Source organism: Primulina tabacum, chromosome 7, assembly GCF_025594145.1.
Source record: "Primulina tabacum isolate GXHZ01 chromosome 7, ASM2559414v2, whole genome shotgun sequence".
Lineage (NCBI taxonomy): Eukaryota > Viridiplantae > Streptophyta > Magnoliopsida > Lamiales > Gesneriaceae > Primulina > Primulina tabacum.
The window spans coordinates 33,655,344-33,799,522 of NC_134556.1; the positions used below are offsets into that span (position 1 = coordinate 33,655,344).

The following is a 144,179-nucleotide window of genomic DNA, read 5'->3' on the forward strand; positions in this document are numbered from 1 at the left end:
AATAATAATAATAATAAATAATAATTAATCTGTTATTAAGTTATATGTATAATTCGGTATATACATATAGCATTTGGTTAAATAATTTGTACACATTAAAATAATTCTAAGTTCGAGTAATTTTTAATACAAGTTTAGAAATTATTTTTGCATGTTAGATAAAATGTCAAATATTATGGCTAAGTGTTTGATGTGTATATGCAAATTTAATATTATACTTGCATTTATTTTTGAAGTTTTTTAAATGCAAATTGTATTGAAAAATATTTTGGAAAATCAACATTCACATTATGTTCATATTAAATTATATTGAGATAAACATATCAAGTAAGATGTGAATATAATATTATAAAATATTTCAGATGTTCACAAATGAACAAATAACCCTCACTTTATCACTACTCTGATAAAAGAGAAAAACTGATGAGGAGCCCACATTTTCACGAAAATGTGATCCTCACTTTATCACTACTCTGATTGACGAGAAAAACTGATGGGGAACGTATTTGTTCATATTAAGTAAAAATGTGAATATAAAGTTATTTAATGAAAAATTTTGGCTTATAAAGATTCACATAAATGTGGATAATTAAGTTAAATAATAATTATAAGGTGACGTAAGAAAACATGATCTGACGTAGTTCTTCATAGATCGGTTTAAACTGCCTTGACTAGCCACTGGTCTCCATGAGGAACGTTGCTCTGACTAGGAGTTAGGTATTTAAAGGGCCTTAGCCCTACTTATCTTTCCTGGGAGCACTCTTGGAAAGTGTTGATTGCGAAATAATTATTATATAAAGCATAGTAAAGCCAAAAATTTTTTTCCGGTGAACCGTATAATTTTAAATAATTGAGGAATAGCCACAGCATCCTTAATTATGAAAAATTATGCATTAAGTGGATTTGGATCACATAATGGACATCAATTGTAATTAATTATATAAACATAATAAATTTTACCCCACAGGGATTTTTATTATATTTATATAACTAATTAGATTAAAATATCAAATTATATTTTTCTTAATTTACCCACAGGAGTTAAGGAAAATACATATTGATAGTTTTATCATAAAGTTACAGAAAAATCTTATTAAATTAAAATTTTAGCCCACATGCAAATTTTATGTCTCTAGATTTTTAAAACATGAATTACATTGGTAAAACATGATATTGTCTCAAATTTTTAAGCATATGATATTTTGTGCAGTTATGCAACCTGCGAGTTTTTCTGATATGAAATGTGGCATTCCCGAACTAAAAGGCGATAACTATAAAATATGGAAAGAAAGAATTCTTCTTCAATTAGGGTGGATGGATATTGATTATGCTATACGAAAAGACGAACTATCTGCTATTACTGAAAACAGCATTCCGGATGATGTTGATCTTTATGAAAAATGTGAGCGATCTAATCGACTCTGCGTAATGTTCATAAAGACCAAAATCTCTGCTGGTATGTGTGGTTCTGTCGACTAGCATAATAATGTCAAAGAATTACTGAAGGCTATTGATGAACAATTTCAGTCTTCGGAAAATGCACTTGCGAGCACCCTAATTATGGAATTCTCTTCATTAAGGCTCACCAGTGTAAGAGGTGTGCGAGAGCACATCATGAAAATACGGGACATAGCGGCTCGGCTCAAGACACTTGAAGTGGAAATGTCTGCGACTTTTCTTATGCACTACATTTTATGCACTCTTCCACAACAATATGGACTCTTTAAAATTTCCTACAATACACATAAGGATAAATGGTCGATTAATGAATTAATGACCATGTGTGTTCAAGAGGAAGGAAGGTTGTTGATGAAAACGAGTGATAATGTTTTTATGACTACACAAAGAAAGTATAAGAAGCAAGCCAAAGTCAAGGGAAAAGGGAAAGGAATAATTCCACCTCAACCTGACAATAAGAAATAATCCAAGTGTTTCTTCTGTAAAAGGACGTGGCACATGAAGAAGGATTGCTATAAATTTAAAGACTAGCTTGAAAAGAAAGGTATTCCTATTTCATTTGTCTGTTATGAATCTAATATAGTTGATATGATTTATAACACATGGTGGATTGATTCTGGTTTTACCATCCATGTTGCAAATACCTTGCAGGGTATGCAAAACCTAAGGAAGCCAATAGAAAATGAACGGAGCATCTATTCAGGAAACAAGATGTCTTCGCATGTGGAGGCTATTGGGACTTGCTGCCTAGTGTTGAATAGTGGTTATATTTTAAAATTGAAAAAGACCTTTTATGTTCTTAGTTTTTCTAGGAATTTAATTTTAGTATCAAAACTTGTACCTCTTGGTTATTCCTTTCAGTTTTTGGATAAATCAATAAATTTGTTTTATAAATCAAATATTATTGGAAATGGTACAATGGTTGATTGTCTTTTTTTCTATTTCTTTGCAAAATAATAACACCACTATGCATGTTCAATGAGGTATTAAAAAATATGTTATAAATGAAGATTCCTCTATATTGTGGCATAGGAGATTGGGACATATCTCCATAGAAAGGATTAAAAGATTAGTGAATGGTGGAGTACTTAGTACTTTAGATTTTACTGATTTTGAGACTTGTGTGGACTGCATTAAGGGAAAGCAGACCAATAAGTCTAAAAAGGGTGTCAAGAGGAGTACGGAAATATTAGAAATCATACACTCAGATATTTGTTGTCCAGATATGGACATGAAAAGTCCGAAATACTTCATCTCTTTCATTGATGATTACTCACGATACATATATATCTACATGCTTCATAATAAAAACGAAGCACTTGAAGCCTTTAAGGTTTTTAAGGCTGAAGTGGAGAAGCAATGTGGAAAACATATTAAGATCGTGAGAACAGATAGAGGTGGAGAATATTATGGTAGATACACTGAAAATGGACAGGCACCTGGTCCGTTTGCGAAGTTTCTCCAAGAACATGGGATTGTTGCCCAATATACTATGACTGGTTCTCCTGACCAGAATGGCGTAGCTGAGAGGAGAAACCGAACATTATTGGACATGGTGAGGAGTATGTTTAGTAGCTCTAAACTTCCTAAATCCTTGTGGACTGAAGCTCTTAAGACAGGTGTGTATATATTAAACCGAGTTCCAATTAAGGCTGTCCCAAAGACGCCATTTGAGTTATTTAAAGGTTGGAAACCGAGTTTGCAACATATACGCATTTGGGGTTGTCCTTCTGAAATAATAGTTTACAACCCACATGAAAAGAAACTGGACCCAAGAATTATAAGTGGATATTTCATTGGATATGCCGAAAAATCCAAAGGGTACAGATTCTATTGTCCATCTCACAACACTAGAATTGTGGAATCAAGAAATGCAAAATTTCTTGAGAATGATTTGATTAGTGGGAGTGATTATTCAAATGACATAGTTTTTTAGAAAGATTACATTAATTCACAACCCTCTTATTCAAATGACAGATTGGTCGTTATTCACACTCCTCAACACCAAATGAGTGTTAGACAACCAGTTACTGAAGTTCCACAAATCGCTGATGAAAATCCAGTATATCAAGTTGTTAATGAAGAACAACAAGAAATTGTTGATCAACCAAACAACCTAAGGAGATCTACTAGAATAAGAAGATCAGCTATATCTAGTGATTATGTTGTGTATTTACAAGAATCGGATTTTAACATCGGAGCCGAAAATGTTCCTGAAACGTTTTCACAAGCCATGAGTTGTAATGAGTCAAAACTATGGTTTAATGCTATGAAAGAAGAGATGAATTCTATGGCAGTTAATGGAGTCTGGGATCTTGTTCAGTTGCCTGATGGTGTAAAAGCCATTGGATGTAAATGGGTCTTCAAAACAAAGAAAGACTCATTAGGCAACATTGAAAGGTATAAAGCAAGACTCATAGCTAAAGGATTCACTCAGCAGGAAGGAATCGACTACAGGGAGACTTTTTCTCCTGTATCTAAGAAAGATTCTCTTCGTATCATTCTAGCATTAGTTGCACATTTTGACTTAGATTTACATCAAATGGATGTGAAAACAGCTTTTCTCAATGGAGAACTAGAGGAAGAGGTTTATATGAAACAACCTGAAGGATTCTTCTCTAGTAATGGTGAGCAATTGGTTTGTAAGCTTAAGAAATCTATATATGAATTGAAACAAGCTTCCCGTCAATGGTATTTAAAATTTCATGATGTTATCTCTTCATTCAGATTCGTTGAGAACCCCATGGATCAATGTATATTCCAGAAGGTCAGTGAGAGCAAGATTTGTTTCCTTATTCTATATGTGGATGATATATTACTTGCAACCAATGATAAGGGTTTGTTATATGAGGTGAAACAATTTCTCTCTAAAAACTTTGATATGAAGGATATGGGTGAGTCATCTTATGTCATTGGCATTAAGATACATAGAGACAGAATTCAAGGTATTATAGGTCTATCTCAAGAAACCTATATCAACAAAGTTTTAGAGAGATATCGGATGAAAGATTGTTCACCAAGTATAGCTCCCGTTGTGAAAGGCGATAAATTCAATTTGAGCCAATGCCCAAAGAATGATCTAGAGCAGGAACAAATGAAAAATATTCCTTATGCTTCTGCTGTCGGAAACTTAATGTATGCTCAGGTTTGCACTAGACCTGACATTGCATTTATTGTTGGGATGTTGGGAAGATATCAGAGTAATCCAGGTTTAGACCATTGGAAAGCTGCAAAGAAAGTCATGATGTACCTTCAAGGGACCAAAGATTATATGCTTATGTTCAAACGAACTGAGAATTTGGAAGTAATTGGCTACTCTAATTCAGACTATGCTGGCTGCATTGATTCACGAAAATCCACTTCAGGATATATTTTTATGCTAGCTGGTGGAGCTGTATCTTGGAGAAGTGCAAAGCAGACATTGACTGCTACTTCCACTATGGAAGCTGAGTTCGTAGCTTGTTTTGAGGCAACCTCACATGGTGTATGGTTAAAGAGTTTCATTTCAGGGCTTGAAATTATGGATTCTATATCTAGGCCATTAAGAATATATTGTGACAATTCAGCTGCTGTTTTTATGGCTAAAAATAACAAAAGTGGTAGTCGAAGCAAGCACATCGACATTAAGTATTTAGCCATACGAGAACGTGTTAAAGATAAGAAGTTACTTATCGAGCACATTAGCACTGAATTGATGATTGCGGATCCCTTGACTAAGGGCATGCCACCATTGAAATTTAAGGATCATACAGAAAGAATGAGACTTGGTTCCTTTATGTAATTTTGTTGTAAGAACAAATTTAATGAAACTATGATGCGATATTTTCTCATACTTGTTGTGTACACATTCATTGATTTGAGAAATATCAATAAAGTTGGACCTCGAATAAACATTTGGTTTATTCATTAAGTTATACAGATTTGAGAGACATAATGTGTTGTAATACATGGAAGATAATATTCGTTTTAAGATGACCTATCGCCATGATTCATGTATTTTGTTTTCTCCTATGGTAAATGAGATATATGTGTCAAGTCGGAGAATGTAAGTAATATGACACATGTTATAAGAAGTATCGTGTAGAAATTGGCGACGGTCAAGAAAATTTAGATGCGTACACGATTTATCTTCTGAATCTCGGCTCCCGATACACTCATCGATGGTATGAGAAAACGCCTATAAATAGAGCGATTGAGGTCCCTAAGTATACATACCTCATAAGAAATATACACCATCTATCGAGAGCGTGGAGTGCTTAGAAGACCTCAACCGAAAGTATAAAAAGCAGAGAAATCAAATTTTTCAATGGCCGGAGGTAATTCTCGATTAAGCTTCCGCATATTATATATCATGTTTATATATACGTAGAAACATGATTTTTGAGAAAAATTCTAACAAATATTACCCGAAATGAAAGGATCCATGTCATCAGCCAATCAGAGTGATCAACCAGTTCGAGTGGACAACCGATTCGGGTGGGTGGACAACTAATCCGGGTAGACAAATCGACCCTGGTGATCAACCAATCTCGATAGTCAGCAAATCCAGGTGTTCAGCAACTTCAGATGGACATCCAATTCAGGTGGACAATCAATTCGGTGATTAACCAATCCTGATAAACAATCACTCTGGGTGGTCAGATGATACTTTAGTGCTCTAACAAATAAACTATGTGGTTTCGCCTACTTTAGAGGCGGGCATTGGATAGTCGTGATGGAAATCTTGTGACGCTTAAGTCAGCAAATGCCTCAAGATATGTACTCAAAAAACTAAAGAGTTATTAGAACATAAAATGCGAATGACCCTTACAAATGAGAGGAAATGACCTATTTATAGGTTGATGAAGAATCTTATGGGTTTTATTCTTATTGGGCTTGAATGTAGTTGGGCCTTATTTGTGTAATTGTTTTAATGTTGGACCTTATTGATTTAAATAGATACCAAACTCAATTTTAATGGGCCAAATATTAAATTTAGGTTACTTACCCATAATTAGCTTCCACTCTTGATTAGTTGCAGCTAGATGGAGGTGGTGAAAAGTATAAATCTTTAGAAGTATTTACATTTATGTCAAATAGAGTATATTTAGGCAATACTGTTATTATTATTATAAAACTGTTGTGACTGGTTGGATTTTTTATAATCGCTATAACTTGTTGTATTTTTTTTAATAGTCGCTAACTCGCTATGATTTCTTGAACTTTTTTATAGTCTTCATGGCTTATTTAAATACGATAGGTAAACATTGTGGAAATACGATAATTAGGAATGGATATTTCCATTTCCGAAGTTACGTTTTCTTGAAATGACAACTATAATAAATAAATAAACCTTCTAATCCAGAATGTCACATTAATACGAACAAGTTGGGTTAAAATTGACGTTTAAATCAATGAAATGAAATAAATATTGTGTTTTCCTTTTTTGTTGATTGGAAAGATTGAACCTTCATAATTAATGTAAGAGCAGGTCTTTTGTGAGACGGTCTCACAAATCTTTATATGTGAGACGGGTCAACCCTACCGATATTCACAATAAAAAGTAATACTCTTAACATAAAATATAATATTATTTCTGTTGGTCCCACGTGCAGAATTTGAGCTAATAAAACCCGAAAATAAAGAATAAAATGGACACCGAGATTTACGTGGAAAACCCCTAAAAATTATTAGGGTAAAAACCACGGGCAAGATGAAAAGAATTTCACTATAATATTTTGTGGTGTACAACTCACTCACTGTGTTTCCAAAGAGAACACACACTCTCTTAATACAGGAGAACAAAACACCTCACAAATATTATAGAACTAAGCACTCAAATGCTTATAAGATGAGAGAAAACTCGAAGAAGGGATAAATGAAATGATCGAATTGTGTCTCTATTTATAATCAAAATTTTGAGTGTGAAACCACGTGCATTTATTAATTTCGTATCCAATTTCGTTTCTTCAGCAAAATACAGCCCACCCCGACATGCATTTAATGTCATGTTCCCTGCCGACATTTCTCCCACTTGGAGATTTGATTGAGAATCAAACACATCTCCACACATCCTTTCAATCTTGTCATTTCCTGCTGCTTACGTTTCCGCTAGATCACTTGAGAATCTACACCACTCAAACTTATCAGTGTTCACTGGCTTGGTCAGAAAATCAGCTATGTTATCCTTTGTATGGATCTTCTGCATATCCACACTTCCTTCTTCTACTACTTCTCGTACAAATTAAAATTGTACTCCAATGTGTTTCGTCCTGGAATGAAAAGCTGGATTCCTTGCAATGTGCAAGGCACTCTGACTGTCACAAAACAAAAGAACATTCTCTTGTTTGTGTCCGATCTCCTCCAATAACCTTTTAATCCATATTGCCTCCTTGCAAGCTTGAGTAGCTGCCATATATTCCGCTTCTGTTGTAGATAACGCCACAACTGTCTACAGTTTTGAAACCCAGCTTACTGCTCCCTCTGCAAGTGTAAACACCTAACCAGTAGTAGATTTCCTCTTATCAGGATCACCTGCATAATCTGAATCGACATAGCCCCTGAGTGTAAAATCCGATCCTCCATAACATAATGCAGCATTCGAGGTACCCTTAATGTATCGAAGGATCCTCTTAACAGTGCTCCAATGCTCTCGTCCAGGATTCGCCATATACCGACTAACTGCTCCCACTGCTTGAGCAATGTCCGGTCTTGTACATATCATGGCGAACATCAAACTTCCCACTGCTGATGCATACGGTACTCGAGACATCTCCATCCTCTCTGCTTCACTGCTAGGACACATCTCGGAGGATAACTTGAAGTTAACAGGAAGAGGGGTCGATATTGGCTTACTATCTTGCATGCTGAAGCGTTGCAAGACTTTCTTCAAATAATTTTTTTGAGAAAGCCAAATCTTTCTATTACTTCTGTCTCGGTGAACTTGCATCCATAGAATCTTGTTTGCTGGTCCCAAGTCCTTCATATCAAATTCCCTAGCCAACTGTGCCTTCAATCCTTGGACCTGATCTTTGTTGGGGCCTACTGCCAACATGTCGTCCACATACAACAGCAAAATGATATAATCATCACCAGACCTCTTGAAATATGTACAAGGGTCTGCACTCAGTCTGTTGTATCCAAGGCTCATGATATAGGAATCAAATCTCTTGTACCAACACCTCGGCGCCTGTTTGAGACCGTACAGAGATTTCTTCAACCTGCAAACCAAGTTCTCTTTGCCTTTTTCCGCAAAACCTTCTGGCTGGAGCATATAAATTTCTTCTTCAAGATCTCCATGAAGAAATACTGTTTTCACATCTAGCTATTCTAGATGTAGGGGAAACACCGCACACAATTCCAACACCACTCTGACTGTTGTAAGTCGAACCAGAGGAGAAAATATCTCATTGAAGTCAATGCCTTCTATCTGAGCATACCCTTTTACCACCAATCTAGCACGATACCGTTCCACTTGGTTATTGCCATCACGCTTGATCTTATAGACTCATCTGTTTCCAATGGCTTTCCTCCCTCGTGGTAGTGTAACAAGATCCCAAGTTTTATTTCTGTCTAATGCCCCCAACTCTTCTTGCATTGCTATCATCCACAAGGATACATCCGAGCTTTGAGTAGCCTCGTGGAAACTCGATAGCTCACCATCCTCTGATAATAGACAATATGCAATATTGCTTTCAGTGACATAATCTGAAAGCCAACCTGGTGGTCTTCTGTCTCGAGTTGACTGCATCACATTGGAAACCTCAGACTCAATATGTTCTTGTTCTTCGTGCTCTGGTACTGCTTCACAAGAAACTTGACATTCGTCCGTCTTATTTTCCACCTGAAAAATAGTAGTTTCTGAATTCGGTGTGCCTTTGTCTCCCTTTACTTTATCTTCCTCGAAGATAACATCCCTGCTGATGACAAGCTTGTGAACAGTAGGATCCCACAAGCGAAACCCCTTTACTCCATCAGCATAACCCAAGAAGATACATTTTTTGGATTTCGAATCCAACTTCGATCTTTCTTGCTCATTGTACAGAACGTACACCGGACTTCCAAATGTATGCAAATGAGAATAATCTGTCGGCTTTCCGGTCCACATCTCCATCGGAGTCTTCAGATCAATCGCCACTGAAGGAGAACGATTGATAATATAACAAGCGGTTTTGACTGCTTCCGCCCAAAATGACTTTTCTAGACCTGCAGTCCTCAACATAGCTCTTGTTCTGTCCAACAAGGTTTTGTTCATCCGCTCCGCCACTCCATTCTGTTGAGGTGTGTAAACCGTCGTGAATTGTCTCTTGATACCTTCATGTTGACAATATGCATCAAATTCATCACTGGTTTATTCTCCTCCATTGTCAGTCCTTAGACACTTGATTTTCTTTTCTGAATCAAGTTCAACCCGCGCTTTGAAATCTTTGAAGATCTGAAAAACATCTGATTTCTTCTTGATTGGATACACCCAATATCTCCTAGAGAAATCATCAATGAACGAGACAAAGTATCTCGCTCCTCCTAGGGATAAAACCGGTGCTTGCCAAACATCCGAATGAATCACCTCCAATATGCTTTTGCCTTTGGCAGTAGAAGTGCCAAACTTTAATCTGTGTTGTTTACTGGTAACACAGTGTTCACAAAAGGGTAGTGACACTTTTGTAAGTCCCGGCAGCAGCTTCCGTTCTGAGAGAATTTTCAACCCTCGTTCTGACATATGCCCGAGCTTTCTATGCCATAACACTGTTAATTCTTCTCCTGAACCAATTGATGCAACAACTAGTTCCGCCTCTTTGTGTGTTTCTCCCAAAAGTACATACAGATTTGCAGCAACTTTTTCCGCCTTCATAACCACAAGCGCGCCTTTCACAATTTTCATGATCTCGTTCTCGATCCGAGTTTTGCACCCGATATCATCCAATTGCCCCAAGGACAAAAGATTTTTCGTCAGTCCCTTCACATGTCGTACCTCCTGTATGGTGCGAATGGTGTCATCAAACATTTTAATTTTGATAGTACCGACCCCAGCGATTTCCAATGCATGATCATTTCTCATGAATACAGATCCTCCTGAGACTGGTTCATAATGATCAAACCATTCTCTTCGAGACGTCATGTGCCACGTCGCACCTGAATCCATAATCCATGTGTCACAAAATTTGTGCCTGCCTTCCGCAGCTGTTGCCGCTTCGCTGAATAATATTTCACCACTGCCTGAAGTACTGGCCACATTTCCTTGAGAACTTTTATCGATACTCGTACACTCTCTCTTGAAGTGCCCTTTACCGCCACATTTGAAGCCGTAAATATTTTTCTTCTTACTTCTGGACTTTGATCTACCTCGTCTTTGGCTCCCACTGGAGTCACGGTCCATAAATCTCCCTCTTATCATCGGTAAAGCCTCTACTTGCTTCGAGGTTATCAACCTATCTTCCTTATTCTTGCGCCGGCTTTCTTCTCCGAGAACCGCAGTTAAGACATCGTCGAATCTTAGAAAGCCCATAAGAATATTGTTGGTAATGTTGATGATAAGTTGATCATATGAATCTGGTAGACTTTGAAGTAGAAGCTCCGCACGTTCATTTTTCCCTATTTTATGCCCCATGGAAGTGAGTTGGGCAAGGGTATTTAGTTTGTTGATATGGTCGGTCATTGATGAGGATTCCGCCATCCGAAGAGTATAAAGCCTTCTCTTTAGGAAAATCATGTTGTGTAGGGACTTGACCTCGTACATCTTTGTCAGAGTATCCCAGATAACTTTGGCTGTTTTTATCTCAGAGATACTTGACAAAACTTCGTCAGCTATAGCCAAGTGTAAATTGGCAACAGCATTATCATTCATCTCGTTCCACTTTCCATCATCTGTAATCTCCACCGGTCTATCTCCAATAACCGCCAAGCAATTTTCCTTTCTTAAAACTGCTTGTATCTTTATTTTCCACAGCATAAAATTGCTTCCATTGAACTTTGTTATCTCGTACCTTCCCGCCATTATGTCTACAACAATTTTAGTAGACTGGACAAAATAATCTCGCCTTAAATAAAAAATCTCAAAAAATCTTTTCTGATGTGGAAGATCAGTCTAGGCTGCAACCACAGAGCATACTCAGAATTTTAAGAAATTTTAAACCAAGGCTCTGATACCACTTGTTGGTCCCACGTGCAGAATTTGAGATAATAAAACCCGAAAATAAAGAATAAAATGGACACCGAGATTTACGTGGAAAACCCCTAAAAATTATTAGGGTAAAAACCACGGGCAAGATGAAAAGAATTCCTAATATTTTGTGGTGTACAACTCACTCACTGTGTTTCCAAAGAGAACACACACTCTCTTAATACAGGAGAACAAAACACCTCACAAATATTATAGAACTAAGCACTCAAATGCTTATAAGATGAGAGAAAACTCGAAGAAGGGATAAATGAAATGATCGAGTCTCTATTTATAATCAAAATTTTGAGTCTGAAACCGCGTGCATTTATTAATTTCGTATCCAATTTCGTTTCTTCAGCAAAATGCAGCCCACCCCGACATGCATTTAATGTCATGTTCCTGCCGACAATTTCATGGATGACCCAAATAAGAGATCCGTCTCACAAAATACAACTTGTGAGATCATCTCACACAATTTTTGCCTTAATGTAAACACAAGATCAAATGGAGTATGTATATACCTAACATGAATAAAGATGAAGATACAAGAGCCATCCATTACTCATTTATGAAGAGATGTAAGCTATAAAAGGATAAAAACTACAGAAAAAAAAAATAGCCAAAAAATGTGACTTGAAATGTTTGTTATTTTGATTATTTAAATCAATGTTTTAAATAAATATTTAAATTGTACATATTTTAAATCTTTAGTTTTTGTTATTTTGATTATTGGAATTAAAATTGTATGCAATAAACAATAAATTCTACAAAGTTGTTGTAAAGTTGAATATATTTTATTTAGTTGGCAAACAACTTACATTTATATCTAAAAATGTTAGAAATATAATTAATTATATATAAGAAAATTTGTAATACATTTAAATTTTTTTCAAAAACATTATTCTAAATTTTTAAATAAAATAACATAAATATATATTTTTCAAGATTTTATAATTCAAGTATATCCAATAGTATATTTGTCTAACTGACTAATTAGATAAAGTGGAATGTTATTTACACTCTTTGCAGTATAAATAGTGTTCCCTTAATTGATTTAAACAAAGTTCTGGTTCCGGTTTTTAAAAAACCAAAACTGAACCATAGATCCGATCCTTAAGAAATGGTTCTAGTTCCGGTTCAAAGGAACCATGATCAGACCCAAATGTAGGCCACATATTTATTTATTTATTTACTATTATAATAAATACATGGAGCTTTGCTCCATTCTTGCCAGTTTGTCATGTGCATGATGTTCGGTTTAGACATCACATTTCATGCATTTAGTTGGCATTATTTTTTAGTAACTCAGTGATTCAAGACACGTTTAGTTCGATAAAGTGTCTCTATAACAATAAACATGACAATCATAAATGTGACTCAATTAACACATTAAATAACATAATATTAGACATGTATCTCCTTTGCTTTCTCAATCTGTGAAAATCCAAACAAATTCATTCCTTTGTTCCTCCGCTTTCTTCAACTTCCAACCCAGACTACACAAATAAACAAATGGGATAGCCAAGCTCAAAATCTTTAACGAAACGCGAACCTGGATCCATCCCTACGCCTTAGACTCACCAAACTCAAGGTCTTTAATGGGAGTTGTTTCCATGCCTTCCTTTATTAATCTAAATTCCTCTTCTGTCAAGCTATTTTTCCCATGGGGCATGATCTTGCTATGAGTCTGCTTTTCGACTTCCACAGCCCAACTGTAGATTAGCATGCCAATTACTGCAACAAGCATTCCCAATATGTTCTTGAAAGTCAACTCTGAATCGAATATTAGCCATCCCAAAGTTAATACGCATAATGTTTTCATGTGGCCCAAAACTTGGAAAGAAACGGCCGAAAAACGTCCAATGCAAAGGTACTGGCTAATGTTGCAGAACACGGCTAGAGAACATGAAAGGAGTATGAATAACTGCAAATTATTGTCCCATAATATTAGATGTAATAGAAGTATTAATTCCGGTAAGTGAGTTAATATATGATGCTACAGGATGAACATTGATAGGACAGAATGGATGCTTACTATGGCTCCGAAAGTGAACTTGTAGTCCAGAATTAATTTTCCGGAAAGATAGTAGTCAATTATAGGACCAAGTACGAGGAGAGAACCAGCTTGAATAGGAGCTGTTTTACTCAATAATTCAAATGATCCGATCGAGTACTTCTTCTGCAAGGAACCTATTGACTGCATCCAAAAGAATATCTAATGAATATCTCTGCAGTGTAAGAATTCAGGAAAGAAAAACCTAGCAGGAAAAGGCTAGAACCAGCATCCCATTTGTTCATTAAGTTAGAATCGGTATCCTTTTTTTTTTCTTCATATTTTCAGTCATGAGATTGCAGGAGTGAGCCATTGGCGTTTGGAATGAGCAGAGCCTTTTAAAAACAGAACCCTCAATCAGTGTTTTAAATTTTAACCAAGCCTGCCTGAAATCTAAAGTTTTTATCAGTTCAATGAGGTACTTCTGAAGTGCTACCATGAAGATAAAAGGGATAGGCAAAGAGAAAAGGTTGAAGCATGAAGTAGAAATGAATTAAAATACAAAAAAATCCAACTTTGTTTAAAAAACTCCTGGAGCTTTTACTCTGCCAAAGGAGAACAAAATATTTCCAATTAGTACCACATTCTTTCATTGTCGGCCCCAAGTGTATCAACCTTAATGTCAATACACAGCATAGGCGATGCAGAAGTTTTAGACAGTAATTCATCTCATCAAGATCAAATGATATCATAAAAGTTACAATATTAATAAGGACAGGTAATAAAATTTACTCACAATTTGTTGTAAAGATGTTGAGAAAACTGCAACACAAGCACATATAAAACCTTTGGCATTCACTTGGACATCAGTCACAGTGCAAACACCCACGCCTATAACCACCACCACGACGGAGATTTTAACTTCCTTTGTGTACTCTTTATTATGGAGAATCCATTCCATTACACAGACCACAGGAATCATGCTCAGTTTGGAGATCTACACCAGAATACAACGTAACATCAGCTTAATCAAGAAAAGGAGTCATGACTAGATATATGAAAAACCGACCTCAGAAGCTGAGAAGACAGGACGCGTCTGAATTTTACAATTTTCAAAGAAAATAAAACTTAGAGCTTTGTTGTTGTCATAAATTATAAGTCACGGTTTCTAAGCTTGAAATCTATTGAATGCTATACCACAGCAAAATAGGAGCATTGGTATCAATAATAAAACAAGACAGATTTAGAGGTTTTTTATTTTATGCAGTCCCCAATGTGAGTAAATATTCCAGGAGGTGGAAGCTTTAAATATGCAAATATCGCAATCATTATTCAAAGTGTATGGATGAAAAATAGGAAGAGAATTTTAAGTTAACATAATATTAATCATATTAATTGCTCGATAAACGTGAATACATCTAATTACTAGGTAAGTAGAATATATTGGCAAGTCAAGAAAACATAGGATTAATGTAATGTAACTAAGCACCAAGACGCATGTGGGCTAAAGTTCAAGCATACTTGGTAAAATCCAACTGAGTTTAACATAAGGCTGAGATTCATCCCCGTGATAGACATATTTGCAACAATTGAGAACCAAAGAAGCTCCCAAAGAGGCACATGCTTAGAGGTAGAATATCCTGTAGCATTTGATATCGCGCCAACAAGTGCAGTAACAGCAAAATGGAAACCAGTCAATGTTGTGGCTGCATGAAGCAAAACAAGAATTAAAACATGAACTTAAAAAGATGACTCTACAATATCAAGTCCCATTAATTAAATAGAGATCACAGAATTCCACAATTCACACCTCTTTAAAGTCTTGATTGATACTAAAAGTGGAACAAAATTCTTCATAAAGATCACACCATATCACAAATATCACCCCATAAGAATAGCCCGACGATAATTATAAATAAAAAAGTAAGTTTGAAGCAAAGGACCTAATCACTTAACTCAAAAGGTGATTCCGAGGTGGAAGTGGGCTACATAAGGCAATCTGGTAAATTATGCTATACATCTGATTCAGAAAGCTACATCTTAGTTCCTCGATCCTTCAGAAATTATCACAGTAACTAGACCAGTTACAAAGATCAAAATGCAAACTGAGGCACTAATCAGCAAAAAAATTAAAAAAAAATACTGCAAATGAGGACAAATTCGTTGTAGGTGCGCAAAAGTGGTACATTAACTATATGGGCACAACTCCATTCAAATTCAAATTAAAGATGCCCACTTTCCCCAGCGAAAAAATGAGTTGATCTCAAGCAGCAAAAGTAAATAATATTCAAATATAATTTACCAAGATGCAACAACAATTATGAATAAAAAAATAACACAAGACAATAGTGGAGAGACAAACTCGGAGGACCGAGATCCAAGAAAATGAGCCCCATTTAAGCTACAAAGACACATCGCAGATCAGATGGCACTTACCGAATGTGAAAGCATATCCATTGTTGGACATGAGTTGCTTATTCGCCAGAATGATGCCCACAGAACTGATGACATTCATAGCCCAGGCACCCACATCAGACACTGCTGACGGCTTCCTCTCCACCTCCATCTCTGAATCACCTGCCTCAACTGCCTTTTGTTTACCTGGGACCTCAAGAATTTGGTAATGGCGGAGGGTTCTTGATTGTTAAAGCCGTATAATAGTGAAGGAAAGCTTATAGATCCGCTCCTCACAAGGAATGGTGTAGGGTGAGAAGAATGTGGTGCGTGGATAAATCTCACATCGGGTATACATGCATGATTTTTGCTGCGTGACTGGGAATCGATTCACGAAAACGAAATTTGGTGTGTGAGATGGGAAGAGGGAGAGAGTAGTATATACAACGAAGTCAGTGTGATTCTTCTTTTCTTTCGTTTAAGGATCCAAACAAATTAGGATTTGGATGTGTGGGTGTGGTAACTGGCAATTGGGATTTCAGAAATTCCCCTTTTGATTTTTGGTAAAATTTCAACAAAAAAAAATAGAATTTTAAATGCCAATTTTAATATTATATATACATATATATTATAAACAAATATATATATATATATATATATAAATTGGAGTTAGAGAAACAAGAAAATGGAAAATAAACAATGTAAAATCGTTTAACGAATGAATGATAGCTATTACGATTTGATCGGATAAAATGATGAGTATGTCTTTTATGATACGATTTCACAAATCTTTATCTATGAACAGGTCAATCCTACCGATATTCACTATAAAAATTAATACTTTTAGCATAAAAAGTAATATTTTTTATGGATGACCCAAATAAGATATCTGTCTCACAAAATACGAACCGTGAGACCGTCTCACACAAGTTTTTGCCTAAAATGATTTGATCCATTTGAAACTTAACTCAAATTATTTATCCATGAATATGGAATCAAATCTTTTGAACCAAAATTTATCATATTTATAGTTTGTGCATGTCGTGTACATATAAACCGTTTTTTTTATAATAAAAAGTTGTATAATGGTAAATAATTTAGATATTATATTAAATTAAGAAATTTAGAGATGTTTTTGTAAGGTTTTTGATAATTAATTAAAATAGATACTAAAGTAGATGATTTGTTAAAAAATATCAGGTTGTGACCATTATATGATTATCTTTTATGGTTAGACACAAGTTTTTAATTACCACCAAATTACAAAGATCTAGCAATATATTACATATTGGGACAAAAATTGAATTAAGCGAATTTCATGAAAATGAATAGCTTTCTTTAATTTTCTTTTTTTTGTGGATTTGAATATTTCAAGAAAATTTTTGAATCAAAGAGTGAAGAAAAGGAAATAATCTAAAAGAAAATAAATAGAACAGATGAATATAAGATATAATATTACAATTATTTTGAAAATTCAAATCCTAAAAAATCATACCAATTTTGGGTGATTGAGTAAATTATATAAAGGCAAAAAACTTGTGTGAGACGGTCTCACGGATCGCATTTTGTGAGACGGATCTCTTATTTGGGTCATCCATGAAAAAATATTACTCTTTATGCTAAGAATATTAATTTTTATTGTGAATATCAGTAGGGTTGACCGTCTCATAGATAAAAATTCGTGAGACCTCTCACAAGAGACCTGTTATATAAAATGGCATCAAATCCATTTCAAATATGAATTTGAAACATTTGAAAATAATATTAACCAAATTCCAACAAATCTAAGATTATCTAACATGCTCAAAGAATTTGTTTGTACCATAAAATCATAGGATTAAATCGTTAAAAAACTATTTACACAAGATTGGTTGTACACATTTTATTGATGATAATTCATGTTTGGGTATAAACTTTAAGAAAGAAGCATCGTGAGCCACTCATTTATGAAGTTGCTGGAATTGTTGATGCAGTGGAACCAAGTAAAATGGCTACATGATCGATGAATCTGCTGTTTTAGAAAAATAAAGAGTTGTAAATTGTAATAGAGTTCCCCCCACGCAAGGAGCCCATAACAAATCTTTGACTTGACACAAAAAATCTCTTTCAAACATGGAACGTTTAATAGGTGATGATATTATCGAATGTTGTGTTTGGATTGCAAGTATTTGATTCGGATGGAAGGATTTGATATGAGGAAGGATTTGTGGATTGAAGTATTTGATTCGGGTGGAAGGATTTGATATGGGGAAGGATTTGAACTGACATTCATTTTGAATGGATTTCAAATACATTGTAATCTTCGTTGTATTTATATATGCACAAAAACTCATATGAGGCCATATCAATTATTAATTTCATGAGACAGGATCACCGACCTGACTTGATCCATGAAAAAGTATTAATTTTTAATGTATTATGCACTGGGTCAGCCCGTCTCGTAGATATGGATCTGTAAGATTGTCTTACAAGATATATACTCATGCATAAGTTAAGGTGAGGTGAATTTAAAATCCATCGAATATAAATTCATTTAGGGGTAGGGATGTCAATGGGTCTGGGTCAATGGACCACCCCATCTAGACGGGTTTAGGGCATACTAAATGGGTTATGGGGTGGGTCTCGGGTCCAGTTTGTCAGACCCGTATGGGTGTGGGGCAGGTCATGGGTCCTATAATACCCGCCTCATACCCGCCCCATATATGTGAATATAAATATTCTAGGATTTAGTTTTATTAATTTTCATTTTTTTAGTAGCTCACCTCAAGGTCAACCATAGACATGACTGATTCTTTTTTACTCGCTGATTTTATACTGATCTGTTTAAGTTCTGTTATAACTTATTTTGGGGGATGTCAAGATTTTTTTTAGAGAGTTAGTAACTCTTTTTTTATGTAATTCATTATGTCGTGAAAATATTTTGTTTGTTATTATTAAGTGTGGTCGAAATACATGATTAGTTTTATATTGTGTTGTATTTATAGGCTTATTTGTTTAATAATTCAGTAATGTGACAAAGAAGATTAATGTTTTCATTTTAAAAAAATTCGGGTCTCACGGGTCTCATGGATCTAACCCGCCCCGTTTCGTATTCGGGGTGAGACGGGTCTAAAGAATATTTAATCGGGGTGGGATGGGTAATGGGTCGAAGTTTTCTTCATGGGACGGGTCTTGGGTTTAGTAATACCCACCCCATAGCCGCCGCTCCATTGACATCTCTATTTAGGGGTGGGCTCAGGTAGGGACCCGTCTCATAACCCTCATACCCAGTTTCCGTCCCAATAAAAATAGAAAATCTTTTTTTCCTCCAGATCTTGTATCTTACAAGTATAGAGACTCGAATGTTTGAGATCATGTTATATAGAAAAATATATATAAAAGCTCTCCAAGCACAAATTGAATATGGACATGACACGTCAATTTTTTAATTTCGATTAGCATGAGCACGACAGAAAACTTACATAAACATTAAAAATTAAATCATCTTCTTGTTATATCCAAAACAATAATTAACATACAAATTCATTGTTTCATTAACCACTACACAACCTTGTCAAGCTCTATTTGGCAACAATCTTAGTTTAATAATTGTTCGGTGACTATATTTATCCACTAATAATATTTTATGAATAAATATAAAAACCATTAAAAAAATATTACCATTGCCATCAATGAGTAATACCAGACGTGGATTTCCTTTTGATGATGGGTTATGTCCTTTCGGTCACGTCGCTGAAGAGGAGACAAAGATGATAACCTCTTTTTTATTTTGTACAATTTTATTTTTTTATAATTATAATGTTTGTCTATATTTTTATTTTATTTTATTTTATGAATTAGTTAACGCATATCAGAATATTTTCTGGGTGGGAATAAGACAGGATTCGGGATTTTTTCATTCCTAAATTAATCTCAACAACTAAATTGATTTATAATTTTAAATCTAACACGACATAAACTAGTAATATATTGTTACTATTGTCGCCTTGTGCAAAACGTACTTGTTTATATTTCTACCAAAACAAATTCACTTTTGAATGGTCTCAGCTCTTTACATAAGCTCAACTGGACAACAACCTCATTGAAATAACTTCAAAAAAAGAGCGAGCAAATCAGCATAAACTCATGGATGATATCATAATATTTCTCAAAGCGAGCGTGTGTACCCTACACCTGGGGTCATCTCAGGCGCAGCGATTGCCGTTCCCCTGGACTAATCTTGAAAATTTACTCAAAACACATTTTTTTATTCAATTACTTGTTTAACACAAAAGAGTCAAACCCAAACCCCAGCAATCCAACACCCCAACGCCATAATCAGAAGAAGATAGTACTGAACAGAAGAACGCGATGAAGACATCTCAACATCTAAAACAAAAAAAACAAAAATAAGTCTGAAAGTTTTAGGTAGTTTAATGATTTGATGGAAAAAGATGAAATTGAATTATTGAAGAATTTTAATGCTACTAATTATTTAAAAAACGTGCGCCAACTTGTGTCTCAGGCTCCATGGCCTTGCGCCCTTGACAACTATGAATATCATAAACCCAGTTCTTATTGCTCAAGCCAACTCGTTCATCCTATACATGTGTCGTTTCATGGATTATTAACTCCACAAACATATGACTCACAGTACATGAATATTTGATTACATGATAAACCTGTTATTTTTATCACAATGGAAAATAGAGCTCACATAGTTCCACGTAATCAGAGTCTTATATCCCATTGAGGGTGACCACAATTTTGCGTGGAGTAGCAGAGTCACGGTGCTCGCATAGCCATATTCCCTGGAACAAAGGAATCAAAATTCTTAGAGATGCTCCGGTCCTGTAAAAAACTGACATGTCTGTCGTAATTCTATCTGATTAATAATTCATTAGTCAACAAAAGCAAGCAATTTAAGAACGTCAAATCATAGTTGAAAAGTGATCATATAAGAAATGATGTTTTAATGTCACTCGTGACATCAATCCCAGCACCGCAGTGATCATTCACGTCCTTTCTAAGATTCAACCAGAAACCTCCCACAGGGAATAGTTTACTTGACAACTCAAAAGGCCATAAGCAACATATAAACTACTGGCACACACCTCTGCAGTCAGCCCAACAATGCAGCAGCGGCACACATGAATGACACGAGTGTATTTTTAGGAATTCGCATGTTTCACGAGTAAACTAAAACTGAAGTCACCCCGACCATCCTGATTACTTGAGCAGGACAATTACATCCTATGCAATCCTAAAAACTTTATTGATGACACTGAAGACTCCGATATTTAATTCCCCTTTTTCTTTTACTTTGGAGTTTGCAAAATATCACCAGAGGCATGTAGTTAGTTGAATACCTGCCAAGTTCCCATATTTAGTTTTCCATCCGTGATGGGGATCCTGCATAAGTTTATTATCATGAAAGTTCACCATGAATCAGGCCACTTTAAATAACAATGCAATTCAACTTGAAAGGAAAAAATAGAAAGATAAAGGAAAAGAATTGCGCACGAGAGAGAGCATCCAAATATTGAAGACTTGATGTGAGCCGGCATGTCATCTGGACCTGCAACAAAGACACAATAGCAAAAACCTTGTCACATATTATTGGGTAAGAAAATCAAATCATGATATCTTGCTTGTTTTATATTTTCAAGTGCTTATGATTTATCCAGATCAATTTGTTCACCACTTGTGGATGAAAAAGCTACGAATTACCAACACAACAATAAAATTGATGAGAGATGCCCGACAGAAAAAAAGTCTATATGCCACCCCCGCCACCCCACATGACAACTTACTGTACAGATAAAACTAGTTTCTAAAAAACTTGGATTGCTTTCTAGGAAAACAAACTTAGCGCAATTCTATGAGCAAGAAGTCAGCATATTTAACAAAACTAAGAACAATATATTCAGGATAAATGATAGAGGTACTGGGTATGTTATGTTCTTCAAGCGCCATGTAGCACATATTTTTGGCAGACAAGTTAAGATAATTAATAATTAGTAACCTGTTAGCTAGTTGAAGACATCATATAGATCAATATGTGTCTAAAGAGAAAATTTATGTTCAAATTTTCAACTCTGAAAAACATTTTTCCCTCGCGGTTGCTCATCTCCTTTTATCTTTAATTTTCCCCATTAATGGACAAGGATAATATGAGGATATGCAGTAGACAAATAACAAATACCAAGTTTCTATTCTTATGGGAACTGGTCTCCCACAACTAAGAGCCAACAGCAGGTTAATGTGTACGAGTCACATGAGAAAGTATTCAGTGCAACAGGTAACAACAAACATGGTTCAACTGGTTATAAACACAGAATGCTATGTATGTGGTCTGACTGATACTTTGCATTGTACGACTGTTGCTAGTTCAACTTCAATAACTCAACTACGACTTTTACTCCAAGTAACTTTCCATTTGCCAAAAGTTAACATGCATAGGGAAAGTTCAAGAACCTTTCGACAAGGACATGGAATAAAGAAAAGGGAATCATTTTCACAACTATGTTCCTATACAAAAAGGAGGGAGCCACTACCTTCAATGGTATGTTCCCATGGTGCAGACGGTCCCTGAAATTAAAAGCTCAAACAAATGAACGCCATCTGCCAATAATAAATGACACCATCTGAAGAATGGATAAAACAAAGGTACTACCTCTGGAACTATTCTGTTCAAAAATGTCTCTGTGTCGTGTCTGACATCGGAATCGTAGTTTTCATTCACAGTCAAAGAAGCACTTGTATGCTGCACTGTTTTTCATGCGCATATTCAGAATGAGGACATCAGAGAAAAAGGAAAGGGAGTGTGGAATGGAAAACAACAGAGGACATGGAAAACTAAATTATAATAAATGGACAACTCGGCTCAAGCTTACAGAAAAAATGAGCAAGGCCGCATTGGAACCCAGATAGATCCTGTCCAATCTCTTTCAAAATCTGAGGCAAGTTGAAAAGTCATAAAAGCAAAATCAGCAGACACCACGTCAACATTTTAGTAGTAGGGAAAGAACGCACTAGGAATGTTGAAGGCACAATTTTTTTCTTTGTTCGCGTATGGACTTCCTATTGAGTCCAATTCAAACTTAAAGGCCACGGATAGGCTGAAAACCATCTAAGCTTCCTAATTCCAGAGTTTCCATACCACATATAACACAGAGAATTTTGAATTCATCAGACCGTGGAGTAAAAATTGCACAAGTCCTTATCCAGGTAGATAAAATCACGATTTTCCATGGCAATAAGCAGTAGGAAGTACAAAAACCATAAGCGGGTCGGCTAAATGCAGGTAAATGAGACTATTTATACCGAAGTGGTTCAGTTTATGATATATACAAAACACGAAATCTCCGACGTAAAGTAAAGCAAAAAAGTGTGATGAAAGAGTGAACACCTTGGATGTGATGAGATGGCAGCCGCGCCTCTGGGAAGGAACGGTAACAATCTTCTGAGCCCATTTGGGATTTGCAATTCCCGAAGACTCCGCCATAGTAGTGTTTTGATTATCCAGGGAAAGATGCTGGCTCTTGATTGCCGTTGTTCTAATCTTCTGAGATACGCTTATACTTTGAACTAAGGTGAAGGTGGACGATGATGAAAAGAACAGTGTCGATGAAGGTACCACTGGAGATCGTAATGCTTGCATTTGCCCCAATTTTTAATTTCCCCGGTTGCTGCAAACCCCTAATTAATTGACTGACTTAGGTCTGAATTGGGATTATTTGTGCGAGGCCTTTCATGTTTGTGTGGTTGTGGGCTTCCCTTCATCTTTGTGTTGGATACTTCTCCAATTGGCCCAACTTAATCGCTTAAATACATATTTTGATATGTTGTCAACTTATTTTGTTCATTTATGTATTCATCCAATGTAACAATATATATATATATATATATATATATATATCGGACATTTATGTGAATATCGTTGAGAAGATATCTAATTATTGTATATATATACATTGGACACTTATGTAAGCACTTATCACAGTTAAATCATATCTAATAGATGAACGTCATTTCAACCGTCTTCACACGGTTTTCATGAACCGTGTGTGTGTCATTTTTTAAGCAAAGCAGATTTCCATTTCAAATACAGCAGATTGCAAAAATAATGAAATCGAGTCCAAAAAAGTCAGAATCACTTTTCAAGTGTGGCAGTAGTTGACCGAAGCCTAAGCATTTTGCGAAAAATATTCATGATCTCTGAAACAAGTAAAGCACCAGTCTGCACTAGCCATTGGTGCAAGTTGAGACCGGATGCAGCCATAATCATGAAACGCAAAAGTTTCCGCCAACTAAGGAGAGAAAATTCCGGGTATGTAATTCGAGTTTGGACCAATAGAAATTAATGAAATATGTTAGATATCGCACAGTCGCTTGGATTAAGTCATTGAGAGTTGTATTTATGAACCAATATAAATGAATGAAATATGTTAGATATCGAACATCGGTATGACCAAGTAGTCTTGTCATTTTCAACGTTTTGTCATTTTCAACTAGTAGCTAGAAACTTCATCTTTGATCTTTCCTCTTCACAGTCGGTTGTTTAGCTTGGTTGGCCGCTAAGCTCAGTTGGTTTGGAACACACGTCCTGTGTTGCTCATCTCTCTGTAAACGGTAAAAGAAGTCGATTCTAGGTAAAAGAATCAGGTGCCCGATCACTAACCATGGGGTGGTCTTTGTCAAGCCATTTATGTCATAACAAATGCAAGTATGCGCCAAATTTGATATAAACTTAGACAACAATCAGATGAGAAGATAAAGTCAGTTGAAGCTTCTACTATCCCTTTTAGTTTACCAACCCTCCCTCGCCCACTTGAGTTTAATTCAGTTCATTGAATACCACCAAAACAAATGTCAATGTTTGGCTTGGTCTCAAGGGCTTGTATTTTATTTGTCGAAATCGTTTTCATTAGATTTGTGAACTTATTTAAAACTTCCGGTCGTCAGTCAAAGCTCCAATTTGAGACCTGTAGTTGCGAAATATTTTATGAACAAATCAGGTTAGTTAATCCAGTAGGCAAGCTGCCAATTCCATCGTGCTCATTATCAACAACCAAATTACAACCCGATTTAACTAAATATACACCCATGAAGGATCATAGTGTCACACCAACATATCCATACTCTCCTGTCAGCCCGAAGGAATTTTCTGCTGTATACCATGATCGCGGGAAAGGATTGTTTTGGGAGAGAATAAAGTTGGTTATCATAAGCACACACGCCATTTCTAATTCTAATCTTGCGACCACCATGAATCATAAATTATAACAAAAAACACTTTTAAAACCAAACAAAGAACATAAAATTGTTATGTTAACCAAAAATATATAAAACAAAAACATCTAAAACTTCGAAGTCTTTTACGCTGAGAGGAATCAATGGACACTAGCAAAACCAAGCCTCCACTCTCTTACTGCTATCTCTGTACAGTGAACAAAATACTCCCACAGCAATCTTGATTATTACTCTAGCTAGAAACACAAGCCTCACAACTCATAATTACATCAAATCAAATCAAGAAACAAACTATTCATGAAGCACCCCAGGTTTATACCTATAATTATCATTATCATGTAGATAGCTTAGCTTCCTTGAGCTGCTATTTCTTTATGGATCAAGTATCGAAACGATGAGGTCTGTTCTAACCAATAAACATGCTTCTCAGGTCGACCCTTCACACATGTTTTAACAGCTTTTCGTTGTATACCAACTAAACATTCGCCAACTGCTTCTAAAAGCGCAGCCATGTCAAGTGACATATCCTTTCCGTAATAGCACAGGATTTTTGGAAGGTAAATCTTTGTTTCCTTGTGAACATAAACCGTAGCTTGTATGAATTCTTCTCTCGCAACTTTCAGGTCCTCAAATATTGTGCTTGCCTTGTAAAGCCGCACCTATAATTTAATAGATATAAAAAATGGGAAAACAAAGAACTTTCCATTTGTTTCTATTTCGGAATAGCTAAGAAGGAAATGCATGAAAATATTACCGCGGGATCTGAATAAGCACCCGAACTAAGTGCAAAGTGAACAAGTGGTTCAGGGTATTCGATGGCATAAGTATGCTTAGAGCTCCCACTTTTGAACTTCTTTCCAGGAGAGAGAATTGTTTGAAGCCACTGCATAAAACATTCATGTTTGCCAGCATGAAGCGGATTACATAGACATAAACTTGGTAATGAGTCAAAGAACTTGCTTCCACTCGGTCTCACTGAGAGCACTAAAAAACCAAAAGCTCTAATTTAATGGCAACTTATTTCGCCTTTTGGCTACTACCATCATAGAGCCAAATGTGGTAGTTCAAATCAATTTCGTTAAAAAAAATCCAAGCTTCAAGGTTTCGTGGCTTCAGATAAATTACTGAAACCAGCTATATTTGACCAGATGAATCATATTTTACCCCAGTGATATGCCAAATTACACATTAAATGGCAAACACTGATTAGTGGAAGTGGCTGATTAACCCTGAAAAATAAAAAGCCAAATTGTCCCATTTGTTCGTAGATCAGGGGCAAATAGAACTCAATCACAGGGTATTCCGTCTTTTCCAAAGATTTATCCCGGTTTCCACTCTATTAGTGGAATTCCTAAAAGAGAAAGAAGTGAAACTGGCAAAGATACATTCCCTCAGTTATTTCCCAGAGTATAATGACTCCGGAACAGCACCATGTCTTCTGAGCAGATCTTGAGGAAGAATTCAATGGCGAGAGTTGAGATGATAGAAGGAAGTCCAGGTGGACCCATACGAATAATTTTCAAATATGGATCCTTAATTGGACCGGGAGGGGTTTATTACCAATTTATTTATTTTTTATCAGGTCACCCTTTTATTTTTACGCAGAAGTATTTGCCACTTAATACATCACTCGAGGACAGAGTACATACCGGTGCAGAATAGTGTGATCTGATTCCCAGAATGGAGCTTTGTATGTCATAAGCATTTATGTTATGTCCACCCACATTATAGGCAGCCTGAAAGAAAATTTGTGTACGGATTTAGTTAACTGCTATAAATAAGAAATACAACCTACAGACTATGTGCTATAAAAAACTGTACTTCGACCTTCACAATGGAAGTGCTTTTTATATAGTTTTGAGTGCCGTATGCTAAATAAGCCTGCAACCAAAATGAAATATCATTCAACCACACAAACAAAAGCCGGAAAGGTCATACTGAAACTGGTGGGCAACCTGTTACTATATTCGGCTTTCATGAAAAAAATATTTAAAAAAATGTCTGATAATGATGATGGCCATTATTCAGTATATCGGTAGTTAGAGGATTTGAAGGTTACACAAAATTGATATAAAGTTTTGCGGGCCTTACGTGCATAACCAAGGCATTGTGAATATTGATCCAAAAGGCAAGCTTTTCTTCACGCCGCATCTTCTTAGGGTCAACAATCTCAAGACTCTTAACCAGGGACCTGCGCCAAAAATAGTTGAAGGTTATGGAAATAAAGCGATTAGTCGTGACTAAAAATGTATTCATGGAACTGTATCAGTTAGCCTCTTTTATAAGGGCACTCCAATACCATGACAGATTCGACTCATTTAATTGACTAAAAATGTGTTGGGAGGAAATTAGAAACGTTAATAATAAAGCCAAAAGATTAAAAAATGCTTCTTGTGGGGGCACCAGTTGGCTAATATTTAGTAGGAAGAAAACCGTACATATCTGACATGGGTCTTAAACCAAAATCCAATAAGCTCCTTTAAGGTTATTAGATGAACTATCCTTGTAAAGTATAACAAAAAATTATCATTTCATTAAAAATAAGCCATTTGGCTGATTTTAACAGAATCTGACCAAATCTGACAAGTAGATAAATGCAGACACCTGAATTTCTGTAGCATTGTGGCCGCGTAACTGTAAGTTTCATCATCTAAACATATCTTTAAGACTTCGATCATTGCAGCGTACGGACCATTCTCCTGTTTGAGGGCTTCAAAATCACAACGCTCCGTAGTTTCATCATTACATTGAGGACTCCAACTACCAGATAAATTTCTGGGAGAAAAAGTGCTGGAGGAGCAGAATGATGAAGTAGACGAGGCTGAATAACCTTTGTGAGTGAGACAGGGGTTGGCCAATTTGCAGTAAATTGAAGTTATGCATCTTACGATTTCCTCAGATAGTCTGTCGGGGTAAACAAGAGCATCATTGGTGCTGATATTTCCAAGATGATCTCCTAAGCTACGATGACGAGAATAAGTTTTTCTCTTCTCCTGAAATTGTCCACGAAAAATTCTTACATGCTCATGATAACAGAATAATTTACAGCTAGGAACAACGTAGGCAGCAGAAATGAACCAACTAAATGCAAAGTGTTTGAGAAGTGAGGCTTATATACACTTCCAAATGATGACTTTGTGGTTGCAACGTGAATCAAATCATTAGGGCCAGCTAAAGCACTTGTAGGCGAACTCTGATCATGATGGTGATTATAGCTTTTTGGGATTCTCAATTTCATCATGTGCGAAGTTTGATCAGACGGCACAAACCCCAAAGGTGGTCTTCCAGTTATTTGTTGTCCATTGACCCCATGGTTTCCTGAAATACTTGGGAGATGCTGCAGAAAAGCGGTACGGTACAGAGAAAGAAGATATTGTTCCAAGTGCACTATTTCAATCTCAAGCTTGGCAATTTCTGTCACAAGTTCTTCTGAAGACTGCACAAAAACAGCCAACTAATGAAATTAGGTCATCAGAGTTTCACAGACAGAATATGACATAAATAAGTCATGACATGCACCCCAACTCGTTTAGTTTCATCATTTGTCAGAATGGTGAATTTAAAAATGAGAAGGATATCTCTATTTATCGATGGATCCCACTAAAAGGAATGATTAATTTTGTTCCACTAATTCCAATTACTGTAGTGGAAGAAAGCAGATTGATATATAAATGTGATATTTGCACCAGAAACACTAGCTAAAAAGGAAGATTAATTTCTTGAGATTTTCACCAAAAAAAAATTAATCAAGGGAACTTAGTTATGCAAAGTCCTACAAACATTTATCGAGTTGATTAGCATCAAGACAAATCTTCAAAGCCTAACATGAAATCAAAATCTGGAACTAGTCTGAACGAGCCTTAAATGTCTGTTATTTGCAGAAATGCCCCATGGGGATCAGTAACTGTAGACGTAGCATATTGGCCTTCATGGTTAAATAAGCTAACCTAAAGGATTACCACATGCATCATGCCTGAAAGTATTACACCATGAATATCACCAATTCCGGGAAAAGAAATGTTAACAAAATAAAAATAGATTAGACTGGGCTTGCTTCTGATCAATGATAGACTGGCCTCGATAGTAAAGCTTATCAACCAATCAAATGAACAGAAGAAGCATGATACAAAGATCATGTAACAAACACATCACAAATCATGTCATGCATAAATCTCATCTTTCTCAGCACTTTATACTGCTTTATGAAAATGCATGATAATAGAACATAGCGCGTTTCTACATTAGCATGTTCCCTTCAAGTATGATAAAATGTAGTAAGGGAATTAGCGAGCCAAGTACAAGATAACTACTATAACCTTAGAAGTCATCTTGCCATCTGGAAGAAGACAACTGATTGATTCAAAGCACTGATCCTTTTCTGTATCCGAAAAATTGGATAACTTGCTAACAGATTTAGTCTCCATGCGCAAAATCTGTATCACAATCACAAGTTGAAAGAAAACCATTATATTGATAATTGGAATTAGCAGTGTTTTCTTCTGGTCAGCAAAGACTTGGGTAATTCAGAACTCAACTCCTCAGATGGAAAAAAAATGAGAATAAAACATTTTAGAAGCCTGAGAAAAGTTCCATTTCCCGAAAGCAAGACACCATTGTTGAACAACCTAAACAAACAAAAATTTCTGATTTCACTGCCAAAATGACCAGTGACCAACCTATTTTAGCTCAACTTTTCACCAAATGAAATGCCCTTTTCAATTCAATTAGCACGTAATTAGTTCATTTAACCAAGTTGCATGAATCTAAGAATTAGTTCAGCTTCCTCATAAATTGGTTGCTATTTTCATCTAAATAAGTACAACAAAACCTTAATGTCGGAAAACGACCGATGTGACAGAAACTGAAGGTAAAAAGAGGAATACAAAAGCAAATAAAAATGAGGGAATTACGCACAGGACGATTTTCATGGCGGGAAGGCCTCGGCGACACGTTGAGTACACAATGATCATCCTCTTTAATCATCTCAAAACTGCTGCAAATTCCACAAATCAATCAAAGTACTTAAAAAACAACAACAGAACACAAATGAACACTCCCAATCTCAACCAATTACACTTTGCACACCTCTTCCATCTGGATGCATGCGGAGTCGGAGCAGGAGAAGGGCAGTCCACTGGAGGCATTGCGTCAAAATCTAACAAAAACCCAAGTACGATCTCAGCACCGACGCCCAGAAGCAATACAAGTCGAGAACTGAATCAAATATCACTACAACGCTATTATTTATCATCAAGAAAAAAATATCCCAGCAAATCTTGAAGTGGGTACCTCTGCCACACTCTGCTGCAACCAAAACCTCTAGGTGAGAGAAAAATGTGGCAACAAAGATTTAATTAAATGTGTTGGAAAACAAAAAAAAAAAAAAGAAAACAAAAAACAAAGAATCGATCCGTATAAAGGGGTGGGTGGGAAGACCAAGCCAGGCCAGGGGCAATAATGATGAGAGATTCAATGGATTAAAATAAGAAGAGTGCGAATAAAATAAGAAAGAAACAAAATAAAAGAGGGTCATTAACACAGTGGCGTCAATGGCGGATTGGCATTGAAGTGGGTGAATAACAACAGCAATAAAAAACAAGCAAACGTGTAGTGAATTCGATGAAAGAAATGCAGAATTTTTTTATATAATTCAGCTGCAGCGTCTGTCCAAATTAATGCTATAAAAAAATATTCTTGGAAAATTAAAATTTGATATTTTATAAATAATTAAGGAAGGATGTAAAATTAAAGTATCATTAAACATAAGATTATAATTCGTCTTTTTCTTTTATGACGACGGTATCAGAGTCGTCGTCGTAATCACAAATTCGTCCGAAAAAATATTGATAAAAAAGTGAAATCTATAATCGCTAGTTAAGCGTTTATCTATTACAATAATTCAAACATGATTCGTATTATTTAAGGTTGACGTTCAGTGCGGACTGCATGGAATATTTTCGCGTAGGATTTAATAATTAGTATTAATAATAATACATGGAGAAAGTGGGTGAGGGGCCGTTTGGAGAAAAATGGCATAATGGGAGGTGAAACGGAAGCATTGAGTGGTAATTATGTGTGTAAAAAAATAGGGTTTTTTTTTTAGATTTTGGTAATTTCGAAAAGGTTTTATTAAAAATTATTGCGATCTCTTATGATTTATTAAATTATTATAAAAATAATACAAAATTTAAAAAAAATTGAGTCACCGTGCTTCGCCCATGGAAGAGACGAAGCAACAAAAATATATTTTTTAATAATTTTTCATTCCTCCACTGTACAAGAGGGGGAGTGTTATTTGCAGTATCTATAATTTATATATAAATTAATATATGTATATATATATATATATATATGTATATATATATATTATTTATAAATAGGTAATTGAAAACAAATATATATATATATATATATATATATATATAGTTTTGATATCCTGCACACCTACCGTGCACACCTTTGTGAGCACCGATGATGTGTCATTCACCCATTGGATGTGATGAAATATAGAAAAATTGCGCATCCAATGGGTGAATGACACATCATCGGTGCTCACAAATATATGCACGGTAGGTGTGCAGAGTATCAAAACTATAATATATATATATATATATATATATATATTCAAAATTGAGCTGAGAAAATTATTCTTTTCAAAAATTAATTCAAACTCTAATTTATTAAAAAAATTTAAATTCAAATTCGATGATAAAATCAAAATACAATTTTAATCTATTAAATTTATTTAACTTCTATATAATATGAGCATAAAATATTTAATTTAAAAAATTTGGATGAGCAACTAATTTTATTTTCATTATTTAAGATGAATTTATAAATGTAACATTTTCAATTAAAATTTTGAGATATAATATATACTGGTAAAATATGCACATGCGTTGTATGTGTTATTATCATTCTTAATTTGATCAAATAATACTAAACAATTAACATGCAATTATTTTCAATTTAGAATAGTTGTTCGATTTAAAATGGAAATTTTTTTTATATTTTTTATGTAAAAATATGGAGTGACTTGATGATGTTTTTAGTCGAGTAAGAAGGACAATTATATAATTAAATATTTTTGTGTCATCTAAGGTAGTTAATCTAAAGGTCTCACACTTGATAATATAGTATAGATATAATAAATAAGATCGTGATTTTTTTTTCTTGAATGAAGTCTAACGTTAAATAAACAAAATATAAAATAATTTGTTGGTCAATGATTATAAATATTTCTGAAGCATATAATTAGGTTCATGCTTTTAAAAATATCATTAAAATATTTCTCTAATAATATTTAAATTAGAAAATTATGGTATATATCTCAATAACTAGAAAGTTGAAGATGATTTGCTTCACTGCGACCAAACATCTCATTTATCGTTAAATCTATTGATGGCAAAAAGAAATTAAGAATGATTTGTACGGGAAAAAAATTTTGTTGGAATTTAACAAAAATAAATCATAATATATGTTCCAAAATATTTATAATCACTGATTAAATTTTATATATATATTTCTCCGATAACTGTTGTCATGTCTTAATTCATAGGAATCGAACACATGACATTAAATATGATATCAATCGTATATATATTGTTTGTAATCAAATGTGAAAACCGATAATAATGACGGAATCCAAATTTTTAATTATATGCAATAACATAAAAGTTATCATCGTTCTCATGAAATGAGCAAATTATTATTCCACTAGAATCGAACATAGATTAAATTATTTGTATGTCCCACAAGGAATATATATGTACATTGCAATGTATGCAATACAAAAATTGGAATTTCAAGAAAAATGTAATTTAATTTATAATTAATAAATTAAATCAATCATTATGGAAAAAAAAAAACTGGGTGTGGTAGCAGTGGTACAAGTGAATGGATCCACTTAGCAGTGGGGAGTGAGGTCGGTCTGGTTAGGTAGTTAAAAACAAGCAATCGCGATTAAATGTGTCTTTAGATATTTTCCATTAGGGAAGACACGACCTACCAACTCAACATGATTCAACTCGAAAAAAAATCAGGTTTGAGTTTGGGGTTTTCGAATTCGGGTCAGATCGGGTTAGACCCGATAGTTGACCCGAAAAAAATGATCGGGTTGAGTTAAAATTTTAATTTTTTTATAAATATATAATTAATAAATATTGCCTACATTTTTATATATTGTATGTTTGAAAAAATATCTATTATATATTTATATCATAAATTTTCATAATTTAATATTTATTTTAAACATTTTTTTCTAAACGATTGTTTATTTGACTTAGTAAATTTGTTTTATTTTTCTACAATTAGACTTTCAAATTTAAATCATATATATATTAGAGATTTTGTTATTATATGTTTAAATTAAAATATTATTATTATTATTTGAATTTTATTTAATTTTTTTAAAAAAATTTAAAATCGGGTTAATCAGGTTGATCCAAGTTTAGGCTCGGGTTCGGGTTGAACAATTTTTGAAGAGTATTATTGCTCAACCCGACCCAACCACCCAACCCATCCGAATTGACACCCTTATATATATATATATATATATATATATATATATATATTTAACTAGGCATATTAAATCAAACGAAAATTGGGTTTTTTTTTCTTATATAATATAACTCACTTTTATTACTTCAATTTGTTCCTTATATATTTATGGTTGAGTTCAAACAATCCTAAGAATACTACTTTAACTTTACTGTGTGTATGGAATAAGGCATTGGGTTTTTTAAATTAATATAAAGAAAATTAGTTTTTGAGAATAAAGTAAATTGTGAAGTTTTGCAAAATTAAGGCAAAACACCATCATCAATGGCGGATGCTGCAATATGTTTTGCGGCAGTCTGCCTATGTCCGCTGCAAAATTGCATTGTTCAAGCTGCCACGTGCAGCCACAAAATTGCATATGTCTAAGCTACTATGTGCAACTTTAATTTGATCGATACACATACACGGCTTCTTTTGTTTTATTTTTTTTATAACTAAATCAACATATATTTAAATAAATAAAAGATTTTGTTTTAAAAATAAAAATATACAAATTCAAAAAATTTGCTTACGAAAGTTAAAGAATTTCATATTTTAACTATTATTATTTTTTATCAATCATATTACTAGTAATAATAAAATAAAAAAATGGATGGATATGCATACACATTTTGTTTCGAAACTAAACCAACACATATTTAAATAAATAATTTTTAAAACAAAAATAGGTTCGATTTTTTTAAAGATAAATTTATTAATATTTTACAAATAAATATTTTTTAAAAAAATGGTTGACTAACAAACCATTTAAACCGATTTATTTTTTAAATTATTGAACTTGATTTTCAATTCTCATTTTTTACATGTAATCTTCATATTTTACTAATAAGATATGTGTCCAAATTCTATAATAATAATAATAATTGAAAAAACAGCGTTTTGTAATTTTGCAGTGTCTGCTACTATTAGTGGCGGATACTGAAAAATATATTGCAGCATCTGTCATTGATAATGACATTTTGCCCTAATGACATGGACACATCTATACATTAATATATATCAGGCCCAGGTATTAAAAATATAATTTTCTCGGTAAAATTTTATTTATTAGCTTTTTAAAGTGAAAGTATTTGTTGGGTTGTAATAATTGTCTTTGCTAGGTAGATCAATCAAAATGTGTCGTTTGAGTTGTTATACATTTCAGAATATTTGAGTTGCACATTACCACCAGCTGCATATTTTGGTAAAGCGGAAACTCACATTCCTACTATTGGTATCATAATCAATGTCGAGATTTTGTACAATTTAAAATATTTGAATTGCACAATTACTATCTGTTATAACTTTTGGTCAATCGAGAATCCTTCGTTCCTATAGATATTCATATAGAATTTCTTTGAGAGTGTCATATATAATGTATACATATTGCACTTCCATTTGACATTTGTCGTAACGATAAACGACGTAATTGCACTTCCATTTGACATTTGTCGTAACGATAAGTAATCTTACATGCACTCTCAGCGTTTATCGTGGGCACGATAAATGGAACACACTAGATGTACGTCCTTCCCGGTCCTCTCATACTATGAAAAGGTCATCTCAATGCTCTAACACCCACACTTGGTATGGACTAAATTGTCTCGCGACATTTTGAAAGATTCATTCATAATTGAAAGAGATCCAAAAAATTCAAGAGAAAGATTGGAGAATTGGTTTATATAAATTTTTTTGAATGAAACCATAGCGAAAATTGTCATTGCCAAAAAATTACAAGGTAATATTTCCATTTATTCATAAAATGAGACATCTTTTTTGAAGCCAATATGGATTTTATTTGATACCTAACATAATGTATGTAAGATTACTTCACCAACAACATATTCGTTTAAAAATAGTTAATCTTAACAAAAATGTTCACAAGACATTCTATTTTTACACAGAACAAGATTCTTTCAACAAGAACTTCACAAAATGTTGATAGTAAAGGAAAAGATTGGTTACGTATAAAAACAAAAATAAATTTGTATTCACATACATAAGAGTTACATAAGAATAAGAATAAGAATTATCTACGATTTTTATTTTTTGTTTTTTTATTTTGAAAAAAAAAAAAGAATCGACCTTCTTTAGAGTAATATAAGTATTCTAATTACAATACTCATTGAGAAAGAATAGTAGTAAATGCAAAAAATAAGCATATTTCAGCCCATAACAAAGAGTTTGAACCAAGAATTTCATATGAACAAGATGAGGATGTAACATGTCTAACACAAAAGTTAAATGTGAAAATTTGTTAAAAATTGTGAGGATTCAAGTCCATCTATCACCAAAAAAATTCATATAATTGACTCCCCAAATATTTATCATATCGGCTTTGTTTATTAACGATTTAAAATTTTGTTATCTTTCTAATTATTTTAGTCTTTGGTCGTATTTTATGAGAGATACTACTTATAAATCTGATCATATTATAATGTGTCAAGAAGTACTTGGTACTACGATCATTGGAGGAACAATACCGAATCCGGAAGATGCTCCAAAAATGTTTCGATTGCTTGTTCGAGAACTACGATTATTAGCTCTATAACTGAATCATATTCTTTTATATGATAAAAACTTTCCGATGAATTAGAATGAAACTTAATCAAAATGAATAAAAAGTTTTCTTCTATTATCGATTGGTATAAACATCAACTACGAATTGGATCCGTTTCTACTTAACAAATAAATGCTTTGTCTACTAAAATTCTATCTAATTGAGAGATAATCGGAGAAGTGACAACCATGTATTTTTCATCACAAAATCAATAAACCAGAAAAGGATGAATTATTTTGTGAAATAATTTTTGAGCCTGTCAAAATTGGAATTTGTTCTAGTAGAAATTATTTAACAATCGGAGAGGAGTGCAAAAAAAGTTTTGTGACGGATTTTTCTCCAAGTTTTTCCTTTATCATATTACGTATAAATCAGAAATTGTTATAATTTAAACGTAATACCTATCTTGATATCCGAGTAAAAAATATTCATATATCTTGTAATTTGAAATTATATTCAAAATTCATAAAAACTCATGTGAGACAGTCTCATGGGCCACAAGAAACATACTGATATATATATTTAGACTCTTTGAATCTAATTTGCCGTCCTTGCTCATTTTAAATTTTGCATTTGCACTTATTTGGATTAGGTTAAACTTTGCATCATTTGCAAGTACGTTTACTGCCTTGAAGTTTTAAGATAACATTATATTGAAGATAATAACAATTATATAATCCAAATTAGAATTATACAATAAATCATAATTAGAAGATCAATGGTGTCTACGAAAAGAGTTCTCGATGGTAGCTATCGCGAAAACAATATACGATTAATAATAATAATAATAATCAGATATTATTAGATGGTAAAAACTTGTGAGAGACGGTCTCACGGGTCGTATTTTGTGAGACATATCTCTTATCTGGGTCATTCATGAAAAAATATTAATTTTTATCCTAAGAGTATTACTTTTTATTGTTAATATCGATAGGTTGACCCGTCTCACAGATAAAGAATTATGAGATCGTCTCACAAAAAATCTGCTCTTATTGAAAAAGTAAATATGACAGAATCAGGATTTCAGAATCAACTGACGAAAGTTTAAGCATTAATTTTAGATATGCAAACTATGATATCTTATCATTTTAAATTTGTACAAAATAAAATACTATAAAGGTAAAATTATATTATTTTGTATTATAATAAATAAAAAGAAGATATCTTGAGAGATGGACTCTCTCCTATATTTATATCTCATATATTTATATTTGTGAGATTTTGACATAAAATAAGACGAATGCCACAGTTTTCTCATAAATTAAATGCCAATTTTGACTCGATATACATGTCTACGTATTATGCTCCAAATACCGTAGCAAAATCTGTCGGTCGATTTCCTAGACCATGATTTTTGTTTGTTTTAATGGAGTATGATTTTCGACAATCAACTGTCAGTCGGGGTAAAATTTTATTTTAACAACTTTGGCTACAAATTAAAAAAAATATTAATAATTGACCTACATAACTTAAAAGTGAAAGTATAATATTAATTTTATTATTATTATTATAAATGATTAGGCTACGAATTAAATCATGTCATTATTTGAATGAGTTGGACAAATTTAATTTATTGACCGATTTCCAAATAATACAGAAGATTTGGAGGCCAGAATTTATTACCAAGAGCTATTTTTCAAACTAGGTGTGATGGAAGAATGAATACATGGTGTTAATTCTGTTTCATTTGTTTTAACAATCAATATAATATATATTGTCATCATTGTGCTTATGTCTGTGTATATCTATCACACTCATTTATTAGATATATAATTTGGATATACTTAATCACATACGATAGATATATATCACCTTATTGGTGGACACGAAGATGACACGATGAGTGAACAACATATCAAAATAATATATATATATATATATATATATATTATATTTATACTATATTATTAAGTATAAGACCCTTAGAGTAACTACCTTAAAGGATACCAAAATATTTAATTACATAATTACTCTTCTTATCCTATTAAAAATCTCATCAAGTCACTCCATATTTTACATAAGAAAAAATGTAAACAAAACTTCCTTTTTAAATCGAACTACTCTTCTAAATTGAAAATAATCTCGTATTAATTATTTAATATTATTTGATCGAATTAAAAATAATAATAACATATACAATGTGTGTGTATTTTTACTAGCATATATTATGTAGGGAAAAACTTATATGAGACGGTCTCATAGGTCGTATTTTGTGAGACATATCTTTTATTAGGGTTGATCCGTCTCACAAATAAAGATTCGTGAGACCGTCTCACAAGAGACATACTCTATTATGTATATGATAGCACTTTGACCACAAAAAACGCGATTAGACCCGGCATTCATGCAAATCCTTTTATAAATTAATTTTGTGTATATTATTTTTCTATATACGTAAAAATAATTAGGCAATTTGAAGATGATTTTTAGAAGAGCTTTTTTTAAATTTTAAAAAATAATTATTTTTTATTTTATTGTGTTTTATAATAAATTTTTTGTATTTTAGAGCAGCTCTTATAGATAGTATTAATTATTTTACGATTAATTAAATAATTGTTTGGGTAAGATGATTAATTGTCCTTTATTTTGAAATTTTGTACCAATTTTTAAATTTTTGCATTGTGATAAATGGGCCATATCATAAACATGCTATTATATATTTTTGGCCCAGCTATATTGGACCAACGAGCCCAGTATAAACTGAATTTCAGCCCATATAGTGTGACTAAAAAATGACAACTATTGAATCTCAAAAACTGATGTGGACCCTCCGTATTTCTCATGGGGACCTACGAGATCAATTGTGTTTAGGTGATAGAGAGTCGGGGTGTCAAAATGCGACACGATCCGTCAATCCGATACGACCCAACACGAAAAAAATCAAGTTCGGGTTGGGTGGATTCGGGTTAGTGCCATGTTAGGCGGGTTTCGGGTTGGGTCGCGGGTTGACCGCGAACTTTTTTTTGAAAATATTACCTTTATTTTTATATATTGTATGTTTGAACAAAATTTATTATAGATTTATATGATAAATTTTCATCATTTAATATTTATTTTGCATGTTTTTATTTTTTAACAATTTTTTATTTGATTTAGTAAATATACTTTTAATTTTCTACTATTAAACTTTCAAATTTAAATCGAAATTTTGTTATTACGTGTTTAAATTAAAATATTATTATTTTTTTTTATTTTTTTGAATTTTTTTCATTAATTTTTTTAAAAAAATTAAAAAAAAAATAAAATTCGAGTTTGGCGGGTTAGACGGGTTGAGTCGGGTTATACGGTTCGTGTTCGGGTTGGAGGTTTTCGGTTTGCTTCAGGTTAGGGTTGGGTTCGGGTTGAAAAAAATATAAAAAAAATTAGCGGGTTGACCCGAAACCCGACCCAACCCACCCGATTGACACCCTTAATAGAGAGTTCTTCTCCGGACATAATATGTCACCATAAGAATAGGTTTCTTGTGATATAGATTTATTGATTTTTATGCATGAGACGAGTCAATTATATCGATATTTACAATACAAATAATATTTATGAAATAAAAGTAGTACTTTTCCAATGGTGTGTAATTTTGTGTTTTGTTGATTTTTAGTCATATTTCAATATAGCGTTGATGTTGAATCGGAAAATATCGACACAACATCGGAAAATTGTTGATTTGTCCCGCTCTTCATCAGCATTCCGTCGAAATAAGACTAAAAATCAATAAAATGCAAAGTTACCTGACTAAAACACAACTTTAAGGGGGTGTATTGGTTATAGACTTTTAATGACTTTTATGGAGTTTAAAAGTCTAGAGGTATTCAAACTAGACTTTTATATACTCCATAAAAGTTTAGTGGTATTCAATGTAAACTTTTGTAAAATTTTAAAAAGTCATGTGGTATTCAAACTTGACTTTTAAAAACTCTACAAAGTCTATAGGTATTCAAAATGTCAATAGAATTTTAATGAATCTATGGAATTCTATTAAGTACAAGAATTATAGCCTAAGGTACAACAATAAAATGTCAACAAAAGTCTTTGATTCAACCTAAAGATTTGGATGTACATTTAATTGAGAAATCTCCCAAATTCAATACAAACTTTCATTCTTTTCTCATCTATTTATTTTTTCTTTTATTTGTACTTTTTAAAAACATAATTAAAATTTAAATTTTTTATTAATTATTATATAACATTTTATTTTTAATTATTTTCTTTAATTTTAGTTAATCTATATATTAAATTATTGTATAAGCAAATTCATACCGATACTATACCAAAATTTTTGGTATACCGAACCAAAAAAACCTTACATTTTAAAAAAATTTATAATTTATTTTTTTAAAATATTATATATTTTAAAATTTTGTATTTTTTTCCGGTATTTCGGTATATACCAAAATTTTCAAATTAGATATCGTTACCGTACCGAAAAATTCGGTATTGTTACCGAAAATTCGGTATTTTTTCCCACCCTAACAGGGCTTGTATTGGCATGTGCTATATTACACAATTTTCTTTGAAAAAAGTGTCAATTTGATGAATTTCAAATTGAACTAGATAATGAAGCTCAATTGTTTTCATCAGCACAAGTTTATGAAGGTGACGACTTTGATAAGTTATTTAATACTCAAAAACAACAACGAGCAAATGCTAATGCATGGAGGGATATCATAGCCAATGGAATGTAGAACGATATTGATCAAATTGTCAGTAATGATTAGATTTTTTTTATAAAAGACTACTCATTATTTTGAGTGTTCTTTTAATAAAATTTTATTATAAACTTATAAAAATATTATTCATTAATATGTTGAATTGACATAAAGAATTGAAATTTTGATTTCAATAAATTGGACAGTTCTTTTGTCTTTTTTCACAAATTAAATTGATTTAACTTTTAAGTAAGTAAAATTTATTTAAATTCATAAATAAAAAAAATAATTTAAAATTGAAAAGATTATCTATCTCTAATAATTATTTTAAAAAAATTAATAAAAAATAAATCACAATTATAAACTACAAAATTCACATAATTCTATGAAAAAGTTTACAAAAGTCTACAAAAATCTTGAAAAAAGTCTATAAGAGTCTATGAAATTTTTTTTTACAATTCTATGAGATTCCATAAAAGTCAATAAAAATCTATTAACTCCACAAATGTCCATCATTTAAAAAAAGTCATTAAAAATCTTTAAAAGTATAGAATGAATACACCCCTAACAATTTAGATGATAAAAAAATATAACTTTGTTGTGAAAAAGTAAAAATTTATGGTAAAAAGTAAAAATCTCAAACTCTCAAAATTTACCAAACTACACACTTTATAATATTTTTCTCTCTACTCAATTGTGATTTTCTTCACAAATGAGAGATCTATTTATAGGAAATCTTTACAAATAATCCAAAAATAAAATACATCATTACCTACATCATCACACACTAATTTTCAATATTTACAACTCTTATTTTCAACATTCAAATATTCAACATTCAAATATTCAATACTCACATTTTAAATATATTTTTCAACACTCCCCCTTGTGATGATGATCATAATGATTGTCTTCATTACGTGTTTTTATACTGCCTCGTTAAAAACCTTACTAGGAAAAACTCATTGGGATAAAAACCATAGTAAGGGAAAAAGAGTGCAGTCACGTAAACTCCCCCTCATGTTGACACGAACAATTCTTCACAAATTTCGTAGATTGCGCATCCCAATATTATATATGTGCTTTCTGAATATTGACGTAGGAAGTGCCTTTGTGAAGAGATCTGATGAGTTTTCACTTGATTGAATGTGACGAACATCAATACATCTATTCTTCTCAAGCTCCTTGGTGAATGCGAAGAACTTAGGAGGAATATGTTTAGTTCTGTCGCTTTTTATGTATCCTTCTTTCATTTGAGCAACACATGCAGCATTATCTTCATATAGTATCACAGGCTTCTCATCAGATGATAATCCGCATGAAATTTGGATATGTTGGGTCATTGATTTTAACCACACACATTCACGACTTGCTTCATGTAGTGCAATAATCTCGGCATGATTTGATGAAGTTGTTACGAGCGTTTGTTTCTGAGAACGCCAAGATATTGCAGTGCCTCCACGAGTAAATACATATCCAGTTTGGGAACGTGCCTTGTGTGGATCAGATAAGTATCCAGCATCAGCATAACCAATTATACTTGGATTAGCATCTTTTGAATACAAAAGTTCCAAGTCTGTCGTTCCTCGTAGATAACGGAATATATGTTTAATTCCGTTCCAGTGTCTCTTTGTTGGATATGTGCTAAATCTTGCCAACAGATTCACGGCAAAAGATATATCAGGCCTTGTACAATTTGTAAGGTACATAAGGGCACCGATGGCACTTAGATATGGTACTTCTGGACCAAGAATATCTTCATCATCTTCACATGGACGGAATGGATCCTTTTCTATGTTTAATGATCTAACAACCATTGGAGTACTTAAAGGATTTGCTTTATCCATATTAAAACGTTTAAGGATCTTTTCTGTATAATTTGTCTGGTGAACAAACATTCCACATTCTTTTTGTTCAATTTGTAAACCCAGACAATACTTGGTTTTTCCAAGATCCTTCATTTCAAATTCTTCCTTCAAGTATGACACAACTTCTTGAATTTCTTTATTCGTTCCAATGATGTTTAAATCATCAACATATACAGCAATAATTACGCATCCGGATGTTGTTTTCTTAATGAAAACACAAGGGCATATTGAATTATTTACATATCCCTTTTTCATCAAGTGATCACTTAGTCGATTATACCACATTCGACCTGATTGCTTTAACCCATATAATGATCTTTGTAATTTCACAGAATAACATTCCCTGGGTTTTGAACTTTGTGCTTCAGGCATCTTAAATCCTTCAGGGATTTTCATATATATATTACTATCAAGTGATCCATATAAGTAAGCTGTAACAACATCCATAAGACGCATTTCTAAATTTTCAGATACCGCCAAGCTAATCAAATACCGAAACGTAATTGCATCCATCACAGGAGAATACGTTTCTTCATAATCAATTCCAGGCCTTTGAGAAAAACCTTGTGCAACAAGTCGAGCTTTATATCTTACTATTTCATTTTTCTCATTTCGCTTTCGAATAAAAACCCATTTGTATCCACCAGGTTTTACACCTTCAGGTGTAAGGACTATAGGTCCAAAAACATTACGTTTATTTAGCGAATTTAATTCAACCTGGATGGCATCTTTCCATTTTATCCAATCCTGCCGATTTTTACATTCACCAAAAGATTTTGGTTCATGATCTTCGTTATCATTTATGATGTCGATTGCCACATTATAAGAAATATATCATCAATTTCATCTATATCTTTTCGGTTCCATATTTTTCCAGTATTAATATAATTGATAGAGATTTCATGATTCTCGTCAGTTTGTGGTTCTGACAGAACATTTTCATCATCATGTGTTTCTTCAGGAACACCATTCTCTATTTTGTGATCATCATGTGTTTCTTCAGAAACGTCATTCTTTATTTTGTGATCATCGTGTTTCTCTATGAATTTTCTTTTTCGAGGATTTTTATCCTTGGAACCGACTGGCCTTCCACGCTTCAGGCGTTTAATGACATCATGAGTATCTTCCATTTGTTTCTTTGGAATTTCAATTCGAGCAGGGGCATTTGCAGCATGTATATATGATTTAGTTACCCCTTTTGTGTCTGCAAATGCATCTGGTATTTGATTTGCTATTCTTTGCAAGTGTACAATTTGTTGTACATCTTTTTCACATTGTTTTGTTCTTGGATCCAGATGTAACAATGATGATACATACCATGTAATTTCTTTTTCGGTATGTTTCTGTTCTCCCCCTAACATTGGGAAGATTTCCTCATTAAAATGACAATCAGCAAAACGTGCTGTGAACACGTCGCCTGTCTGAGGTTCAAGATATCGAATGATTGATGGACTATCATAACCAATATAAATTCCAACCTTTCTTTGAGGTCCCATTTTCTTTCGTTGCGGTGGTGCAATAGGCACATACACCATACATCCAAAAATTTCAGATGAGAAATGTCTGGTTCTTTACCAAATGCAAGCTGCAATGGGGAGTGTTTATGATATGCACTTGGTCTGATGCGAATTAATGAAGCAGCGTGTAAAATTGCATGTCCCCATATAGAAATAGGGAGCTTTGTTTTCATAATCATTGGTCTAGCAATCATTTGCAGACGTTTAATCAATGATTCAGCCAATCCATTCTGTGTATGTACATGAGCAACAGGATGCTCAACAATGATTCCCATAGACATACAATAATCATTGAAAGTTTGGGAAGTAAATTCACCAGCATTATCAAGTCTAATTTTCTTGATTGTATAATCGGGAAATTGATTCCTCAATTTTATTATTTGAGCAAGTAATCTTGCAAATGCAACATTTCGAGTTGATAATAAACATACATGTGACCATCTGCTGGAGGCATCAATCAATACCATAAAGTATCTGAATGGTCCACATGGTGGATGGATTGGTCCACAAATATCACCCTGAATACGTTCAAGAAACATTGGTGATTCAGTTTGAATTTTGACTGGTGATGGTCTTATAATAAGTTTTCCAAGAGAACATGCTTTACATTGAAACTTATTATTCTGAAAGATCTTCTGGTCTTTCAGTGGATGACCATGTGTATTTTCTATAATTCTTCGCATCATTGTTGAACCAGGATGTCCCAATCGATCATGCCAATTGGTTAATATCGAAGAATTATCAACTACCATGTTTGATTCAATGGGACTTATATGTGTATAATGCAATCCAGTAGGGAGCATTGGTAGTTTTTCAATCACATATTTCTTTCCTGATTTATTTGTGATAAGACACATATATTTCTCATTCCCTTCATTCATTGTTTGAGTATCATACCCATGGGAATATATATCATTAAAACTCAACAAATTTCTTTTCGATTGTGGTGAATATAAAGCATCATTGATCAAAAATTTTGTACCATTAGGTAACAAAAATTGTGCTTTACCACATCCTTTAATCAAGTCTACAGGACCTGATATTGTATTCACCGTTGTTTTTGTTGGTTTTAGTTCCAAGAAATATCTTTTATCTCGGAGGATAGTGTGCGTTGTACCACTATCGGGTATGCAAACTTCAGCTTTGCTCATAGCATTTTCCATATTTGAACTTCAAAAAAAATATGCAATGAAATAAATTACTTGCAATATATATTTAAATATAACACAAATCATAATTATACAATAAAACATTATTCTATGAAAAATAGATTATTGTACATTTATATTCTACTATTATATTGTTCATTTTCAGAGAAATCGTTGAGAAAATCTGCAGCATCAATATTGTTCATTTCTATCCCACCAACATATTGATCATTTCCAGAGAAATCATTCATAAAATCACCAGCATCAAAATGAGTTGAATCACTCAAACGGTCACTGCGTTCAGTGAAGTTGGTCTCCTTTTCTTTCCCCTTTAATGATTCTTTATAAAGTTTACAAAGGTGCTCAGGGGCTCGACAAACTTTGGACCAATGTCCTGGAGTACCACATCTGTAACAAGAACTTTCATATCTTTTTGAGTGCTTCTCATTAACACTTGTATTCTCATGATGCCTTTTCTGTGGATGGTTTGGGACGTTCTTTTGAGATGAGTTATAAAAATAACTATCTCGATTATTTTCAAAACCACGGCCTTGACCACGACCACGGCCAATTCCACGTCCACGTCCACGTCCACGACCTCGACCTCGACCTCGACCAAAACCTTGTCTTTGAATTTGATTTTGGTTTCCAGGTTTAAATTCATTTTTACTTACAGCATTTACTTCTGGAAATGCTGTTGATCCAGTGGGTCGGGACTGATGATTTCTCATTAATAGCTCGTTGTTTTTTTCCGCCACAAGAAGACAGGCGATGAGTTCAGAATATCTCGCGAATCCACGTACTCTATATTGTTGCTGTAGAGTAATATTTGATGCATGAAACGTGGAAAATGTTTTTTTCAAGCATCTCAGATTCTGTGACCTCATGTCCACAAAATTTTAATTGCGAGATTATTCTATACATCGCCGAATTGTAATCACTGACTTTTTTAAAGTCTTGGAATCTCAATGTATTCCATTCATTCCGGGCGGTCGGAAGTATAACTTCTCTTATATGTTCGAATCTTTCTTTTAATCCCTTCCACAAAGCCATGGGATTTTTTTCAGTCAGATATTCACATTTCAATCCATCGTCGAGATGTCGACGCAAAAATATCATGACTCTTGCCTTTTCTTGTGACGTGCATATGCCATTTTCTTTAATGGTCTCGCTTAGACCCAATGACTCAAGATGCATTTCTACATCTAGAGTCCATGGCATATAATTCTTTCCCGTGATGTCGAGCGCAACAAATTCGAGCTTTGTTAAATTTGACATGGTGGTACTAAAAAATTACGATGCATTTTATTAGTTAATAATTATTGCAATACAAAGTAACGGATAAACAACAAGTACAAGTATTTGTAAAAATAAAGAAAACGCACGAGGAGGATATTCTCCGATAAATAAAAGACTCGTGAGTATGATAACCAAAATAATTAAAAATATCCTTGAGAAAGCCATCTTCTTTTTTCTTCGAAAAATTTGATGATGAATAATTTTTAGAGAAGAAGAGAAAGTTGGAGTGATGGAATGTGTTTGTGAGATCATATTTATAGGGCAAAAACTAGCCGTTTTTTACCATTTATGACCGTTGGGGTACAAAAAAATAAAGGTATGTATTTGTATAATTTTATGGTAATAATATGATATATATAATATTAGACATGTTTAAATAATTATGTATATCATATCATAATATTATAATGAGTGTCATAATTTATTTTGTTTAAAAACCTTATAGGCTTTTATACTTGTCGTATCCCTTACCGGGAGTGTGGGATGTCGTCTTAACATCCTCCCAGGATTTATAACAAGTTTATGAAAAATTAAGTTTTATTATTTCTAATAATAACATTATATTGTATATTAAATAAATACACAATAAATAAATAACAGTAAAATAAATATAATTATTTTTGTTACCTTTTTCTTCTGTTTGGAGCTTGGAAAAGTATGTAGGACTTTTAAAGCTTCGTGCTGATAACGTGTTGTGAAAAAGTAAAAATTTATGGTAAAAAGTAAAAATCTCAAACTCTCAAAATTTACCAAACTACACACTTTATAATATTTTTCTCTCTACTCAATTGTGATTTTCTTCACAAATGAGAGATCTATTTATAGGAAATCTTTACAAATAATCCAAAAATAAAATACATCATTACCTACATCATCACACACTAATTTTCAATATTTACAACTCTTATTTTCAACATTCAAATATTCAACATTCAAATATTCAATACTCACATTTTAAATATATTTTTCAACAAACTTAAATAATTTTAAATTGACTATTTTCCAAAAATGAATATAATAAAACAAAGGGATTAGACTTTAGAGCACATAAAAAAACATTAATTGAGTTGAGTCATTATCAAAACAAGTTGGACTGCTTTATTTAAACCTTGCAATACATGGACCTATATACGTACCAAGCATGGATACCCCAAAATTTGCAACTATTCGTCAAACACGTGCAAATGAAATGATAAGGTGTAAATTAATTATCAAATTTCGGTTCTAAATTAATATATATATATATATATATATATATATATAATTAACTCAGAAACTCGTTGGTTGGTTTAAATAATATTTATAAGTTATATTTTCACAAATAAATTAAATAATTCATCAGAATCACCAAAAGAATTTTTTTAAAAAATGTTTACTACATAACAACGTCCACTTGCTGCAAAAAACCATCTCAAAAAAATTAATTCATCAGAATCTGTTTGCTACAAATTGATTGAAATATATATCCAACAATCTTTTTTTAAAAAGAGTAGGTCTTTTGTGAGACGATCTTACGAATCTTTATCTATGAGACAAGTCAATCCTACCGACAATAAAAAGTAATACTCTTAGCATATAAAGTAATACTTTTTCATGGATAACCCAAATAAGAGATTCGTTTAAAAAAATACGACCCGTGAGACTGTTTCACCCAAGTTTTTGTCTTTAAAAAAATATAAAATTATTGTCGCGCTTTTTCTAACCGTGGATACAACTTTGCATGATCTAAAATGTGGCATTAAATTTCATATCCCACTATTAAGCGAAAAAATATGAAATTATAAAACCTCCCACGTTCCACAAGTAAAACCAAATCGTCCATAAATTTCATTAGATGGCCGTGGTGGACGCGACTAGGCAAAGCTATTTCGACGCTCAACGAAAAATCACGAAAAATTTAAAGATTTTTTTTACATAAATAATAGTATATCTTAACGAAATTTACGGATTCTTTTTTATGCTCGTAGTTGTACCACTGAAATGAAATTCTTGATTTATTAACCAAAAAAAAGCTTGTTCGCTCATGAAAATGATAAAATATAACCTCGTTTTAAAGTAAAGAAATTTTATATGATTTGGAGTTGTACAATCATCTCCCAGTGTCCAAATCTGGCCTCGTCACTGAATAATCTCCCAACATTTATTACTCTTCGGCCTGCAGGATAACATGGTTCCCCTCGATAAAGCTTTTATGATTATTGTAGTTTTTATTACAATTATTTCCTAAAATTTTTTTCGTGTTGAGTTGATTGAGTCTCGAACTCAAAACGTCATCGAAAGCTTAGATATTGGTGTCAGATCGACAACTAACGATGCTTGTTTTGATATTTTTCGGGTTACGTCCATGTTAAATGATACCTAATGTATAGACCCCCACTAGGATTAGGCCCAAACCAGATTAGGAAACCTCTGATCCATCCTCAGCTAAGGTGGAAAACTCATCTCTGATGATACCACATGGATGGTCCCACTAGGGTTAGGCCCAAACTAAATTGGGGACCCCTGGTCCATCCTCAGCTAAGGTGGAAAGTTCATCCCGACCCAGATATTTTCCTATAAATATCAGGTTTAAGAGTTTAACTATAGATTCAATATATGTTGTTTTTCAGCAGCATCCTTAGATGCTCTCCTCTTATTTCTTCAGTCTATGACTTGAGCATCGAAGGGACTACGCCGGGACATCCTCCCGTCCCCTTTCTAATGGTTTTCTTCGTGATTTCAGGCTTAGAGTCAAGTTAAAGCCTGAGCTGGACTAACGTCACCTACTGGAATCAGATCCTAAATTTTCAGTGAATATCATCTAAAAAAATATATTACGCTGGTTCAAGAACAACTTTTCTGCCCGTGATTATTGTAGTCAGAGTATGTTTATTGGCACTAACAAATCTAAAGGAATTAAAAAGAAAATACATTGTTGGCATATATAACAGCTTCATCAATCAAAGCATCTTCCGACACTTCTAAAATATAGAAAAATTAAATAAAAGAAAGTAAAAAAAATGAAATAAAGTTGGAATGATGCTTGTGGCATCAATGATGAAAGAACATGCCCACTTTCATTAATTATTAATTGGATGTGGTGGTAATAATTATTAAATTACCTAGCTTTATTTATATCAGATCGGGAGAATTACTTTCGATGTAATTTGGAATAAAGAGATTATTTTATTCTTATTACTGATCAATTAATTTAGGTTATGTTAAGATTTATGGATTTCAGTCTTGGTTGAATGACCAAGATTCAAGTCGATTTCAAGTTATACAATTTCTAAAGTTATCGTTCAAATACAACCAAAATTAACGTCATTCGTTTGAAATCCATCCATCGAATCATTCTCTCTCTAAATTAAATTCATCAATCCTTGACAAATACCGTTTGCTCGTCACTCGCCCCGTGTAGCATTTGAGCCAAACTACTTATTCGAGATATACTCATATCACATAAACTCTTCATCAGGTAAATTTTATGTTAAAAAATTAAAATCTGTGTTTTAATTTGAAAATTTATACAGAACAATTATAATATAAACTTAATATAAAGAACATACTGCCATCCATTAAATATTATCGCCCTTCTGTCATTTTTAATACATATAACATAATATATGAGTTAGTTATTGTGTTTGTAAACATGGTTTCTTGAGAATTTTTATCTGATTATTAAATTTTTCAAAACTGATATGAAATGCTTGTATAATAAACAATCAATCAAAATATTGTTCCAAATTTAATGATCTCAATAAGAAAAGTCTATCCAAGATTCTATCAATATAGCTCCCACCAATATAGTTCCGATGGCAAAGTGAGTGGCAGTGTTCATGCTATTGTGTTAAACTAGAAATTTATCGTGTTCACACCGATATGATATAAGATTGTCAAGAGTGATCATGTGCGTCGAGCTTTCATCGTTGAATATTTATGACAAGATTTTGTGCATATACAAGCATAAACAATGTCTATATAATCCTGATAAAGTATCAATTGGAGTGTGAGACTTTTGATGAAGAAAAAACCATACTGATCATTTTATGACGTGACAACTGTGACGACAATGTTCTGACAAACACCACTTAGAACATTCTGATTTTGAGAGTTTCAATTGTTAGTGGTGCACACACATTCAAAACGTTGTGATCCGTTCTCGAGAGAGAACAATCTACATTTCATCGAAAGAAGTTTGATTGAAGCGGTGTTGAAGACGTGCGTGGTGACATTCTCCAAGTGAAATAAGTTGAATGTGTTCATCGTAGAGATACCATTGGAAATATAGATCATTTTATTTGAATAAATCTTTGTTTCATTGTAACAATATTGAAATTTAATAGATTTACTTGATGATTAGATCGAACCATCTTGAAATTTTGTGTGTTCATTTTTGTTTTAAATTTTACATTTCTTTAACTGAGCTAATTATTTACACTAAGCTAACTAAAAGAAAATTTTTTTATTTTAAAAAAAAAAACTACTTCGATCTTTATTTTTTATATCCACTTATACTAACTAATTTCACGTCGACATTATTATGATATATGGAGAGTGTTGTAGCTCACCCACCCCTGTGGTTGACAGCCATTCGGACAACCGGCACCAGTTACCAAATCCATGCACGCGTATCGCTCTCCCACCGAATTAATTATTTCTCATAAATCATACCAACTCCCAATGCCCAAACGTATCACCGGCATTAGTCTCCATCATCATTCCCGCTCTCAATATTCAACTTTTTTATTTCAATAGCATGAATCATATTATATAATTTTTTTAATTATCTCCATAATCAGAGACACATGGCACCGAAATGATGCGACAAACTAGAAACGACGCCGGTTACCATAAGAGTAATGTCCTGAACTCACCAAGGTCGTCGAAAGAAGGCAGAAGGTATGATTAGATTTGGTCAAAACAATGTGTTCGTATGTAAAAAGAGAATTCTAGGTTTTGGTTCTAAAAATATACATCGCACCATACCTTTTTATACATGGAAGTAATCATATAAAGCCATGAACAAATTTCAAGAATGGGAATGTGGGAGTGATTGGGAAGAAGCAAGACCTCATCCTCCTCCAATGGTGTTTCTCTCGAATTCTTTGATTAGAGGAACCAGCGATCTCATATTATCATCATATACATACGGGATCTTCTCCACCCAAGTCGTCGTGCTCTGGGCTGTGATGGGGAGGATATTCCGGCATAGTTCCTCATTCACGGTGATCGAGTTGTGGTAGTGATAGTATCTTATTTTGGCCTCCAAGTTGTGTCGTGTAGCGCCGACCACGTTCGCGGACATGTGCACACCCGCCGCGAAAGCGTTCTTGGCTTGTACCGCGTATTTGCGATCACGTCTCATTCTGGTCCGGGAGTCTCTGAACACCAGCTTCTCAAAACCCCATTGCCTTATCATATAACAATGACCAACACAAATAAAACATCGCAGAAGAATACCGTGGCATTTAATTTAGGGCAAAAACCTGAGTGAGAAGGTCTCACGGATCGTATTTTGTGAAACAGTTCTTTTATTTGAGTCATCCATGAAAAAATATTACTTTTTATTGTGAATATCGGTAGAGTTGACCCGTCTCACATATAAATATTCGTAAGACCGTGTCACAAGATACCTGGGTCACTCTCACATATAAATATTCGTAAGACCGTGTCCCAAGATACCTGGGTCACTCTACCGATATTCAAAATAATGGATGACCCAAATAAGAGATCTGTTTCACAAAATATGACATGTGAGACCGTCTCATAGATAAATATCCATGTCACAAGAGACCTTCTCTTAATTTAGTCCCAAATAATAGTGGCGAAAAAAATAATTTGATCAATTAGATGACATTTTTCGAAACTAACAACAAATTTAATTAAAATAATTACGATGATTAGCTTTATTTAGCCAGATGGCAAGAATGACAGCATAACAAATGAATATAATAATAAGAACCAACGGCTACCAAAGAAAAGGCAAATGCCAATGCATTGACACGACAAAAAGGGACCATTCTCAAATGCCAGTAGATTCATACGCACGGTAGCTCCAATTCCAGTTATCATCACTAAAAGCAGCATTTTTCGAAAAAATTATTGCCAAAATAGGTAAAATAATCATGTCCCATATCCCTATCTCAGTCCTAGCTAGCTTCACCGTGAATCGATAAATGTATATTACAAACATAATTTTTGTGGAAATGTTGGAGAAATTAAGGAAAAGATTTGAAACCAGTAAGTTTAAGTATGGGAATTATATTATAAAACTAAAATGAGTGGATTCCAATTTGCGCAGTTAGTTGGTCACCGTACCTGGAGTAATCTGCTTGAGTGGAGGAATCATTCAAGCAGAGGACACTGGACATGGCGTTTTGCTCGATGGTGAACTGGGTGGTGTTTGATAATTCTTGCATCACAGATTCCAATGTGTTAGCCGTTGGGAAGATAAATATACTCATCGACGTCGAAATAGAATGTCCAATTGGCGGCGTATCGGTACCGGTGGAGGCAATCGTTCACCACCAAGAACTGGTTGTAATAGTACCCATCGTACTCGGCTTGTGCCCTGATATCCTGCAGCGTCACCCTCCCAGCTCGGATCCATGGCTCCAGTACCGCCCTGACCTCCGCCGACACTCCGCCGGCGTCGTGGAATACGAAGTGCGAGCTGGCCCCGAAGAGCCAAGCGTGATAAGCCATCCACTCCCTGACTCTGGGCGCGCTCAGGTTCCCGTACAAGGATGAACCGCAGTAAAGGTATTCGTACTTGTACGGCGGTTGGTACTTGGACTCGTCGTAAGCTCCCGGAGCTTCTTCCAAGGCCGTGAACTTCTCGTATCTACGGGGGGAGCTGGTGTAGTAAGCATAGAGCATCAGCTTCCCTCCGGTGTTGTCGGCGTTTGGGTTGGACTCGAAGGTGCAGTTCACTACAACGACGGTGTACACGCGGCCGTATCCCCAGTCGGGGAGAATCTTGAAAGCCTTGGCCCTGACGGAAGCGTTTCCATTGTCAGGGATCCACTCACACTTGTACCACGGCCGACCGTAGACATGGATAGGTTTCGAAGCCAGACCCACCACCGAAAATGTGCGGGATCCGCCGCGGTATGCACCCATCTGAACAAAGAGAGCCGCCGCGTTTCCATAGGCTTGGAACGTACGCTTGTTGAGATCGGCGGGGGCCCTCATCAGCTTCTTGTTCCCCAGAGGAACAGCAGCAGTGGACCTGATAGGCATCGAAGGCTGGGTAACGGAGCATCGAGCAGGCGGGGAGAGTAGATTCTCGTAGTAAGGCTGAAGGTTGAGAAGGAGCAAGACAAGTGTGAGAGCTAGGAATGTGGCGAGAAGGGGCTTGGTCTCGAAGCACAGGAAGAGTTTTCCGATGGGATAAGACGTGGCGGAAGGCGGTGTTCCGTCTTTCCTCATTGCCGACAGCAGTCTCTCAGTAATTGACACCTTTCGCCAATTCTTCTAAAGCCTTTGACCCATACCTTTTTGTTGGTTTCCTCTCTCTCTCGATGATTGTGGAAGAATAGGAATAACCAACGGTGCTTTATCTCTTTGGTTCCACACACACACCGTCATATATACATACAATGTATTATTATATATTATTGTATCGTTGCGATATTTTTTTATAATTTATTTAGTTTATATTTAAATGAAAATAAAAAATATAATTCTAAAAAATAATAATTATGAATTAAAAAATTGATAGAAAAAAGAAAAATAAAGACTCAAGCACGAACATAACCAAACTAATCAAGATGATTAAATTCTTTTAATATAAATTGTTAAGATTGAAACTTGTACCTAACTCAACCCCAAATGCTAGTTCAAGGCGGGAGGATTGTCCAAGCCAATATATACAACTCCCAGGTTATTTATCCAACCGATGTGAGACAATCAACACACCCCTCTCACGCCCAGGAATGAACATATGGAGTGTAGAGTTTACAAATGACTCAATTATGGGCAGAATGAGTGACCTAATTATAGGCCGTCCAACACATAACGGTGAAAATCGAGCTGTGATACTATTTTAAAATTGGAATTTGGACCTGACTCATTTGTAAATACTGGGTTTCTATAAATTATTTCAAAAAGTCAATTTTTCCCTTTCCGACTCAAATGCCAACTTGTAGCTTTGAAGACGGGGCAGATAGCCGACATGACAGTCAGAGGTTGCTTGGCTCCGCTAGCTGCGAAGTTTGAAAAAACAATAATTTTGCCTTCAAATTTTATATATTTCCTACAAAATTATAGATGTCATTTAGTTTTTTTTTACAAAACAAAGTATTATTTTGTTTCTAACATGGTATTATAATAGAAATTACGAGTTTAAATAATGCATATAAACTATCTCTTGAACATCATATCCAAAAATATTGGATGTAATGTTAGAGTAAATATCCAGTGAAGCAACTTATGACTTGTACTTTGTTGAGTTTTATGTACAAAAATAATAATTGCCATCGTCAACGGTGTCATACGATGTGGATGCCGACAAGGCAATTATGCCTCATCCGTGCGTACATCACATCGTCGAGCCACTCCAAGCCATCCTAGTTTTATTTCCATTTGGACAAAGGCTCGTCGATCGAATGATGACTTGATTTTACGCGTCGTCTTTGGGTGACACATCATGAGAAAAACTTTCACTATAAGGTACAAAACGTGACGACGTAATCCAACTGCAAGCAAATATATGAAAAATGAAAAATACTCAATTAAATTATTTTAATTTCATTTATTGAATATGGTAGGCATATTTACATGGTTAAAATGTGATTTTCTACTAGAATGTATGAAACTGTGTTTCAAAAGTTATTAGAGACGCGATCGAGGAACGGAGATCGGAGACCGTAAAGGGAAAATACTTTTATTAAATGATTATTTTTAATTATTTAATATATGGTATATAATAGTCTTTTCGAAAATGGTGCTTTTTGAGGTGTTTTTAAGCGCCGAATCGTATTTGAACCAGTAATCGATTTTTTACGAAAACAAGGACTCTTTGGAGGCTTAGTTAATATTTTCGAAAATTTTCCTAAATAAAATATTTTACCTACTATCTTATGGACCTAATGGGCTTATTATTCATAGATTATTAGCCTAAACCTTTTCCATGGTATTTTATACTAAAAATTGAGTTGGAAACCCTAAACAAGACACACACAACTCACGCACCCTTCACCTAGGAACACTAGGACGCTTTCTCCATCAGCACACGCACACACACACCAAATTGAAAGGGCTCTCACGTGATTTTTAAGGAAAAACACAGCAAGTCTCGTCTCTTGCCCCCAATGTTATTCGCATCGCAAATCGTTTTCGTTCACAAAATACACAAAGGAACGTCTTAATATTCCTTCACTCATCGTTCATACCATATTATATGTTAATACATTTATGCATGAAAAATGTGATGCTCTTTCAATTATTTCGTTTTTATGGCATATACCTAGAAAATCATTGGTTTTTGTACAAATCTTCATGTTTATGATGCATAAAGGGCTGTCATGGTAGGGTCATGATAAGAGACGAATTTCAGTGTGTTCAAGGGTCTTTAAGGGCCACGGTTCAAGGCTGGTTGAAGCAAGGCTAGGGCTGAACAAAAACTTGGTTGTAAGGAGGCTAGGGCTTCGATTTGAGGGCTAGGAAGGAGCAGGCCATGAGATGCTGTTGGGGCACGTCAAGGAGTCCTAAGAGGGTGGTCTTGTGGTCCTAGGTGGGAGGAGGTAGGCCTGGTATGGTTCAGGAAGGAGGGCTGTTCGATTTGGGGGCTCAGAGGGCTAGGGCTTGCGTTTTTGTTGGAAAAAAAGAAGGGGCCACGCGGGGTACTTTCCAGGCGAGAGGCAGGGCTAATGAGGGTCCTAGAATCGAGTCATAGTGGTCCACACAACGCTGGAGGGGCTGGGAGTAGTAAGCGCATGGCTAGGACACAACCTAGCCGTGGCCGCGAGTTTGTATGGAGAACCATGCACGTCCTCGTGCATGGCTCGCTAGGGATGGTCTAAGTAGGTGTAAGGGGCTAGGTCATGGTCATAGGAAGGTTTCATAAGAGCTGGTTGGGTCGGTCAAGGGCTACGAACGAAAGGGCATAAGGTTTGATCAAGCTAGGGTTTCGAAAAATAAGTGCAAAATTTACAGCAAGGTTCCATGCTTGTTCAATGGTTCTAAATGGCTTTATTTGGGTTGTATAGGGTATGGTTAGGTGTTAATAAGCCATGGTTCAATTTTGGTTAAGTTTCGAGTCGATTCGGATTAAAAATGATACGTATGTTTAAGTTGTAAAACGAGTTGGGAAATTGGTCGAATAGCGTAAGTTTACGTCTAAGAAATATTTATGAGTGTATTTTAAGGTATTATGTTAAGTTTGGATATATTTGGGTTGTCGTTTTAAGGTCTAAGTATAAATTGCGAAATTTAGGGTTTAAGGGGCAAAACGGTCATTTTATACCTGAAAAATGTTAGACGTCCTGATATTGCCCCGAATACTATAATGAATGTTAAAATTTTTATTTTAAAAGTTTATGAAACTTTATGTTGAAAAACAATTATGCTAAAAATTGTGTTGTATGTTTTGTTTAAAAGAAAAATGATATATATGCATGAATTTTTATAAGTGATGAAAATAATAAAAGGTTGAAGGAGGTAACTTGATTGTGATTGATACGATCATATGATAATATGTAAATCAAGACTCAGTTGACGGGTGAGAGTGTCGATGATGTCCCCGCCGCTGGTAATATGGTTATACGTAGATGGATCCATCGAACTACAGCTGATACAAAAGTCAGAATTAACGATCTGAATTCAATAAAAAGGGAAAACATATACGTATATGATAAAATTAAATGTTTATGATGAAAGGAAAAAAAAAATGTTTAAAGTTGTGCATGTTCATGAAAAGCTATTTTATTAAAAATATCTTTCACTGTTGCTTGTGAATATGTATGTATTTTTGTTATCATGGTTAAGGTTTGTTGAGTTCATAGACTGATTAGATGTGATCGATGCAGGTGAGCATGATTTTGTTGATGATAGAGGTCTTGATGGTTGAACTAGTTGGACCGATGTGCACATAGCCCGATGACATTTGCTAGTTTTCCGCATTAAGATTATTTTCATGATTTTTATGTTTTTTTTGCTTTTGAATTGTTTTAAGATATTTAAGAGTTTATGCTTAATTTTAAAAAATTTAGTGTTAAATTTAGTTTGTAAATTTACGATTTTATTTTCTGAATTGTGTTTTTTAGATTTTCAAATAATTAGTTGGTGAGTTGATCGAAAGTGTTCAAGGAAAAAAAGTTTTAGTACATTTTAAAAAAAAAAACAAGTGGTAAACGTTTCAACGACATTTCCGTAGCCACTCTAGCATCTTGGTTCCTTTCAATATAAAAAAGTAAAGCTCTTCGCATAGATGTTGCGTGAACTATTTCGCCTCATCTCCAGATGCCACACATCAAGAAGTTATAGAGCTACTTCATTCCATTCAAGTTGTAATCCACGTAAGAGCAAGGTTCAATAATTCTCGCAAGGATGCAAACTTTTGATCCACGGGCGTCTCGGGCATGATCACTTGCATACATATGTATTCTTGAGATGTCATTTCATCAACTCCTTGGTGTGAATTTTGTCTTTTAGGTTTATGTCGTAATGTAGTCCCTTCCGTAAAACAAACTTTCAGACACTCTTCCGACAGATTACATAATACTCCTATATTTTCAAACTCAATAATTGTCTCCTTCATCAATCATTCATACTTTCACGTGCGAGCACGTGGCTTTGTCGAAATAATAGATTTATTGATCACTCAAACACGCCAAAAACAACTGATAATAGTTCACAATATTTTCCCAAAATATATAACGCCTCACCAATTAATGAAATGAGGCAAAGGAAAAAATAACCAAGACATACAAGTATATATATCACTTAAACAACCTAATAATGTAAATTTCAAAGCCTGATACTTCTTTTTACAGACACAAAAACACTTCGTAGTTACTTAGTGTTCAGTTGATACAGGGGTATACTAGAGTCACTTACCTGCGTGAACACAAGCTTCAAGGTTGTTTCGGCCCCGGAAACTAAATCTTCAGCTTTTGATGCGTTAAGCTTGTGTATTTATCTTAAATAAGTTATTGTTACGAGATCGAGGTCCAACCATCCCTCTGAGATTCAAGCTACTCTACATAAAGATCAATCAGACTTGAAACTCCAAGTTACAGTTTCCTGCGTGACGAATTGCGTGAAAGATATTGTTCTCTTCTCCCATAATAACACTGGAGCCTTTGATTTGTTACTAAAATTTGCGCTCGAGCAAAATATTCTCATAAAACTATATTGCACCATAGTCCAAGTTCTCCCAGGCAAATGGGGCAACAGAACTGAGATACGGGAGAACTCTCAGGAACACACAGACACAAACGCATACGGCGGCAACAACAAGCAATGAATGGATAAAGGGAGGTTGAAGCAACCCTTGTGATTTTGGAAACCTTTTACCGTATCCAGCAACAAGTGCACATTTGGAACAAGATCTTTGACCCTGATTGAGGTTCGAGACAATCGTCTTGTCCTTATTTACCTCCAAATGGAATGGAACAATTTCGTTATCAATTGATATCGAGACTTGACCCATTTTTCTTTCTGCATATTTCCGTGCAACAAGAGAATTGTAGGAGTTATTATTCCGCATCAAGGCATGTGCATAAGGAGAAAGTCCATTTGAGTCAAGAAGCGAATTCCAGCAATGCAATCCAATCTGCACAAAAAAGACCATGGAGAAAGGTCGGCACACTTCATCAAAATGTTAAGGAAGTCACTGAATTACATAATTCTATCCATGACCAAACAATTAAAGCAGGAGGAGAAATATTAAAATGGTGAACAATCAAAAGGCATTTTTCATAATGATAAAAGCACATGAATCATATAAGTTGTTGAATAAAACTGAAATACCTCTTTCGGATCACTTGTAAGAGCATCAACGATGTCATCGGCTGACGATGTGCAAGCAGCCAAATGTAAAGGCGTGACACCACCAGGTCCCGCCATATTGGGTACAAAAACAAACATTTCGGAACTATCGGTAGAATCAAAAACAGAGTAATGAATTAGCAGATCAACCATGCGGCGGCACCTCCTTTCGACAGCCTTGTTCAAGAGGTGAGATTCTACTAGCATCTCTAGAGATCCTCTTGCTAAATTCTCTCTACCCAGGTTAAATTCTACCAAAATCCCCAGGAGGGTTTCGACCAAAGCACAAAAATCGCACTCAACAGAGAATATAAGAAGAAATTGCAACCGAGAAAGCTTATACTCTGGGCTCATCTGCAAAGTAGAGTTATGCTTTCTTTGGAAGAGCCAACCAAGTTCATTCAAGAAATGCAGGGCTTCTTCCCTGGACATGGGTCTATCTCTATTTCGAATGTGATTGACATTGTCATGCACTTCGGCACTTCCAACAATCTCAGGTTCAAGAAGTCTCAATTCTTGGCAAATGGTGTCATCTGCTATAATCACCGGAAAACTAGTACCTCTGATATTATTCTCAACCTGTAATTATGAAACTATTATGATACAGAACTCAGCCAATTATTTCAAAATTGATAATATTCTATTTTGTACCTCAATGAAACAGCGGCTAAGTGTATTCGGTGTTGCTAGATTAACTTTTAAGCTACCCAAAATAAGTTCATCAGTAGATGAGCCTTGGTGTGATAATGCTGGAAGCAAACTTGCGTTGTATCCAGCTGGATGTGTGCAGTATATCCTACACCATGATTAGAGAAAGTTTTTGGTGAAAAGATACCCAAGGCATGAGATAAATCATCCAACTCAACAAAATCACATACTTTGTGCCTGGAGCGGTCAACCTTCTTCCTCTAAATAGGAGAGAGGTCTCTTGTCCTCCAACAACTGCCACAGGTGAGACCCAGATTAACTCTGGTGTACTCCAGCCTCTCCAAGATTTGCAGAGTCGTATACTTCCTGAAGTTTATTTGCACAAACGGAACATGAGTACTTGAAACATGTAGCTAGGCAAATAATCTATCTAAACTCCAAAAAACAAAAACAAAATGATGATGACAAGAGAACAAATCCTTCATTAACTGGCTCACAATAGCCCAACAGAGAAGAATATTACCGTCTTTATGAGATGCCATCTGTCTATCTGTATGGATCAAAAATCTCCCATTTCCCCAAAAGTCGACATCAATACCTCTGACTAGAGATTTCACATACTGAAGAAGGTTTATTTCAAACTGCAAATAGACCAGGGTCGATAAAGATGGTGAATCAAAGGAAAATATTGAAAAATGAAGTTTCATGGAAACACACTCACTTGTTCCCAATCAAAAGATGGCATGCACAAATAGATTGAGAGAACAATGCAACCGGGCCTGATGTAGCTTTCCATTTCTGAGGGGCTGGTGGACAGCCAATTGAAGATCTGGAGATAGAGGCAATGTATACCATCAAAACCAAATATGAATTAAGAAATATTAAATCTTAAGCTTTAAAGTCTAACCTGAGATCGCAATGAGCCAGGCAAATGACTTGGATCCTTGTCAAACAATTTGAAAACTATTCGACCAGTTCGATCCTGGTTAAAAAAAAAACAAAGAAATCATGTTTTCTCTTGTAAGAATAAAAAATATGAATACATGAAAAGTGAAAACAACAACAATATGACTAAAGTTGTTGCTAAAAGGAGACGGAACATATATCCAGAAATACTTGAACATCTTGTTAAAAAGAAAGAGAGAAGAAATACCTGGACACCAGATACCAATCTGGATGGTGAACGATCGGATCCAGAAGAAGATGAATATCCTGCATTGTATGGAGAACTTGGAATTGAACCATTTTCATTAGTCCTAACTGAGCATCCAAACAGCTGAAGAGATGTATTGCAATCATTGCTCATGGATGCTTTCATATGTGCTCTGCTAGGCAAACTGTCATGCTTTATTGTTTCTTTAGAAGTATGCACTGGAAACAAATCATGTACAATAGGTGGTGACGACATCGGTGACCTTCCTTCTGAAGGATTACTACTGCCAGAAGAAAAGCAGTTTTTCCCAGCAGATTGTAGTTTCCTTCCACTATCATCTTCTGGTGAGAAGGTAAATAGCTGTAATGGCAAACTTGGAGTCTCTTGAACATGGCAATCCACATCTTCCAATGGGTAATGGTAACTAGTGCCACTCCTTTCTCCCATGGTGGGAACTTCCAAAATAGGCCCTCTCCGTAAATTGGCATGTGCTGCTTGATCAACACAAGGTGATTTACTTTTCTCAGAACCACTTTCCTCAGTGCTAGGCTGAGATTGAATTTCAAATGCATCAGATGACGGAGTTCCAGAAGTTGCCGAAAGAACAGCAAGCAAATCCAAGGTTGAAGGTGAAGAAGCATTTTCCATCACTTGTTTCTGATTTTCAGAGGATGAAAGGTTATGAACACTTGTGTTGCTACTTTTCGCAACAGGCAACGTCGTCGCTGCTTCAGCTGGCAAGGGAAGTGAATTTATTTTACTAAGAATTTGTATGAGCTGATCCTTATTGGGTACTGGTGAGAATTTCCCAATCCTGTCCTCAATGTTCCCTGATATTACATGAAATAGAATTCAGCAAAAGGTCAATTGTACGTGCAAGAGAAGTAAAAAAAATCAGATTTCTAGTCCTAGGCTTCTCAGCGAATAATTAGAAGTCCACAGAACTCTTTCTACTTTGAACTCCTCGTGATTTCAAGAGGAAAAAAAACTTTTAACTCTTCCCTAGCTGTAACTGCATCATTCGTACGACGTTAAAGCCTTAGTATTCTTATGAAATACCTCTTTACCTTGTGCACGAGCTAGAACTGCCAATAAACTGACAATATCAAGATCACAATTCACATTGTTGTTGTGGTTGTCAGGAATTAACAGCCGTTGATTGGTATCATCTGGCTGAGTTTTCCTCCTCCTCCTGTTGTGCCCAGCAAGTCTGCGTCTGCAGCTTCTCTTTCCCTCATCGAATTCTGAAAGGGGGTGGAACCTGATAAAAGGGAATGAAGCCATTATCATGTTGACTCAATATGCCCAAAACAAAGAAAGTACCAAAATTATCAACCTGCAGAATGCTACAAAATTAGCTCAACTATGAGGTCGAATTACCAACCTGCTGCATTGCTGGCAAAACCTTTGCATCTGTTTCCCCACCAAAGCCTTACTGGCTTTGCTATGGACCTCACATACTTTGTGCCGTCGGTGATAGTCCTTGGCAGTAGACAGGTCTTCCTTACAATTATCGACTTGACACCTAGGATAATTAGCACCACTCGGTGATCCGGCTCTTACTCTCTTATTGGGTCTTGACACAGATTGTGGCTCCGCTACATTCATAGTACCGCTGCTTCCACTGGGGCCAACTCCGTCTCCAGCTCCTAGCTTCAACATTAGATTTTCATCATCTTCTCCAGTACGGTCAGGATTTTTAGCATTTTGAGCACTTTTTTGTACGTCCATACTCCTTGGCAAGTCTTGTTGAATACCAGGGTCACTTCCCACCAAGATTCCATCAGATTGTAACCGTTTGGCGATGAACCTAGTACTATCCCAATCCCAGGACATAGGATTCCAATTATCAGAAGGGTTCTGGTGAACAAAATTAACGGGGTTAAAAGGTGGACCACGTTTCTTGGCCATTGGATGCACGTTGTAAAATATTCCAGCATGTGGTTGAGGGATGACTATAGGAGAGGCTATTTTGGTGCCCGCGTCCTCCATCTTTACAAGACAAGAACTTAAACTCTAGAACCAAAAAAGAAGAACCTGCACGGATGAAAGATATTGAGACTTCCAACTTGAAGTGGTTTTAGATCCCAAAGAAAATCACGGAAAAAGCTAAAGTTTTCAACCCGAAATATCGTACTTGTAAAAGAACTTCTAAATATAAAAGTCTACGCTAGCTAAATAATCACACACGCAAAGGCACAGCAAAATCACAAGAAAGCAGATTCCTCTCTCATCGATCCCCGATAACCAATAAAAATTTAAACAAGGAAAATATCAGTCAAGGCCAAATCAGAAAACCGTGTGTTCGTACAAAGACCAAATCTAAAGACTAACAAGTACATCATTTCTTCACATCTTTGCCTAATTCTTGCGGGAAATTAAGCACTGAAGATAAAACATACCTTCCAACTATGACTACTACTGAATCATCGGGATCAAATAATAGCCGTACACGATTTCAGCAGCATAATTCAGGCAGAACAAGAAAAGATGAAAAAAGTAGGTACCTTCATGAGTCAACAGATTCCATGTCCAAAACAGGGTTCGAGTAATCGAGCACGACGCATCTCATCTACACGAAAACATACAAAATCAAACCGTCAAGACAGATTCCCAAGATTCGAACTCCTCCTTCGACAGTCTTCCGAGTTCTTCCTCGATTTTCCGACCGATTAAAAACACAACAAATTATGGGTTCCCTGGTATAAATCGAGTGAATCCAGAAAAGGCAGGCCTAGGGTTAGAAGAATTACATGAAAGAGAGATCTACGGCAACGGAATACAACGCTAGAATAGGGAAAAAGGAACTTTTAAAATACTCCGCTGCTGCTTCTCTGTATAATCATAAATAAATAAATAATGTTCGTATATATGTACGTATATACATACATTCACAATTATCTTTTACTTTTATCTATCAATTCGCTCGTCAAACTTTTTCCAAAATTTTCTTGGTGATATTTATATTTTTAATACAAAAATAATATAAATCAATTTGTAATAGTAATTTTGATATACAAATTAATGTTTTTCCATAATTTACATCACATGTACGTCTCACAAAATCGAACATGAAACTATATTACGTGTTCGTATATATGTAAGTATATAAATATATTCGCAACTATCTTTTACTTTTATATGTCCTATCTTTCTACAAATTTTTTTCCAAAGTTCTCTTGGTGACATTTTTATTTTTAATATAAAAATAATATTTTTTTTGAATTGATTTATATTAATAATTTTGACATAAAAATTAATATTTTTTTATAATTTATATCGGATTCGTCTTACAAAATAGATTCATGACAGTGATATTTTATTTGTAGTCAAACTTATTACAGCTTCTTATCACTATTTTAGGAAAATAATACGATATTTTAAAAAAATGGCATTTTAGGCGGCCTAAATTTGGTTACCAAGCTAGAAGTCATTCACATTGTATAGTTATTAAACTCTTTTATTTATATAAAATTGAATTAGTCTTATTATCACATGAATTGTACTACCACGCTTTCCCAACCTTTTCAAGTATAAAGAAATACATTTCAATTCAACTTGGTTCAAACCGTGATCAGATCCAAGTCGGAGTTATGAACAACCTGATCGTGGACCTTATTCGAGTGGTTTGATTCCGATTTTATCTTTCATTTGGTAGATTTCAAGTGTGTAATTCCTATCTCGTTTATCAAATCCTTACTCAAATCAAAAACCAAAGAACGACGTAATGTAATAAAGATGAATTTGAAATACTATCGTCGCGTCATTTCAAATTAAATATTTCCTAAAACCATATATCTTCATCCAAATCAAATTCTTGCGTCCAAATACTACTTTAGAGAGTGTTTGGGTAATGATCGTTTCAAATTATTTCTTTTAAAACTTTTTCGTATATACGAGATAACTTTATTCCGATCAAATTCTTCCTTCAAAATGCAACCTCAGAAAGTGCTGGGTGGATGTCACTCAATAAAGCCATGTTATGTGTTGAGAATTCGTCTATGGTCTTTCTTTAGTGCTATTCATGTGGAGATGCATCCCTTTGGTATTGATCAAATTGACGCATGTGATCTCTTTCTTCTCGACTACTCATTATATAGTACAACGATATTCGATATCACATCGATACACCGATAAAAACATCATAAAGTAAAACAAATAAAATAATGACCCAACGTATAGAACATATTTTAATTTTTGTAAAACAAAAAATCAGAACATGAAATTTTTTTTAATTATCGATTAAATACAGTAAAGCTTTTATAAATTAATAATATTGAGATCATGAAATTTATTAATTTAGAAAGACATTAATTAATCGATAAATTAATAATTTAGTATTTTAAGAATATTATTTTGATCAACAAACATAAATTTAAATCAATGCCTCTATCATATTTTTTAATTGATATATATATATATATATCAATATAAATAAGTAAGTGATACTAACTATTTTTATTAATGTTATTTAAATTATTTAAATAATATATTCATTATATTGACAAATCAAAAAATTTACTACATAAACAAAACAATGACATAATTAAATTTCATAAAAGACAAACAACAATATAATCATATTTTTTTCTAAATTCTTTAGTTATGTATATAATTTTAGAGAATTATTAATTTATATGGGATACTATTTCTATATATGAATTTTCTAAAAAAACAAAAACTTGTGTGAGACGGTCTCACGGGTCATATTTTGTGAGACAGATCTTTTATTTGGGTCATCAATGAAAAAATATTATTTTTTATGCTAAGATTATTACTTTTTATTGTGAATATTGGCAGGGTTGACGCGTTTCACAAATAAAGATTCATGAGACCATCTCACAATAGACCTATTCTTCTAAAACATTATTACCTTATTATTTTATTGAAAATATCACAGACAGAAAAATTACTATTTTTTAAAAAAAATTATTAAATTATCCAATATTTATTTAATAGATAATATACTTTCATTGGTACTGTATACCACAACAAGCTAAAAGTAAATAGTTATCCGAAAAGATGACATGAGGCACAGTACCCGCACCCACCCACCCCTCCTTCTTCCTTTTATCCTTTTCTCAACCTCGAATGAATGATGATGGCTGTGTCACCATAAACACATATAATTGATGTTCATGCATGCACCCATTAATTTCAACACAAAAACTCTTATCAAACTATTATATCGATCAAGTTTGTGATAATAAATCTCTAATCCGATCTAATTCATAGAAAAAATATTTTTTTATGTCATAATATTTTTTATAAATACGAATATGATCAAAACGTTCCACGAATATAAATATATGAGACTGTATGAATAATACCTACTAATAATTACAACAACATCAACGAAGACAATTATCGACTAGTATGATGTGCCTTGCTTATGTACAATTATCATATTTTAAAAAAAAAATATTTATTATTAATTAATTATAAAATGCACAAGATAACTATGAGTCTAAAATTTAAATAAATTATAAATAATATTGAATTGGAAGAGAAATAAATAATTTAAAAATAAATTACAGATGAACAAAATAAAAGCAGAAAAAAAAATAAGTTTTTGTTAATATCATCATTTATTATAAAATTTTCTAAAATATTATTCAATTTCTCTCTTGTTATGACCTTACTTATAGATAGTTAAATAATAATAATAGTAATAATAATAAATAAATAAATAAATAATATATGATTGGAAAGCTGAAGTTGACTTGGAATAATAATAAGAAAAACGTGTAAAGTACAAAGGTACAATTTATATAATATATTTTTTTATTGCAAATATAATAATAAACACGTAAATAAATATTAGTGTATCGACAATTATTATTTTTATTCATAAAAATACGAATTTGTACTGAAAATAGCTGTCCCTCGGCAGTGATTGGTGGATCCAGCCTAAGTACAATTACAGATAGGACCATTTTAGGCTGCCCACCGTACGTACACCTCCCTGGTCCCATCCCACTAATACTGTGTTTTTTTAATGCCCCTGCTTTTTTTTATTTTTATTCAAATATTATATAATTTCTAGTATTTTATGAGACGGATATCTTATTTGGGTATCCATGAAAAAGTACTACTTTTATGGTAAGAGTATTACTTTTTATTGTGAATATCGGTAGGATTGGTCTGTCTCACAGATAAAGATTCGTGAGACCGTCTCACAAGAAACATACTCAAAATAAAATATCATCTTATGTGTTAATCTAAATGTATATTTTGCATGCATGGTTTAGTTGGCTAAATATGTGAATTGGGACATAATCCTTCATTTATATAATGACATGACATTGCATTAAAAAAGTTTTCACAATCTCAAACTTTTTTTTTCCTTTTTTAAGTATAAACGTGTGAAATTAGCCAATCATTCACGTTCCAATAATAATTAAATTTTGAACAAGAGAATGAAAGTGTACGTGCAATTTGTTTACTTGTGAACCAACTCAATTCATTTATACACCCGAAGAATTTTGTTTAGAGATACACACAATTCATATAAAATAACAAATTTATAACTTATATCAACTAGAAGACTTGCAGAAAAATCAGCACATTATTTAAATTCATGATACAATCATTTGATAAGATTATCACTCTACGTGACTTAGTTTAAGAACTGAGGTAGATAGAATCAAATATTTCTTTTCCAATACATACCACACATTTGACCTTTACAATATTTTATTTCATTAATTATTTTACTAAATATTAATAAGAGTATTATATAATGGTTTTTATAAAGTTTGGGACGAAATCTCATATTCGAGACAAAGTAATGATCCACTAAACACCATCTTTAAACTAAAATAAATATTAAATTGCTGGTCTAAACCAATACCAAAAATTATTTATCACCCCTTGTCAAGTGTATAGTTTGCATGAAGCTCATATATCTTATATTACTAAAAATAATTATCAAAAAAAAAACGAGAAAACAATAAGAAAAAAAGAGAGAAGAAGTAAATGTTTTCGGCAGCAGAATCTTAGAAGCCAGAACCTCGGAGCTTGGAATTTACACTAGAGAACACACCCATATTTCCCAGCCAGAAAAGGACCAACACAACGAGGCTTATAAGACTTACCCACATCCATTGCTGCCATTTCCTCCTGTTTCGGTTACGAAGAAACGGAGGAAGTGTGCTTCTCGTCTGTTTTTGCTTGCTCACCATCACACGACTCGTTTTAGGCTTCTTAACTGAAACGTCATTCACTTGAGTGGAGGCTTCCACCTTGCTAATTTCCACACAAGTGATGCTGCTAGCATCATCTTGCAGATCCGTAGAAGCGGAGATAGATGAGGCACCGGCCTTTCTTCGTTCATTCTTTCTTGACTTCTTCTCCCTCTCCTGTATGTCAAGAAAAATATCAGAATTCGGGAGAGATGAACAAGATGGCTGAACTTGCATGTTTAGAAAAATCACAGCTGACACTTTGGGACCCCTGATCCATATCGCATATGATACTGAAAAATGGCAAAAGTAACGTGAGGAAATTAATTGAAACATGAGAAATATAGTTGATTAACCTTTTCTTTTTGTTCTGCTTCTTTCCTAGCTTTCAATTCTTCTCTCTTTTGTGCCTTCTCGTCCCGCCGTTGCTTCCTCTCACGGGCTTCCTTAGCCTTCGCTATCTCCTCCAATCGACGCTGTTCTTTCAAATTAGCCTCAGTCTTCTCTCTTCTAAGTTCTTCGGCTATCCTTATCAGCTCAAGTTCTTCCTTTGTCTTTATAGGCTCCTCCTGCACCTCCACCTTCTCCTCATCCATGCCAGAAACAGTAGCCAAGCTATTCACTTGTTTGGATTTAGCAGGTCCCCTAGTGGTCGCTGTCTTCTCCTTGCTTTCTGTCTCTTTCTTAATCGAATGAACATCCGAGGTCGCATTTTCAATCTTTGCTTCTGGCTTCAGCTCCATGTGGGGACTTTTAGATATCAAATCAGCATTGGCTGGCACTGAGACCGCTTTATCATTTCGCTCTCTGACATAACTGGGTAGGATGGGTGGTTTCTCATCAGGGCCAAGGGAACGACCGTCTAAAGTGCCGAATCTCCTTAATGTACTCCTTGTGTTCAACCTAACATACTCGCTTCGGAATTCATTATTCCCGTTCCAGAGTTCCATAAAATTTTCAACCTATGGAATTGCCGTGCCATTACAAAGTTAGAGCTGAATTTAATGAGTCATAAAGAGAGAGTATCACAAAACTAACCTCATTCACACAGCGCTGATAAAGCTTCTTCCTATCATCAGTAAATGCATTATAAGTCGCTGTGGCGCTATCATTCTTGAACTTGAAGAAGTTTTTCCTCTGCAGTGTCGGGTACACAGATTAAAAATCACTTCAAAATGTATCAAGAAATATATTCTGACTCGTGTTTATGGTAGATGAAACAGGGGGTAACAAGAGGAAGATGAATAGAGTATTAGAGTTATCAGCCAAAAAGTTCTCTTTTCTCCAGTGTATCTTCCTCATTTCACTTTGATTTCTAGGAGTAAATTACTCGCCCGAAGAGGAAATTCTTGATATGCATTTGGATCGCATCCAGTTCAAAGAGAATTTATATAACAAGATATTGACACATAGCAGTAAGAGAACAATACTTCCAAGTTCCAACTGATTATTTTAATAAATATGCAAAGGTAATAGTTCATCCCGAATCAAATGCCATGAAATGCTTTAAATCTGTCAAAATTGGAAGGCCGTTATAACTGGAGTTAAGAGTAACATCTGGAGCAACTGCAATTAAGAAGCTTGAGATACAAATGGCCACAAAATTTGAGAAATTGTCGTAGTATAATTGATGCACAAAGGAGAATACAAGGTAAGAACACAATGCAGTACCACTAAACCAAAAGTCCATAGGATAATAAAGGATAATAAATGTTTATGATATAAAACTTTGCATGTAATATACTGGTTTAAAGCCCACAAGGAATGTGTCTAAGCTCGAGGCTCAGCCTTTGTGCATCAACCTAAGCAAAGTGTCAAGGACCGGTACTTGATTGGAAAATGCTAGTTTTATCAAGAATGTTCAATCATGGTTTAGCCTTCAATCGAACTAAATCAGGTCTCAAATGTTACAAATTATAAAAGTGCGAGTGTGAAGACTTACCCAGAGTGTAGAAGATGCATTGAGACATTTTGGAAAGGTGTAGTAGCGTCCAAATGTTATATATCTTATCTTGCTTGTAATATGTAAAATAATCTAGAGCAATAATGAAAAGTAGGATAGTGTAGAAGATGATAAAGTGAAGTATTCTAGAATCTTCCCATTTCTTTATGTAAATTGTGTAGAATATTTTGAAGGCTCAAACTTTACCACGGAATTAGATTGACTCTATCTGTTCACGGTTCACTCTTAATAAGTATTGTAAATAATCTTAGAACTTCATATCTAAATCATCCAAAGGTGTATCAAAGTTGTAAGAACAACATACTTTATCATTCTAATACTTTATCTGATGCTCTTATTTTGGCTAGAGATAGCATTTTTGTGAAAATATAGTATATGTCCAGCATGGGACTCGAATCTGATCAATCGGCACGTGACAAGGCTCATGCTTTCGATAAGGCACGTGAGTTAACCATAATGGCATAACCTTTCTGTACATTAAATGTTCAATGCATCTATGTGCGTATTAAATGCAGGGTAAGAAATCCAATAAAATTACAAGATAATCTTTTTGCTAACAGACTTATGTTTATTTAATTTATTTTATTATTATTCAGCTGTTTGTAAGGTACAAATTCGATTATATGGGGGATGAGAAATTGACTGACAATTTACCATTTTATCTATTAGAGTGTGTCACTTTAACATATATCGTGCCTCGGTCTATGCTCAAGACCTACAACATCTATGCTTGTTAGTGTGAATAACGGTTCTAATTGCTATGGTTGAAATTATAAATGCAATTATTACTATTAGCCTCAAGCTTGTTAATTTGTTGTCTATGTGAGATGCACACAACTTTCTATGGCAAAACAAGAAAAAGACTACATTGTTGATTGGGAGCATACCTTCTGGGAAAGTTCTTTAGATAGACTCAGAAATTTAGCATAGGCTTCTTGACGAACATCATCAGCAGCTCTGAAGTGAGCTTGCAATTCCTTGACCTTTTTATGTTCGACATTGTATTTACCCTCTGCTTCATCACAGGCTGTTTGAGCTTTTGAGGCTGTGTATTTGAGATTACTAAGCTCCTTCCTCAAGGTCTACACATGCCAATATTGTATTAAATACAAATAATTTTACATTAAAATTATAATACAACACATACCGTATAAAAAATTATACAAAAAGAAATAGAAATGCCATAGTAGGACATCATGTCGCAACATGGATCCAAAAGTTTGGTTGGAGGAGACAAAGCTATAATTTTTTAAACATACATAAATGTTAAGTTTTTCATTTTGAGGTGAAGGGCGAGATCGCCAATGATCAGACTATCCCCACTAAGTTGAACTATCCAAACAAATTCCGGTCCCTCTAGGAAGTGCCGGAACATGCAATGGCAGTAACCAACCCAAACTATACTTCGGACAAGAGTGAAGTAAGCATACCTTTAACCGCTCCTCGGCTTGTTCTCTCTGTTCAAGAGCCTGCTGGATTTCACTTTGGCTACAATTGCTAGAGGACAATTGTTCGCGGAGTTGCTTTAGCTGCTTGATTTCATGAATGAGTTGTTTTTCTTCCTTCAAAGGAAGTGTCTCGTGTTGTATCATATGTTCAATAGTTTTTATCTGCCAAGAGATAGAATTCAATCATAAAACAAATTGTTATACAGATTATTTCTGAGCTATGTACACAAAAGCCACATGAAAAACAAACAAACGAAAGTGGTGTGGTGTATATGCAGCAACCAACAGGGTAACATAATTCTTACGCGGCAATTCAAATCCTCGATAGATGTTGCATTCTTGGCCTTGTTGATAACAGACTGGAGAGAATCTATTTCCATGCGCTTTTCCTTTATCAACTTTTTTACGCTTCTGTCCTCACCTTTGGCATATTCATAATCGATACCATTATTCTGATTTTTGGCCTAAAAATCAATGAATTATAATTGTGTTCAATCCACAACACACAAACAAAACCAGTAATAAAAGAGAATACACAAGAAGATAATTATATTCAGTAAATAATAATAAGATGTATAAAGAAAATGACAAATTCAACTTCTTAGAGCAGAAAATATTCATAACAGAACATCTTCCCTCTCCCCTACTCCCTGGCACTGGCGGGCAGAAACTGCCATAAAATTCAGACCTACTCAAATAACTTAATCCCACCCCATTTTATTCTTAACACGTCCAAAATAACTACTAACCCCATTTGGATACAGCCCACTATTATCCGTAAACCCAAACCCACTATTACTCTAAACCCAAGCCCGTAACAGTCTAAGACAATAACAAAAGAAAAAACAAATAAAAATATACGGATATGCCTGTTTCTTACTCTTTTCTCCTGAATTTGGGCTTGAATAGAATCCCTGAGTTTTGTTTTCTCGTTAACTTCTAGTTCTGCAATCCTGATTTGTTCTTGGAGTTTTTCATCACTATATCTTGGAGTCCTAACAAAAAAGTTGAACGGCTTTGTCACAGCTACACCACTTACATCCTTTTCCGTGACTGTATCAGAACCAGACTCCGCTGAAGCCATTGATATGTCAACGCTGCAAGAATTTCCAGTGCCTGCGTTTTTGGCCAATAACGACCCGTCATCAATTCCAGTGGCACCCCCCACCATGGCTTTAACATCCGCAGACAGTAACATGGCACCTTTATCAGAAACAAAACTATCTATAACCTCCAATCCACTGGTGGCATCTTCTTCACTAGTCACAACTACATGGTCTGCACCAGAAGAATTATGAGCTTCAGGTTCCAATTTCACTGCTGAAACTGGTGGGTTATGGTCATCTTTAAAATCTGCAGTTAATTCACTGCCCTGAGAAATTGGTTCCATTCCATTAGAAACAACCGTCCTGATGTCAGACCCTGAGCATACACCATCGACAGAACACGTTTCCAAGCTGTCAAGATGAATAGGTTCATTCCCAAAACTTTCAGATTCTGAACCATCAGAAGGTAAAGAAGATATGATGACTCCAGCAGTTTCAGCATCAGAGATTTGAACTTCATTCGCTGGCCTTTGAATTTGGGCACTTGAAGCTGATATTTTTTGAGTCTCCCCAGAAGCCCCGGTCTCTCTTTCAGAAACACCAAGGGGAGTTGATCCAGTTCCATCTCGACAGTTGACAACATCATCTGGGTATATAATGTTGCCTTCAACTTCTAAAACCTCGTCGCAGGACGTTCCAACTTCGCAAACAACATTACTCTGCACAACTTTGTCTTTATCCAGACAGTATTGAACGTCATTTTCAGGATCAATATCACACTTCTCCTCTTGCATAGCTTCTTTACCCAAAGCCGACTCAACCTCATCCTCAACTGTCTCCTCTTTGTCAGAGGGCGACGACAAATTTTTGGGTTCCTCTTCCTCTCCAGAATCTGCAACCATTCCCAGGTTCGGAACTTCAGATTCCTGATCACACTTCGTATCTTGCATAGCTTCTTGACCCAAAGCCGACTCAACCTCATCCTCAACTGTCTCCTCTTTGTCAGAGGGCGACGACAAATTTTTGGGTTCCTCTTCCTCTCCTGAATCTGCAACCATTCCCAGGTTCGGAACTTCAGACTCCTGATCACACTTCTCCTCTTGCATAGCTTCTTGACCCAAAGCCGACTCAACCTCATCCTCAACTGTCTCCTCTTTGTCAGAGGGCGACGACAAATTTTTGGGTTCCTCTTCCTCTCCTGAATCTGCAACCATTCCCAGGTTCGGAACTTCAGACTCCTGATCACACTTCTCCTCTTGCATAGCTTCTTGACCCAAAGCCGACTCAACCTCATCCTCAACTGTCTTCTGTTTGTCAGAGGGTGACAACAAATTTTTGGGTACCTCTTCCTCTCCTGAATCTGCGAACCATTCCCAGGTTCGGAACTTCAGATTCCTGATTCGCTTCTGATATTAACCGATCCTCAACCTTATCCGGTTCAGCCTCTGCCACAACTCCAATTTTCCCATTTTGATCCTGAAATTTCAGGACTTCAGCTTCTTCAGATCTTTTTTCAACCTTTCCATTTGAGTCCTCAGCCTTGTTAATTTCAGATTCTGCCTCACTTGCAGGTTTGTTAACAACCAACTTGTCTTGGATTTCATCCTCATCCCGAACAGAGCCCTCTACCCTTACAACAACTCCATTTGCAACCGACGAATTTTCATCGGCACTCGCCGCGTTCCCAATTCCCCCCTCCGTTAATGTAGGATCTTCTTCCCCATTCACAACATTGATTTTCCCTGTTTTGATCACTCAATTCTTCCAAACATTTATCCTCATTGACAGTATCTTGGTCCACACCTCCCTCCACTAAGGAAATCGATTGCACGTCAGTACTGCCATTCACCAAGGTAAAACTCTCATCTCCACCCTCAGCATTCCCATGTTTCCCCGCACTCACACCATCCGGATTCCGGTTCAGGGCATCCAATTCTATCCCTAAAAGCTCAATAGGGGCATTGGATTCATGCCGAGGACTGCCATCCACAGCAGCCACATCTTTACCATCAGCACTCGGGTCACCGACATCGGTCAACAAAACATAGGAATCTTCGGGATCATGGGTTTTATCGTGATTCCCAATACCGTTTAACTCGGGCTTGGCAAGATCCTGGAAAGATCTGGCCTTGAATTCCGATTTCTCTTCAATCCCAGCCACCTCAGACACCGCCCCATTACAAATCTCTTTTTCGGCCGTCATATTCCCAATTCCCCAAAATTATCTGTAACAGGGAAATCAAATTCAATAACCAAGCAAACACATAGGAACATGCAAATTTGTCATTAAACTTAAAATCCCAGCAATGGGAAACGACAAATGAAAACAAAAACCATAAACAAACAGCAAATTAATTTGAAGATTGCATTGCATGAATCAAAAGAGAATCGATGGACGGAATTCAATTACCCGAAAAGCTACGATCTTGCAACAAGGAATGCTGATCCGAGGCCGGCCAAAGATATTTATAGATCGGATCACAGAATGTCGACACTCCAATGCGAGGAAGAAAATCCTGACTTCTTTCAATTTGTGCTGTTCACAAACACGGAGTGATTGAAAATAGAGATAGAGATAGATATATCTATATCTATACACCCGTGTATCTATCTATATATGTGTATATCTATAATTCTGTAGAGAGAGAGCGAGAGAGCAACGGCAAAGAGAGAAACGGTGACGAAACAGCTGGCGAGGGAAAGGTGTGTTTCTATCAAATACAACTCTCGTCTAATATTTAAATAATATTATTTATATTCCATTTTTAAAATACAACATTATATTAATTAAATAAATTTTAATTATAAAAAAATTAAATAAATTATATATACACACAAAGATGACAAACATAAATCCAAGTGTGAATAAGATTGGTCCAATGATTATATTATATATAGTTCATATTTACTTTAAAGTAATATTGGTGTGATTAACAAAAAATTAATGAGAAAAGACGAAGATTTTGTACTTATTTAGTCTAAAATTTATATAATTAGATAAGATAAGATAAGATATATCAAATAAAATTGATTCGTTATATTGTTTCATATGTTTTTTGTGATGATTAAAATAAGTTTTTATCGTCCACTAGCACAAAAATTTTAAAAACATTATACAGTAAAAATTGTTTTTTTTTTTTTATCAATTTTTGGGGAAAATAATCATTCTTAAGTTTTCATAATTTATTTCATATTTTCTAACATTTTTTTTACTATACCATAAAAAATCAAACAAAATTTAATATTTTTTATAAACCTTTTTATTTTTGAGTAATTTATAAAAAATTTTCACTAACAATTTTTAATCTTGAGATAAAATATGAATAATATTAAATTTTTAGATTGACTAAAGATTTTTTTTTCTTTTTTATAATTTATTTTCATATGAAGAGAACCTTGAATTTTTTTTTAAAGATATTAACATTTTAGTTGTTGACAAATAATATGATTGCATTTTAATTTTTTTAAGGTAAATAAAGATTTTATAAAATAAGGAAAGTAACATTAGGGATAATCTTGTTACTAAAAAAATTAAATAGGTAAGATAATAATACTTATATAAATAAAATGTATTATCGTTAAGTGTTTTATAACGATACATCTAGGGATTATCTAAAATTTAAATTTTTTAGAAGATTTTCTACTAATTAATTAGGATAAATATTTAAATAAGATAATTTTATCATCTTTGAATTTACGATATTTCATAGTGACTTATTGTATTTAGAATTCAGATAAGATTACAAAAAATCTTAGGGTTAAATTTGTATAATATTAGGATAATTTTGTATATTACTAAATTGATCATAATTAAAAATCTACATATATTGAATAATATAGTATTGATAAATATAATGAATATGGAAAATAATATGTAGATTATATTTTCAAATTTATAATATATATATATGTATATATATATTTATTTATATATATCCAAGCTTATCCATATTTCATTTGCACCTGTTTTTATCAAATTCATACGTAAAAAAATCATGCAATATATATGCACAATAAAATGGGAAATGTTATGACCTATATTATAAATAATAGATAATTATTAGCAATGTTAAATACACACATATAAAAATTATTATTGTAAATTCATTAAAAGATAAAACAATCTACATCTGATTTAATGAAGAAGTCTCTCGTTAGACGAACTCAGTAATCTATAAACATGAGATGAGTTGACATGATTCATAATTATAATAAATAATAATATTTTTGACATAAAAATAAACATTTTTCAGTACTTGGCTCAGATCAGAGACCCGTTTCACAAAAATGACCCGTGAGACCATCTTACATGAGTTTTTGTGATCTAATTTGGTTGTAATATATTGTTTCTAATTATTTATTGATTAGGTCTTTTGTGAGACGGTCTCACGAATATTTATTTGTGAGACGGGTCAACCCTACCGATATTTTCAATAAAAAGTAATACTCTTACTTTCTTAGCATAAAAAGTAATATTTTTTCGTGTATGACCCAAATAATAGACATATCTCACAAAATACGATCCGTGAGACCGTCTCACACAAGTTTTTGCCTTCGTTATTATAACTCCCATATAAAAGTTCATGTATTATAGTTTATTTTCCACCGATTTTCAGATTTAGAATAAGATCTTGGATTTGAGATTTAATTGTATGATCTCTATATTTTTTTACTTTTAAATTACTGAACAACTAAAATATTTTTAAACATGTGTGACACGTAGCTTGTACCAAACGATATTTTTCTCCCTGATTTGGAAGTCTTCTCAAATATTGTGCAAGTATAATGTCACTAACTCAAATCAGCATGAGCTTGTCCCAAACGAGTTAGATTAGACCGATATCCCCCCATTTCGTAAACATTATTACAAGAATATAAGTTTAGAAACTCTTAATCTTTAGTAACTCTTAATCGAGACCGGGCCTTAGCCCCCGTGGTCTCACCCAAGACTATAATAGCTGATAACTCAAGATCGATCTCTCCCTCTTGTATGTACTTAAAAAAACTCTTAACCTACTAAATATGTTATTCACGCTTTTTCAATCTCTTTTTCTATTCTCGTTTATAACATGAAACCATAAAAATATATGGCTGAATTTTTTTAACTTTTAATCTTAATTAATAATTTTTTAAAAATTATAAAAATGATTCATTAAACGTTAAAAAATCTACGAAAATAGTATAAAAGCACGTGGATAATTGATAAATTAACAAAATGCATTGGTTCCAAGGTTCACTTTGTCAACCCCCTTTACTAAATAAAGACAATTCAAACCGAAAAAGGGATGCAAACGGGATAGCTTACCTTTTGCAACCACAAGTAAAATCTAAAAATAGTATTTGTTTGGCCCCACCATGACATATTCTGGTATAAGTTAACTTTTTCAGATCCCAAAAAAAAAAAAAAAAATTAGACAAACTATAAGAAATATTAAATTTTGGAACTAAATTATCAGTTGATTTGTGGGTAAAGGAGAAGCTTTGATTTATTTCAAAAATTGTTATTTGTATCATATCTACACCTTAAAATGTAATATCAATATGTGGTTAACCGATGATTTGTAGGTTATCTCACATTAAGATCTCGAGTACGAACTCAAGTATAACAATCATTTTTCCCATCTAAATAAAATGTTTGTACCTCATTTGGTACAAGTTAATATGAGGCAATCTATTCAAAAATACATTACAAACGGTTGATCTGGTTTTCTCATATTTTGCTTAGTTTTTATGATTAGTCCAATTAAAAAATAATAAGATTGAAAGAAAAAATAAGAACACGAGAAATTTTCACGTGGTTTGGCACAACTGATCTATATTCATGAGGTCACGTCCAGTTATCAAATAAATACACTAAATATAAGAAGTTACAATCATACAAAGACATATTTGAACAAGAGATTTCATCTTTTCTAACGACGGCTATATGACCTATACATTATCAAGTAGACTTCACTTGATGAACATCATTCGTCTTCAATATCCGTCAACTTGAACTCCATTTGATAACACGTGGATTTTTCTCTTACAAGAACATTACATTCCTCTCTCGATGAATGCTTGTGCACCACTAGCAATAGAAAAGCTCTCACAACAGAACGATAAAGCAGTGTTGTTCGAATTTTGTCAACACTGAATTCAACATTGAATGAACATATTTGTTTTGGCTTGTTAATTTCGTTCCAACCAACCTGACAAACTCACAGCATAAAATATACTCTATGCAAGAAATATTTCTCTTTTCCGAGAACTCATATTCTTCTTCTGAATAATGTCCGAATGAATACAGTGCATAAAAACAACATGAAACAATCAAATATTGTTTTGAAGATTGGACAATAAAAACACATCGACCTCCATTTACCATATATGGTCACTCTCGGTAATATTCAAAATGAATAATAACTCTAACATATAAATAACTCGATTATATCAAAATAGATAAACTCTTTCAAACTTTTGCATATTATCTTCTTATATAAATCAATATGCTATTTTTCTATCTCCATAATACATTCATCAATCAAAATATATATTCAACGAAATATATTCAACAATAAAAAAATCAATTTTTTTTAACAATGTTTTTAATAGGAAGCCAAAAAAAAGTTTAGGTAAAGTATGACATAATATATAGTATAAATTAATAGGACCGACAAACTTTATCAATTATTTATTATATTTGACATTTCTACACAATAGAAATAGAATCAACGCTTTTCAAGTTGTTTTTGAAAAGTCTTCTTGTGTAACTTTTTTTTACAATTTAAATTTTGGTCAATCGTAAAAACAATATGTACATTCCAAGTGTTTTTTCTCTAGAGTATAGTGAAATTTTAATCTCGGATCATCAACACATGATGTCAACTTCTATTAAGATACAAGGAAAACCAGATTACCTAATGTTCTTAATCTATTCTATTTTATTAAAGTTGAGGATATGATAGTAACCATATAGGAAGGACACCAACTTTTTCTTCCAATTTTACCCTTATATGATATCAATATTACACTTTTGTTTTTTATTTTTTGTTTTTAAATTTCAACACACACTTTTATTTTTATTTTTTTATTTCAACAATTCAAATATCAATTTAATCCCTCCATAATTTGTCAAATTTCACTTTAGCCCATCGATAATGATAAAAAAGACTGTACACACAAGAATCGCGTGTGCAGAATAACTAGTATATGAAAAAAATTACACCATATAAAAGGTAGACAAAGCTCGATAAAATAAAAGGTGTTATCTTTGTTCAGTTTTGTGCACAGCACGACTTTGTTGTGTCATATATATAAAATCCAACGTTGGAGTTTAGAAGGAATGGAAGTCGATGGTTAGCTTATTTAGGTAAATCACTTTCACTTTTTTGTTTGATCCTAAATAACTGAAGTATATTAAACAAATTGTTGAAATTCCCAAAGTTATACGCTCTCGCAAGGCCGTATAAAATATTTCGTGATTTAGAGTCCAAGCAATGTTATCTTTAGAAAGCATATTTCTAACGCCAATTAATTATTTCGATAATAGACTGTTAAAAATTAATCATGATTATTATCTAGCGTGTCGGAAAATAAGACAATGCAGTGCTTATTCAAAAGTTTATGTACTTTTACTGATAATTAAACGGTCAAATCTACTTTACTGGACATTTTTACCTGAGCCTAACTGATTTTGAGATCCGATGTTAGTTGGGCTCGTCAGCTAGACTGATTATTCTGTTGGGCTCGTCAACTAGACTGAACCAAACTGACGAGGTCTGCTGACCAAAATATCTCAACTGCTCATACCCAGCTGATCCTTGTTGATCAGTCAAACTGATGAGACTTGCTGCCACCTGTTTGTGTAGATAACATCCGATTTAGCCTAATTAATGTGATTTACGACTTTTCTGTTTATTCGTTTTGGCGGCTGATCATTTGTATTATCGAGCTGAAAGATATCATCGAAATACTGGAGCTCGCCAGATTTTCAGTTTGGCTAAATTCGATTTTCAGTTTTCATCTTGAGCTAACAACTACACATTTGAGTAAATATGTTAGAAACACAATAATAAATTTGTTATCATCAAAATCAAAATTGTTAAAATTTCTAATCCAACCAAACAAGTCTAAAATTTATTTGTTTAGTTTATATTTATAATTAGTTCATATTTATCAATCAATATAATGAACTCATTTTCCCAAAAATAACGTTTTTTTTTTAAAACTCAAAAAAAAAATAAAAAAATGTAAAACTCTCGGATAGTGCGGAAATAAAAATGTGATGCCGAGCGTGGATGAGACGTGGTCCATTATTCCCACGCTATCTACCTTACCACAACTCTTTCCATATTTGTTTTATTTTCAAATATTAAATTATTATTTCCAATTAAATTATATTACATAATCATTCTTAAATATCAACCTGTAGTCTATATTGCTTTTTTTTTCCCCCCTAATGGTGATGTAGGTTGTTATAGTTGAATATCAAACTCGATTTCTCGTTTCAAATTTGAGATTTGATATTAGATGAGCTACAAAACATTCGCTCATTTATTACTATTCTAGCTATGTGAATATGCTCGTTCAATTAATTGTATAAAATAGGATGGAATTAAAACAAATCTTGCTAGGTGTTGGCATTTATGACATATTTTAAATTTTTATTTTAATTCTTATAAAAAAGATCTCATCATATTTTCCAAAAAATCAGTGATATTATTTTCTAATATAATATTACTTTGATTTTAAACATTCAAAATTCACAAATATTTTACTCATCTGTCCACATATCTTCTATTTGTGTCATCCATGAAAAATATTTTTTTTTTGTAAATATGAGCATGATTGATCTGTCTCACTGATAAAGAAAGGTATTTGATTATTTTTGGGATGACATAAAAAAAAACCATCCCTCATGGGCAACTTATATCTCTAAAGTTGACGATAGAATTAGTTATTAAAATCAGGTAGCCCTAAAAAATAGGTAGCTCAATTTCAAAATAAAATAATAATTTAAAGGTAGAAGAATCGAGGTCACTTTGTCAAAGGGGGGAGATTCAGAAGAATGTGCGAGGATGCGTAAACTGGTGTTGGATGCGTACAAGTAACGATATATTTTTTTAATTTTAAAATTAAGCTTTTTTTAATTGTTTAAAAATAAAGTTCTCATATAAAGAGAGAAAAGGAAAACGGAGTTGAAAAATATTATCTATATTATATAATAATTACTACTGATATTAATTTAATTAATTTAAAAATACCAAATAGTTGTAGTCCCCACATATACATCGTGAAATATCTTAGGATTTGTTTTAAATATTTTAATGAATCGTATTACGTAATGCTGATGGGATGCGCTTAATTAATATTTATATTATTTCATTTATTTAATATATAAGTACGGTGTGTCGGTGCCTTTCACCCACCGCATTCGCATACGTAGACAAGTCAAATAAATAACCAATGGTCCAGAACTTTTATATATATATATAACAAAAATGATTGCTAGACGATTTCATATATCAATTTTATGAATATATTTATATATGTATGTATTAAAAAGGTAAATAATAATAAATATTCTTATTTATCAAGAAATTCTCGTACGTATTTTGGGTAATACCGCTGTCTACAATCACATAAGGGGAATACATCCCCTTTGGGTTGCAGTGTCCCAAGAAAATAATCTGATTCATGAATTTTAGATATATCACTAATTGTCAAAAAACTAATGGAGAAAGGGGTCGTGAAAAATAATAGGGATCAGATACAAAACAATAAGATAAAAAAAATATCACTGTTTCAAAAAAACAAAGATATTCGACATGATCGACCCATGAAAATGTATTACTTTCTATGCAAAAAAATATTATTTTTAGGTGTAAATATGAATCAGATCGATCCGTCTTATATTACACCTACTAGAAGCTCATTGTAGCATATCAATATAATGTATCCATGCCCGCATGGGCTTAGCTCAGTTGGTCAGCAGCAGTGAATCTTGGAGCAATGACCAGAGTTAAATTCCCTCCAATGAGGGGGAGCTCCTTGTGCGCGGCGTAGCGTAAGGTCTAGCTGCTGCTGGTTGCCTGAGTCACCATGATTTACCTCCCTCTCATAATCCTGTCGGGCCGGAGGTGAGGGGCGCCTAAGGTGAGCGATTTCGCCTAAGGTGAGCGATTTCACCTTTTGGAGCAATATAATGTATCCACATTTTGTGGCATGTGACCACAAATATTTGTTGTTTTGCTAACATGGGAATGTAAGTGCTGTGCCTAAGCACTAAGGGAAAGGGATGGGTTCTAAGCAACGCTCCATGTGATATGATGTAGCCACATGCAAATACTCCACAAATCTTTGATTTCCTCCTTTCAAAATTTTTATCTTATGCACAATTTGATCATATTCATTGGTGGGATTTTACTTATTTGGTGCTAATAAGGGCCCAAAATTAATATTTTCATATCATATTATGTTATTTGTTTTATTTTTTGGCCACCTTTCGATTTCATTCTGAGAAAGAGATTTTTATGGTATGTTAGTCCAATTAATGTTGAAAATATGACTATTCTCAAAACCTATAATCAATCATAACTACAAAACTTAATTTGTTACGCCATGCAATAGTTCAAACTTCAAAGTTTTAATTATTGTCCCATTAGGAGCAATTATTAATCCCTGATAATCATTTTTCTCAATAATTGCATAAACTTGCAACTTAATTGAATGAAACCATGATCTTAATTATGCTACTAGTCATATGATTGACAACTATCACCTGTCATGAGATATAGTACGCGATAATAATACAATTCAAATGGTTTAAACTCATGCAACAAACTCAATTACTATATTCCGATTACTCCCGGTAAAGATAATTATTGTCCCGAATCACTAATTATCGACACAGGTCCAATTTTTGTGTACAAAAGGTCTTGCAATTTGCTTTTTTTTTTTTTACAGCGTAGATAAATGTCAAATTTTAATCATGAATTAGGTCCCCAAAATTAAATTTTATTAATTTTTTTAAAGTACAATAACGAAGTAATGAACCATCGAGCTAATATTTTGTCAAAGTCATTCAAAAATTTTAATTAACATAAAAATTATGAAACTGAACTATTTTAAAAAAATTTAAAGTTATGGAGAATAAAGTATTATTTTTTTGGGGTTTGAGTGAAATAAAAAATATATGGATTAATTGAAATTGGAGTTTCCAACCCCATCCTTTCCCACGATTACTCTAAAGCATGTGATATGCTTCATTTTATCACGTCATATTATTACAATTTTTTTTCTATTTCTTTCATTACACAAGTTCCATATAGTCCATATGTTTCCTCAAACTGATAAAATGTTCTTTTTTTAAGTGGTTTGTTTGTGACAACAATGTTGTGTGAGGCTAAAAATTCATAAAAAATTCAAGACTAAATTATCAAAATGTTAGGTGGCAGCTTTTAATCTAGGAGGGCTTGACTTATTTTGCACCCTCCTAAAAAAATCTTATGTGCTAAGCTATTTTCACTTTAAAAAAATGTACAGTGTTGTTCATGTTGAGTAGAGCAATCGAAACGCAACATTTGAGTTGTTGTATAATTTAAAATATTTGAGTTGCACTATTATCACTAATTATAACTTTTAGTAATGCGGCAAACGCTCGTTTCTATAATTGGTATCAGAACAAATGTCATGAGTTCGATTTTCATTAATTGCAAATAGTGCAATTTTATTGAGAGGATGATTACTGTTGTGCAATAATTGTCTTTGTTTGAGTAGAACAATCGAAACTTGAAGCCTGAGTCACTGAATTGTTTAAAAGATTTGAGTTGCACAATTATCACAAACTAGTATTGGTAAAGCGACAAATGCTCGATCAAACATATAGTTTTTTTTCTTGTCTTAAAAGGATATTCGACATTTGACATATCTTCTACTTCGTCGATCCAAGTATCTTTGCACATAATCTTTTTCAGAAAAAGATGATTAAGAAAAAACGACGATGAGTCGAGATTATTGACATGAAACATAATGTTCACATGTTTCACCAAACCAAAATCCTATAAGATGTGAAAAAATTAATCGAAAACGGGAATAACCAATAAAATTATAAAGATGACGTGAATGATTTGTGTACAAACTCTTGTTCGAAACATGCTGCCTGGAGGTAGAAGGCCCACAGGTCGTGAACTTTTCCCAGAGAAGAAGCAATGCATTGAGATAATAATTGGACTTCAAATGTGGAAAGACTAACAACAATTTTACCAATAACACTTCTGAAATTTTTTCCCCCCTGAATATGCATATGTTAATTATTAAGAATTCATATGTCCTTTTTTTTTGAGTTGGAAAAGATATCTGTCGAGACCGGGCTTGTAGCCCAGTGGTCTCACCCGCCAGATTAGCTGGCTACTTTCCCCGGGTTCGATCCTCCCTCCTCGTTTGTGTGATAATAAAAAAAAAAGAAGATATCTGTCATAATTGGATATCGAATCCGAGATTGGAAACTTAATATGAGATGAGATACACCTTTGATTTGGTATCTGGAAAAAGTCCGACAACTTAAAGAAGCCATACTGTTCTGTTGATTGATTTGGGCCAGAGGAGATTTATTGAGTGTTTTAAGTTTGGGCTTTTGAGAATTCAAGTTTACTGAAATGGTTGAGGCCGTAATAGCCCAAAATCCAAACGGATCCAAAAGGTCGTAAATTAGGGTTTTGATAGCAGCGTTTTCCTTATTTTCCATCTCCCAGCCAACAGAGGCAGATCGAGAGAACGAAGAGGACGAAATGGGTACGAAGAGATGCTAAACCTTTCAATTCAACGATAAATTAGCTATTTTGGAAGTAAAATTTGATTTTGTTTTTGAATAAGTATTCGTATGATTTAATATTTGTTCTTGTTTTTAGCTCGTATCAAGGTGCACGAGCTTCGGCAGAAGAGCAAGGCGGATCTGTTGGCGCAGCTGAAAGATTTGAAGGCGGAGCTTGCCCTGCTGCGCGTCGCGAAGGTGACTGGAGGCGCTCCGAACAAGCTCTCTAAAATCAAGGTGGTGAGGCTCTCAATTGCGCAGGTGCTGACCGTGATATCGCAGAAGCAGAAGGCTGCTCTGAGGGAAGTATACAAGAACAAGAAGTATTTGCCTCTTGATCTCCGTCCCAAAAAAACACGTGCCATCCGCCGCCGTCTCACCAAGCACCAGGTATTGTAGCATACTTTAGTTTTTATTTTTTCTCGTTATGATTTCACTTTTCGGTAATCCTTTTCTGAGTAATAATGATTTGCAATCAAATTGCTTCATTTTGGTCATTAGGATTTTACATTGTTGAAAGATTGGTTGTGTTGTGTGCTGTCTGTAATGGCTGCTGTTTGTTTGCTTCGTGTGATTTATTATGGTCTGCTGAATTTATTATCTATAGCTTGATAAATCCTGCAATGTCACATTATATTGAACGTGAATACCTGGATGATCGCTAAATTGTAATCTCGTCCCTGTAATCTTGTAACGTTTATTGAGAATCAGTATACTCGTGACTGAACTGATGCAACAATATTCCAAAAGAGTGACTGGAACGTTGATCTTCATATATTCAGTATTCTGCACTTCTCTTACTGACTTTAGTTCGAAACTTATAGATTGTAGCTTCGTAACTACATATTCAGTATCCTGCACATCTCTTACTGACTTTAGTTCGAAAATTATACATTGTAGCTTCGTAATTACACTTTGTAAATGTGGCTGATTCATTAACATGGAATCCTTCCATCCTAATGAGCTTGGTATCTGGAACGCATGGAATTAAAAATTACCATAGACAATTTGAGTGGACTTATGTTAAATTAGAAATTTGAATCCGTCAAAATTATTTCTTTGGTCCAAACAGTTTCTATATTGTATTAGTTAGTTTTCACTCTATGAACATTTAATGATTCCTGCTATTTTTTCATCCCCAGAATTACTGTGTTTTACCAATAATGTGAAGTTTTCCTCATTTGTCCTTGCTTTAACTTAGATTTTTTTCTTCTTATTTCCTGGCCTTGTACAGGCATCATTAAAGACGGAGAAACAGAAGAAGAAAGAAATGTACTTCCCGATCAGAAAGTATGCAATCAAAGTTTAAGTTAGTTTGTGCTGGAAGCATATTTGGTATTTCGACATCCGATCTTCGAGGATTTCATAGCTCAGTTGAATTGTTGCATTTGCAGATAGTTAAAGAGATCATAAACTTGAAATTTTGGTACCCTTTCCCTGTTATATGATGTTTGACTGTTCCGCCACTGGTTCAATTTTAAATCTATTCTGTTGCGTCTCATAGAAGTTAATATATTTTAAAACACATCTACACGTTTCATTCATGTTCGGAATTCAAGTTTGTTTTACAACTGGATATTTGACTCTCAATGAGCACAAGTATGGAGGGACATTTCAGTGCAAATTCTTGGGCTCGGAGACAACCATTCTACAACAGATTCCAGCAAAAAAGAGACCTTCCCTTTAGTAAATAGGTGGTTGAGATTAACCTTTAAAGGTCATAGTTACATGTGTAGAATCTGAGTTTCGGATATTGGAGACCTTTTCATATAGAATTTACATTTCATTTACATTTGTCACAAGATATTTCAGAGTTGAAATCAAGTTGTTCTGGAAGGGATCTGAGATGTGATCAAGAAGATTCTGTTCAGTACCTTTAACCTGTTACATCTGCTTGAGCATAAAAACATAACCAGGCAACCATAGCTTGGCTCCCATAATCCCATTTTTGATCTCTTTCTCCTTTAGTTCATCGAAAGCAACTGGGTCTTTGATTCAAGGCGTCGAATAATATACCTCCTGGATAATTGATGTCTCTGGGAATTAAATTATGCCTTGAGAGCCGCAATACCACAATATCTTGTATATTGTCCTGACGTATGATCAAAAGAGGAAAAAATACCAATAAGAAAACAATTTGTCCTTCAACTTCTATCTTGAACCTTGTGGTTGGCAAGTCTTACACATCCGATCTATCTAATATGAAATGCGCCATATAGGTTCAAATATGTACCATTAGAAGGGCTTGACATATTTCAATGAACCGCTTCTTGACTTCCAGGCTCCAGCGATGTGAAGACCTGGGAGGCCGAGGTAGTCTAGTGTATCACCCTGGTGAAAGATTAAAGGAGTGAAAAAATTGTTGCACGAAAACCTCAAGGGCCAGCATGGAGCACTTCAAAACTGCAAAAAAAAAAAAAAAAAAAGAAAAAAGAAAAGAAAAGAAGAAACAAAAAAGAGAGAGAGAGTGATTTTTATAAACGAGTGGCAGTAGGAACCTGTTTGAAGAAGGGTCCCTTGTTAGTTGACTTTTTTTAGTGCAATGGGTTTCGGGTTTTTTGCTTTAGCGTAAGAACGAACTCATGCTTCTTTACTTATTTATTTTGAATCTTACTTATTTTGGATAGTAGATGACATCATTCTTCGGTTATCGAGATAGCTTCAATTATAGCATCAAAATGCCCCTAAAAAAGCATACAAAAATCAATGGGAACTCGATTTGTAAATATGTTCAATTACCTTTGAAAAGTATTTCTTACCTATGATGAATAATGATTGAGAATAAATTCATTTGACCTGATCGAATACAAGTTTCAATTCCCTACACGTATTTCAAATACAAAATTAAATATATGATAAACATGTAATTTTCTATATTAAGACAATAAATAAAATTTGCGTTGACCTTAATGATTTCTCTCCGTTACATAATAACTTTTTTCTCATAAATGAATTTTTCAATATTTCATCGCGTTACCAGAAAAAAATTGTTGTGCTTTATCATTGACTACAGTCGCAATAATTTTTTTTAAATCTTTGTGCCAACGACTATACGATCAACGTCATGTTTTGGTTAGATTGATCTTTTGTATCGGAATCTATGTATGTACATGACTGATAACTGATTTATCATTTTTTTTTGTTTTCATTAAAAGTTAATAACTTATCACTACATAATTTAAAAAGGTGTATGATTTTAATTTAATTCACATATCAGTGTTCTATTTTCAAACAACAAACCAAACTGTCGAATGATCAAATGTTTTTCGTTTTTTTTTGTTTCATTTTAACAATATCGAGTTATTTTAATTATTCCTAAAATGAGTAATACTGCTTTCACCATACTATTTTGCTATAAAAGATCCTTTATCATTTCTAGACGTCGAGAATAATTGTGAAAAAGTCTTTCAAGAATTATCCAAGGCTTCTATTTATAATTTTCAATAGAAAGAGTCCTTGAAACCTTGTATTTTCTTCCAAGAAATCTACAAAGATCGAGCCCAAATATCACTTTCAAAATAATTCTGCGTCAAAATATGGACAATTTTCACATAAAAGGACATGAAACCTGAGCTAGCTCTTTTCCCATTTTGCACATTCTATATAGGCACATTAAAGGGGTCGGTAGGCACGCATTTTGTTTGTATTTCTTTTCCATTTTATATCTTTTTCCACATGCACTTCGATCAAACCTAAAAACAATTCAGAATGGTACGAAATATAAGCAACGATGCGACAAAATAAATCCTTAAAATCTCTATAGAATTTGTGATCAAAGTATACATTTTTTAATTTCCTGTATAGCTTGTTAAATCCTGAAATGTCCCATTAAATGGTGATGTTTGTCCCTATAATCTTGTCCCTTTCTTGAGAAACAGCATACTCAAATATTGACTCAACTGATGCAACAATATTCTAACATGTACTTACACTTTGAAATGTGGCTGATTCATTAACATGGAATCTTTCCATAAAAATGAGCTTTGTTTCTGAAATCATGTTTTTTTAGTTCTTTGGATAGACAAAATTCAAGCGAGCTTTGTACCGACACTTTATAAGTGTGTCAGATGGTCCAAAAAACTCTATAACATTTAGTGATTCCAGCTATTTTCTTCCTCCAAATTACTGTTTTTAATAATAATGTCAAATTTACCTCATTTTACTTGCTTAATGCATAACTTTTCCCTTCTAATTTCTTGGCCTTTCACAGGCATTATTAAAGACGGAGAAACAAAAAAGAAAGAGATGTACTTCCCAATCAGAAAGTGCAATCAAAGTTTAAGTTACTTTGTGTCGGAGGAAACATATTTGGTATTTTGACAACCAATCTTCGATGATTTCACAGTTCAGTTCAATTGAATTGTTGCATTTGCAGTTAGTGAAGAGATCATTAAACTTGAAAATTTAGGTGCTGATGATATCCGGGTGAATCGGGTGAGCTGGGTTGGGGTAATCTACCAGATGATGATGATAGTTTTGTTTAAGGGAAAATGAGCAAGGAAATATATCTATAATGAAGGTATATCTGTAAACTATGGCTTCCACCGTGACCTGCAAACAATGAAATGAACTCGTGATTGGGCGCTGGAGGGGTGTCCGGCGTGGCCACTCCGATGCTTAAGTCGGCAGGTCGAAGGTGAAGGATAATGGCAATATATGTGAAGATATATGTGAATGCCAAGAGCTTAGAACAAGAATGTCCGAATCTTTCAAATGAAATACATACCTCCTATTTATATGAAGAAAAAGGTGATGAGTATCTTATTTTCAGTACATACTTACCACTTGTAATCTTAGATGTTGACTTCCTGTCACGTCGTCCTTATTTTCCATCGTCACATCAGTATGATTCTGTCAAAAACGCTTATCGAGATAAGATTTTACCTACTCTCGCACTCGAGCTCTCGCACTCGAGTGCGGCACTGTTATCGAGATACCCGAGTAGAAATCATCACGGAGCTTATAAGAGAGCTTGGGCTTCCGGTAGCCTGGGGAGAAGATGTCCCGGGCATTCACCTGCCCGGTTGCTGGAGAAATCATCCTGCACTTTGACTCTGATTTGGGCTATCCATTTAATATCTCGGGTCATCCATAACCCGGACTCTTATGGGGGTATTAAGCACCTTTTTATTAAGATGGAGATACTGACATAACTCAACCCAAAAAACTAGCTCAAGAGAGGATTATCGTCCAAGTTCCCAAAAACTTTATCCAACTTACGTTGGACATTTTAACACGCTTTCCTTGTTACATGATGTATGGCATTCTATTTTATCCATCTTGTTTGAAGGTTGAGGCTGGCTATTACACCTCTGGTTCAATTTTAAACCTATTTGTTGTGTTTCATAGAAGTTAACATATTTTAACACACATATGCTCGTCGTTTCGATCAATTTCGGAAATTCTGAATCCAAGTTTTGTTTTATACTGGATAGTTGACTCGCAATGAGCATAAGCATGGAGGTACATTCCGGTTTAAATTCTTAGCCCGGAGACTAACCATTCTACAACAGATTCCAGCACAAAAGGGGCCTTCCCTTAATAGCTGTTCGAGATCAACCTACAAAAGTTGTAGTTACATGTGTGGGATCTGAGTTTCAGATATTGAAGACATTTACATATAGAATTTACATTTCTCATTTACGTTTATTTCACAAGAGATTTCAGAGTTGAAATCAAGTTATTCTGGAAGGGATCTGAGATGTGATCAAGAAGATTCTGTACAGGACCTTTACCTGTCACAGCTGCCTGAGCATAAAAACCTAACCAGGCAACCATAGCTAAGCGTCCATTCTTGATCTCTTTCACCTTCAGGTCCTCGAAAGCAAATGGATCCTTAGAAAGATTCAAGGGGTCGAATAATATGCCACCGGGATAATTAATGTCTCCAGGCAAATAAATTCCCAAAGGCTCAAGAGCCTCAATACCACAATATCGTGCATATTCTGGTCCAACCTGTAGCCAAGAGGAAACAAGATGCAATAAGAAAACAATTTGTCCTTCAATTTCTATCATGAACCTTGTGGGTTGGTAACTGCTACACATCCTATCCAATACAAAAAGTGCCATGTAGGTTCAAATTTCTAGAGTTTCGCACAACAATGGGGAATTATGAATCCTCAAGTCCAAGGTATAAAATTAGTTTAGATTGCAGTGGAGAAGAACAATTTACCATTAGAAGGGCTTGACAGATCGCGATGATGACCACTCCTTGACTTCCAGCGACATGAAGACCTGGGATGCCGAGGTAGTCTAGTGTATCACCCTGGTGAAAGATTAAAAAGAATGAAAAAGTTGCACAAAAAGCTCAAGGGCCTGTATGGTTGAGAGAATTTAAGGCTTTACTATTTGTTTCAAGAACTGGTTTACTTAATATAATAAATAAACACACAAAAACTACTGTGAGACTGTATCACAGGTCAATTTTGTCTGACGAATATTCTATTTGGATCAGTTATAAAAAAATATTACTTTTTATGCAAAAAATATTACTTTTTATTATAAATATGGGCAGTATTGACCCGTCTCACGAATAAAGATAAGTGAGATAATCTCACAAAAGATCTATTTTAAATTTTTTTGGCTACTTTACAAGAGATCATGAAATCACAAGTTAGTGTGCATAACATTATATAATCTAATATCTGTAAAAAAAAATTACGTTAAATGTATTTTTAATGCTCAAGAGAAACCATAAATAATCTTTATTTGTTCAAATTTATGGAAAATTTTATGACCCCATGACACAAACATGTAATTCTCACACTGGCTCCAATCTTGTATATGTGCCTTCAAGGTAGTTCTTTTGTTTGCAGGAGTTATGTATTTGAGATATAGAGAAGTTCCAGTTCGTGCAGGTCAAACGATCAAGTCGGCCAATGAATACATGAAAAGGAAGGAGAAGGACTATGTGAGGCAACCCGCAATTAAAGAGAGTGTATGGTCAAGACTTCTTCATATTTAGATAAAGACTTCTTTGAAACATTAAAATAACCTCTCAGCCACAGAAATAATTCTTGTACTTAGAGTGAAAAAAGATCTACACTTGCCTACTGAATCTCTAACTAGAAGCAGACAATAACCTTAAGCTTCGAATAGCCCACTCGCCACCAAACAGGTTCAACAAATTGGAACGCTCCTAAAAGGTCCAATATTTCTGGAATGATAACACCAAGGGCAGCAAGCATAGCCCACCTAGCATGGAGTACCTCAAAACTGCAAAAATATGGCGACTTTGATAAATGAGTGACAGTAGGAACTTGTTTGAAGAGGCCGATCATCGTTCTAATAAATGATCAAAGTTTTGGAGTGGGAAATTATTTGTTGATCCCAAGGAAAAGGGATGTTTACAATGTACCTTTTTTGTCAATCAAAAGGATATTGTTATCGATCACAAAATACTTATACATGCAGAGCACTCACTTGAAATATTTCTGTAAGGCCACAGGATCCTGGCTCAAACCTGCAATATCAAAACCATAGTCCCCAGGTAGTTCACCAGTGAGATGGGCAGGATACTTATATGATATGGGACCGAGCCAGCGAGGACGATCGTCACCATACCACACACTGGAAAATTAGAAATTCAGTTTTCAGAAAATGAGCTAGCTGACTTGGCTAAGGCCAATGAAAGAAATCTTATTGAACATTTTTAGTAACTACAGGTAGTTGACATTCCAAATGAAATTAAGCTGTTCCATTGATATGCAAGCCAACAAAAATTTAGTTAATTCAGAATTGTTGTTCTCTTAATATCACAGACACTAAATTCATGTGAATGCAAACACTGGCATTCTTAATGCTAACAGATTGATTACTCATGATACATTTTGCATGTCAATTCAATCAGCCACAGGCCTCCAGGCTACAGGGCGTTGTCCTGGACCAGGAGATTAAATAAAGTTGAAGTTCCCCTTTTACTACCTTTAAGATCTTTCCGCATAAATATGTTTCCTGTAAATTGGTCCAAGAACCAACTGTTCCATTATATGAAATCCCGTTGCCCATGGCATTATTTATGGTGAACTTAAGGAACTCATTGTTCCGCTCACCATAATGGTTGCAAAAACAACCATCTCCTTCCAAAGAACATAAATTTTGAAGAATCGAACAGAGAGCTCAGTTTGAGACTCCACATCCCCCTCTTTGTTGCCAAATGGCTTTAAGCATAAAAACAAATCCAATATGCATTAGGCTTCCAGGCTCATATCTTTTAAATGGAAATGGCTTCACTCCCTATACCTATTGTACATAAAAAGTGTTGTGCTGGGATTGAACTGTTCGGAAGAAGAAGTCGATGATATGTCAATCACTATTGGGTGCAAACAAGAGAGGTGGCCTATTAAATACCTTGGGGTACCGTTGGGAGGTAATCCCAATAAAATGGAATTCTGGGAACCAGTGCTTTCGAAAATTTCCAAGAAGTTAGCAAGTTGTAAAAAATCGTTCCTGTCCAGGAGGGGCCACCTTACTTTGATAAAGGCTGTCCTTTGTGCAATGCCTTCTTATTTCATATCCCTTTTCAAAGTGCCAATAACGGTGGCTAGTCGAATGGAAAGATTGATGAGGAATTTTTTGTGGGGTGGTGTTGAAGGGGAGAAACATTGTCATGTGGTTAGATGGAAGCAGGTGTGCAAACCGAAGGATAAAGGAGGTCTGGGATTGGGGAATATTTGTCTAAGGAATAAGGCTCTTCTTGGTAAATGGTGGTGGAGATGTTCGGTGGAAAAAGGATCGTTGTGGAAGACTGTCATTAAGAGTATATATGGGTTACAAGAAAATGGGTGGGACTTGGGATTGACAGACAAGACGACATACAGAAGTCCTTGGAAGTTTATTTCTCGATGTTACCAGGCTTTTCAACAACTTATTAGTGTGGTGCCTAAAGAGGGTAATAGAATTCGTTTTTGGGAGGATGTTTGGGTGGGAGGGGTCTCTTTGAAAACATGTTTTCCGTCCTTGTTTCGCATTTGCACTTCAACCAATAAGCCTATCCGTCATTTCATAGAGGTAGTCAATAGTGGGGGCAGTTCTTCTTTCATTTGGGATGTGAGGTTTAGAAGAGATCTTACTGAGGGTGAGTTAAGTGAGTTCACTATTTTGTTAGGAGTCTTATAGATTGTCAGATTGCAATTGGGTATGGAGGACTTTAGAGTTTGGTTGGGGGACCCTTCGGGCTTGTTCTCTGTCAGATCTTTTTATGATTCATTCTTCTCTTCTTCAGAATTCCCTACATTCAATTTTTTCAATAGCATCTGGACAGTACAAGTCCCACAAAAGATTAAGATTTTCTCGTGGATCGTAACCTTGGGGAAGCTGCCAACATGTGACTCGGTGCAAAGAAGGTGGAAAGATTGCGTGTTAAGGCCACAATGGTGTTGTTTATGTCGAAAAAATGAAGAGAGTCAAGATCATCTGCTTTTGCATTGCTCTTTCTCGAGAGGTATCTGGACTTATGTTCTGAAAGAGTTAGGATTTCAATGGACAATCCCGAGGCAAGCTAAAGATCTATTCAATTGGGATTCCTTGTGTCCAATAGGGATCAAATTCAAAGTCTTCTGGTATTTGATACTTCACTGCATTTTTTGGTCCCTATGGTTGGAAAGGAACAACAGAATATTTGAAGATGAGTCGGAGTCCGTCGACCAAGTTTGGGATAAAATAAAATTCAGGGTGGCATCTTGGACTATCAACTTGCAAGAGTTCAGCCATTTATGTATATCAGATATTGTTAAGGACCGGAAATTTTTAGGATTGTGAGAATTTTTGATGTGATGTCGTAGATCTGCACTTTATTTCTCTTGTTTGTAGATTTGCTGCGGATTACTCGTCCGCAGATATGGTGTAACCTCTAATTATTATAATAAATTTAGTTTTCTATCGAAAAAAAATTGTACATAAATCTTTAGAGAAGATGAAACAAGACTGAAAATTAGCAAGTCCAAGCTCGCTACAAGCAAATCATCAATCCACTCGACAGATCTACGGATTTAATTAATTTGATCTCACTGCACAAGTTTGTTGTAGAAAATCAATCATAAAAAGAAAAAAACAACTATTACAGAAATCGAGAGTTGGAAGGACTTGGATTACCTCTCCTCTCTTGCCTTTTCCGCAAGTTCCTTAAACTTGGAAGAATTCTCTACATAAAGCTTCTTCTTCTGCTCCATCTGCCTCTGGAGTGCCTCCCCGAGAGGACTGTTGGCAATCGCTTTCACAGCTGTGAATGGAATCGCCGATAAAACCATAACGCCAGCAACCTTTAACAGTAATATATAAATGATTGATTAAACTAGCCCCAAATTTTTTTTCTAAAACCAGTTACTTAATCTTGCTTATATTCACAGAGATGTATGCACCTCCTGCCATGATGCTTTAATGCGCGAAAAGGGTACATGATTTTCCAAACGGAGCCGCGGCGGAGGACGGCGGAGGAGTGAGGTAAACGATGTCGGAATAACGGAGACGGCCATTCAATTGAATGGAGGCTGTCGTTTCTCGAAGTGCCACGTTTATTTTCTTTTATCTTTTCCCATTTGAGGTCCCTAATTATTCGGCATTTGATTCATAATAAAATTAGCAAACATAAATCAGTGTCGGGAAATTATTAAAAAATAACACACGTGTGTGTGTGTGTGTGTTTTTTTCTTTTGAAAAAGAGGCTCTCACTACGACATGGAGAAGTCCGAGACTTTTTTTTCTTTTACAAAATCACACTACGAAATGGAGATTATTCTTAAAATTATTTTATGTATGTGTTATTTAATCTATGTAATGGTGATGATGATGAGGATGATTATTGTAATGCTTGTGCAATTGCATTATAGCGATAGGAGGCCAGAAGGGAGCAAATGACTAATTTAACCTTGGAGCGGAGAAAATGGAACTCTTTTTGTGGCATAGGAGGCTAAATGAGTAATTCAACCTCAAGCATTCGGTGGCATGGATCATTACATGGAATAAATCACGGGCATACTTCTTACTCAAGTAACCAGAATCCCAAATAAAATTATAAAAAAATTCCTTAATATTTTGCTCTTTTTTTTGTCTCTAAATTAATTATATTTCTCTTCATAGGTGGAACTCACACTTTATGATAACAAGTTATAAATGTATTTATGAGTAGATTTTTTTTGCAACACTATTTTATATATATACTAGTATTTAACCCGTGCGATGCACGAGATGATATAATTAAAAATTAGTGAAAAATGAATAGATATTTAAATTGAAAAAAATAATATAATTATAAAAAATAAAAATAAAAATAAAAACTATTTTTTCGTTAATTTTAAAAAAATTTGTTAAATACAACACATGTCGATTAATTTTTTTGACTAATAATCACTATCATATATCAAAATTTTATATTGTGTTAGCCTAAGTCAATGACATGATGCTTATCGTGTTTAGTGTATTGATGTCGGCCACCAATCTTAATACATATTTAATTCTTTAATTTTCGAGAAGCTATATATTATTATTTTTTAACATGTGATAAAAAAATATTTTTAAATCACATTCAAAAAAATTAATGAGAAATACTTTTTAAAACATACAGTAATTTTGTCTAAATCCACATTCACAAACAATTTTGTGACATGACACGTGTTTGACACATATGAATGATAACAATAATTGTTTCATCAATATCTTTATCCAAATGAATTGTGATTTTATTTACAAAATCTCTTCATACTATACACAACAACCAATTATTTCGAAAGAAAAATGAAACATGTGATCATAAATAAATTATGTATAAATCAGAAAAGTTATTTTATTAACATTTACTACGTGTATTCCAAAATAATGTCAATAAATTTTATAAGGTGTCTTCTAATAAGATGTTTACTTTCTTTAGAATTGGTTTAATAATTTTCATTACGGGACATTTTATACTATCATGTATCCGTGACTTTGTAATATAGAAGAAAATTATCACATTAATAATACGTAATAATTAAAGTTTTGTACGAATAGAAGAATAATATTTTTTTACTTCTCGATCATGAAAGACATATTTCAAACTTAATGCCCGTCGTTTTCGTTGTTTCCATATGTATGTAGTTCATAACAACGAACAAATCTAAATTTAAACGAACATTACATTTTGAAATGATTCGACTCATATATGGTGCTGAAAAGAATATTCATTTCAGAATTCAATTTTGGAGTAGATAAATTTAGTAAGATAAATAGAATAAAATTGGTTTATAATATAATATGCAATATTGCATTATTTATAATTTAAAATTCGAATAAGACATCCTAAGGGACAAAAATTATACACTAGATGCTTTTGACAGAATTATATCATACATTAACTATTTCAAATTATGAAATCTCGAATTGCATGCATTGGGTGTCAAACATTTCTGATTATTGAGGGTAATATACATGTTTATTGAGAGTAATTTAATGTCTATTTGAAACTCTTTTAAATATATCTCTTTTAATTTTCTTGTGCTATCTTATTTGAATTTATAAGAAGATAATTCAAGATATACAATATACATATGGTTTTGGAAGAAAACTACAATGCATTAATTCATTCAAATTAAGGTAATTTCAAAATAATCTGTATTTAAGATTAAAAAAATTATAATTATTAAATGGTAAATTAATGTCCATTGAAAAACCTTGTTATAGTGATAACTTTTAACACTCAACCAATTTTATTTTTAGAATTAGAAAAATTAAATAAACTAATTAAATATTGTATTTCTTTTTTAGTAAGTAATATGAACAGAAAATTACTTAAAATAATAAAATTTATTTTTGAATGTTTTATCTCATGAGTGATACTGAACATTGCAATCATTTGTATTTTAAAATTATTTATGCATTTTTTAATTAAACTGATCGACATAATCAATGCAAAAAATTTAATATAATTTACGTTTTCAATAGAATTTAGTTTTAATTTGAGTAAAAAAATAAAAAACATATTATACATAAATTACATTTGAATTAATATAAAAATTAATTAAATTCAAATTGAACTAAATGAATTGATATAATCAATTTAAACAATAATTGAATTGATCATTTATTGCAGTACACATATGTCAATATTCATGATAAATCTTTCTTTTTTTAGAAATGACATTTTGGCGGGAAATTACTATTTTTGGTAAAACTCTGCTTTTATATATATATATAGATATTCGTGAGATGAGTCAAGCACGTTCATCTATACAATGAAAAATTGTACATTTGACATAAATAAATAATAATTTTAACTCAAATCAGCATAAAAATATATTTTTGATATAAAAGTAATATTTTTCAGTCAAATAAACATATATTACACAATATTATTCATAACACAACTAACAAAAAACGACACTTTTGTAGTGAAAAACGATACTTCAAACAAAAAAAATTAATAATTTTCATGATTCAGATCACAAATTTGACATGTAAGATAGTATCATTTGAGTTTTTTTTTATTCTTACGTCTTACACAAATATATATATATAATTAATTACCTTTTTATATTTTTAAAAATAAATATATTTTTGTCTATTGTATTGAAGAAACATAGCTTGACTTCTTTACTGTGGGGAATATTTTTAGTTAACAAAATCTAAATGGTTATGTGACGTAATTCCTCATATTTTCATTTCAAATCGATTACTTTCTACCATTTCTTTGTTTTGTTGGCCTATGTGGTCATGAGTTATCCTCTTCCGGGTTTATGTTTGTACGTAAATTTAACGTACTCACGACCAGGGGCGGAGGCACACTATTATTTAAGCCCGGGAGTTGGCTCGGGTGGTTTGATTAAGTGTCAAAAACGAAAATTAAAGAAGGAAATTTGAATCCATGGGTCCACGGGGATGGCTCATGACTTGGAAGGGTAGAATAAATCATAAAAATGCTATGTTTAAAATAGGTTTGTGAAATAAATAGCCGGGTTACTTAAAAGTTCGTATTTTTCCTTGAAAAACCCATACCGATAAAGTTTACGTCCCGGCATATAAAATCACCTCAAAACCCCATATTTTCAAAAATATGAAAAAGCAACACTCATATTTAAATAATTAAAAACAATTATTTAATAAAATTATTTTCCATTTTTCAGCCCTCGGTCTCCGTTCCTCGATCGCAACTCGAATACAATTAAAAATACATTTTAATGCAATCATGTAGAAAAATATATTTTAAACATGTAAATACGCACAACATAATTAATTCATGCAATTAAAACATTTAATTGAAATACAAAAGTAATTTAATAACTGTATGCATGTGGTTCGCATGGATTTTTAAATTTTCGGGACGTTACAAAGCCGATGAACGAAGTACATCAAGAGATCTGTGTTGAGGAAATTAGAATGAAGAGGGGACCTCTGTTCATAGGGGAGGCCCAGAATGGGAATGTGATTTAATTTGCTTTCAAGTTTTTGGGGGCGAATGAGCGGCTGGAGGAAAAGTGAACGACTCACATTTTGTAACCCGAAAACAACGCAATTAATCGAACTTCGAACCTGCGATTCAGTTCGACTCGGGAGGGGGAGACTGGTGATACCCCATAGATGGGCTCACTAGAGTTAGGCTCAAACTAAATTTGGGCCCCCTGGCCCATCCCCCATCTTAGGTGGAAGGCCTGCTCTATCCAAGGTGGAAGGCCCGTCAAGGGCTCAGGTACCCTCCTATAAATATCAGATTTGGGTATTCAGTTCATTGAATTCTCTATATTATTTTCAGCAGTACTCTTAGCTGCTCCCCCCATATATCCTCAGTTTCTTACTTGAGCGTCGGAGGGACTACGCCAGGACACCCTCCTGGCCCCCTTCTAACGGTCTTATTCATGATTTCAGGCTCAGGACAATTCCAAAATCTGCGTCCGGACTAGTGACACTTGCTGGAATCGGACCCTAAATTCTCCGTGAGTATCATTGATCTTGCTGGACTGAAGGTGTACACAACCCGAGGACCAGCGCTAGTTTTCCGCATTTATTTTAAGTTTATGATTTAAGTTTACGTTAAATATTTTTATGATGATTTTGAGTGGTTTTTAGAAGATGCTAGAATTAGTTTTATTTTGAAATATTTCTAAGTTAGGGTTGATAAACGATTGACGATTTTATATTTGAATTCTTTCCTTTGAATTTTCAAATATAGTTGGTGGTTTTATTTTCAAATGATGCAAGGTTATTTTAAAAAGTATACATATATGTATAGTTTCGGCCGACTAATCAGAAAAAAAATATTAGTACTTTTTAAGAAAAACGAAACGATTTCATTTGATGGAACATGTTACATACCCAAAAATTCGAGAACTGGTAGGAATCGGTCCTAAACTGGTTTAAATTCCAGGGAAAAAACTGTCATGTCCCGTTACCAAAGTTCACAGGCATTCGACATTGTTTGACAACAATAAGCCACTAAGCAAAATAGATAGCCAAAACCCGTATTTTTCATATTTAAATATTGTCCTTAGATTGACAACAAAAAATCAGAAAAGTGCATTTCATAGTTGCAGAAGTGAAATACAACAGAAGCTAAAACTAAAGCTAAATAGTGCTTGATTTTTAGATTTCGGATTCCATCACCAGCCCCAGAACGTCTCTTGTTCTTCATCGTTCACTTGTTCGTTCACTTGTTCTTCAGTCTTATATGGGGAAAGAAGTAAGCAAGGTGAGTAGTTTGGGAAACACTCAGCAAGCGAGGACCGATTGATTACCAAAATAACAAGATTTATACATATAGACATAGTTTTAAAAGTTCAATACATAAATTGGACAAATTTCAAAAATTAGCTTATCATATCAAAACAGAAACAAAATCAATAACATAAATCATAACCGAATAGATCGGAATATAGCAGAGCACTAAAATTCGTCTCATTATTCATGGTCAAAATATCCCCTAATGTTACTCCTATAATGGGAAAGGTCAGACAATTTTATATCCACTGTGTGGGGACCATAACACAGTTTTATATCCACTGTATGAGGGCCAGAACAAAACTTATGAATTTTATTCCCACATTCAATTTGAATCATAACGCATTTCAGATTCAAAACTTGATTGACAAGACATAAAATAATTAGAACTGAACGAATAGAGGCAAAGGAAGCGAACACATATCAAACATATAATATATCGATCGAATTTTAAAACATACTCAAATATTTAAAACAATATATAAGCTCATTTACTGTTTTTTAGAAACTCGTTGAATTGTAAGTGCAAAGAATCAAACTATCGTGGCTTAAATATGACTCAATCGCAGCTTGGACGCAACTCGACTTCTTAGGACACTTCTTGGCTTGATCACGAGTGAATGAAAGGGCAGAATAATGCCTTTAAACTAGCCTTGCTGTTGAACTAAACTCATCTTGAAGGACATGAACTCGGTCAATGGCAGTGTCAGAAATATGGTTATATTTGAACTAAAATTTTAAACTTTAGAATCATTTAATATTTTAAATTGATCTATTCGAACTAATATCAAATTAATCTAAAATTATACAAAATTTACATATAATTTTTTTTAAAAAATTGGGCACCCGGTGTAGTGCTCGATTTTGGAGGGTTGGTTGGAGAAGATTTTATGGGTTTGTGGGTACTTATAGAGCTCAATATTGTATATCAAAGGGCAGTCCTCCACCGATTTCTTGAGGCCCAAACGAGCCATGATGATGGTCAGAGTTTATCCAATATGAAGAGACATTCGTTTACTAAAGAGCCAATTTTTGCGCCATAATTGTATCCAACTCCTAGCTCCTCCTGTAGCTGAAATTTGAGTAATTTAGGACATCACATCACGAGCTTCCTTGAGCTGAATTTTTGGGTTCTTGAGCTGGGGGGAGGGGTTCACGTTCGCGAGTCTCCATCATTCGAGTCTCATGCGTTTGCTTCGAGCTCTTGAGATGACAAGTGCTTAAAAAATCCAAGTCGTCGCATCCCACACTCTTTATTGACACAAAATAAACTTCTATATTATAACATCAAGAATTTATAATTCCTATATCAGATTTTCACATATTAGTTTTCAAATAATTTATTATCCTCTATTCAAATTTTTCATCTTAAATCAACTTATCTATGATAGATACATTCCAAATGATATAAGTCAATACTAATCGTTTCCTTCTTACTTCAATTTCATAAAATTTGACAAGTAGTATAATATACGTGTTGAACAAGATTTTTCGAGAAATTTTTCAAAAAATGAAAATTTTATATAGATAGGAAGCCTACGTCGTGAGGTTTACAGAGCAGTAGGCGGAATTGAAATTTGAGTTTCCTATGTGAAGTTATCGGCGATCCAAAAATTTTCAAAAATGACAAAAACGTGATTTTGAAAACCTAAACAATTGAATTTCGCGATTTCGAATTCGACAAGAAAAACACGGATTAGAGACCGACAAATCGGTCTCTACAGCAAAATAGAGACCGATTACCAACCGAATTGGTTGGTATCAATAACCTTGGTCGCTAATTGTGAGAGACCGATACAATTAGTCGGTCTCTAAATTAGAGACCACTTTTACGTTATCGGTCTCTAAAATAGAGACCGATATTATATATGTGGTTTCTAATTTAGATACCGACTAATTAAAGTCAGTCTCTAATATAGAGACCGATTCATTATTCAGTCACTATATGAGAGACCGATACAACACAATCAGTCTCTAAGTTAGAGACCGAATTTAAGAAATCGGTCTCTAAATTAGATATTGTTTTTCCCCCCAGCTACTGTTATTTATACCAATCCAAACACAACACAATATGCATAATCAATCAATATAACCATCCAAAACACACAATACAGTATTAACATCAATACAACTATTCCAAGCCACAATTTATCAACACCAAAATCAACACAAATATTTATACTAGTGTCAAATATCCAAAACAAATGTCAATTCATTCTACAAAATGTTCAACCACTTCCAAACATTTACATGTCAATCCAATTGAAACTCAAACTTTAACTACTAGGACGGTGTCTAAGGAGCTTGAGTCTTATCAGAATCTATAATAGGTGAAGAAAAGTCTGGAAAAGCAGAAGGAGGTTCTAGTGTTTGCGAAAACACCATACGAGCCATGAATTCACGCATCTTTTCCTCCAATTCAGTAACTCGAGTCTTCAAATCAGCATTTTTTGCCCTCAACTCTTGTATCTCAACACATGAGCTACTTGGACGAACCCTTCCTGTAGAAGCAAACGTATCATGAGAAAAGGCAACTTTTGCTTGGGATCCAAGTCCATAAATGCATCTTTTCTTCATCCCTCCAACAACCTCATAATATATGTAGTTTATGGCATCCTGTGATGGAATATGTGGCTCCTCCCCCTCTGTAGTAGCTTGAGATATCTCGAAAATTCTTGTGGTCATATTATCCTATGTGGCTCCCCCCACCCCCAAAACGTCCGGTCCCCCATTGCTGGTACTTGTGTTTGGGTAATAAATATTTAAAAAGAAGAAAATAGTGCTAAAATTAGCAGCACTGTATTCTCTGCTATTTGTTTTCGTTGTGGTTTCAGATTCAGAATTCTTACAGATTCCTCTCAACATCCCCCAACAGATTTTTGTCCTAAATAAAGGAGATATTTTTAATTTTGTTTTTTTTGAAAACTTCCATGTGAAATATAATTTTCTTTTTTCGGTGATCCCTTGCTCTGGCTTTGATATACATCGTGGAAGCGGCAACGTGAGTAAGGATTTTCAGTACAATAATTTGTGTGTCAATTTCTCCAAAAAAACTCAAAAGAGGAGGAAAAACAACTTAAAATTTAGAAAAATACCTCTAAATCAGATAACGGAGGAGCTATGGAAGACACCCTTATGGTCGGCGGCGACGGTAGACGGATGGTGTTGGAAGAATTGAAACCGCAAGGTTTTTAAGTTTTGAGATATAACTGGTGCGAGAGAAATAGCAGTGGGGTTTTTAAAAATATTAGGTTTTATTAAAGACCACTCTCCTATTTTCGTCTCAAATTAGAGACCACTTTCATATTTTCGTCTCAAATTAGAGACCACTTTCATATATCTGTCTCAAATTAGCGACCGATATAATATATCGGTCTCAACTTAGATACCTAAATATAAATTCAGTCTCCAATTAGTGAGTTGAATAAAAAATCGAGCTACAAAAATAATATTAAATCTGAAAATAAATTTAGGGACCGATATTAATAACTTCGGTCTCAAATTAGAGACCACGTTCATATTTCTGTCTCAAATTAGCGACCGACAAAATAAGTCGGTCTCAACTTAGAGACCTAAATATAAATTCGGTTTCTAATTTGTGAGTAGAATAAAAAATCGAGCAATAAAAATAATATTAAATCTGAAAATAAATGTAACGACCGTTATTATTAATTGCGATTTCAAATTAGAGACCGAAATTACTGTCGGTCTCTAAATCGGTTACAAATCTCCGTTTCTTTTGTAGTGGAAGGGGTGATATCACGATGAAGGTAATTTTCATGGAAAGTTTTACTTGCTGGACTGATTCAGATTCGATTGCACCAGGATTTCGCCAAAATTTGTCAATCAAAACATTGGTGTCAACTACTAGTGTAACCATTACCCACATAATGCAGAATAACTTATGTATGTATCCCCTCTTAGGTGGAGCATTGACTGAAACACGACCTATAAGTATTCAAAATAAACTATTACAATAGTCATCACAATGTCAATGTTTACTCAATTTGGAAGCATTTTAATTTACCATATTAATTATTTAATTTTTTTTTTCATATTTTCTTAATTTTTAATTAATTAATTTACTGATCTTAATTAGATTTGATAAGATTGTTTTGAAACATATCCTTTCCTCAAACAGTTTAATGCATGTACAAATGACTTGAGTTAAAAATTTAGGCATGCTTTACTAATCCCAAAAATTCGAGAAATGGTCGGAATCGGTCTTAAATCGGTTTCGATTCCATGGATAAAATCATGGAACCAATCCAAACCGCGAAACCGGTTTGGAGTGTCCAGACCGGTTCCGGTTTGATTCGATTCGGTTTTGGATTTGATTTGAGCCACCTCCAACATTAATGAAGATTTTTTTTGGATCCGGACCGGAACCATGGAAAATTTCCGAAACCGGACCTTACTAATTCGTATAACCATCCTGAATCTATATTTTGGTTAATTAAATTATTAAAGTTCGATTTATTTATAATATCTTTTAATTTTAGGTTATTTTGGCCTCATTGATGACCTGACATCGGAAAAATTAATAATTTTCTATCGCATATCAATATTTTTTTAATTTAATGTCAGCTCTCCAGAAAAATAAGACTGTAAGCCAAATATTTCAAAATTAATGCATCAAAACAAAATTTGAATATTTAGATGACAAAACCAAATTAAGTAAAAAAAAAAAAATTCTTCTTCCAATCTTAAACTTAATTAATATCCACAATATTTTTTTAATGTCATCAGTTCTCGGACAATATAAGAATTAAAGACAAAAAAAATCAAAATCAATACAAAAAATTCAAACTTTAAAAATTTAATTGACAAAACCGAATAAGAAAATACTATATTTTCTCCTTTCCATGCGAAACTTAAATATCCACAATACAAAGTTAAAATACGGCTCCACATTTATTTTGCTAGTATAGTTTTAACTAAAATTTAGAATATATTTTCACATTGTTTATGAATATGCACAACTTTAAATAAAATTTAATAATATGAATTTAGATTATACATACATAGATACATACATACATATAATTGTGTAGTCTTTTATTGTTGTTCTTTTTTTGATAAAATGTTAACATGACATCAGACATATTCAAGAGTGAAACATAAAATAAAAAAGTGTAACCTTCCTATTGTTAACTCAACTATTACATGGATTTTAATTGGGTTATAAGATGAGTTAGTTCCATCACAGTCCAGATCACCTCCAATATTTAGCCGTAGTATTATAATATGGATTGTATTGGTTTGTTTAGGTCAACTTTATTTATAGAAGATAGAGAAGCTGGACTCTTGGATTTTTTTAATTTTAATTGAATTCTTAAGGTGGGTCTCTAATTATAGAAAAATAGAGAAGGTTGTCTATTAAATTGTTTAAATTGGAAAATTATAAATGGGTAAAAGCAAATATAATAATTTCATGCATGAAAATTAACATTTCCTTTTACAATTCAAGTGCCCACAATTTATTTGACCAATTAAGCAATTCTATTTTTTAAACTAATTAAGAAAGATATAATATTTCCTTTACTTTGTTGACCCCTATTTGTTTATTAGGTGATACATAATATGATAGCTTTTTAATTATTGTTTCTCTTAAAATTGCAAGTTTTCCACCAAACTCTCACCCCTATTTAGAACATTGCAACAAAACAATATATTGTTTTTACTTTAAACTAAAATTTATTTAGATTGTATTTAAAGTTTTTGTTTCATATTAACTGCATGAGCTAGGATTTTGACATCTGTCATTTTTTGACATATGTCAAGATCCTGCTGGGGTATTGGATTTTGAGTCCAAGCAGGATTTTGACATGTGTAAAAAAATAACACACATCAAGCTTCTAGTCCGTGCAAGCCTGTCTGCACGGGTAAGATGGACAAAGCCATATCTAAGTTCTATCTATAAAATAAACACATTTTATTGTGGTCTATATATATTAATTTTCTACACCGTAAATCAACCAATCACGCATGATATTTTTTTGGTTAATGATGACTCTTCCTATTTTTAAAACAACTAGAGATAGTAGTAATTTCGACAATAGATTTCAAAATATCACGTCATATGTTTGATTAACTATTTATCTTGATTCATTGATCATTTTCAATTGAAAAAATTTTTTATATAAGAAATTTATATTGATGTGAAATTGAGTCCACTTAATTACACAAGAAATTTGTTGGAGTATCGTTTTCTCGCATCCAAGGTGTAACAGAATTTTTTTTTTTTTACGCTCAAAACGTGCCTTGGGTGTCGAATGATTTGAAACATTCATAAGGTGTTTAGATATGTTTATTTTTACGTATTTAACGCTGAATATCAAACCAGTTTCGGAATTAGCGTAGTTGATTCTTCTTGTAAATTCATACGAATGGATCTTCTTATTTTGATCGGATAATAAAGTTCATGATCGGAGACCGAGTTACTCGTTAGATCAAATAGAGATCTCAACGATTTAACGTCGATAATGGATCGCCGGAATTTCAAAAATCCGACGAGCAGAAAATTAAAATTCTTTTGGTGGCCAAAAATTTGCTTGTGAGGGGAGCGAGAAATTTTGTGTATTTTTCTTGTATCGTTATTATACATGTTATCAAATTTTGATAACATATTAATAAAAATACACTAACCCAATGCTACTAGGATTCGTAATCCTAATCCTATTAGGATTCTTTTATTATCGTTACAATTAAGTTAACTTCCACAATTTTCACTACTTGTTACAACACAAGTTCTTCATGCATGTAATGCTGGAACTTTTTTTTTTTTTTTTGGATGAAGGTTGTCCATTTCCAAAAGGTGCTGTAAATCAGTCATATTATGTTGTTCATGTACATTACGTGTTTATGAAGTTTATAGTTATTCTTATTAAAATGGACAAAGAGAAAGTGTGTCAAATTGGCAAAAGCGGTCATTATAATTATAAAATTGTCAAAGGGATGGAATGGCAATTACAAAAATGAGTAGCGGTTGATTTTTTATGAATAACTATGTTGTAAATAAATTGATATTTAGATTACAAGCACTTTTGTACTTAAAATATTAGTAATTATTTTGTAATAATTTGAAAATTTTTTGTGTGGATAATGTAAGGCCCGAGAAATTTATCCTGTTAATCCGAAATGATTTGGGATAATTGATATGATTATAAACGGAAAGGATTAGACCGGAAAAGACGGAAGAAAACACAGAATATGTGCGAGGACAGAACACCTCGCGCATATGCGCGACAAGGCGCCGCGCATATGCGCGTGGGTGGCAGAAGACCTCGCGCATATGCGCGAGAAGTGGTCGCGCATATGCGCGAGCTGTGCACATGGTGAAATGCGAGTCCAGAGAAGTTGGCACATATGCGCGGCGTAGAGGCGCGCATATGCGCGAGTGAGTGTGTGCACGAGACAGTAGGTCTCGCGCATATGCGCGAGCCGAGTGCGCGTGTAAAGTGCCCTAGAACTTCTTGCTTGAAAATTTGCGGAAAATTAAAAATTTTCTTTTTAAAAGAACTTAAATGGCCTCATTCATAAAATCACTGGTGAATCAAGTTCAATATTTCGAAATATTGCAGCGGAAGAAAATAAAGTTTGCCAAAAAACACAATTTAAAAATATCCAACGACTGATAAAATGTTTGCGGAATAAAATAACAACTGCTGCTCTTAGGTCCTCGGGTGCCACTACTGCCGACCCAAGCTGGCTCACTGGTCCCCGCCCTCGGCCCTGGCCTCATCAGTACCTACAACAATCAAGTCTAGTGAGCCTAAAGACTCAGCATGCATATATCGCAGGTAACGAGTAAAAATCTGAATTTAAAATATGCATGAGATAACATATCCTGTCCTGAGGCATGCTGAAAATAATCTGTACTGAGCAATTATAATACGTGCATAACTGAACTGATAATCACAGAAAAAAACAATGTTTGCTCCTTGGAGCCTACACTGAAATAACTGGTAAAATTTTCTGTTGAGATTATGTTTTACGCCTGTGGCCACTGCACTAAGCTGAACTGATCGGTAACGGGCTACCGGGGAGTCTGAAACTGAACTGATCTGGCCGGTCACTGGCGACCGGGTGGTACCATACTGAACTGATCGGTCACTGGCGACCGTATAAAATAACACTCCCACATAGTGAATGAACCACAAGCCATATCGCATAAATCTCAAAAATAATCATTTTCTATTTAATGCACGTAAAATAATTAACTGGCATAATGAAAATGTCCCATAATTTTACCAACTGGATTGGATTGGATCGTCCCCAGGCTCGCTGCAACCTAACTGTGCCATGAAAAATATGCAATAGCTTAAACTTGACCAACTATGCAATTTAGTTCAAAAGATGCGACTATGACGCCTAATGACTTCGCATTTAATCATGACTCCGAGCCAACCTGAACCGACACCGAACCGACGTATAGTCATGATTAAAATACGCTGAAAAATTATAAAATAATGCTCCTAAAATGATAGGGTCGAAATCTAGGTGGAATGGAGGCCAAAACACGAAACGCTCTTTCGAGAGTCAATTTAGCACATCGCACCGTAAATTCTCGTACGACCTTAAAAATGATCCGAATCGCAAACGGTCAAAAACATGACCTTCCTAACTCACTGGGGCACTGTCCAGTCCAAGGCCATAGGCTAGAAACCGACCGAGAACTCGAACGAGCCTCCGAACCGACACAACAACTTGCTGTAATTTTCCAGCAGCTGCAACCTTGCTTGCATCGCGTCGTTTGCGAGACTTTTGGCCATTGGGGCTTGAACCACCGACCAAATCCTCTCCACAACGTCCCAAGGAATGATTCGAACCATGGCTAAGGGCCCTAGGCCAGCCACAATCCGCATCACACCATAACTCAAACAACACTCCAACCGAGCCCCACGTGTATGTGTGTGTGGTGATGTACTTTGATCGTTGTCTTGTGTCGTTCCAGTGGCCATTTTTTTGACCATGGCACGATCTAGACATCTAGGGACATGGTATGAACCGTGGCTAAGGGCCATAGGCCAACCAAGATCCATACCACTCCACAAACTCGAAACACAAATGCTGTACCAAAACCGAAGGGCAGAGAGGGGAGGGGCTGTCCTTGTTTTTAAATTAAAAACCGATGAGCCATGGACCAAGCCACCAAAAGGGCGACTTAGTCACGTCTTAGAATTGCTAGGGAAGGGATCTAACCATGGCTATAGGCCCTTGGGGCAGCCAGGATCAGATCCTTTCTCCTTGACAGCAACACTGAAATTTTGAGACCCAAACTTGTACCGATGGAAAGTTGCTGTAAATTTCGAATTCCAGCAAGCAGGGTGACTGAAATATTGGACTAAAGTGATCCTAATCCATGTTAGGACATGTCTAGATGTCGCCTTGGGAGCCTGGAATCGAACCAATATCTGAAACTCACAACACAAAGCAAACCGTGAAATGCATCTTAAAATCGAAAATTCTGCATGTGTAAGTTTCTGAAATTTGCTGATATAATTCGGTTTTAGCATGATAAAACCTGATCATGTACTGAAAAATAATTGATAATATGACTTGATTGAGGTTTGAAAGAAATCTAGACATGCCTGGTTTCGTTTCGAAAGAAAACGAACGAAACGACGATGACGCGGCACGGAGGAGTGGAACGCTTTCTTGTCTACCTTTCTTGCTCTCGATTATTCTCTCCTCTATTAAGCTACGAACCTCACGGTTTTAAAACTCTGAAAATTCTCTGAATTTCGAAATTTGGGAGAGGGGAAATGGTTAGGAGTGTGTGAGGGAGATCCACTAATAAAGGGATACCAAGTTTCCCTTCCTTTGAAATTTGAAAAGTTGTTGCTATCAAATGATGTGTGGGATGGTTCTAGAATGTAAGTGGCCGAATTCTCTCTTGTTTCTAGACTAGGATATGTCCACTAATTAATTAATTTAGGGTGGTCATTAAATGGAAAGATTATCATGCTAATAGATGACAAGGAAAGGGTCAAAAGTGAGTTGGCATATCATAGTTGACACACTAATGGGGTGGCCGAAATTTGCAATAAAATGAAGGGGAAATATTGTTATCTAGTTGATAATTAATAACTCTTAAAAGCCTCACTAATCCCTTAAATAATTTATTGAATAAAACCCTTAATTAAGTAACTTAAATGAGCTCATTTCTTAATCACCTCAAATAATTAAATTAAATCCTCAACTTCTCTTTTTAACTTAAATGAACTTACTTCCTAGATAAATTAACTTCTGGAAGTATTTCTCCAATCTTAAATTCTATCTCAAAACTCCAACTCCGGTCCGGCCTCACTGAAATAACTGAAATGCTAAAAATCAAACTACTGAACTGAAATAATAAATAATTAACTTCAAACAAATGCATTTAAAATAATCATGCAATGAAGTCAAATAAATTTTAAAAATCTAGAATTATGCATGGCTTATACGTCTACTGATTTACGGGTTCTACAGCGCGCATATGTGCGAGTTGATAAATTCAGAAGTGCCGGGCAGAAAGCTAGGCGCATATGCGCGGGCCTTGGGCGCGCATATGCGTGCGGCATGCAGAACAAAAATGAGCCACTTGCCTTACATGCACGAGATGTATGTATATATATATATATATGTATATATCATGAATTCATTTCAGAATTCATAAGAAATCGAAGAAACTTCAGAAAAAGGGTGAAAAATCCTTCCGCCTTCTTATTTCAATCCGTCCGTTTAGATTTTGAATCCGACTTCAGTACCGAGTTCCTAGCGACGACAGCTACAACTGGACGTAAGTTTTGTTACGTTTAGATATGATTTGAAATTATGATATGGTCAGAATAGAATATGAATCATATATGGTGTTTCTGATATAGTAGACATCGTATAATTGAAGTCAGATCGAAGAACATACTGTATATGTAATTGTTGTGATTTTCGGAGTTGATTTGATTGAGATTCGATATCAGGATTGTATTGTTATTGATTATAAGTTGTACCGATATTGATTATGAATTCTGGTATTATATCTGTGATGTTGAGATTGATGGGGTTATCGAGACTGTATTGTTATACCGTCCAAACATCAGGGGGTTGATATTGATCAGATTCAGTAGTGACTTCGAATATATCGTGATATCGTCAATATGGATTAGATTGTATCTTGATTTGATATTGATCAGATTATGTTGATTTGAATATTGATCAGACTAGATTTTGAATTGAGTTGCATATTGAGATTGTGCCTATGCGATATTGTATTTCAGATTGATATGGACAGATTTGACTTCGAGACTTCGACTTCGTCAGACCGCGAAGACAAAGGTATAAATTTATGTTGATGTGGGATTGCACAACTCGAGTCCGATTGACTTGAGTTTCCTAAAATCACATACTTTACTTTATTGCATCGATATTTGCAATTGAATGAGGTTGATACCTTTGATTTATTGATTTATGTATTGAGTCATAAGCGGATACGCCTAGTCGTAAATGAGTAATCTTGTGACAGTAGTGCCGGATAGTGATGGAATCGTCACTGGCACATTGCACATTGTCACAGGATAGGATATTGGTGAAAATGCCAAAGTCTGTGACGGTTAGGTCAAAACACCGGACGTTTGGCTATATCGGAGTGGATAGAATTAGAGTTTCTTCTATTACTGGTGTTCGATATGGAAAGAGCCAAAGTCCGTGAATAAGAACATACCACCACCCCGATCGGGAGTGTAGGTGGGTGTATGTTCTTATTCCGATCGGGATCCCTAGATTAGGAGTGAGTCGAGTCTGAGTCTGAGAATCACGGAGAGTGATTCATTGCTTGATATTGAATTATGTTCCTGATTACGGTACATGTTTAGAGTAAGGGTTATTGTTGATATTGATTCATGTTTCGAATTATGATACAAGCTACGAATATTTGATTCATGTTCTGATTTTGATACATGTTATGAATGCCTGTTATATGCTTTTATATTGTTTATATGATTGCATGTATACATGGTTTATACTGGGTATGTAATTCTCACCGGAGTTATCCGGCTGTTGTCTTGTTTGTATGTGTGCATGACAACAGGTGAGACAGGATCATGGTCAAGACAAGAAGAGAGAGATATTATGATTACAGTGGAGACTACGGACTTGGATTAACGATAGGGTTTGAACACTTGATAATTAGTTGTTAAACCTTAGTTTTTATTGAATGTAGATTGTACAGGACTTGTACTTTATTTTATACGAATATGTATATTAGTTATATTCCATTACGTTCTGCATTTAAAGAAATTTTTTTTTATGACCCAAATTACTTGAATTAGTAAATTGATCCTAATGATGATTAAGAATTGGATTAGCGTCCGAGTCACCACAGATAATGTTTGTGTGTGTATTTTTTTTTTTTTTAAATATGATGTAATGTAGTATGAGAGTATTATTTTCATTGGAAAAAAATTGTGGCTCTTAGGCGAAATCTCACATCGCTAAACAAAAGGAGAGATGCTGAGTGTTTAAAGGAGCGTGTAGCAACCCCTTGTGACGCGTTTTAAAGCCATGAAGCCTCGGGCCAAAGCGGACAATATCACAAGTGGGCTGGGCCGTGGCATAACAACACTTATACAATGATTAACTGAAAAGATCTTAATTGGTAGCCTGGATGCCGCAGATAAATATAATGAATGTAGAGCTTGTGTGTGCGATCTGTAAACTGAAATATATCTCAACTGATTGTAGCTTGATTGTTTCGTGTGTGTTCACTCACTACCAGTATCATTATTCAACTGATTCAATCAGCTATATTTAGTCTTCGATCTCAACGGTCGTATTGAATTCATTAAATGACAAATATCCGTGGAATCGTGGTCTAGTTATTTTATCTGACAGTAATACGAAGTATTCAGACAGTTCTGTTTTGATTAATCTGTTATGCTTCAGTACGACCCGTCAGTCTGTCTGCTGATACTTAAACTGATGACGTGACCAACTGATTAGAAGTTAACTGATCAGCCGATCAATTCAGCTCGACATTAATAGTTCTAACTGATGTCATATCAGTTACGAATTTTTCAGTCATAAGGTTTTTCCAGTTCAGCTCAAATGAAGTCTTCATTTACGATTACTCGATTGTTCGATCAGTTAGATACTTCAGTTCTTTTACGGATTAATTTGTCAAACTCTGAAACTTATAATATTCTAACGGTACATGTTAATATTGGAGGTCAATTTCATCTCTTTTATTTGTTACAACAAAAAAGGGCAAATTGCATTTGTTATTCTCGAATTATCGACAAAATATAAAACTGTATATGTAAAATTAAAGGTGAAGGGAGGCACATTTTTGACTCATTTACAGGGGTTTTACATTTGATTTTTTTTAAATGTGAGTTTTCAAAGATCATTGATTTAATATAAAGATTATATCATAAGAGGAAAAAAGAAATCGGATATGGGCGGAACTATATATAAATGATAAATTATATCAAAACTTCATTAAACTTCCAAAGCTTTGACTACAGAATACAATACCGAATTTTTTCTTCAATGAACTCCTTGGATATTGTGGTCAAGATTGCAAATTAACTTCTTTGGACAAATGTTTAATTTCCCGACGGTCAAAACAGTTGCGGAATGATTTTTTTTTTCTATTATTTGTACATTTAGACGGATCCAGGATTTTAGGTTTGGGGCAGTAAATTAAGCAACGGCAATGTGCGGAGGTTTCGAAGCTATTAATTTCCTGTGGGGTTGCCAGTTTCGCTCTTTTGCCTTGTTATTTATGCGTTAGTTTTCTAAAACCTTACGTTTGTATAGGACCGAGTGCTTACCGCTTTACCAAAAGCTATAACTAGTAGTAATGGTGCAACTCAAATCTTTTAAACCGCACAGCAGCTCAAGCACTACGGTTCGATCGCTCTACCAAGCAAGGACAATTATTGCACCCAACAATCTCCCTCCCAATAATTGCACTCCTTGCAATCAATGGGAATTGAACCCGTGACCTTGGCTCTGATATCAATTGTAGGACCGAGTGCTTACCGCTTTACCAAAAGCTATAGCTAGTAGTAATGGTGCAACTCAAATTTTTTAAACCGCACAGCAGCTCAAGCACCACGGTTCGATCGCTCTACCAAGCAAGGACAATTATTGTACCCATCAGTTTGAGTCTGAGAAATATAGAAATTAAAAAAAAATTGAGAACTTAAGGAAACAAACATTGAGTGTAAGTGAAAAAGAAGGTCACGGAGGAAAAATGTTTTTTAAAATTTTCGAGGATCACGAAAATCTACCACTTTTAGTTGAATCAAATTTTAACTAAAAACCCTTTGTCATTTGATAAATTATTTTGAAATTTTAATTTAAAGTACATAAGAATTTTTTTACTAATTTTTTAGATCTTTTTCGATAAAAAAAAGTGATTTAAAATATAATAAAATTTAAAAAGTTAAATTTTGGTTTCATAAGAGATTTCTAAGTTTAACGTCAATATATATATACACACAATATATATATATATAGTTAATTCAATTCAATAATAGATATTGAAATGTGCTTAATTGAAAAATATTGAAGATAGACCAAATTAATCCACCAAGTCCAAGACAAATAAATAATTTTTTTTAAAAAATACTCGAATTGAAGGCTGCAGGAATCGGAACAATGCCGAACTAAATAACAGTTAAATTATTAAATACAAGATTACGTCTCTTGTGAGACGGTCTCACGAGTCTTTATTTGTGAGATGAGTCAACTCTACCGATATTCACAATAAAAAGTAATACTCTTAGTATAAAAAATAATATTTTTTCATATATGACCTAAATAAAAGATCCGTTACACAAAATATAATCGGTGAGACTTTTTTACGCAAATTTTTTTCGTAAATAGAAATGCAAATTGTCAACCATCTGAGCTGCACAACCACCTATTAACTTAGTCAGTTTGTTATTATAGATATACTAAACATTAAATAAAATGGCCCCACACTTCTCCAAATAGATCCGCCCCTGTTTGTACAATCTTTAAATTTTCAACCTTATAGTTTAAACAATCACTGATTTAATCGGTGGCGGAACAAAAAATATGGCTAAAATTTTAAACTCTATAATTTTTTAATATTTTAAATTGATCTACCCGGGCTAATATTATATTATTCCAAAATTATATAAAATTTACATATAATTTTTTTTAAAAAAAATTGGGCCACCCGGGCTAAAGCCCGGGTATAGGAGCCTTTGGCTCCGCCCCTGATTGTAATCGTGTCCATGAAACTGGAACAACGATCTCCGCGATAGTCGATAGCCTCTGTTATCTTTATACAGGATGCACGGACCATCATTTGGTAGTTTTGTTTCCCATTTCCCGCTTACACGGGCAAGGAGCTTAATACTTGAATAAAATCCCAAATAGTAAAGATGTGATCATTTTTGAAACCGTTGTCAAATCATATATTAATGTATTTTTGTTGTCATTCCATAACTTTTTAATATCAATCAGGAACTTAACCGTAGTTTCTTTTCTCAATTAAACATGGAATGGAAACCAAATTTTGATTATTTATAAGAGCAAAATAGAAAAGTCTATAATACAATGTTTTCCACAAATCACACATTGAATTTCATATTTCAAGATCATATATATTGAATACAGACTAACAAGCACATGTATATAGACACTTACACAAGATTAATTATATACATCGGCGCCGCCGCACACTGACACTGGGTAATGGGTTTATCATCTTCATAACCGCACGTACATATATAGACAGCCTTGAGTTACGTACCTAGGGTTTCACATACTGTACATGTTCTACACATTTACAGCAAGCCAACGCTAGCTCTTGTAATGAGTTCACCAAAGTAAACGTCCAGCACTTTCTGAAGAGTTCCGCCCCGGAGCCGATGATGAAGATGTTCTTGTGGTTGTGGATTCATTACCTCCCAACATACGAGATGCAGCATCTCCAATATTGTTTGGAGGAGTAGCGGTAGCTGAACGAACTGGAAAATCGCTGACAAGAGAATCTGTGCGAGGTTTGCCGCTATAGGAGGAAGAAGGATTTGATGCCATGGTCGATCGATTGATATTTCTTTTGCTGTGTGTATATATTACACATCTGAAGGAGTTTGGCTCGGCTATAGGTGGTCGAGATTTTGAATCAGGTGGCACGGCTCGGGGGTCAAATTAGTAATTTGGCTATAGGTGGTCGAGATTTTGAATTTGTTGAATAATGTCTTTTCTTGCTGATTTCCATTTTTGTACACGTAATGTCTTTTCTTGACTTTTGGAATTTGAATCGTAAGCCATATTCCATGAGGACTTAGGATTTAAATATTAGATCGACAAAATTATAATTTTTCGTTTTGTCATGATACATTAATGAAAATTAATATCAAAATATTTTCAATGTAAGATATAATTTTTTTTTTTAAAAAAATTATTCGAACCTCTCTAGAATTTTTTGTAAATTAAAATTTTTTAATGTAAATGCATATTTGTGTGTGAGATTATATTGCGTGTGGGGATGTATGTGTGTATATGAGAGACACTTTAGTACCCTGATTTTAAGGAATTACATCATCATGTATTGTATGGATTTGGATCATCTATTGTGTTAAAAACACATCATTTGGTGCTGTGTATTTTTTACACGAGATGATCACATGATCATCTTGTGAACATCACACCATATGAGATAAATTTAAAAAGTTGTCAGATTAAACGAGATGATCACGTGATCATCTCGTGTAAAAAATGCACAACATCAAATACTGTGTTTTTAACACAGTAGATGATCCAAATCCGTATTGTTTTACCATGATGCTACGTTATTTAATCATCTTCCTAATTACTCGGAAAATACCATTAATAATTTTGATGAAGCTCTAATATGGAAAAACTCATACGTTTAATCAGTTGATTAATTTTTTGGAAAATAAATCTATTGGCCACTACCATTTCACATTTAATTTGGGTATTTTCCACTAATTTGTCAAACTTTGGTAATGATATATATACTAAATTTTAATTTTTGAAAATTTCGGACCTATTGCTTATACATGCCAGAGGACACATAATCTTTTCTGGTCACGTCAGCATTCCAATGAAATAAGATTAGAATTAGATAAAAAAAAATTCAAATTTGAATATTTAGTGAACTAAAATATAAAATGGAACAAGTTGATGCATGCATCAGAAGAGTGTTTTTTCATTCCAGGAAAGCTATTTATCCCGATAGAAAATTTAATTTGTTAATTATTAGCTATTATATTACCTTTCCAATGTACTTTATATTAATTTTGTTGTGCTTCACATATTTGAAAAAGAAAAATAAAACGAAAAGGCAGTCATATATACTGATTTCAACATATGATTGTACATTATTTGAGAATACGTAGAATACAAATTGGTCTCCCTCCCATCGTATTTCTTTTTAATATTCGTTGTCATTACTTGGAATATACTGATGTCAACAAAAAAGATAATATAATAAGATTCAATATTTTAAATATTAGAAATCAACTTTAGAATTTTTGTTAATGAGTACTGATCTATATATTATGTATTATTTGACCATTTTCTCAATGTGTTACTTTTGCTATAAGGAAAAGGGAATTTCGATTTCATATCTTAGTATTTCTGTTTTAGTATTTTTATGGTGTTGAAATTTTAGTTATTTGTGTACTCAAACATATGAACGTGGATCGAAATGGTGGCCAGAAATTTAGGAAGAGAAGGAATAGGGTCAAGAGCTGGAGATGTCCGAGCAGTCAACTTTTTGGCCCAATCCATCTTGTTCGGCCATCCTTCATTCCCCTTTGTGGGAAGTGGGGTTTCCCCCAAAAAAACTGGTACTTTGTTAGGGTCTTTGTATAGAAAATTTTAAAAAGGGGAGCTACACTAATAGAAATCCTAAAGAACTTAAAAATAACCCTTAAGGAGAGAAGAGTAGAATAGGAGTTCGGAGCCAACTGGCTCGGACACACACAATAGTATTTGCACATCTTTTGGATAAGACGGGACACGAGGAACTTAAGAGCCATGTCTAGCTAGTCGGTGTAAAGTGTGCAGAAACACTTAGGAAGATTATTGCCCTATCATCTATGTCGGGCATATGCAAGTCGAAACAACTGGCATGCCCTAGTTATCTCTAATTTCATCCCCCTCTCAAGATCTATATAATATCCACACACCTCATACTAAGGAAGCCTGACTGCCCTCATTCCTTGGCCCTAATTTCTTAAGCCTCCGAACCGAGGTGTGTCATGCTCATAGCTCAAGGAGTTCCCACAAAAGGAGAGATCATCTATGTATTCGACTACCTCACTAACTAACCTAGTGTCGAGACTAGATATTTTTTTAAAAAATGAAAAGTAACTTACTGAAAGATGTATAGAACAAAGGGTATGAAGCGAGAAATTTTTTTTTTGTCGAGAATGGCTTTTCAGATCGGCAGAGTAACAACATGAAAAGAAAAAAAATGAAAATGACAGAAAATGACCGCACATTAATATGAGAGTTCGGATGATCATGCCACACGATTGGAAGCAATCTCAAGGTTTGGGCGAGAAGCCAAGTAGACGGCTAGGGAAATGAACCATCGGGAAATCTAAGTCATCTATATTTTTATCAACGGTCGAAAAAAAAAAGCACATAGATCAGGATCTTTATCGTCCATTTCTACGATTCAGATGCAACATGAACTAACACAATTTCAAAGAAGCACAAGCTTAGCATTAATGTAATATGCTCGGGTCGAGCACAAATCGATTCAAATACTTGGTCTAAATTTCATACTTATTTTGAACAAAAAGGAAGGAGGTACTACTGATATCCTCTATAGTTAAAACGATCCAAACACGACCCTAACCGGTAAATACTCAAGCCCATTTTAAAAAATAATGGGCTCATGTTTGATACAATTAAAAAATATATTAAGAGCCAAAACCTCACATCGAGGCTGAACTAATCTCAGCTCGGGAAAGATCTCACAAAAAAGAAATGTTAGAACTTTTTTCAAAATATTCATGTTTCAACATATAATAAACAATATGCGGAAACGGATCGAGTATTACCTCCAGCCATCAAATAATTTGTAAATTTTTTGTTTTCCTCTTATTGAAGCCTTCTAAGCACTCCAACACTCTCTGTAGATATTGTATTTTTTTTTCTTATGAGATGTGTGCTTTGGTACCTCCATCATCGGTATTTATAGGCCTCTCATACCATCAATGAGTAATTGCGGAAGCCTTATTGTCAAAAAAAGAGGCGCATGCGCGTTTCAATTTTCTAAAGTTGAGGCGGCTTACACATATTTTGTCAAAAGTTTTAGGCAATGGTCGTCGTCATTTCCTACACGTTTATTCTTGGGTCACTTTTTCTTGCATTCTCCCACTTGACCCATACATCTCATTTACCATAGGAAAAAACAAAATACATGAATCATATGGTGATAGATCATCTTAAAATGAGTATTATCTTCCATGTATTTTAATGCATTATGTATATCAAATTTGTATAACTTAATGAATAAACCTTATGTTTATTCGAGGTCCAAGTTTATTGATATTTCTCAAATCAATGAATGTGTGCACAACAAATATGAGAAAATATCACATCATAGTTTCATTAAATTTGTTCTTACAACAAAATTACGCATAAAGGAACCAAGTCTCATTGTTTTTGTATGATTCTTAAATTTCAATGGTGACATGCCTTTATTCAAAGGATCCGCAATCATCAATTCAGTGCTAATGTGCTCGATAATTAATTTATTATCTTTAAAATGTTCTTGTATAGATAATTACTTAATGTCGATGTGCTTGCTTTGATTATCACTTTTGTTATTTTTAGCCATAAAAACAACAGCTGAATTGTCACGATATATTCTTACCTAGATACAGAATCCATAATTCTAAGCCTCGAAATGAAACTCCTCAACCATACACCATGTGAGGTTACCTCAAAACAAGATACGAACTCAGCTTCCATAATGGAAGTAGCAATCAATGTCTGCTTTGCTCTCCTCCGAGATACAGCTCCACCAGCTGGCACAAAAATATATCCTGAAGTGGATTTTCGTGAATCAATGCAGCCAGCGTAGTCTGAATTAGAATAGCCAATTACTTCCTAATTATCAGTTCGTCCGAACATAAGCATATAATATTTGGTCCCTTGAAGGTACATCATCACTTTCTTTGCAGCTTTCCAGTGGTCTAAACTTGGATTACTCTTACATCTTCCCAACATCCCAACAACAAATGCAATGTCACGTCTAGTGCAAACCTAAGCATAAATCAAGCTTTCGACCCCAGAAGCACAATGAATGTTTTTCATTTATTCCCGCTCTAAATCATTCTTTGTGCATTGGCTTAAATTGAACTTATCTCCTTTCACAATGGGAGCTATACTTGGTGAACAATTTTCATCCGATATCTCTCTAAAACTTTGTTGATATAGATTTCTTGAGACAGACCTATAATACCTCGAATCATGTCTCTATGTATCTTAATGCCAATGACATAAGACGTATCGCCCATATCCTTCATATCAAAGTTTTTAAAGAGAAATTATTTTACCTCATATAACAAACTCTTATTATTGGTTGCAAGTAATATATCATCCACATATAGAATAAGAAAACAAATCTTACTCACACTGACCTTCTGGTACATACATTGATCCATGAGGTTTTCTACAAATCCTAATGAAGAGATAACATCATAAAATTTTAAATTCCATTGACGAGAAGCTTGTTTCAATCCATATCTAGATTTCTTAAGCTTACATACCAATTGCTCACCATTACTAGAGAAGAATCATTCAGATTGTTTCATATAAACCTCTTCCTCTAATTCTCCGTTAAGAAAATCTGTTTTCACACCAATTTGTTGTAAATCTAAGTCAAAATGTGCAACTAATGCTAAAATGATACGGAGAGAATCTTTTTTAGATACAGGAGAAAAAGTCTCCTTGTAGTCGATTCCTTCCTGTTGAGTGAATCCTTTAGCTACGAGTCTTGCTTCATATCTTTCAATGTTGCTTTGCCTAATGAGTCTTTCTTTATTTTGAAGACCCATTTACATCCAATGACTTTTATACCATCAGAAAACTGAACAAAATCTCATACTCCATTAAATGCCATAGAATCATATCTTCTTTCATAGCATTAAACCATAATTTTGACTCATTACAACTCATGGCTTGTAAAAATGTTTCAGGATCATTTTCAACTCCAATGTTAAGAAATACACAACATAATCACTAGATATAGCTGATCTTCTTACTCTAGTATATCTCCTTAGGTTGTTTGGTTGATCAAAAATTTCTTGTTGTTCTTCATTAACAACTTGATCTACTGGATTTTCATCAGCGATTTGTGGAACTTCATTAACCAGTTGCCTGACACCCGTTTGGTCTTGAGGGTGTGAATAACGATCAATCTATCATTTGAATAAGAGGGTTGTGAATTAATGTGATCTTTCTCAAGAACTATGTCATTTGAATGATCACTCCCAAAATCAAATCATTCTCAAGAAATTTTGCATTTTTTGATGCCACAATTCTAGTGTTGTGAAATGGACAATAGAATCTGTACCATTTGGATTTTTCGGCATACCCGATGAAATATTCACTTATAATTTTTGAGTTCAGTTTCTTTTCATATGGGTTGTAAACTCTTATTTCTGAATGACCACCCCAAATGCATATATGTTGCAACTCGGTTTCCAACTTTTTAATAATTCAAATGGCGTCTTTGGGACAACCTTAGTTGGAACTTGGTTTAATATATACACAACTGTTTTAAGAGCTTCATCCCACAAGGATTCAGGAAGTTTGGAGCTACTAAACATGCTCCTCACCATGTCCAATAATGTTCGGTTTCTCCTCTTAGCTATGCCATTTTTGTCCGGAGAACCAGGCATAGTATATTGGGCAACAATACCATATTCGTGGAGAAATTTCGCAAACGAACCAGGTGTCTGTCCATTATCAGTGTATCTACCGTAATATTCTCCACCTCTATCAGTTCTCACGATCTTAATATGTTTTCCACGTTGCTTCTCCACCTCAACCTTAAAACCTTAAAGGCTTCAAGTGCTTCGTTTTTGTTATGAAACATGTAGATATACATGTATCGGGAATAATTATCAATTAAAGAGTTGAATTATTTCAGACTTTGCATGTCCATATCTTGACAACAAATATCTGAATGTATGATTTCTAATATTTTTATACTCCTCTTGGCATCTTTTTTAGACTTATTGGTCTGCTTTCTCTTTATGCAGTCCACAGAAGTCTCAAAATCAGTAAAATCTAAGGTACTAAGTACTCCATCATTCACTAATCTTTTAGATTCACATATCCACTAATTTTTGTCGAGGAATCTTAAAATTTTGATGTTCCCGAGGAAAACGTGATTGTGGTCCTTCACCACTTGTTTCTGCCTAATGCTTTCTATCTGACCGAGGTCTGAAACCCTTGCCAAATTCTGGCTCCTTTTGATTTGGGCACTCTGGGCAGATATTATCTGACCATCTTCCCACATTTGCCATGTTACAGAATTTTCGACAAGTTTCTTTACTCCCCGACCGCTTGCTATTTCATAGAGGATTCCTTTTCTTTTCGAATAGATCTTCTGCAAAACTTGTGGTTTTTCCTGTCATAGTATTTAACAGGAATGATCTGTTTACCGAATTATGATAAAATTTAAACATAAACTTGACTTTTTCCATCTCAGTTAGACAGACCCAGAAACCCCATACTCTTCTGTTAGAAATATCGTCTTCAGTAATTGAAGCAACAAGGGGTGTTTTTTCTGGTGGAGGATCCTTGATAAATTTTTGGACATCTGTATCCGGTTTCCTTAACTTGATAAAATGAAAGGCTTCGTGAGAGCCTTTTCCTGCTGGTTCTGGTGCTATATTAAAAAATTATAGTTTCAGAATGTCTCATCTAGACAAATAATCGTTATTTGCCCAAGTTTCATGAACAGTTTCCTGAATCCATTTTTGTAGACCTGAAATTTCTGGGAAGCTTGGTGATGTGGTATAAACTGAGACAAGAGCCACGAATTCATACCAAGCTTTGACCTCATTTGGATATGAATTTGGTTTCATCCATACCCTAGGATATTTTTCTGCAACATCAACCCTGATAGTAGCTGGGTTAATTCCTACTCTTGTTTTCAATCTCCCAATTTTGTTGGTACACCTATAATGGAGAAATTGTAGCTTCCTTAGTACCAACATTAGATTTACCCTTTTAGTATTTGGTCTAAGGTTGATCTTTCCCTCTTCAATCCTCGAGGTGAAGGGTTGACTTGAGGACTCGAGATAAGGATCTGGAGTCTCAATTTTTGTTTCAGTCGACTCATCTGGAGATGATCACGACTTAACACTTGTGCTAGGGGTATTTGAATCCCCTGCTCCAAATATAGAGTCATGTACTCGAAAACTCTCCGTGTGGGAAACCAGTGTCTTGTCAATGCCTTGGAGAATAGGTCTTTTCATTACAGACCATAACTGAGTATAAGCATGTAAACATCCTGTGATTCGATCAGAGACAATTCTCTTATCGGCTTGTTGTAGTCTTCCCGCAACTTCTGCGTTTAAGACCAGCTTGTTAAACTCGTTTTTAAGCATTTCAAAGTGTTCTCTCAAATGTCCCTGCATCTTGATGATGACATCGATATCACCGCTGTCCATCTCTTACTAAAAAATTTGCAAGAATATTTTCTTGACATTTAATTATCACAATATTTTCATGAGATTTAATTATCACAATATCAAAAATATAATTCTGACATAGTGATTGCCATCTTAATAATCTGGCATTCTCAGGTTTAGACTCAATTCTATTTCTTAAGAAAGCTTTTACCTGCGTATTATCAACTTTTAAAGTGAATTTCTTTGCGAGTAAGAATAATTATCATTTTTGAAAAGCCTTCTTTACTGCATAGAATTATTTTTCGTTGATATGCCATTTTATGGTTTCTGCATCTGAGAATAGTCCACTACAATATCTGCATGGTTGTTCTCTATCTGGAGTGAGCTTTATTAAGACTGCCGCCCACCAATGATCACTGGAATCCGTATATTATACCAGATCATCTTCATCTTGATGAATATCTATTTTTGGAATATTTTTACAAATCACCTTTAGTTGACTAAGTTCATGTATGTGTTCTTTCGTTCATATAAATTTTGGATTTTTTTTCAGTAATGGACTAAACACTTTTTTGTGTTTTGCTAGGTTTTTAATAAACATCCCAGCAAAATTAACAACTCCTAGAAAACTTTAAAGTTGTTTCTTTTCTTTTAGCTCGTTTGGAAAATTTTGCACTTTTTCTACTATGTTATCTCGCAAAATTATTCCTGACTCATCGATTTCCATTCCGAGGAATTAATATTTCTTGTGGTAATGACTAATTTCTTTTCTGATAGAACCAGTCCTTTTTTGCAAACATCAGAGAAAATCTCTAAATATTTAATATGTTCCTCCATATTTTTAGATGCAATTAACACATCGTCAATATAGACAAATATAAACTTAAAATAATCTTTAAATAGATTATCCATTTTTCTTTGAAATATATGGGGTGAATTAGCCAATCTTATTAGTAATACTTCCCAAATATAGTGTTCTTGTGGTGTAGAGAAAACTGTGAATATCTTGCTTTCTTCCTGCATTCGAATCTGGTAAAACCCAGACTTACAATTGAATTTTGAGAATATCTTTGTGTTGCGTATACAACTGATTATATGTCCTCTGCTAGGTATAAAATACCCATCAAACTCCAGAATCTTATTAATTTCTTGATAATTAATAAATAATTTGGGTTTGTTCTTTTTTATTTCACCATGATTTCTTCCCAGGAATCCTGGGCTGTTGTATGGTGAAATTCCTGCTTTGATCAAACCAAGGTCCAAATGTTACTTGATTATAATCTGTATATCCATTTGATCAATTATATTCATTGGGATAGACTTGCAACAAACAAATTCATACTCTTTGCTTTCCTTGATTTTAAGGCAAGCTTTGAGTTGATTTTTGTCCCACCATGCCAAGAGATCTTCATTGTAATTTTCTTTGATCCTTTTCTTGACATCTTCTAATGATACCTTAGATTCAAACTCTATCTCATTCTTATGTAGAGCTATCTTAAGGCATTCTATTTTTTCTGGTTGGATCTCTTTATCTGCTCTTAGTTGGAGCATTGTTTCTCTAAACCGTTTAGAATCCTTCATTTCGGGTTCAGAAGTTTTCCTTCATCACCACGCTTGCTGCGAAACTGAATTGGCAATTTTCGATAAAATGATACCCCTATAAATTGTGCTTTAAATAGGGTAGCCATTTTTTCAGCTATTTCATTAAGAGATTCTCTAGCTATGACTGACTCTTTGGTTTCCAATGAAATAATGTCCCAAGAAATTTTAACTGATCCCATAAGACTCATTTCTAGGAGTTTAATGAATCATTCTCTATTGAGATCAAGTGTTCCTGCAGCGATTCTCATAGCAGATGTCCAGTCATCTATGAGATCTTCTCTGTTTTTGAAATCTAGTACATCAATGTTAAGCATAACCCCATAAGGATGTATATGTTCTAAAACAGTTTTCTCATAGGGTGTTTGGTGCAAGACAATTTGATTTCTCCTTGTCCTTGTTCCAGCTGGGTGTGATTCTCCACCAGTATTGAAATCGGGATGAGATTCTCTCATATTTATATTCTGAGATCTCACACTTTCTCTTGGTGGTTTTTGAGAAGATGACCAGGTTATAGAAGGTGGTTCACCTCCCGTTGTGTTAATCTTTATATATATGACTTTGAGATTTGCAAAAGATTTTGCAAGCTTTTGTAGATCCTCTAGACCAATCCTTTCTAAAGTTGTCATCAGATTAATTTCTCTTCCGAGGCAGATTTAATTAGATTGATCATTTTTTCTTCTTCAGTCAAAGGTTTTGACATTACTTTGGCCTTCCCTTGTTGATTTAACAGGGATTCAGTTCCAAAGGATGGTTGTAACCTTCCTTCTGAAGTTCTCTTATTAGAACTGGGTTGCTGTTCTAGAATTTGAATTCTTGTATTAATATCCTTTAATATTCCAAGAATTTCTTCCTGGTTTTCAAGGATTTTCTCCACATTTTGTGGTACGTAATATAGAATATTGCCATAATTTTATACCGTCTTTTGAATTTCTCTAAGATCTTCAGAGAGTTTAGAGAAATCTGGTACTATTTCTAAGAACCTGTTATTTTGAATCATAAGTTTACCTTAAATTTCTGATATGTTCCTTCTTGATATCTAACCTTGGTTAGATCTTATTGTCTCAAATATTCCAGAGTTCTGGAATAAGTCTTGTAAATAGTTAATCTCGGACCTGGGTTCGAATTCATGCTAATTGAGAAAATTCTCATCCCCAAACATTTAATTACTCCATAATAATAAATTTGTATGTTTGAAATAATTTTTCCTCGGCTCTGATACCATTTTCCCAGGAAAATCGACCATTAAAATATGTAAGGGTATTTTTGTCAACTTCAAACTATTTAGGGAGTTTGGGCAAAGTTTTTTAGGATAAAGATAAGTTTGGGTTTGGGGATTTAAAACCAATTTTCCATATATATATATATATATATATAAAATGAATATTATAATAATATAAACTTTGCATATAATTTAATATGATTCACGTGATTTGTTTATATCATATTAAATGCTTCAATATGTGAAGACATATGATTTATATTTTATTATATCGAACATCGTCTTCAACCTTTCGTTCAAATAAAATTTTCAGAAACTTTCGTAATGAAAATTTATGTTCTTAAAAAATTTTGAAAAATCAGAAAACTGAATATTGTCATCTTCAAGACTTCAAAAAAAACCTTCAAAGTGCAACAAAGTTCTCCTACCAGTTATATTCAAAAAAAATTCTCAAGCAAGTTTCTTAATATTATTGTGTCCAAACTTAAAACTTTAAGTTCCTTAAACAAAATTTTATAAATTTTTTTTAAAAAAATTCATGATATTGGATTTTTCAGAAGAATGAAAAACAAAAATTTCAAAGCAGAGGTATCACGGTTCTGATACTAAATGTTAAATTTTTTTTCAAAGCATTCATGTTTCAACACATAATAAACAATATGCGAAACCGGATAAAGTATTACCTCCGTCCATCGAATAATTTGTAAATTTTCTGTTTTCCTCCTATTGAAACTTTCTAAGCAATCCAACACTCTCTGTAGATGATGTATTTTCTTCTTATGAAGTGTGTGCTTAAGGTCCTCAATCACCGGTATTTATAGGCATCTTATACCGTCAATGAGTGATTGCGAGAGCCTTACTGTCAAAAGAAGAGGCGCATGTGTGTCTCAATTTTTTAAAGTTTGAGGCGATGCATGAATATTTTTGTCAAAATGTTTAGACAATAACCGTCGTCATTTTTTACATTTTTATTTTTTTACTGGCTAAGAAATGAAAATCACGAATATGACAAAAAATAAAATCAATAAACTATAATAAAGGTGGAACGACTCGATGATTTCTTGTCGACAGTCTACATCAAATGATTCTAACAGGCCCACTTGTCACACAATGAGTTAGGAAATATATAAAAATGCTAACCTGGCAATAGGGAGAATCTGACTAGGATAATAGAATTGATGCCCACGTGGAGTGGAATCTCCAAATTTGGTGGGGACGACTACAGGGGACCGTACCTCACATTGTTATTTTCTTCCTCGACCTGTGTATGAACACGTGTTAATATTGGAGATTTAGGAAGAAATTAAATTTAATCTATTTCATGTGTTACAACAAAAAATGGGAAAATTGCATTTATTATTTTCGAACTATCGATTTTTTTTTATATCTTACTTTTTATAAACATGAATTTTTCGCTGATCAATGATTTGATATAGAGACTATATCGTAAGCGGAACCAGAAACGACGCGATCATTTTTTGAAACCGTTGTCAAATCATTTACTAATCTATTTTGTTATCATTGCAAAAACTTTTCAATATTAAGAACTCCCACATAGTTTCATTTCTAAATTAAATATTGAACGAACCAAATTTTGATTATTTATAGGAACAAAATAGAAAACAAATAAACTTACAAGACAAATTTGATTATGGTTCCTTAAACGTAATATCCACTAATTAAGTCTATAACACAAGGTTTTCTAAAAATCACACCACTATATTTCATATTTCAAGATCATAGTCCAAGTCTATAAAGTGGTGGACTTCTTCATTAAATTCAATAAATTAAATTTCATTTTCCAATTCTTCAATAGTCTTCAATTCTTTCTTAAAATTTAGGTCGTATAGTTCCAATTTATTGGGAAGAATATATCGAGTCTGTATCAAAATCAACAATATTTTTTGTTTCTTCAAAATATCGAGTGAAATGGATCGATATATATACACTAGAAGTATGTATATATATATACACACAATTAAACTTCTATATATATAAAGATCATGGTAACGAGTTAAGCGTAATTTCTATCTGAAAGGATAACTAATCAATACAACCAACCAAGTATAATACACACGCCTGGTAGACAAAGACTGAAGGAAAAATGATTAGAACAAACAAAACCGAAGAATCTTAATCAAAGTTCACATGTATTTAATACATACATAAACAAACACATGTATATACATCCTTACATAAGATTTCATGTATGTACATACATATATAAGGTCAAACACGCAGAGATCGCGGGTGGTTGTTCATCATCCCACGGATACATATATATATAGAAAGAGAGAGGCCTTGAGAGCAACCTAGGGTATATATCATATGCTGTACATGGTGTTACAGCTAGCTAGAACTCTAGTAATGAGTTCACCAAAGGAAACGTGCTGCACCTCCTGAAGAGTGCTGCCCTCGAGTCGATGATGCAGACGGTCTTTTGGTTGTGGTTTCGTTACCTCCCCACACACGAGATGCCGCACCTCCATTATTGTTTGGAGGAGTAGCGGTAGCTGAACGATCTGGAAAATCGCTCACAAGTGAATCTGCGCGAGGCTTGCCGCTATAGGAGGAAGAAGGGTTTGATGCCATGGTCGATCGATTGATATTTTTTTTTAGTTCTTTGCATATATTACACTTCTGGAATTGGTGATCGAAGGCGTTTTATAGATGAAAATATCAGGTTAAATTAGTAATTTGGCTATATATATGGACACGTTCAATTTGTCGAAGAATGTTTTTTCTTGCTACTTTCCATTTCCGTACACCCAAAGGAAGTCGGATTTTTGGAATTTTGAACTGTAGACAGATTCCACGAGGGCTTAGGATTCAAGTTTTAGATCGACAAAATTATCGTTTTTTATTTATCGGGCAAAAATAAATTATATTAGGTACATTTATGAAACTTAATATCATAATATATTTAATGTAAAACAGTATTATTATTATTTTTAATTTTTATACCATCTCTACATTTTTTAAATATCAATTTTTTTGATCGGAATATATACTTTAATACCCTGATTTTAAGGCATTACATCATATATTGGTTTACCATGGTACGTTATTTAATTTTCCTCCTAATTACTCGGAAAATACCATTAATAATTTTGATAAAATTCTAATATTTAAAAAATCACACTTTTAATAAGTGGATTAATTTTTGGGAAAATATTGTTTTTGGCCCCTAACGTGTTTCATTTAATTAGGGTATTTTCCATTAATTAGTCAAACTTTGGTTTTGGTGTGGTAATTCTTTCAATTTTCAGAAATTTTGGTCCGGCACCGCACACGTCGTCCTTTTTTAACACTGCATCAATATTTTTCGATGATATGTTAACACTCCAAAAAAATATGATTAAAAGATAAACAAGTCAAAATTATTGTAGCAAAACCACACTCTTCCTTATATATGATTTAAATTTGAAAGTATAATTGTAGAAAACTAAAGTGTATTTCCTGAATCAAATATAAACAATTGTTTAAAAAATAAAAAATGTATACAATAAATATTAAATTATGATAATTTATGATATAAATATACTATAAATATTTTTTTAAACATACAATATATAAAAATATAGACAATATTTATCAATTATATATATTTAAAAAAACTAAAATTTTCGGGTCAACTCGACATGACCCGAACCCAATTATTTTTTCAGGTCAGATATCGTGTCCTACCCGACCTGATCCGAACCCGAAACTCCAAATCCAAACATGATTTTTTCGGGTTGGAGGGTCGGGTTCGATTTTGATACACCTGTACATAAATCAGAAAAGTTATTTTTCATTCCAAAAACTATTTATTCCTATAGAAAATTTAATTTGTTAATTATTCACTATAATATTCCCTTTCCAATGTAATTTATATTAATTTTATTGTGTTTCATATATTTGAAAATAGAAAAAGAAAAGAGTCATATATAACTGATTTCTACAGATGATTGTTCATTATTTGAGAATACTTAGAATATAAATTTGTCTCCCTCCCATCATATTTATTTTTAATATTCGTTGTCATTACTTGGAATATACTGATGTCAACCAAAAAAAAAATAAGATTCATTATTTTAAATATTAGAAAACAACTTTAGAATATTTGTTAATGAGTACTGATCTATATATTATATATTATTTGACCATTTTCTCAATGTGTTACTTTTGCAATAAGGAAAAGGGAATTTCGATTTCATATCTTAGTAATTCTGTTTTAGTATTTTTATGGCGTTGGAATTTTAGTTATTTGTGTACTCAAACATATGAACGTGGATTGATTTTCATAAGAGGTGATTTGATTTTTATTTTTTATTTTTGATTTATGTGAAGTTTAATTTCAAATTAGAAATCGGAATGAAATTTTTTTCTTTTATATGTTAAAATTCATAAACCATAAGTTCTTGTTTCCAGTTTCAATTCTAGCTGGGAATCGAAATGATTTTGGTTTGGTTTTCGAAAGGCAATTCCGATCTAAGGGGAACATGGTATATTTTCTTTATGGACTTTAATTAGACAATTTTATAAATATGGGCTCTCCTTTTATTTCAGGATTGGGATTTATTATTACTGTTCAATTGATAAATATATGGATTTTTCTGGAAAGTTCTCGGTTTGAGTATTAAGAAAGACGAAAATAACTACTTTCAAAAGTAAACTTGGACATGGGTCGGGATTGGGTTCGGGTTTGGGTCGATAAAATTCTGAACCTTAACCGGACTACTGTGGTAGCTACGGCCTAGGTCCAGGTCCGGTTAACTGTCGGTTGTAGGTCCGGTTCGATTTTTTATTTTTTTTAAAAAAATACATTTAAAGAATAAAATAAATAAATTAAAAGAGAAGGTTTGAACAATTAAATTTATAAAAACTCCATCAAATATTTCATTTTCTCAATAAAAAATCTATTATATTTCTTCGATAAAAATTCAATTACATTTCAACTTTCAATATATTATATAAAAAATAAAATTACATTTCATTATGTTAAATCTTATTCTCTCACATTTTCTCTCGGTCTCGGTCTTTTTCATTACTTTTAATATGTTGTGTTCGGCTAGCGGTTTTTGACCAATCATTGAGCAAACATCGGGCTTTCAAATTTTCCGTCTTAAGTTGGAACGTCTCTTATACAATGTATTTCCACCATTAATAAAATCTTACTGCATTTATTTAATGATCGGGATTTATTATGGTTGTTAGAATTAAATTTATTGTGGAGATGCTAAGGAAAAACCAGTAGATGTTGGATTAAATACAAAACCAGTAGAACCAGTAGATGTTGGATTAGTACAAAACCAGTAGAACCAGTAGATGTAGTAAACCAGAAGTACTTGTATCGCGCTAAAATCTGCTTAAATAATTTCTTAGCTAAGACCAGAACTAGAAGGATACAAAATTCGAAATATACACTAACAGAATCTTGCGTATCTCAAAGTCTCTAAATATTACCGTTGATCTATTAACGTGATACCAGCATTTATTGCTTCATTAAATGCCATTAAATGCTATACAAGAACATTTAAGACGGTATACCATTTTTGGTATGAACTGCGACTGATTACTTTTAATGTATTCTGCAGGGTCCATTTTAAGCAATAAAGCTGAACCACCAAAAAGAAAAGAACCGTTCAGTTTTTGAACGTTGAATAGAGCCTATATATGGAGATGAAGGATTTTGTGAAGAAAAATGAAGTATTGAACAAAAATCTGAATTGAAAAACATCATTCGAGCATTGTTAGAACTTTCAGTTATCTAAAGAGCTCAACACTGAAAAAGGCAGCACACGCTTCATTGCATACTATTGATCATTGAGATCATATTGTGCTAGCTACTTCAGTTATATCTTCTTAAGCTATATATTTCATCAATTCATTGATAGAAGAATTTGTAACTGGAAAAGAGTCTTTTCCAGAATTAAGATCATTCAAGAAGTTGAGTTGTAAAGCTAAGAGTTTCAATAGGCGAAGGGCAAGTCCTATTGAAGTGGGTGTGTACAATTGTTGTGCTGTATTCACCAAAGTCTTCTAGTGATACCTTCTGGAAACAGAAGAAGGGGAGACGTAGAAGATTCATCTTCGAACTTCCAGAAACAAACCTTGTGCTATCTACTGCTTTTCGGCTTTATCATTTTTCACCCACTAACCAACAGATCGTTTTCCGCACATTATCTTGTGATCTGCTGGTCTTTATAGTTGAACAAGAATCGTTAAAATCTCTAACAGGATTTTAGCCCATCATTCGAAAAGAATTAATAACTTGGCCGTTGAGTTTATTCAACCCCCCCTTCTAAACTCTACCCGATCCTCAATAAGTTGTATCAGAGCAGAGTTATTCTTGTTCTGAAAAATATTTAATAGACATGGCTCATTTCAGCAAAGTTCCAATGTTCTCAAAAGAAGATTTCGATGATTGAAAAATCAGAATGCACGCTCATCTTGCGGTTCAAGATGATGACATGTGGTATGTCATCACTGATGGTCCATTAAAGATCTTAAAGCCAAATCCAGCTATTGCTATCACCGAAGGTGCACCTCAGATGCTTGAAAAACCAAGATATGAATGGACAAGTGAGGACAAGAAGAAAGCCAATCTTGACAACGTTGCGAAGGACATTTTATACAAGACACTCGACAAAAATACTTTCAGCAAAATCAAGATGTGCCATACTGCCAAGGAAATCTGGGAAAAATTAATTCAGATCTGTGAAGGAAACGAAGAAACAAAGGAAAACAAACTGTCTGTAGCCATGCAGAAGTTTGAGAATATGAAGATGAGGGCTGGAGAAACTATGAATGAATTTGATGAACGATTCAGCAGCCTCGTCAATGAACTCTCAGCTCTTGGGATAGACTTTGGCAATAGAGAAATTGCATTAAAGGTAATGAGAGGCATACCCAGAGAATGGGACGTCAAAACAATGGCAATGAGAGCTTCCAAGGATCTCAACAAGTTAGAACTACACGACTTGTTCTCGGATTTAAAGGCATATGAGTTTGAACTTGAAGTTCGAAGTGGAGAAGAGCCCTTAGCAATTCCACCAACTAAAGCTCTTGCAGCTACTGTTAACTCTACCGCTACAGTTGCCTCAAGTTCATCTTCTGCTACCGCTATAGAGAGCACTTCTGAGAGAAGTGCTGAACATATAAGCAATGACGCAATGTCATTATTTGTTAAGAAGTTTTCCAGATTCATGAGAAAGAATCATAGAACATTTCAAAGTCCCAACCGCAATTTCAAAAAGGAATCATCACCTAGTGATATGGCATGCTTTAACTGTGGAAAAGTTGGACACTTCATTGCTGATTGTCCAAAACCAAAGAAGGATGACCAGAGGAAGAACGGTGTCAAACGCAATGATAAAAAGACCAGAAGAGACAGGAAGGCAATGGTTGCAGAAGAAAGTAAGTCCAAATGGGCAGACTCAAGTTCTGAATCTTCTGGTTCTGAAAGCCATTCGAGTGAAAGTGATGAAGATGAGATCAAATGTCTGATGGCAAATACTGATTCAACCTCGACATATGGAGAGGTATTTGACTTTGATTCTGATGAATTTACACGCACTGAGTTAGTCAAAGCATTACACGACATGGTAGAAGAGTATTCTAGACTTTCTCAATCATTCGAGGAAGTTAAGATCGAAAATCAGGACTTAAAAGATCAGAACAGTAAGTTAACTTGCTTGCAAGTAGACAGCTGTAATGATTTACAAGTTGAGATGAGTAAATTAAAAACGGAGAATGAAAGAGCAAAAGCAGAATACCAGAAGATGCTTTCTGAAAACCAAAAGTTATCACTACTGGTAAATGTTTGGAACAAGTCCTCTATTTCACTGGAAAAGATGCAAGAATTACAAAAACAATCTGGAGACAGGAGTGGTCTCGGATTTTGTAATAATGAAGGCACTTCTGAAACGAATACTAAGCCAAAAATGGATATGTGCAAAGGGAAGTATATTCACTTTGTGAAATCTAGTGTGGTACAGAAACCAGAAGTACCTACTGCTTCAGTAGAAAGGAATGTAAATCAGATGAACAAAAGGATGCATTATGGTCTGGGTTATGTTGAACCTAAGGAAAAATTGACCAGAGTTCTAGAATCAGAAGAGGATTCAACTCTGGAAGACAACCTCCTATGAAGGTTAAAAACTACCAGTACTAAAATTCTAGACCTGTTCAGAAGAGATACAGGCTAGACAACAGAAACAGAAGGGAAGAACAACATACTAAGATGCACAATGTTAGAAACAACAGACCCTCTGTTGCACACACCTCCATGGATACCCGAAGTATAAAAATTGTACAAATGTGGGTTCCAAAGGGACTAATAAGGCTTGGACCCAAATAGATTGGGTACCAGATACTAAAATTTGTGCTTGCAGGAACAGGTGAAGAAAACCAAGATCAGTAGCTCAACATGGTATTTGGACAGTGGATGTTCAAGACATATGACTGGACAGAAAAGTCTACTATTAGAAGTAGTAAGTTGTGCTGGACCAGAGATAACCTTTGGGGATAACTCAAAAGGTAAAACCGTGGGTAAGAGTAAGATTATCCATGGTAACATCACTATTAAGGATGTGCTCTTAGTTGAAAATCTTTGTTATAACTTGATCAGTATTAGTCAATTATGTGATAATGGATTTTCAGTAGCATTCCAGAAGCACACTTGCACAGTTAAAAATGCTGATGATTCTACTGTTATAACCGGAGTAAGAAAAGGCAACACCTATAAAATCTCATGGAACATAGATCATATCATTGCTCCTACATGTTTAGTTGCATCTCTAAGTAATAAACACTGGTTGTGGCACAAAAGATTGAATCATCTAAATTTTAAGTCTATCAACAATCTCAAAAAGCAGAACTTAGTCGATGGATTGCCAGACATAAAATTTATTAAGAATCATGTATGTTCTGCATGTCAACTTGGTAAGCAAGTAAGATCTAGCTTCAAAAATAAAGGCAGCAAATCATCCTCAAGATGTTTAGAATTATTATATATGGACTTATTTGATCCAATCCCTATCATAAGCTTTGGGGGAATGAGATACACCCTTGTTGTTGTTGATGATTTCTGTAGATTTACTTGGGTAATTTTTCTTGCTGGAAAAGATCAAACCAGTAACCTCCTGATCAAACTTCTGAAATAGATTCAAAATGAAAAATCAGTTTCTCTCATTAGAATCAGAAGTGATCGAGGTACTGAATTTACTAACAAGATTCTTGAGATATATCTAGATGAACAGGGCATTCATCATGAATATTCAGCTGCCAGGACGCCTCAACAAAATGGAGTAGCTGAGAGGAGAAATAGAACACTTAAAGAAGCTGCTAGAACAATGCTAGAATATGCAGACATCTCTCAGCGCTTCTGGGCAGAAGCTATTAATACAGCTTGCTACACACAAAACAGAACGATGATCAACAAGAGAAACAATCAGACTCCGTATGAAATATGGAAAGGAAGTAAACCGAACGTATCTTACTTTCATGTTTTCGGTTGTAGATGCTTTGTGCACAATAATGGCAAAAATCATTTAGCTGTTTTTGATTCAAAATCTGACACTGGTTTATTTCTTGGATATTCAGCAGTTAGTAAGGCTTTTAGAATTTTCAATAATAAAACTCTTAATGTTGAAGAATCTATTCATGTTGTCTTTGATGAAGACAGCAGTGTTCCCGAAATTACTAACATATCTAATTTAAGTAAAAGATTAGACAGGGTTTATCTGGAATTAGACAGTGAAGATGATGCAGAAGCAAGTGTCAAGGATATTCAAAATCCAGAACCAGACATTCACATTCCAGAACCAGCAGCTGATACTCCAGAACCAGCAGCTGACATTCCAGAACCAGCAGTCGATACTCCAAAACAATCTACTGCCTTATATGAAGACAATCTAAATCCTTTATTTGGAGAAAATCTCATCCTCCATCTTTGGTAATTGGAAATCCAGCAGCTCCACTAAGGACTAGAAGACAGATGATAAATGAATACATGCATGCTGCTTTTATTTCTCAAGATGAACCAAAGAAGATTGAAGAAGCTCTTCTGGATCCCAGTTGGATAGAAGTTATGCAAGAAGAGCTGAATCAATTTGAGAGGAATAAAGTTTGGTTTCTAGTACCTAGACCTTCTCACCAAGCTGTCATTGGAACTCGGTGGGTATTTAGAAACAAACTAAATGAGGAAGGAACAGTTGTAAGAAACAAAGCAAGACTGGTTGCACAAGGATTCAGACAAGAAGAATGAATAGACTATGATGAAACCTTTGCACCAGTAGCTAGGCTCGAAGCTATCAGAATATTCCTAGCCTTTGCTGCTTTCAAAAATTTCAAAGTATATCAAATGTATGTAAAGAGTGCGTTTCTTAATGGTATACTATAAGAGGAAGTCTATGTTGAACAGCCTCCAGGTTTTTCTAATCATTTGTTACCAAATCATGTTTTTAAATTATATAAAGCATTGTATGGTCTGAAACAAGCACCTAGGGCTTGGTACGACACACTTTCACAATTTCTCATTAATCATGGTTTCACCGTTGGTACTGTAGATAAGACTTTGTTTACCTTAGCCAAAAACAAACACATATTGTTAGTTCAGATTTATGTTGATGATATCATATTTGGGTCAACTAACCCCAAATTATGTGCAAAGTTTGCTAAGTTAATGCAGGACCAGTTCGAGATGAGCATGATGGAAGAATTAACATTTTTCTTAGGACTTCAAATCAAGCAACTTGATACTGGAATCTTCATAAACCAAACTAAGTATACAAAGGAACTACTGAAAAAGTTTGGGATGGAAACATGTTCTGCTGCTTCCACTCCTATGAGCTCATCTACTAAACTTGATAAAGATGAAGGGGGAATTTCAGTAGAGGTAACTCAGTATCGTGGTTTGATTGGTTCATTGTTATACCTTACTGCAGTAGACCAGATATCATGTTTGTTGTTTGCATTTGTGCTAGATTTCAATCAAACCCTAAACAATCACATTACATTGCTGGTAAAAGAATTTTAAAATATCTTAAGGGTACTCAAAATGTAGGCCTCTGGTATCCCAAGGACTCGTCGTTTAATCTTATTGGATACTCAGATGCTGATTATGCAGGATGTAAACTGGATAGAAAAAGCACAAGTGGTTTTTGTCAATTTCTTGGTGATAGGTTGATCTCCTGGTTTAGCAAAAAGCAGACTTCCATAGCCACGTCTACTGCAGAAGCTGAATATCTTGCTGCTGGAAGCTGTTGTTCTCAAATACTTTGGATACATCAACAACTCAAAGACTATGGAGTTCAAGCCTCTGAATCACCAATATTTTGTGACAATACCAGTGCAATTGCTATATCACATAATCCAGTACTCCATTCCAGAACTAAGCACATTGATATCAGACATCATTTTATCAGAGATCATGTGCAAAAGAAGAACATTCGTCTGGAATACATTCCCACTGATCAGCAAGCAGCAGACATTTTTACAAAACCTCTGCCTGAGAATAAGTTTTCTTACTTTCGAAATACACTTGGATTAATAGATTTAACTTGATTATTTATCATCATCTGATATTATGGCTTAACTTTTCCTCTGTGATTATTCAGTTTTTAATTTTGCAGAAGGTAAAAGCTGAACGATAGAGATAATCAGTAGACATAAAATTTCATCAAAAATAATAGAAGCGGGGGCGTACATTTCTCACTTCTGTTTTAACGTAAACTCTCCAGAATGCCAATCAAGTGGTCAGCTCTCCAGTAGAGGTACGTAGAAACTCCTCTGAAAAAGCAATCTTTTTCAGAGTCTTTTGCTCCTTTAAGAGCATGAGAAGGTAGAAGCCATCATCAGAGACGACGTCTGCACTATCAGCACTATGGAGACGTCGATAATATTTCTTCATCATTAACAAATCCTTGGTGGAAGATGCTCGCCCACTCTCGAAGGAGGACTTAAGCTCCTGGATTTTAGTCCAGGTAGCAAGTGTCTTCTTCAGCACTTTGTCTTCTATTGCTTTCTTTCTTGCAGCGGTCACCTCCCTCATGAACTCATCAGCCAAATCGGGACTATTATCTCTTGCCATTTCTCTTAAAGAATGATTATCTGGTTTACCCCATGTTCATATTTATAGATGAAAATCAGGCACCAAAGCTCGAGAAAGTCTTGACTACAGTAGATATATATATGAAACATCCCATATCAAGCTATCATCGGTTCAGTTACCAAGTATTTTCATTTAATAATTGCACTAATTTAGGTAGAACTTTATTCTGATCTTCTGTGATTTTGTGTCAGATGCAGAAGGTATTTTGTCTCATTAACAAAACAAGGCTTTCTTCAGTTTCTAGTAGAAGCTATCATAAGACGACTTACTTCCTTCTGAACTTAATCATTTATTCATTTTATTCTTCTAACATTGAGTTGTTTGCAGAAAGGAATAAAGGAACATCAAGTACTTCAACTGAAATTTTATTAGAAATTTTCCAGTACATTAAGCAAAGCGAAAGTTACAGAAATCTCAAGACAATCGAAACGTCTTTTGAAATTCTAGACTAATCAAGCTTATGTCTTCAGTAATATCAGCAGCTTGTAGTATTTTTGCAAAGTACTTCAGCAGAAGAAGGAGAGTCTTTTTCGAAAAGAATCCAGCAAGCTTAGGTCTTGCAAAGAATCTTGCAAGCTTGGGTCTTGTCAGCACTAATGTATAATCAGATACTTTACAGGGCATTATAGATGATATTAGCATTATCGATCCACCAGTAATCTTTTATTGCATTAGCATGCTTCTGGAAGGGATCGATGCTACATATCAATCTCAATGAAAGCAAACAATCTTTTTGATTGTTAATATTACAACTCCAGGAGTATGATCCAAGGATCATTATGTGCAGAACGACTTTTTCCAACATCTTCTTAGAAATCGCAGCAAGCTGTCTTCTGAACATTCTTGCTTCTGCTTCCGGATCAGTTGTTACCTCTTCTTTCATTTGATTTTTATGTTTACTTAACCTTGTTTAACCCTTGCAGGTATTTATAGTGATATTCAAAGGAGATAAGGATCCTTGCGACTGTTCAAATTCAACGGTTTAAATTGAAAGATTGCCAAGAGTCGTTTAGTATTTAATATCCATTACTACTGCATTAATTGAGGGGGAACATCTTTATGGCATTTATATTAGAAACTGATTTGTCCTTTGAATAAAACAGTATACCTACCAGAAGTTGTTGAAGTGATGCATTTGTTTCATCATCTTATCCACTTCCAGTAGATATTATCATAAAATGACAAATCAGCTTCTGTTTATTTAGCAACCGCCTCGGACAGCCTGCCAATTTTTAAAATATTTTAAAATGAGTAGAGTAACTGACACTTTTGCCTCTCTCTCTTCTAACATATCGACACGTGTCCCTATGTTCACTGACGGCTGTATATTTTGCTTTAACCGTTCATTTTTTTTCACTACGCTTTACGAACTCAGATTATTTCCTTGTCTCTACTGCTTTTTCGCATCTACTGCTAACATACTTCTATTCTCTTTCAAATTTAGAAATGGCCGCAGCATATACGTTGAATGCTTATCAGGTGAATTTTGCTTCTGTTCTCACCATTAAGGATGAGAATCTTGTCAAGATATTCAAATCATTGGAAAAGTCTGGGCTTCGAATATTCTTGGAATCGCCTACTGTTATCTACAATTCTGTTCTTCTGGATTTCTATGCCAAAGCATAAGTTGTGAAAGGCAAGATTACCTATACACAGGGAGATGCATCGATCTCTATTGATGCTGCACTTCTGGGTTCCACTTTCTTCCTACCGATTTCTGGCCTTTCCGAGCTCTCGAACATTTCAAAGGAAGACATGTCCATCGCCTTGACAAATTTTTCAGCCACTGGAGAAGAACTTTCACCCTCTTGCTTCAAAAAGCTACTGAAAATTGAGTACCAGGTACTCGCTGATATAGTAGCAAAAGCCTTGTCAGTTAAGGCTGGAACCTTTGACAAACTAACAAAAGAAAAAATTCAAGTGATGGTGGCCATCACATCAGAAAAGAAAGTGGATTGGGGACGTTTTCTATTTCGCATTATGAAGGATATGATTATCAGGAAAAGTACTGGATTTGCTGTACAAATCAGTACAATGTTGAAAGATGTTGGTTTTCCTAGAACAGCAAAAGAGGATGGCTCTTCGGTAACAATGACTGATGCTGATAGCGTGCTTGTTTTAAGGCCAAAGCTAACCGTTGGTGAGTTTGTAGACATTAAGAAGGAGATTGGAGAATCTCAAATTGAGGGGCATAAGAAAATTAAATGAAAAAGAGTTGTGGTATTGTCTGATTCTGACAAAACAGAATCTGGAGAATCAGCAGCACCCACTCAGCAAGCTTCACTGCCTCCCACCCCAGCTAAGAAGAAGCCTCGCACAACAATCCGCATCAAGAAAACAGCGGTTCTTTCTGAACTAGAGAATGTTCCTCTCCGCCAAGTTTTTCCATCTGTTGTTTCATCCACCAAAGCCAAACCTATTTAATCAGGGCCCTCACCTGCTCAAAGCTTCAGACCAACTTCTAGTTTGGTCATTCGAGAATCAGCTACTGGTTCTTCTGCTTTTAAACCAGTAGTCTCTGCCTCTTCTGGAAAAGGGAAAGGTAAGATTACTGAGTTGTCTGAATCACCGGTGGATCCCTCCTCAATCCAAACAGCAATAAATCTACATCTGGAAGAAGTTGAGATCTCAACCAGAGAAGATATGAAATTTTTTGACGATTGGCTTAAGGTACGAGTCTACCACCCAATCACATTTTTGAAAACTACTGGTGTTTATGCTCAAACAGTAGAAAATGAGAAAAAGGTTTTTGATGCTGCCGGGACACGAAATGTGATAGAAGCTATAAATCGTCGCAATTACATTCTGGAAAAATTCAAAATGCAGAAGATGGACACTGTTCTGAAAACCTTATAGTCAAATTTTGACTCTGCAAGTCCTACTGCTTTTCATGACCAGAATGTCATTCAAATTTTGTCGGAGCAGCTGACAATTCTTTCTGAACAAATTGCTGATAAGGAAAAGGCTTTTCTCGGCCTCAAAAGTTCAGTCTCACTTCTGTCTCCGCAATTTTGAAGAATCAGACAGTTGAGGAACCGACCAAATCTTCTCCTGAAGTCAAGGTCTCTAGTACTCCTGTACCAGTAGAAGATCCTACTCAATCTTCATTTCTGATCTCTGTACATGATCTGGCCTCTGTTGATGAGGTAATCGAATCGATTATGCCGACCCAAACAGCACAAGATGAATTGCTTCAAGCTATTCCTACTACTACTGATCCTTCTCCAGAATCTGCTACTGCTACTGCAACTGCTGCTCCCAGTGCTACTGTTATGACTACTGCTTCATCGTCTCTTCCAGCACTTGAGCATTTTTCAGAAGCTCAAGCTAATATGGCAATTTTGTTGCATACTTCACCCTCTGTTGTTGAGCCACAAGCTGTATCTGTACCTGCTGCTGTTTTGCAGCAACCAGACGAAGGGCCAACAGAACAGTCTACTGCTTCAGAAGGACCTTCTGCTGAACCAGAACCAGCTGTTACGACTCAAGCAGAAGCTGCACCATTCTCTATTCCTTCTTTGCAGTCTCCTGAGCGCATTGCCTGAATGGAGGAAATTAGACAAAGATTGCAAGCAAGGACTCCTTCTCCAGCTATGGAACCATTTGATCTAGAATTCCAAATTGATGCTCTCCAAAGGGATCTTGTAAATCTTTCAGACTTAGTCAAGCGGATATCTTATTAAAATGCCGCCGAATTTTATGATGCTCAATTCTTCCGAGAACGCATGTCTAAGGAAATACAAAACACTGCGGAATCTCTGAGTAAAATGCATGCTAAGACCATCGTCTTTCGACAGGCCATATCCAGAAGTTCCAGTCAGATCGCGCTTGCTCAATCTGATATATTTACCAGGATCACCGAGCATGATGAAATAGTTTCGATCAATCTCCACCACCATGGACCTGATGGATGCCAAGATTGATTCTCA

The 144,179-nt window shown here is 34.1% G+C and overlaps 8 protein-coding genes and 2 long non-coding RNA genes across 14 annotated transcripts; 2 read left to right on the top strand and 8 right to left on the bottom strand.

The window, feature by feature from the left end:
* Window positions 1-12,954: 12,954 nt before the first annotated feature.
* LOC142551354 (UDP-rhamnose/UDP-galactose transporter 2-like) lies at window positions 12,955-16,482 on the bottom strand. Its single transcript, XM_075660552.1, has 5 exons — window positions 16,026-16,482; window positions 15,111-15,295; window positions 14,386-14,586; window positions 13,632-13,793; window positions 12,955-13,520 (listed from the first exon to the last, which is right to left on the bottom strand). The coding sequence occupies exons 1-5, from the start codon at window positions 16,153-16,155 to the stop codon at window positions 13,161-13,163; spliced, it is 1,038 nt and encodes a 345-aa protein (XP_075516667.1). The 5' UTR covers window positions 16,156-16,482; the 3' UTR covers window positions 12,955-13,160.
* Window positions 16,483-20,462: 3,980 nt separating this feature from the next.
* On the top strand, window positions 20,463-20,927 carry LOC142551357 (uncharacterized). Its single transcript, XR_012821564.1, has 2 exons — window positions 20,463-20,646; window positions 20,698-20,927. It is a non-coding gene; the product is annotated as an uncharacterized LOC142551357 (long non-coding RNA).
* LOC142551356 (uncharacterized) lies at window positions 20,521-23,695 on the bottom strand. Of its 2 annotated transcripts, none has more exons than XM_075660554.1 (7): window positions 23,374-23,695; window positions 22,859-22,919; window positions 22,639-22,733; window positions 22,520-22,553; window positions 21,486-21,540; window positions 21,332-21,374; window positions 20,521-20,813 (listed from the first exon to the last, which is right to left on the bottom strand). In XM_075660554.1, the coding sequence occupies exons 1-7, from the start codon at window positions 23,623-23,625 to the stop codon at window positions 20,748-20,750; spliced, it is 606 nt and encodes a 201-aa protein (XP_075516669.1). In that variant the 5' UTR covers window positions 23,626-23,695; the 3' UTR covers window positions 20,521-20,747. The 2 variants fall into 2 exon arrangements, with proteins under 2 accessions (XP_075516669.1, XP_075516668.1); XM_075660553.1 differs by having other exon boundaries at window positions 20,521-20,773; window positions 23,374-23,689.
* A 1,582-nt stretch (window positions 23,696-25,277) lies between these two features.
* On the bottom strand, window positions 25,278-30,813 carry LOC142551358 (uncharacterized). Of its 3 annotated transcripts, none has more exons than XM_075660555.1 (11): window positions 30,507-30,813; window positions 30,303-30,372; window positions 30,132-30,210; window positions 29,534-29,650; window positions 28,336-28,653; window positions 27,822-28,210; window positions 27,309-27,408; window positions 27,045-27,098; window positions 26,867-26,953; window positions 25,972-26,100; window positions 25,278-25,876 (listed from the first exon to the last, which is right to left on the bottom strand). In XM_075660555.1, exons 2-11 carry the CDS (start codon window positions 30,359-30,361, stop codon window positions 25,565-25,567), a joined length of 1,644 nt encoding a protein of 547 aa, XP_075516670.1. In that variant the 5' UTR covers window positions 30,362-30,372; window positions 30,507-30,813; the 3' UTR covers window positions 25,278-25,564. The 3 variants fall into 3 exon arrangements, with proteins under 3 accessions (XP_075516670.1, XP_075516673.1, XP_075516672.1); XM_075660558.1 differs by having other exon boundaries at window positions 30,132-30,207; window positions 30,507-30,812; XM_075660557.1 differs by having other exon boundaries at window positions 30,132-30,207; window positions 30,303-30,812.
* A 20,913-nt stretch (window positions 30,814-51,726) lies between these two features.
* LOC142551359 (galactan beta-1,4-galactosyltransferase GALS1-like) lies at window positions 51,727-54,354 on the bottom strand. The gene is given in 3 exon segments (XM_075660559.1): window positions 51,727-52,183; window positions 53,091-53,209; window positions 53,211-54,354. Coding segments are annotated over 3 exon segments (1,452 nt in total). The 5' UTR covers window positions 54,204-54,354; the 3' UTR covers window positions 51,727-51,843.
* A 4,213-nt stretch (window positions 54,355-58,567) lies between these two features.
* LOC142551360 (squamosa promoter-binding-like protein 16) lies at window positions 58,568-64,396 on the bottom strand. Its single transcript, XM_075660560.1, has 11 exons — window positions 64,074-64,396; window positions 62,951-63,603; window positions 62,634-62,827; window positions 61,567-62,396; window positions 61,321-61,395; window positions 61,135-61,242; window positions 60,937-61,054; window positions 60,644-60,779; window positions 60,417-60,561; window positions 59,748-60,344; window positions 58,568-59,550 (listed from the first exon to the last, which is right to left on the bottom strand). Exons 2-11 carry the CDS (start codon window positions 63,556-63,558, stop codon window positions 59,125-59,127), a joined length of 3,237 nt encoding a protein of 1,078 aa, XP_075516675.1. The 5' UTR covers window positions 63,559-63,603; window positions 64,074-64,396; the 3' UTR covers window positions 58,568-59,124.
* Window positions 64,397-68,357: 3,961 nt separating this feature from the next.
* On the bottom strand, window positions 68,358-75,914 carry LOC142550701 (uncharacterized). Its single transcript, XM_075659778.1, has 10 exons — window positions 75,618-75,914; window positions 74,876-75,432; window positions 74,726-74,832; window positions 73,042-74,619; window positions 72,467-72,625; window positions 72,144-72,323; window positions 71,601-71,795; window positions 69,789-69,887; window positions 69,107-69,712; window positions 68,358-68,927 (listed from the first exon to the last, which is right to left on the bottom strand). The coding sequence occupies exons 2-10, from the start codon at window positions 75,408-75,410 to the stop codon at window positions 68,565-68,567; spliced, it is 3,822 nt and encodes a 1,273-aa protein (XP_075515893.1). The 5' UTR covers window positions 75,411-75,432; window positions 75,618-75,914; the 3' UTR covers window positions 68,358-68,564.
* Window positions 75,915-85,808: 9,894 nt separating this feature from the next.
* On the top strand, window positions 85,809-87,506 carry LOC142551362 (large ribosomal subunit protein uL29). Its single transcript, XM_075660563.1, has 3 exons — window positions 85,809-85,981; window positions 86,098-86,390; window positions 87,235-87,506. Exons 1-3 carry the CDS (start codon window positions 85,978-85,980, stop codon window positions 87,307-87,309), a joined length of 372 nt encoding a protein of 123 aa, XP_075516678.1. The 5' UTR covers window positions 85,809-85,977; the 3' UTR covers window positions 87,310-87,506.
* Window positions 86,302-90,692, bottom strand: LOC142551363 (uncharacterized). Its single transcript, XR_012821565.1, has 2 exons — window positions 90,127-90,692; window positions 86,302-87,147 (listed from the first exon to the last, which is right to left on the bottom strand). It is a non-coding gene; the product is annotated as an uncharacterized LOC142551363 (long non-coding RNA).
* A 754-nt stretch (window positions 90,693-91,446) lies between these two features.
* On the bottom strand, window positions 91,447-96,569 carry LOC142551361 (chlorophyll a-b binding protein 7, chloroplastic). 2 transcript variants are annotated; one of them, XM_075660562.1, is made up of 7 exons: window positions 96,359-96,569; window positions 96,093-96,259; window positions 93,423-93,569; window positions 93,083-93,215; window positions 92,173-92,265; window positions 91,736-91,955; window positions 91,447-91,560 (listed from the first exon to the last, which is right to left on the bottom strand). In XM_075660562.1, the coding sequence occupies exons 1-7, from the start codon at window positions 96,470-96,472 to the stop codon at window positions 91,556-91,558; spliced, it is 879 nt and encodes a 292-aa protein (XP_075516677.1). In that variant the 5' UTR covers window positions 96,473-96,569; the 3' UTR covers window positions 91,447-91,555. The 2 variants fall into 2 exon arrangements, with proteins under 2 accessions (XP_075516677.1, XP_075516676.1); XM_075660561.1 differs by having other exon boundaries at window positions 91,447-91,955.
* Window positions 96,570-144,179: the final 47,610 nt, after the last annotated feature.

Bases quoted from the DNA above. Each gene is read 5' to 3' on its own strand.
- LOC142551361 (XM_075660561.1), bottom strand. From the start codon at position 96,472: ATGGCCGTCTCCGTTATTCCGACATCGTTTACCTCACTCCTCCGCCGT. The intron at 96,260-96,358 runs GTGCATACATCT...TTACTGTTAAAG, and splicing joins TTAAAGCATCATGGCAGGAG to GTTGCTGGCGTTATGGTTTT. The intron at 91,956-92,172 runs GTAAATTGTTCT...TCTTGGCTACAG, and splicing joins TCTGTCAAGCCCTTCTAATG to GTTGGACCAGAATATGCACG.
- LOC142551362 (XM_075660563.1), top strand. The intron at 86,391-87,234 runs GTATTGTAGCAT...GGCCTTGTACAG, and splicing joins GCCGTCTCACCAAGCACCAG to GCATCATTAAAGACGGAGAA.
- LOC142551360 (XM_075660560.1), bottom strand. From the start codon at position 63,558: ATGGAGGACGCGGGCACCAAAATAGCCTCTCCTATAGTCATCCCTCAA. The intron at 60,345-60,416 runs GTACAAAATAGA...TCATAATTACAG, and splicing joins TTAGCCGCTGTTTCATTGAG to GTTGAGAATAATATCAGAGG. The intron at 59,551-59,747 runs GTATTTCAGTTT...TTTTTTGTGCAG, and splicing joins TTACAAGTGATCCGAAAGAG to ATTGGATTGCATTGCTGGAA.
- LOC142550701 (XM_075659778.1), bottom strand. From the start codon at position 75,410: ATGACGGCCGAAAAAGAGATTTGTAATGGGGCGGTGTCTGAGGTGGCT. The intron at 72,626-73,041 runs GTAAGAAACAGG...ATTGATTTTTAG, and splicing joins CCCAAATTCAGGAGAAAAGA to GCCAAAAATCAGAATAATGG. The intron at 69,888-71,600 runs GTATGCTCCCAA...CCGACACTGCAG, and splicing joins CTAAAGAACTTTCCCAGAAG to AGGAAAAACTTCTTCAAGTT.
- LOC142551354 (XM_075660552.1), bottom strand. From the start codon at position 16,155: ATGGAGGTGGAGAGGAAGCCGTCAGCAGTGTCTGATGTGGGTGCCTGG. The intron at 14,587-15,110 runs GTATGCTTGAAC...ATTCTGGTGTAG, and splicing joins ACTCAGTTGGATTTTACCAA to ATCTCCAAACTGAGCATGAT. The intron at 13,794-14,385 runs GTGAGTAAATTT...TTTTGGATGCAG, and splicing joins CAACATCTTTACAACAAATT to TCAATAGGTTCCTTGCAGAA.
- LOC142551356 (XM_075660553.1), bottom strand. From the start codon at position 23,625: ATGCAAGCATTACGATCTCCAGTGGTACCTTCATCGACACTGTTCTTT. The intron at 21,541-22,519 runs GTAGTGGCTCCC...TCTTTGTTGCAG, and splicing joins ATGGGAACATACCATTGAAG to GTCCAGATGACATGCCGGCT. The intron at 21,375-21,485 runs GTGCGCAATTCT...AAACTTATGCAG, and splicing joins ATATTTGGATGCTCTCTCTC to GATCCCCATCACGGATGGAA.
- LOC142551358 (XM_075660555.1), bottom strand. From the start codon at position 30,361: ATGCCTCCAGTGGACTGCCCTTCTCCTGCTCCGACTCCGCATGCATCC. The intron at 30,211-30,302 runs GTGTGCAAAGTG...TGGAATTTGCAG, and splicing joins CATGCATCCAGATGGAAGAG to CAGTTTTGAGATGATTAAAG. The intron at 26,101-26,866 runs GTATGTACTCTG...TGTTTTATGCAG, and splicing joins GATCACACTATTCTGCACCG to TGGCTTCAAACAATTCTCTC.